This window comes from Macrotis lagotis, chromosome 8, assembly GCF_037893015.1.
Source record: "Macrotis lagotis isolate mMagLag1 chromosome 8, bilby.v1.9.chrom.fasta, whole genome shotgun sequence".
NCBI lineage: Eukaryota > Metazoa > Chordata > Mammalia > Peramelemorphia > Peramelidae > Macrotis > Macrotis lagotis.
The window spans coordinates 144,857,483-144,988,913 of NC_133665.1; the positions used below are offsets into that span (position 1 = coordinate 144,857,483).

General features: G+C 36.7%; 2 protein-coding genes across 2 annotated transcripts; both read right to left on the minus strand.

Annotated features, from left to right (window-relative positions):
• Window positions 1-315: 315 nt before the first annotated feature.
• On the minus strand, window positions 316-76,102 carry LMCD1 (LIM and cysteine rich domains 1). The gene is made up of 6 exons (XM_074198672.1): window positions 75,632-76,102; window positions 41,830-41,918; window positions 31,978-32,233; window positions 20,625-20,960; window positions 3,290-3,505; window positions 316-1,174 (listed from the first exon to the last, which is right to left on the minus strand). The coding sequence occupies exons 1-6, from the start codon at window positions 75,656-75,658 to the stop codon at window positions 1,016-1,018; spliced, it is 1,083 nt and encodes a 360-aa protein (XP_074054773.1). The 5' UTR covers window positions 75,659-76,102; the 3' UTR covers window positions 316-1,015.
• A 10,335-nt stretch (window positions 76,103-86,437) lies between these two features.
• LOC141494990 (large ribosomal subunit protein uL23-like) lies at window positions 86,438-87,190 on the minus strand. Its single transcript, XM_074196072.1, has 2 exons — window positions 87,125-87,190; window positions 86,438-87,042 (listed from the first exon to the last, which is right to left on the minus strand). Exon 2 carries the CDS (start codon window positions 86,969-86,971, stop codon window positions 86,501-86,503), a length of 471 nt encoding a protein of 156 aa, XP_074052173.1. The 5' UTR covers window positions 86,972-87,042; window positions 87,125-87,190; the 3' UTR covers window positions 86,438-86,500.
• Window positions 87,191-131,431: the final 44,241 nt, after the last annotated feature.

Here is a 131,431-nt window from a genome sequence, read left to right on the forward strand (position 1 = left end):
TACAATGTGTCTAAATAGCTTCCTTAATGATATAGATTTTTTGGTTCCTTTAAGATATTTGTTTTATTTTTATTTATGAAATAAAACAAGCATTTCATACCAATAGAATAAAAAATGATTGCACATGAAATTGCAAATCAATATGTACAATTTACTTTTCCTTTTAAATATATAATAAAATTATAATGTAACTTTCTTTTTCTCTCCCCACTATGTTTACCATTAGACTATATGCATATGTATAAATATATATGTATATATAAATTATATATATAATATATAGATATATAGATATAGATATAAAATATATATAGATATACACACACATGTAAATTCATCCTATACATATTTATCTGCTTTTATGCAGATAGCATCTTCTTCAAAGGTCTTGTATAGTTAATTTGGGAAATTATCATAGTCAAAATGACTTTGTTGCTCAAAGTTGTTCTTAAAGCAGTCCATCTGTTACTATACAAAATGACATTAATCAGATTCTTTCAAGCAATCAACAGTGTGAATAAGCAAGTAAGGAGGAAGATTTTGATTTAATAGAACTTTTATTGAGAATAAATTTATCATGCAAAGGAATGCACTTTGAAATTCGAATTATATTTGAAAAGGAGGCTGAAAAAAATCATTGGAATCCCAGCATCCCCCACCCCCTTTAACCCCTTGATGTTTCAGGAGCCCCTGTGTTCATGAAAAAGCACTCTTATTCTATTCCTATTTGAGCTAACCTCTCAGACTGGCATTCTGGGAACTCCTTCTATAAAACACCAGTGGTGCTATGTAGCACTCCTCCTTTCATCTGAAAACAGCCTTCCTCCCCATGTTTATACAGAACATTTTTTGGTTTTGAAACTATCTACCCACAAGCATCTTTCCTTTAAAAAAAATATATCCCACTGAGAAATATGCATTAAAGTTGCTTGCTTGAGCACAGACGTTCACTTCTTCAGGGTGAGATGGCAGGGTCTGGCTATCTCCCTCCACTCAGGCTCCAAGGGGACAACCCTTAAGAACGCTGAGTTTTGCTACAGGTGGGGCACAAGAGCTGGCCCTTTGCCACGATGTAAGCTCGGCCAGTCAATGGTTGCTCACAGCCCTCACAGACAAAGTGCTTTCGGTGCCAGGCCAGATCTTCCACTCGTTGGTAGTCCTCAGAGAATATAATCTGGCAGAACAGAAAAAATAAACCACAAGCATCATTTCAGCTCTTGGGCAGGGAAAAAAGAGCTCACTTTGATTTACAAGAAATAGTGACCTGGTAATACCATAGGCTCAAGAACCTAGACTCTCAGACTATTTAAACAACAAACAAGCAAAGGTCTTTCAGTTTATCCATAAGATACTCAGGAGAGAAATATAGTATTCATTTTTTACAAATAAGCATGGTTTTGCTATATGTGGAAAGTAGAGTTCCTAGCCACATGTGAGAAAGATTTTTCAGTGGTGGACCGAGGTTACTTGCAGTCAACTTAGTTCTTCAAGATATTGTGTGATATTCTTTGGATCAAAACCAAAGGCTAGTTCTAAGGCCTTGTGTTCCCCTGGGCCTGATGGATTAACCCCTGCCCTTATTCCAAGGCATTTATTTCATCTGGGTGAAATAAACCTAACTGCACTGAGTTTGGGGTGCTAGTGACCATCCAGGGCTTGTTCATTGATTAAGAACATATTTGGGTCCCCTTAGGCAGTGATCATCTTAACCTGTGTTAGGGATAGTGGAAACAAAGGAGAAAGCTTGATCTTCGTGTAGGTCAGAATCATGTGGGTATATCATTTCAACTCCCCTCACTATATTCCTGTGTTAGGGACTATTGTGTATGGGAATTATCATCACCTGGTGACTTCCAGCATCAGAACCTTATTTTACTAAGTGTCAGGAGAATGGGAGTGGATTAGGGTCTGGGAAGGATACTTAAGCATTTGTATTCTGGTGAATAAACAGAGCACTTGGAGATCTTGATAGAGTACTTGTCTCTTTTATGCTTGTCTACCACCCCTCCAAAGCTCACCTGGGGAAGATTGAGGGAGTTCAGAAATGGGACTAAACATATGACATCCAGTAAAGGGACTCAATATTCCTGAATACTCAGGTGGCCTTGGAAATGACCTCAGTACTAGAAATCTTGGATAGCTCTGTTTGGAATGGACATAAAACCACAGGGAATAGGAAAAAAGAGTCATGCCAAAAGGGATCATGTTTTATTGAGGTCTCATGAATTAGAGGAAAGAATACTTTATGAGGAGTTAAAATTTTTGGCATTAATATTAGGGATTGATTTTAAACTTGGATAAACCTTTAAACATCTCTGGGTCTCTGTTTGCCAGTCTGTCAAATGGGTTTATGATGCTACCCATTCTAAATCACAGACTTCTTGTGAGGACTCAATGTAATGATTGATCTGACCACACTTAGATGTATATAAAACCCTTTATGACTGTAATAGCTAAGTTATTTTGTTATTTTTTTACTGGTGATTAATGACTTGCTAGCTTCTAGAAGATATATAATTTCTTCTGAGAAGTTAGGATTTAAAAACCCCCACTATTTGGCATTGTAGTTCCCTTCTCCATAAATACCATCTCTTGGACTGAGAGACACTATTATTTTTCCATGGGAAAAAGTCAAGAACCTGGGGCCCCTATATAATTTCTTTGTATCCTTTCCCTACCAACTACTAACAGTGGTTTTGGAGCAGAGGTACAATGCAGTGGTATATGGTCCTCACCCATGTGATCTTAGTAGAACATATGCTCACTGAGAGCAGAGATTAATAAACTTTTGTCTCTATATTCCCATCATAGTTCTTGGAATAGATTAGATATCCAATAAATACTTGTTGAATTGAACTAGATTTAAAGAGGTGACAATGAGAGGAAGAAACAGGAATTTTTGATAAGATGGTCCAAGGAGAATGACTGCATCCCCAGCCACAGACATGGAGAGGTAGTGACATAACCCACAGTCATGGAGAAGGGAATTATTTGGAGGAAGTTCCTGAAGCTTAGACTTCTTTGTGAATACTTCATAAAGGAAAGTGAATCTGACAGCATGGGAAAAATCATGACTATAATCCAGGTCTTGGGCTCATATTACAGTTTAGGTGCTTTTCTAACAATATAATGTTGAAAAAGTCATTTACTATGGGTTTCCTTTTCTGTTGAACAGATGGGTCTGGAGTCCATTCTAACTTGAGCTCTATGACCCTAAGGAACTTGATAATATCCCAGATACATATGGACTCCACAGAGGACTAGTTTTTACAAGAAATAATATCTTTACCTCATCACAACCCTTGCAACGGGGTCGAACACTCTCGCAGTAATGGCGCCCACACAGGGGAGCACCATTTTTCCAGAAGTAGATCAGGTCAACCAGAGGTTCAGAGCACTTGGCACACACAAAGCAGGCAGGATGCCACTGCCTATCATAACCAGCTCTGTCTGCATACACCACAGGGCAGTCTGAGGCAGCGACTTGCTTACAATGCTCGCAGATCTGAAAGCAAAGAAGAGAAAGGGACCCAATGAGTGGATGCATCAATTCAATCACATGCACAAATGTAGCAAACACTAGCAAAAATGTATCATGGACTTTTGCTGAGTATTAGGGGAAATATAAGGGGAAGGAAGAAAACCATGTCAGAGGCAGTAGGATACAGAAAAGTAAGTTCCAGTCAAGAAAATGTCCTCATCACATCACTGACACATATTGTCCCTATGACCCTGAATGAATCACTATGCCTCCGGGTGCCCCCACAGTTCTCTAATACTAATTAGCTTTATAGGCAGAGGGAATTTTCTCATTTACATTTCTCTGTGATAGTGAAATTAATGTCAAAAAATGTCAAAAATCCTTAATGACCAAATTTTCTTGCCTTGATGCATTTTCAATTCATAGTCTAGTTTGGGAAATGAGGCTTAGAAGCATGAGACAATGAACACTTGAAGACAAGATAGATTTAAATGCTAAATAGCATGGTTTTCATCAGTAGTCTCAATTTGAAAAAGAGAGTCCTATGGGTCACATATTTTCTTAGAAAACCACAAATTAGCATTATCTGTGCTATGTTATAGTTTTATTCATTTTATGGAACATTTTCCAGTTACATTTTAATCTATTTCTACCACACTGGGGAGCCTCATTTGAAAAATCTTGTTCAGATAGTTAAGATGACCAATAACTTATTAAGAATAATGTAAAGAGAATAATATAATGGTGTGTTGATCCTTAACACTGTAAAATAATTGATCTCTGAGGTCCTGCTCAATTGTGAGATCCTATGATTTGCTTTACCATACTAGAGAAGGGAAAGAACTCTATGAACTGGGGAAAACAAGGAAGGCCTATCAGAAGTAATAGGACTTGTACTATGGTGGTTGATGGTTGATGTCCTTTCTAATTTAAGAAGACCATGTTATTGATTGATGGCATGACATATACATTATATTGATTAAAGTGAGGAGAATGTTGTGCAAAGACTTCCTTCTCACTGTCTCTTCCAGAACTGTCTACATCCTCTGGCCTATTAGTATAGTAAACAGAGCTACTGGAGATGGGCTGGATACAGTGGAAGACCTTGACAATTTAAATGTGGTCCCTCCCATGTAATTGAGTGACTACCCTATTGCTATGATGTCTGGCACAGTGACATTATGGCATTTTTGGTGACAAATTTGGAACTTCATATTAAAGTTAACCTGTCTCTCAATGGTCTAGGTTCTCAGGGCAGTGATTTTTATGATGCCAGTCTTTTGAGTAAGGGTAAGGGTAAACTATTATTATTTCTTGTAAGAGTAAGGGTAAACTAAACCTGTCATTTAATAGTCTAATCATCAGTATGGTGATGATCTTGTTTATTGTACCTTTCCAATGTCTCTCATATAAATTCTCTTTTCTTAACTCATAAAACCACCACATTTTTTACATCTTCATTTCTTGTCCCCGGACTACTGCAGTAGCCTTCTACTTGCTCTGTTGGCATCAAGTCTATCCCAATACAACAATCCATCCTTCACTCAGCTGCCAAGGTGATTTTCCTAAAGCACAGAACTGACCATTTTACACTCATCACTTCCTGTTGAATAAACTCCAGTGACTCCCTAAATATATCCAGGATTATATTTGTAATTGGCAATTCAGTTCCTTTATAATGTAATCCCTTTCTATGTTTCCACTCTTTGTAGACTTTATTCCTCTCCAGATACACTCTAAGACCCAGATACATTGATCTATTTGTTGTTCCTAGCACAAGACACTTATTCTTCCTTCTCCTGTGCCTTTGAACTGGATCTCCTACTCACCCATGCCTGGAACCTTCTCCTCCTTACCTCATCTCCAGGTTTCCTTCAAGACAGCTCAAATTCTTCCCAATGCCAGAGGCCTTTCTGATCTCTCTCCCCACCCCAATTCCCTTCTCTCTGAGATGATTCTCCATTTACATCAGGGACAGTGAGTGTCCAGCCAGCAGCCATATAAAGTCCATGAAATCATTTGGTCTGGTGTTGCCACTGTACCCTCAAGCAGGACTCAATAAATATAGGAGCTTTTAAGGGTTGAATTAATTAAATACTTCATCAATTATAGCAGGTTAAGTTATTTGTTCTTTTTTTTCAAGACAATGGGCTTAAATGACTTGGCCAAAGTCATACAGCTAGGCAATTATTAAGTGTCTGAAGCTGGATTTGAACTCAGGTACCCCTGACTCCAGGGCCAGTGCTCTAACCCAGGTTAATTTTTAAGTTGATAATTTTGTATGGCCATGAATGAATGATGTTATAAATGCCTAAATGGCACTTGATAGAAAAAAAATTCCCCACTGCTGATTTATTGCCATGCATATCTTGTATGTGCATTGTTATTTGCACACTTTAATTAGAATGTGAGCTACCTGAGGACATAAAACTGGTTTCTAACCATTCTTTGTATTCCCCCAAGATGAGCATCATGCCTAGTACATTGTGTCTAATTAATACTTGATCACTAACTTTCAGATCTATAGTCTCATTTTATTTTATTATCAAGACTGCATTGTGAAGTAGCCATGACAGGTGGCATTAATGTCCATTCTATTAGTGATAAAATCCCACCCGGAAATTCACTTGTGATACCTGTTGACTGATTAATTTCCCTGGAGTTCCTTGGTAGAAAAATTCCCTCTATCAGAAGCAAGTTGGTACCTGTGGGTAACTTAGATCATCAGAAAGTTTTTTAGAACCCTAAGGGCTCAGTGATTTATCAGTCATGTAGCCCACATGTGTTAGGGGCAGGACTTGAACCCATGTCTTCCTGACTCCAAGTCAAGTCAAAAAACATAGTGATAAAATCATAGAGTCTGGATGAATTGAATTCAGATATGACTTCAGACACATTTGCTGTATGACTCTGGGTAAGTCACTTAATCTATTTCTACCTCAGTTTTCTTAGCAATAAAATGGGGATAACTATTCATTTCAGAAGGGTTTTGTGAGAATCAAATGAGATTACATATACATATATATTATACTTATAATAAACATTCATATATATGTATGGAAGCATGTATATATAGTGCTTAGCATATAAATTTTATAAAAAATTCTTAACCCTTAGGGGTGGCTAGGTGGCACAGTGAATAGAGCACTGGCCTTGGAGTCAGGAGTACCTGGGTTCAAATCCAACCTCAGACACTTAATAATTACCTAGCTGTGTGGCCTTGGGCAAGCCACTTAACACCATTGCCTTGAAAAATCTAAAAAAAAAAATTCTTATTCCCAGGGCAGCTAGGTGGTGCCGTGGATATAGCACCAGCCCTGGAGTCAGGAGTACCTGAGTTCAAATCTAGCCTCAGATAATAATTACCTAGCTGTGTGGCCTTGGGCAAGCCTTAACCCCATTGCCTTGCAAAAATCTTAAAAAAAAATTCTTATTCCCTTTCTTCCTACTTCCCTAAAATCATCCTTCATAAAATTCTAATCCAAAGGCTTCCATTTTTTTATGATCAAGAGAAAAATTTTTCTTCCTAATTTGATGTATATATATAAGGTAACTTCTTAATGTAACTGTGTAGGTAAACTTCTTTCAATGGTCTGGAGCTAACCAAAGGTCCTTAGACAAATTATAATAATTGATTTAATTCATTAGTTTTATGATAACCTAGAAATAGCTGGGAAGACCGAGTTGTATGAGCTATTTAGATATAAAAAATACAATTAACATTAAACATTTTATAATTTCCCTGTACTGTATATGTTCAAAAGACACGTGTGACTTATGAGATCTGAATTTCCTTCTCGTGCAAGGAGACCCTGAAGGTCTGGAGGATGACTTTTTAAATAATTAGTCCTGTCTGATCATTCGCAGCCCAGGGGATTTTCCCACTGATTGGGAGTTTGGGTCTGTTGACCTTTGAAGTTATCTTTCATTTGTAAGAGGCTGCTTGTCTATGAAATGGATCAATGGATCGTGCCTCGGAACAAGTTATGCACCCTTTCATTCTGAAAACATCAAGAGTGTTGTGGAAAAGCAAGTCCTAGTATATAACAGCATTACTGGTTAAAGAAGGGAAGGGCAGAGCAATGGGAAAGAGGTGGATTATTTAGAAAAGCTAGACTAAGTGAGTTCATCAACTAACTCCAAATGGGACTTGGGACTTGGGACCACTAGAAGAGTATCTGAAGCTTTTCCCAAAGAAGTGGTAGGTCAAATTCCCAGCATGCCAGGTCATTAGGTAGAACTCTCCAGATCATTTCAACTTTCCTTCCCAGACTTTTCTAAAACAGTAAGTGCTTTAGGACTCCTGTCACACAGACAGGACAGTGAAGAACTGGAATTTGAACCTGGATTTTTCTACCTCTGAATCCAGCTTTTCCTCAACATTACAGTACCAGAGCTGTCCTAGGTGTTATGGAGATTCACTAGAATTAGGAATATTGTCTCTTCCCTGGGGGAGATTTTCTGATCTCTTATTGTATTATCTTGATTTACCTGGCTACTTTAATTCTTCTAGATTCTCTATCTGCTCCTGGTTGCGACTTTCTTGGCCATCCAAGAGAGCTTTATTGCCTCTGCTGCCTTATAATATCTCAACTACAGGCTTTATTTATTCCAGTAGCTTTTAAAACAAACAACCTAATTGCCATTTTATGAAAACAAGATGTACCAAATAATAAGGTCTGTCAGCATATGTCAGGAATTAATTTTCTTTTCTTGCTGATGAGCTGTTTTTCATGTCTCTTTCCTGAGAAATCTTAAGAGATCCCAGAGGGTAATGACTTTTTTGACCCAGAAGAATTGCTGTACCCCCAATTCCTGATTTCAGTTTTGGAGCTGGGATTAGATCGTGACTATTATTTTTAGTTATGAGTTTATAGACATAGGGAAGGGGGAGAGCATATGACCCTATGGCTCTTCTGGCCTCTTCCCCTTAGCATGAGTCTGGCAGAGGATTATTTTTTCTTTCCCCTAAATTCAGTTTTTGTCAAAATGATTTGGTAAAAATGTCTGAATTAGAGATTCTTTTAAATGAAAAATAAACACTTAGGATTCCCCAACTACTTTGAGAATGAGGCAATATTACCTAGCAGAGATCCTCTGGGTTCTTCTTAATGGATAGATAAGAATGATTTATAATTAGCATACCACTTGTTTCCAAAGAACTTAAAATAGTTTGATTACTTACAGAGTTTTTTTTTTTTTAGTTTTTTTGCAAGGCAATGGGGTTAAGTAGCTTGTCCAAGGCCACACAGCTAGGTAATTTTTAAGTATCTGAGGCCGGATTTGAACTCAGGTAAATAAGGAGGTAAATAAGATGTCTATTCCATTTCTTCCTTTCCTTCTTGTTAACTTTTCCTCCTGACTCCAAGGCTGGTGCTCTGTCCACTGTGCCACCTAGGTGCCCTTACTTACAGAGTTTAAGCATTTATCTTCTAATTTTGTCCAGATTGGGGGAAGGGAAGAGAATTAGTACCCACTATGTGTCAGGTACTGTATGATTCCATTTGATCCTCACAACAATAGTGGAAGTTTGTATGATTCTATGTGATGAGGATAAATGAGGGCTGAAGTTATCAAAGAAAGCTTCATGGAAAGACAAAATAAATTTGAGTTAGGGCTTAAAGTTTATTATCCTTATTATACAGTTGAAAAAACTGTGGCAGACAGTGGGTAAATGACTTGTTCAAGGTCACACAGTTAGTAAATGACTGAAGCTGGATTTGAACACAGGTCTTCTTGATTCTAGACCTAGCACTCTATCCACTGTGTGTGACTCTTTTGTCTTATTATTATAAAATTATGGATATGAGAAATGAATTTTTTTAATGGAAAACTTCTGTTCTAAATCCTTCTATATTGTTAAATGCATAGAATCCCAAATGAATATTTTGGAATCTTTCTCTAACAATTCAATTCAATTAGCATTTACAAACAAAGGATCAACAAACAAACAAAAATAAAGACAAAAACAGTTGTGGCTCGAAAGAGAGTTTGGAGAACAAGATGTTTAAAATGATAAATTTCATAATTGGAGAAAATTGAAATTCCTCTGAAAAATAATGATTCTCCTTTTACCCTTGTTAGAATCTGTAGGATTCTCCCAGTGGGAGGAACCAATTTATATTTTATTTCAGGCTGCAGCAAACTAACATGGTTAATAGTTACACATGCTATCATTTTGGCCCAAACTTCACCATTTTAAAGTGATGGATGAGAAAATCCCTCCAGGCTATGGTGGTTTAACACTATAATCCCATTGGTTTGAATGGTCACAAGTCATATCTCCATCACACTTGTTTTTTGGAAACTCCTTATCCAAATGCAAACCCAGACTAATCCAGAGAGGACTGTGAAAATTTCACTATTACAACATAGTAAATATTAACACAAGAGCCTTAAATCTAAGCTCTGGTTTCTTTCCAGTGCAAATACTCACAATTTATTTATAAACACAATCTCCCTATTTCCTCTTATGGTATCATTCACTATCTTCACTTTGCAATCAAATAGATCATCAGGGAGGGGTTTTCCTCCCACTTTTTGATGTTTGAAGTACTTTCCTCCTTCATATTAGGAGTATTTAAGGGTATATGTGTATAATATTGAGGCCTCTTTTATCTCTTATCTCCACTTCTTTGGAAAGGAGAAATGAATTTGTTATTGAACATGATGTTCTCTACCATCAGCAATAAATATGTCAACAGTTTCTAAATTTCTCAAGTCTCTGTATCCTCTCTGTTGCTGGAGGAGAGGAGTAGGCTCCATGTACATTATAGTCATTGAATCTATAATGAGATAATCTGTAGCCTGGTGAACTATAGGGCATGATGGCTCATTGGACTGTTTCCACATATGAAGAAGTAATATGATATAGCAGAAAGAAAACGGAATTTATAGCCTGAGGTCCTGAGTTCAAACCTCTCCTATTCACGAGTTAAGAATTTCTTCTCCCATTAAAAAAAGCAATTGGACTAAATTGAATTTTCCAGCTCTAAATCTATGAGGTTATGGTCCTGGATGGAGTTGTAGAATCCTAATAGCAACTTGGTTCTGCCAAAAAAAAGGTATTGGCTAGGCTGAAAGAAAGGGTAGGATTGAAGGAACCCAGAAAACTAATAATTATTTAAGACTTTCAAGGGTCATTTTAGTAGAATGAGGAGGTAAATAAGATGTCTATTCCATTTCTTCCTTTACTTCTTGTTAACTTTTCCTCCTTCTTTCATCTTAAAGACTAAATGTTGCATTAGTATTTAATGGAATCTGAAAAAAAATTCAAACCCCAGCTCTACCACTTACTTAACTTCTCTGGGTCTCAGTTTTTCTGTTCAATGGGGTTGGGGTAGAACAGGTAATTTTCATAGTCCTTTGCAACTCTAAATCCAATGACATCTTGTTCGTCTCATGGTTGAGGAAATCTGTGTTTTCAAATTTCCAGAGAAGATTCAACAGGAAAGCAAAGAGTTGACTAGCCCATAAACCAAACATTTGCTTGGATAAAGTCCTGGAAGATTCAGTTGCCCACAAGAATGTACCTTAGCAGCAGCCTATTCAAACTCCAGCTAAATTCTCATTTTGTCTGGATTTTCTGCATGCAACCCAGATATTTGGCTGCTAGGATTGGAACAAGGCTGTATTTTGTGACCCTCCCAGCCTTAGAGGGCCCCTGAACATTCATCTACTGAGAGTCTGAGAAATTGGACTCTGTGCATCCTCTGTCCCCATTGTAGAATTCCGGACTAACTTAATGGAACTTTATGAATGGAAAGAATGTCCCAATTTTCCTTTTCCTTCTTTTCCTATTTAGAACCTCCATTTCAAGGTTTTAATGTAATCCTTTGATTTTTACTAAAGACATTCTGAAACAATAAAAATAACCAATAATGGGGATTGAACAAAATTTCGTATTTCTTAGCTGATGTGAGCTTTTAACTGGGGTTATGGAGTAGGAGCATCAAATTAAGAACTGGAAGGGACATTAATGTTCAGCTAGTACTTTCATTGTAGAAATGGGGCTAAGTGACTTGGTCAGGGTCACAAAAGTTAAAAGGGGTAGAAGTGAGATTTGGACCAATTTTCCTAGTGCTTTGTGGAAGAGGGGTGAAATTCTTGGATTAAAGGAATCTGCTTTGGAAACCTGGGAATCTGATTCCTTTGAAAGTATACAGAAAGTCATTTAAACTGAATGAAAATTTTGCCTTAAGTGCTGACAGCACTTTAACCCAGCTCCCTAAGCCTGGGGATTCATCCCTATGAGGTAAAGTCTTGAACTTGTTTAGCCCACCAGTCACAAGACTCTTTAAGATCAACTAAACAGGGATCCATGGCCTATGGAGATAAAGTGGGGGAAGAGATAGGGTAGACAAGTATTCAAAGATTAACTTTTTATCTTTCAAAGAGATGGACTAGAAATTTTCAGAGTTAGCTGTTATTGTTTATTCCGAAATCTTTGGATTTTGGTAGACAATCCTGATATTGATCCCCAGAACTTCCTCCACCTAAACTAGAGGAAAAATTGAAGGTAGGAGGTGTAGGTCAATTCCTTTTAAAGATAAAGTTGATTTAACTGATATATTGGGCAATTAATGCCAATGTGCAGTTAATTTAATGGGGAAATAATGACAATTCAATAAATAATTAATGAATGATGATGGTTAAATTAATAACTGTTTCTTAATGATTTTGCCTTACATAATATATAGTGTTCAGGCACTGTCACTTAATCTTTTCTCCCTTGATTTCTGTCTCTTCTTTAACATGGTATCCAGAAACAAGGGTGGTTTTTCATGGTTTACTCAAAAGAGACAAAGGAAAATTTAATCATTACCCCTACTGAAAAACTCAGAAGGATTTTGTTGTCTCTGGAATTAGGTTGCAACCTTCTCTATCTAGTATTTTAGTTCCCTCACACTCTGAAATAAGCTTCTTTTCCAGGTTGATTACACATTTCTTCCATCAACTTGATCTATGTTTTATTGAAAATGCCTACTAGTCCTTCCTTATATTTGTCATCCTATCTCCTTCCTGTCTCCTTTTGCTCTTTCCTCCTCATCACCTCTTAGAATCTCTGGCTTCTTTTTTTTTTTTAGGTTTTTTTGCAAGGCAAATGGGGTTAAGTGGCTTGCCCAAGGCCACACAGCTAGGTAATTATTAAGTGTCTGAGGCCGGATTTGAACCCAGGTACTCCTGACTCCAAGGCCGGTGCTTTATCCACTACGCCACCTAGCCGCCCCTAGATGTGAGATAATCAAGGTTAAGTGACTTTATCCACTATGCCACCTAGCTGCTCCTTTGGCTTCTTTTGAAACCAGATCAAGTTTTCAATTCTAGGATGCTTAGATTGCAATATAAAAATTAAGTGCAATATATCATATTAATTTTTTATTTGTTTATAGTGTCATAGAATCATGGACAGTGATGGAAGGATTGTGGGTCATTTAGACTAACCCCCATCATTTATGTGCACATGGTTTTCCCAAGAAAGTTCTTAAAGACAGGAAATATCTTGTTTTCTGTCTCTATCCTCGATAATTAGCATTCTGTCTGGCTTGTGTTGGATGCTGTTTGTCTTTCATTCTCAAAAAATATCAGACATCAGGGTAGTGATGACATGACAAACATATAAATTGGATTTGAGGTTGTTCTAAGTCAACAGCCTCACTTTCTCCTCTGAGCCATCTGGGTCTAATGGTCAGATATGAATTGGGAGGACTGGGAGATGGCCCTGGATGGGAGGCAATCAGGGTTAAGTGACATGCCCAAGGTCATGCAGTTGGTAAGTGCCAAGTGCTTGAGGCTAGATTCAAACTCCCATATTCCTAACTACAAGGTCAATGCTCCAACCAATGTGCCATCCCAGTGCACCCCATGTTTATAAATGTTTCTTGAATGAATGAGTAAATAAAGAACTTCAGTTCAGTCTTTAAGTGGGTATATATCACTTAGCTAATTTTTGGCTCTTATAATGTAGATTGGCCAATAAGACATCAGAAGAGGAAGAGGTAGGATAAGATTGTAGCAACTAGACCAGAGAAGTTGACTGGAATGTGGGCATTTAATTGGGACTGATTCGGGAAAAGAAGAGAGCTCAATGAGGATGCTGCTGCTCCCTGAGAATGGGGTGGTCTCAGTGTCGGGTTCCAAGCAAGAGAAGTCCTCACAGAAGGAATTCCAAATAGTCCAAGGATTCCATGGGAAAATCCTTTGGAAATAACAATGTCTTTCTTCTAAGTGACTTTACAAGATAGGAATCTTGTCTTCTTCTTATGGCAGAGGAGCACAGAGCAATTTCATTTGCATCTATTCTATATTCTCAGAATCTAGTTGTAGTCAGTAAAGATTTTTAGGCACTTACTAAGTACCATCCACCATGATAGGCACTAATGATGTTCCATCTGATGCCTCATATATTTTGCCTTCTTCCATACCCAGAATACAATCTCATCTCACCTTCACTTCTATGAATCCCTATCTCTGCTCTCCATGAGCCTCCTACATGAGCTCCTACATGAGCTAAGGTCTCTTCTTGACTTCCCTCTCCTCCCCCCATTCTTCAGTTCCTTCCCCCTAGAAATTAATTTGAATTTATTTTGTATATATCATGGGCTGCTAGATGGCTCAATGGATAGAGCATCAGGTCTGGAGTCAGAAAGAGATGAGTTCAAATCCATTCTCATACATTTATTAGCCGTATATATATATATATATATATATATATATATATATATATATATATATATATATATGTATGTATGTATATATGACTCTTTATAAATCACTTAATCTATCCATTCCTCATCTGTAAAAAATAAGTTGGCAAAGGAAATAGAAAACTACTCTAGTATCTCCACCAAGAAAATCCCCAAAGGGGTCAGGGAGAGTCCAAAACAACTAAACAGCATTATGTTTACCTTTATTTAGTATATTTTACATTGCATACTTCTTGGCTTGTCCTACAGAATGTAGGTACCTTGAAGGCAGGGACTGTTTCACTATGATTTTATGTCTTTAGCAGATAGCTATCTGGCACATAGCAGATGCCCCCAATATGCTCACTGATTCATTGATAGACATTGGTAATACAAGGTGAATAAAGGATACCTTCCTATCCAAAAGAATTGCATTAAATTAGGCAGAAGATCCAGCATCATGATTGATACTGATAGGGTCTCAGTATCTACCTGACAGTAGAGGTTGAGGACATTGGAATGCCTTTGTCTAGGTCCTCTAATTTCAGAACCCTAATGCTTTTTCTGTACCTCACTATCCTGTACCCTTATCAGTCAGCCCACATTTCCTCTGTTTTTTTTTTCTACAAGGTTAACAACAACAACAAAATAGCATTTTACATAATTTAAGGTATATTTATGTGTGTTAACTCATTATATTAAAACAAACCATCATGACTTTTAAAAATACTCTGCTGGGGCAGCTAGGTGGCACAGCGGATAGAGCACCAGCCCGGGAGTCAGGAGGACCTGAGTTCAAATGTGGCCTCAGACACTTAATAATTACCTAGCTGTGTGGGCAATCCACTTAACCCCATCTGCCTTGCAAAAACCTAAAAAAAATACTCTACTGAACTTTAGATACATTGGACAAGATTTGTTGGGTATCTTATCCATCCTTTTATTCTATAAATCCATGTTGCTGTTAAAAAGGACAATTTTCTAATCTAAAAAAGTCAGTCTTACTAGAATAATTCTTTTTTTTTTTTTTTTTGCAAGGCAATGAGGTTAAGTGACTTACCTGAAGTCACACAACTAAGTAATTATTAAGTTGAATTTGAACTCAGGTCCTCCTGACTCCAGGGCTGGTACTCTATTTATTGTGCCACCTAGCTGCCCTACTATGATAATTCTTTTGAATAAATTCAATGCAAAGTTCCCTAGATTTCTTCTCTCTCTCTCCTCTCTCTCTCTCTCTCTCTCTCTCTCTCTCTCTCTCTCTCTCTCTCTGTCTCTTTTTCTCTGTCTCTGTCTCTCTGTCTATCTCTCTCTCTGTCTCTCTCTGTCTCTCTGTCTCTGCCTCCCTCTGTCTCGCTGTCTCTGTCTCTCTGTCTGTCTGTCTGTCTGTCTCTGTCTGTCTATCTCCCTCGCTTTCTCTCTGGCTTTCTCAGTCTCTCTCTGTCTCTGTGTTCTTATGCCTCATTGCCCTGATTAATTCAGTCTTAGTCCTATAGGCCAGGTTGCCTTTCTGACATTTGTTCAACATAGTTTTTCTCATTAGAAGGGCACAGACCCAGAGCACTTAACCTAAAACCACTCCCCCCACCCCCCACCAAACAGTGTTAAGTATAGAGCAAAAAATTAACAGGTGCAAATAAGACTGACAGCACAAAGGCTTCATTGTGGGAGAAATTTAATCCACAAAATAAGGCCCCTCTTAGGCACCAGGCCAGACTGCAGAGGCAGGGACGTCCCCACTTGCACCCACACAAAGGAAGCTAATGTTAACATATAAGAAATAAATAAGAAACAGACAGTTTATTAGAGCATTAAATGCAGTCTCCTACCACTACTGCTCCCCAGCACCAAAGTGTAAACAGGGAGTTACAGAATGAAAATTCTTTGCCATTTGTCTGGAACAAACCATAATAAACTCAAACTTTGAAAAAAGTATTGTCATTCTAGTAGGGGCAAAGGTCAACTAAACTCTCTCTAGTTCAGGTGCTCCCTCTGACATGCAGAGAGCTACGTTCAAATGTCTCAGAAACTCAGTTTCCTAATCTATTATAATGAGAGCCAATAATAGCTAACCTTTCTATCAGGTTGCAAGGTATACAAAAACATGGTGCCTATGTTTTCTTTTTGATGTGAATGAGGGGTAGTGACTAGATGACCTCTAAAGGTCCATCCAGTTCCAATTCTTCAATCTTTTTGTCCTAGAGTTCCAGACTTGACCCTAGAGCCAGAGTTCTGAAGCTGGGATGAACTCCATCACAGCTTTATTTTATTTTCATTAACCTGTAACTGATGTTTAGCATTTCCCTCCACTATAAATATAGTCATATTACACATATTATAAAATAAATTCTGCCAAGCTCTCCATAAGCTTCATTAGACTACCTCAAGTATCCATGGCATTCAAATGGTTAAAAGACCCCTACTTTAGGAGTAAACAAACAAATAAACAAACAAACAAATAGGAAAACCCCAAACAAAATTAAACATGCACATTACCAGGTCAGTGCATCTTGTTTACTAGCAAAATGAATGCCAAGAGATTAGGGGAAATGGCCCTAGATTAATCTCTAAGGATATGAATTCAAATCTCAGTTTTCCTAATTCTGGGCAATTGAATTTTGTGCAAGTCATAGCCTTTCAGATTTCTGTTTTTTCAAGTATAATGTAATTCTCCATCTATGAGCTCCTCCAGGGAGGATGCAGAGAATTTGAAAACTTGATTATTTCTTCGGCCTTCTATCCTATTTGTTCCAACTTTAAGGGCAGTCAGTTGGTGAGAAACAATTGGATTATGAAACAGAGCAATGCAATTGGATCTCTTTTTTTTCTCCTTGGGCCACTGGGCTGCCATTTATTCTTAAACACAACTATAAAGTCATCTCCATTAAGAGCTGAAGGAAAAAAAGCTTAAGTTTTTCAGGTAGGTATGCCTTTTGTCTTAAGATCTCAGGGAAAACAATGCCAGATGAGGTTGATTGTTGGCTTAAAGACTGCCTTAAATGATCACCAAAAAAGTAAGTTTATCTAAAAAAAGATCTCTCAGGAAACTCCTGGGCAAGTATGATAAGGTCAATGCTCCCCAAACCCCTGAAGATTAACATAACACATGTTAAGAGGTTCCTGCTGGAAACTTTAATCCTAATGGTAATAGCTCACAAACATATCATCAGACTGCCCCAGATATCTATGGCATAGAATAGGTTAATGACCCCAGCTCTAGGAGAAAACAAACAAAGAAACAAACAACAAAACCAAACCAAAATAATGCAAAAGCATTGGCAGATCAATGCATCATTTTTTGCTAGCAAAATGAATGGCAAGAGATTCATGGCAAAAAGATCCAGGACTAGGCTCTAAGGATATATATTCAAATTTAGAAAGCATTGTTTTCTCTGAGATTGTGAAGTGCAAAATTGTTATCCTCATTTACAGAATGTACAGGGCTTTGACTGTAGCCTTACAAAGTAAGCAGTGGGAGTTGGGATTGAAATTTAGGTTTTCTGGATGACTAACATCCCATTCAGTGTTCCTTAGAATTACAAGGAGCTTTCCTAATCTTCATAAAAATTCATGTTTCCAAGCAAATTTGGTGAAATGGAGGGTACTTGTGGCAGCCTAGAGAATGCTATTGAGGAACATGCCATGCTTCAAAATAGGGAAAGCTAATCTAGGAGCCACAAGAAGAGGCAAATGGATAGAGATTTGGACCTGAAATCAGAAACACCTGAGCTTGTGTTCAGAGCTGGACACTTAATAGCTATGTGACCTTGAGTAAGTCACTTAGCCTATTTTTACTTTAGTTTCCTCAATTGTAAAGTGGGAGACAGTTGCAAAATAAACCTCTTGGGATTGTAGTAATGATCAAATGAGTTAATATCTTAGTGTTTAGCCCAGGGCTAATCCCTTTCTCTTCCCTTTCCTTCCTTAATCCTTCTTTCCTTCACCAGTATAGCTTGCAGTTCTTAGTTTTTTTTTTGATGTTGTTTCAAGTCAGTTTTTTTTACTTTGATCTTTTGAAATTTTTTTTTAGGTTTTTGCAAGGCAATGGGGTTAAGTGGCTTGCCCAAGGCCACACAGCTAGGTCATTATTAAATTTGAAGCCAAATTTGAACTCAGGTCCTCCTGACTCCAGGGCTGGTGCTCTATCCACTGTATCACCTAGCCACCCCTTACTTTGATCTTTAACCCTCATCAAGTGACTTCTTAATTCATTTTCTGCCATCAGTGTGGTATAATTTGCATATTTGAGATTGATGCTATTTCTCCCTGGTAACTTTAATTCTAGTTTTTGATTCATCCAGCCTGGCATTTCATGTGATAACAATAGGACTAGTGAGGTGGTGCAATGGCTAAAGCATCAACCCTGGGGTCAGGAGGACCTGAGTTCAAATGTGACCTAGACACCTGACAATTTCTAGTTCTGTGACCCTGGGCAAGTCACTTATCCCTAATTATCTTGCATCTAGGACCATCTCTGGATGCTAGGACCCCTGGCCTCAGATGTCTCCAGAGAAGGAAGTGAGGCTGGTGATTTAGCAAAGCATCCCCTCACTCAAATCCAATTCATTTGCTTGTCAGCACCTCACTTCCCATAAGTCACGGTCTTCTTTAAGAATGAAGGCTAAAACATCGGCAGCAGCAACACTATAGAAATAGCACTGGACTTCAAATCACAAGTGTTGGTATGGAGTCTCGGTTCTGACCCTGGGCAGAACATGAAATAATAGACGAGGTGCTGGGCTTCCAGATCAGAAGATCTTCAAATCCTACCTCTGATACTTGCTGGATGACCATGAGAACATTGCTTCATTTTTCTAGACCTAAGTTTCCTTATCTGTAAAATGTAGGTGTTGACCTTGATAACCTCTAAGGCCCTGTCTAGCTTGAAATCTATGAACATTTTTAGCATGATCTAAGACATATGGATCTGTATGTCATGGAACACTATTTTTCTATTAGAAACCAGGAGGGATGGGATTTCAGGGAAGCTTGGAGGGATTTGCATGAACTGATTCTGAGTGAGATGAGCAGAACCAGAACATTGTACACCCTAACAGCAACATGGGGGTGATGATCAACCTTGAAGGACTCGCTTATTCCAACGGTGCAACAATCGGGAACAATTTTGGGCTGTCTGCAAAGGAGAATGCCATCTGTATCCAGATAAGGAGCTGTGGAGTTTGAACAAAGCTCAAGGACTATTCCCTTTAATTTAGAAAAAAACTAGATATCTTATTGTCTGATCTTGTTACCTCTAAGACGTCTCTTCTCTTCTTTAAGGATATGATTTCTCTCTCATCACACCCAATTTGGATCAAGGTACAACATGGAAACAAAGTAAAGACTGACAGATTGCTTTCCTTGGGGGTGGGATGGAGGGAGGGAAGTAAGATTGGGGGGAATTGTAAAACTCAAATAATATCTTTAATAAAAATAAATTTAACAAAAGACATGGATCTGGGGCAAAATGGCTATATTAGTCATGTGACCATAGGACCGCAAATCTTAGCTCTGCTGCTTACTAAATGTGTGATCTTGAAATAGTTTTCAGTTTCATCATTTGTTAAATGAAATGATTGGACTACCAATCAATCAACTTTTATTAAATGCCTCATGTCCTAGTCAATGGAATGAATCAAATTTGTCAAATGGATAGACAACAGGTCATGCTATAATATCCTAAGTGATATAAACTGCTTTGCAAGAATTGCAAAATACTTTCTGATGAAATAGGAGAAATAGTCTATAGTTTATAATTTCTGACAAAAAAGGGAATAGAGAAAGTTCAGTGTTAGGTAAAGTATTGGGCTAGCTCTTAAACACCAATTTCTTTTGCTTCTTGTTACCTCTATGTTTACCTCTTTTGCATTCAAATTATAGTTGCCAAGGGTTCCTTAATTTTTCTGTGTGTCTTTAAAATGGTTGCTGAAAGACACCATCATCCTTAAAGCCCTTGGGGAAATTCAGGGTACCAAGACCACCTCAATGCAAGAGTCAATCTTAGCTACTTTATAGGATGACAGAACTGGAAGAAACCATCCATTTCCAGACCTCCTTGTCTTTTCTCTGTTTATAAACTGTGCCTAGAATATTCTCCTACTTCACCTCTACTCTTAGAAGTCCTGGTCTTTTTCAAGAGTCAGCTCAATTACCACATCTTTCAGGACTTTCCTGATTTCCCCACATGTTAATGTAACCTTCTCAAATTACTTTGTATTTTATTTTAATATATTTTACATTTGCTAATCTATGTACATTCCAGTAGAATATAGCTCTTTGAGCACAAAAATCTCTTTGAGCATTCTGTCTTTGCATCATCAAATGCTTAGTACTTTGCTGTTCACAAAGAAGGTCCTTAATTAAATGTTTATTGAGTCAAGTTGAATCTAACCTGGCCCTTAATTTGAGAGAGAGGAGAGTTTAGGAACCCTAAATGAAACCCCAATAGACAAAATACTTACATATTCCACGTCCTTTGTTGAGTCACCAACACTTCCATTTGTGGTGGGTGGTGTGTTTCCTGCCCCTTCAGATTTTTCCTGTTGCTTTCCCTCCTCTTTGGGTAGGCCACCTTGTCCCGGGAGGGCTACCTCTCCCACTCCGAGGGCATCACTTTTGTATTTCTTGACAAACTCTTCCATCAATTTCACTTCATTTTCCAAAAGGCTGCGACATCGAGAAGGGTCTTGATCATAAATTGGCAGCTGCCTCATCAGTTGTCGCCGACGGAGGAAGGCTCCTTCAGTCCCTGTGACTGGCTGCATTTCTTTTGGAATCAATTCCATATAGTGGATAGCCTGCCAATGAAGAAATAGGACATACTAGAGCCCAGAAAAATCTTTAATTGGCCATTTCAAATAGGCACTAGAAGCCAACCTATCTCCCTGCAAAGAATAATTGGTATTATTATCACTTGGACTATCTCACCCTGTTCAATAGGAACAGGTACTAATAAAAATCATTTTTTATCACTTACCTACTAGAAATTGTGGGTTGTTCTCAGACTGGTCAAGGATCAATTTATAAAGCTTTTCATTTTAGAGTGAGAAGTAATGAAAACCTGCTTCCATTTCTACAATAATGGCTATTGTCAGGCCAGACACATTAAAGTCTACCAACACTCCTCTCTGACAAAAAACATTCCATGACCATTCCTGCTAGGTCTCAATTTATGTTGTTTTCTCTATTTTATTCCCCCACTAGACTTACCAAATGTTAGTTAGCTTTCAAAATCCAGTCTAGGTCACACTTTATTCACTCATTCTTCCTCCAATTTCTTAAATATTTACTATGTACAAACCATTTTAGTAAATGAGATACAAATATTGTTCAGAATGATCCTGTAAAATTTAAAATTTAGAGAGGCAGAGAGAAAGAAAGGCAAAAGGAAGGATGATAGAACATATATATGTATATGTAATAATTGCATAATAAGAATCTCCTGTTTCTCTGCTTCCAGTTAAATTTTTCCAAGACATGATCCATATGTTGCCAAAATCATTTTCTTAATATAGAACAATGATCATGCACCTTCTCTATATTAAAACCTAAAGTGACTCTCCATTGCCTATTGAATAAAGGAGAAAAATTCCTCAGCCCTAGTCGGATCATACCAAGAATATTAAGTTCTGTTCTGGACATCATTTCTAGGAAATTGTTACTGGAAAATGTCCAGATGATTGCAACAAGGATGGTGAAGATGTCCAAGTTTGTGCCATTTGGGAATTCACTGAAGGACATGGGATGCTTGCCTTAGAGGATGCTTAGTGGGAGCATGGTTGCTATCTTCATATTTTTAAAAGAGTTGTCCTGTGGAAGACAGGTTTAAATCTATTCTCTTCAGAGAGAAGAACTAGGAGCAGTGGATGGGAATTCAAAGAGGAGATTTAGATTTTATAGAAGAACAAACTTCCTAACAATTAGAATTATCCCAAAGTAGAAAGAGATGTCTTGGGAAGTCATGAATCCCTCCTATGGTACTATTTTTGTGGATCATAGGGTAAAAGATTTAGGGCTAGATGGTATTTTAATGAGCATGTCATCCACACTGAATTTCTTTAAGGTATCCTCTATGAGAGTAATAGTCAGTCAAGAGACTAGTATAGTGGTTCACATTGGAAAAGCTAAGTGGATGAAGAATTCATATTGTTCAAGATATGATTTGCAGTCACTGGAAAGCCCATTGAGTTAGGACACAAATGCATATCCTGGAGGTAGCCTAGACACAGTTGATGCACCCAGCAAGTTCTTATTTCCTATTTCCTTGAAGACTTCCAATGATAGAAAATCTACTTCTTACCAAAGGGCAATTCATTCCTCTCTTGAATAGTTTGGAAGTTTTTCCTGCCACAAGACTTCAATTTGCTTCTTTGTCTCTTCCAACCATCCTTTTTCATTTTGACTTCTGGGGCTAGAACAAACCTAATTCTTCTTCCCATTGACTGACATTCAGATAACTGAACATATCTATTATCCCTCTCTTCCCTCCTCTTCATTCCTTCCTCACGACACCAGCCCCCCCCCCCCCACTCACAGTCTTCTCTGCTCTAAGTGAAAATGTTCCTTCATTGGATCTTTATCTGACATAGACTTAAATTTCTTCATGACCCACACATCTTCCTGTAGATGCTTTCCCTTGTAGCTAGGATGCAACACAATATTCTCGATTAGATGTGGTCTGAGAAGGGTAATCTGTGGTGTGGTCATTTATCTCCCTAGACAATGACATAATTGAAATTGCCATTAATTCTATCTGGCCGGTTTTGCTACATGAATTTTGTTTCCTTCAAAATTGAAAATCAGCCCCTAATTTCATATTCAGGCAGTATATCTAATTAAAAAATGGTAGTTTAATTTTCTATTACTTTTCCTTGAAAATTAGAATGACATCATTAAGGGATTTAATAGCATTTCATAGTATGTTGAGATCAGAGACATTGATATCTCTGCCCTAAAACTATCATGTTTTGAGGCAAATAAAATTCAGAAATTGATTTGGCCTCAGACACTTAACTAGATATGTAACTCTGGGCAAGTCACTTAACTTTGCCTCAGTTTCTCATCTGTAAAATGAGTTGAAGAAAATGGCAAACCTCTCGGGTATCTTTCACCAAGAAAACCCCAAAGTGGGTTACAAAGAACCAACTCAACAGTAGAATACATACAACTTTAGATATTAGCTTAAGGAAAATGACCTAGGTCATCTGTCTATTTCCCACAGTATCTATTAGCTATTTGTTTTCCATGGAATTCATGGTGCCCTGGGGAATTCTGGTTCTTTCTAAATTACACATTAGTTAGGAGAACCAATGGGTTAACTCATTTCTGGCCAAAAGCCTGGAAGAGAAGGGAGTTTCCTTTGCAGGAGACCAGTTTTCCTATTGTAGCTTCGGGCATGGCTAACTAGTTGGTCTTTTCCCACTGAATTGTAAAGACACAGCTTAGGGCTGCCACAGATGTGCTTATATGTGGTTAGTATTTACGGGGTTGGTTAGGGATTAAGTAGAAAGTCAACCAATGACCAATTTTGTGGGGCTTGATGAGAGATAGCTTTACCTCGGTGTCAATGGCCTGGAGCTGTCCTGAATCTCTAGGAAAGGAGGTTGTAAAATTCAACCCCATTAAGGGCTTTTTTCAAATGTTAGCTGAAAAGAATGGATCAATGTTAAAATCTTCTATGTGAATTATCCTGTTTTTCAGAGATAGCTCTGCCCAGCCAGGAATGGTTTGCAAATAATAAAAAAAGATCCTAGTAAAAGGCAATTCAGGAATCTCATTTCTCATAAGTGAGTGGAAAATGTGTAGACATAAGTCCCTTGTGTTATCATTAGAGGTGGAAAGATTAGAAGTTATCTAGTTCGATCCCTTTATATCAGAGATATTCAAAAAGGAGGTTCAGAAAGAAATGACTTGCTCAGAGAAATGGGTATGAAGCCAGAGGACCTGAGTCTGAATGCTCTGCAACTTACTAGCCATGTGGCCTTACCCAACCTTCTGACCTCTATGGTCTGCTTAAATGACCTGTGGAATTATTCCAGTTAAAAGAACTCTTTTAACCAATATATAACTATCATGCTTCCTCCTGCAAGCTGACAAATCTGAAAGTTCCAAAGGAATCCAAAGACATGGGACTCATCCTCATCAATCTTTGGTTCTTCACTCTTACTTTCTCCTCCTGTCCAATGAATGACCAAGTCTAGGAGGAGCTACTTGGATTATCCATCTCACAGATATGATCTCTTCATCTTCTATAACTTAACTGTTACTTTAGTTCAGCTAGGCTGGGTGGCCAAGAAGAGCACTGAGCTTTAAGTTAGGGAGATCAGAGCTCAAATCCTGTCTCGGACCCTTACTAGCTGGGTGATTCTTGGCAAATCATGTAATTTCAGTTTCCTCATCTGTAAAATGGGGAAAATTATAGCCCTCACATCATGGGATTCTGGGGAGCATGAGATAACCTATGTAGCATACTTTGCAAACCTGAAATTACTATATAAATTACTTTTGACTGCTTTAATTGTCTCCCACCTGGCTTCCCTATCTCCAGTCTCTCTTCTCTTTTCAAATCATTCTTCACAAAGTTACCAAATTATTATTCCTAAGATTAAGAATATTAAGTTTGAGTATGTCATTACCCTGCTCCAGAAGGTTCAGTGGCTCCCTATTTCCTCTCAGATAGACTAGAAACATTTTTACTTTAGTTTTTAAAGCTCTTATTAATGTCTCTAAACTGTCATTTTAGGTTGATTTCCCATCCTGTACTCTACCTTGAAGTCCATCTGGCTTCTGCACTCCTCTCTCTTTTTTTTTTTTAATCAACTGCCTCTTTGTGCTTTCTCTTTTTTTTTAAATTTACTGCCTCTTTATGCCTTTTCTAGGTTTTCTTTCTTCTCACACCTAGAACATTCTTTGTCCTCCCCCTGCCTCTTAGAAAGGTTAGCTCCTTTCGAGGTTAAACTCACATGTCACCTCCTATAAGAAGTCTTTTCTAAGTCTTCTAGCTGTTGATATTGTCTCTCCCCATCAATTTCTTTGCATTTATTTTGCATGAATTTTATCCTTGCTTTTCTGTGTTTGTGATCCATTCTCTCCACCCCCCACCAAATAGAATGCCTCCTTCCTGAAGGCAGACTGTTTCATTCTTGTCTTTTTATTTATGACCAATGCTTAGTACCATGCCTGGCTCAGTGTAGGTGTTTAATAAATCCTTATTGAATTAAATTACACTCCTGCTGCCAAAAGGCTGCAAGGACTTTGCTATTTTCTAGAAGAAGTAAATTAATAGAAAGGAGGTGACTGGGGGGGTGGGCTCTTGGATTAATTGACTGCTATTTGTATTGTTGGCTGCTCTCAGTGTAGGCAATCCATCTTTGGACAGCATCCAGCTCTTGAAATAACACTAACAGGACCACAGAATGGAGGAGTTAGAGGACAACTCAGGGTTCATCTGATCTGCCCCTCTCATTTTACAGAAAGAAAAATTGAGATCTAGGGAAGGTACTCCAAAATTATATCAGTAGTAAGAGGGGAAAAATAGTACTAAGACTCAAGTCTTCTGCTTTTTTTTTTAGGTTTTTGCAAGGCAAATGGGGTTAAGTGGCTTGCCCAAGGCCACACAGCTGGGTAATTATTAAGTGTCTGAGACCAGATTTGAACTCAGGTACTCCTGACTCCGAGGCCGGTGCTTTATCCACTATGCCACCTAGCTGCCCCTGTCTTCTGGTTTCTAATGGCAGAATAGTAGCTTTATGAATCTTCCATTTTCTTTATTTTCATTCCGTGTTCGTGGTCAAGGTGTCGAGCTTGCCTCAATATACTCAAAGAAGAAAATTTATCTTTTGAGGATATTAAGTAACCTTGGAAAATCTTGTTCTGATGTCAAGGGATATGATCCACCCTTTGGAGCTGGTTAGAAAAAAAGAATTTCTTTTAAAAAAAAGGATTTCCTAACCTGCAGTTAGGGCAACCAGGGCGCTAATCCTAATGCTAAACACTTACTGGCTCTCTGAACTGAAGTACTATGCTTTTTTTCTCTGACTTCTTTTTTCCACATCTGCAAAATAGAGGTATTAATTCAACAGTGTCTTTAAAATCCACAAGTGTTTTGGAAAGATGAGCCCTTATTTTAAGGAACTGACATATCCCTGGTTCATGCCATGGAGCTGAAGTTCACTTAGCTTTCAAGACTCAGTTGAAGTTCAACCTTCTCTGTGAAGCCTTCATTGACTGTTCTTGCCTCTAGTGATTTTTCCTTTTCCTGAAACTTTTGAGCCCTTTTGAATACTGGAAAACAGAATGGTGGGAGAGCTGAGAACTGAAAGGGAGAGCTGTCCATCAAAGTTACAAAAAAATAAAATTTTCCAGTACAGCCTGAATTCACTTTAGACTGGGAGAGTTTTTGGTCAAGTTTGGGTTTCATGACCCAATATTCCTCATATTCTGATAACTGAGAAGTACTGTGGGGCAATGGAAAAAGTAGGAGGTCTTGAACAAGCAGTCCTGTATTCAAATTCCATTTCTGCCACTTTACATTTTTATGATCTCAGAAGAGTTACTCAAGGTCTGTGGGCCTCAGTTTCTTCTTTAATAAAAGAAGGTAATTTTTGATTTCTGAGGTCCCTTCCTTCTTGAAATCTATGATTTTTAACCCATATTGCAATCTGTTGTGTTCTCCCAACTTGACTCCTGACTTCCACAGCTAGAGACATCATGTATTGCCTTCCTCATAGACTATCAGCAATGTGATGATAAATTTTTAATAAACATCTTACTGGGCAAAAAAAAAAAAATGAACCCTAGCATACTATAAAGTTTAATGTGAATTATTAAGATTTTCACCATCTGTTTTTCAAGTCTTGACAATCGACAGTCCAATGTACCAAACTCCAATTTATAGCATTTATCAATTGACTAGTTCCAGTTTTGATGTTCTCATTTCCTAATGCTAACCTAATTGACTCACATCTAACTTTGTACTGTGCCCAGCAACTCTTTTATACCAAATATTTCAAATCAGGATCACATTGAAATTTTTAAAAATAATGAGGAACTGCATGGCTTAGGTTCTTATGGGCTCTTGGAGTCTATGCTTCTAATTTCTTGTTGTAAAATAAAACCTTGCCTTAACTTATCTTATGGAGGTAATGTTATAAAGTGTTGTGTGAGCAATGTTTAAAGGGGAGAAAAGGAAAGAAAGGAGAGAGAGGGAGAGGAGAGAAAAGAGAAGGGAAGAGGAAGAAAAGGAAGGGAAGAAGAGAGGGAAGGAAGGAGAAAAAGAGGAGGAGGAGATTAAAGAGATGGAGAGAAGGGCAGCTAGGTGGTGCAGTGGATAGAGCACCGGCCTTGGAGTCAGGAGTACCTGGGTTCAAATCCAACCTCAGACACTTAATAATTAGCTAGCCTTGTGGTCTCGGACAAGCCACTTAACTCCATTGCCTTGAAAAATCTAAAAAATAAAAGAAAGAGATGGAGAGAAAAAGAAAGAAGGGGATGAATGAAGAGAGGAAAGGAGAAGGGAAGGGGAAAGGAAAAGGAAGAAGAGGAGAGAAGAAGGAAGAGGAGGACAGGAAAGGGAAGGGAAGGAGAGGAGGAGAGGAAGGGAGAGAGAAAAAGAGGAAGGGAAGAAATAAGAGGACAGGAAAGTGAAGGGGAGAGGAGAAGGAAGAAGGGAATGAAAAGAAAGGGGAGGAGAAAAAGAGAAGAGGAGCGGGAAAGGAGAAAAAGAGAAGTGTTAAAAAAAGAAGGGGGAAAGGGAGGAAGAAAGAAAAGAAGGAAAGAATAGAAAAGCAGGAGAAGAGAGGATCATACTCCCTAGGACAAGCTAGGGACTGGATTGCTGAAATAGCAGAGCTAGAGCATGTCTTGCCTATGACCCTTTAGAATGCTGCACCTGGAAGTTCTGACATCTGTTACTATATCTGTTCCATGCTATTCAGAGTCCAAACATAAGGCAAGGCAAGGAATGTGTTATCAGATCTGGGTTTGTGTTTTTTTTTTTCTTTTGACTTTTAATTCACTTTAATTTTATGGCATCCTAACCTTGTTTTGATTCAAGATTTTCCCAGAGCATCATAAAAGCAGAAGTGAGTTCAGCATTGGTCTAGAGTATGTTTAGAGAAGCAGCCTGGGTTTAGTGGACAAAAGGTTGGTTTTGCAATTAGAAAGCACTGAGTTCAATCCTTGCCTTTGGCATATACTGATTGAGTGACCACTGGCAAATAATTTTACCTATCAAGTGATCTTGGTGGACTTTATGTACTCTTCCACACCAACCTCATTTTAAGATTCAGGAAACTGAGGTCTAGAGAGGGTCAGTGTCTTGTCTAAGGTCACCCAGATAGTGAATGACAGAGATGATATACACAAACTGGCTTTTAGTTCTGCTATCCGTGGGTCAATCTGAATAATGGGTAAAGTGTCAGAAAGTCAGAGTCAAGATCAGTGATAGAGGGAGAGGGCAGTGCAGGAACTTTGCCAAGCGAGGAAATATGTATGGGAGTAGACTGGAAGAAATGCCTTGGATGATAGGAAGGGAACAGTTGAGCTGTTAAAAAGTTTTTATCCAGAAGACTGGGGCAATTTCTGGTCATCAGATCTGTGTCCTATTTATAATTCATATTTATATAATGCTTTAAGATTTGCAAAGCATTTTCTTAACAATAAAGATATGATATAAATAGTACAATATTATCATTCCTATTTTACAGAATAGAATGCTAATGTTCTGAGAAGTGATTTTATTTATCTTTGTCCCCAGTCACAATGCTAATATGTGTATGAGACAGAATTTGAATCCCTTTTTTCTTTAACTCCAAATTCAATGTTCTTTCCACCATGGCTTTATCTCTACTGTGATATTGTCAATGAACAAGCACTATTTGAGGATAATGTTTTCAGCCCCTTTTCCTCTCAGAACTCTCCTAGACTTTTGTTATCTCTTTTTTGCAGTCATCTTTCACATTCATCTCCCTACTTGAGGAACAGTTCTTCGAAGAATGATGTCTTGTCTATCACTTTATCTCCCAAAGTTCTCTCTCAAAGTTGGCACTTTATAAGAGTCAGTTATATTGTTGATGGGTAATAAAATGGCCTTTTGCGTGAGGGTGATGTTAGGACTAGGAAATGAGAACATTATGTGCTCAAGACCAGTTGGAGCACGGCTCATAACCTTTGGCTGCGTAGGTAAGAATTCAGAGTGAATGATGTTCAGGTCATGAGATCACATTTTCTGTGAACTTGTCAACCACAACCACATACCAATTTGTGGGAGAGAATGTTATTGCATTCATGTAAACCTAGTCTCAGTAAAAAGAAAACAAACTCTATTTTGTCCTCTGCATGGTGGATCAGGAGTAAAATATTGGAAACCTGGACTCTATTCCTGAATCTTTAAAGAGAATATAGTCTGACTTCTTCATTTTGGAGATGAAACTGAGTCCTAGAGAGGGGAATTGCTATGTCCAAGATTACACTATTGGTAAGGAGCTAATCTCAGGGTCCTATCAAGGTCTTTTAATTATAGCCAAGTTTTCTATATACATTTCCTTTAAAGGCAAAAAAAAATCACTGATCATGTGTTAAGTTAAAGAACACATCAATTTCACTTCCATCTTAAGAGTGCGTATTAAAATTGGATGACTAATATTTGTTTTATTAACAGAGAGGCCACAGGGTAACTTTAGGACAGTTCAGACTGACCCTTTAAGTAATGAATGAATTCAGATGTGTTCTAAAGGTCACTCTAAAGAGGAGCCAGAAATGCAATCCCAGATGCAGGAGGTATTATTTGATGATTTACTGAGGGAAAATGGACAATCTGTGGGTCTATAGACTTAACTGCTGAGTCATGACATTCAACATGCTCAGACTATCAGTCATCAATAATGGTTTCAGCAGAGACAAAGAAATGAATGAACCAGTTTAGTTTAAACTGTAAAAGAAACCTGGAAGTACAAATTTAGAATAGCATGCTTGTTAGGAATGCTATAGTGGAAGGAACATTGAATTGGGAGTTCAGACATCTGGATTCTAATCCCAGCTCTGTCAATATTCAGCTATATAAGCCTATGTAGCTTAATCATATTCTGAGTCTCTGTTTTCTCATCTGTAAAATGTGAGGGTTGGAATAAATAATTTCTAAAATCCTTTACATCTTTTGTTTTTTATAACAAAATCATATTTTGAACTCTGCTATTGGTCTTCCAAGGTATGCTTATATTTATGATCCAAGAATCAGAAATGAAATGAAATGCTTTCAAGAAAGCAGTTTATTGAAAGGTAAGATAAATTCAAGAGGAATAAAATAAAAAGTACAAACATCTACTTGGGGAAAATGCTGATTAAAAATCTTTTTAAAAATTGCAAACCAAAGGAAGGATGTGTTTAATACATTAAAGAATCTTAGAAATCATTGCACAGGAAGTTTCCAAATTGAAAGTCTTTTAAAAAACTATTGACTATCTGATTCCTAAGTGATCTCAGCTGCCATCTAGACCAACCTGTACCTAAACAATAATCCTTTGTATAACATGCCCAGCAAGTGGTCATCAAACTTTTCCATGGTGGCACATAAGTAGGGCATACATATCTAGGTTTTCATACAACTAAACTGCCCTAAGTGAAGCATTTGGGTTATGAAACATAAAAATAGTAGATAAACAGTATTGTGGATTAGGAATTTGTAAATGAGGAATATTCAGTATTATTTAGTTCAACTCCCTCATTTTACACTGGGGGTAACAGAGGAGAGTAGGTGGAGTGCTTTACCCAAAGTCTAGAGCATCCAGAGTAAGGCAATCAGGTTGATGAAGGATTCTAAGTGTAAAACATATTGGGATCATTAAAAGAACTGGACATTTAAGCAAGGAGATGGGAGGACTTGGCTTGAATGGGATGAACTTAAGCACCTGCATATCTATCCTCTGGAAGAGAAATTAAAATTAATTTTGCTTGGTCCAAGAAGAAGGTTAGATCCAGGAGCAGTTGATAGAATTTGTGAAGAGGCAAATTTAGGTTTGATCTTGGGTTAAGGAGGAGACAAAAATCAAAACTATCTAACAGTTTCAGCCATCCCAAAATGGATTGGACCATCTCAAGAGATGGGGTGGGGAAAATTTCTCTTTTTGAAAATTTTCAAGCAGAGGCTGCATTATTCCTTGGTAAGTGTGGTACACAGTGTGACTACCTAGTTGTTGAGATCTCCTCCATTTCCAAATTCTTAGATGCACTTTCTATTAACAAATGGAAGAATCTGAGCCTCAGTGTAACCTGCCAGCCTTCTTTCTGATCTGATGCTGCTTCTGTTTTTCAGTACTTTCTGCCATATATCAATTTGCTGCTCACACTTGCCCTCATCCATTTGTCTAAATGTCATATTTTCCCAGAAGAATGTAAGCTCTTTGAGAGCAGAAACGTGTTTTCATATCTCTACCACCTAGCAAAGTGCCTCAGATAGGAGCAGATACTTAATAAATATTTGTTGAATTGAATTGAACTGGATTTTTTGGCCAATTAGGGGAATGAATAGGTAAAAGGTCATAGGTTGCAGACTAGAAAGGACTTCAGGTACCACTCTATATAATCCTGTCATTATACAGAAAATTAACATTTAGGGCATTGCCCATGATCAAACATCTCTTCTGTCCTGTGTCTCTAGATGATGAACATCACTATATTATATTGTTGAATATCACTCTATTATATAACAGGAAATATTATTTGGATGTGATATTTGAACAGAAGAAAGGCATGTCCTCAAGCAGCAACCTCTCAAATTCAGGGACCCTGGAGGTGAGTGCTTTCCCAAGATGCACTTACCAGTTTCTGAGTCAATCCTGGAGGAGCCCATTCATATGTGATGGTATCAAAGGTGGGATCCTTCCCTGTTGCAATAGGGTTGGTCATAATCATCCGGTTCCTCTTGTAGATACGGATGCCGTCTCCACCTTTGATTCGGGCTGTGAGGGTGGAGTATTTGGAATCTGTCAGCAAGCGGCCAATTTTCCGATCATCTTCCATTTCAGAGCTCAGGCTGTGATCTTCATAGCTGCATTTACATGACTTGCATATTTTCCTGTGTGGGGGGAGGGGAGGATAGTGGGACAAATGAGATCATCTCTTGTCTTGGACTAGGGAAGCATTTGCTCTTTCAAAAACTCAAAGTTTAACTTAAGTTCCTTGGAAAGGTTAGCGGCAGGATCAGATTATGACCCTAGACAAGGAGCCGCCTTTGTGATTGTGAAGGACCAAAACCTTATTTGGGAAAAAGCTGGCATGATATTTCTGCAAAAAATATTCTGGTAATGTAGAAAATGAGACAGATTTTTGCTACTTTCCCATGGGGAAAGAGAGAATATCCCTGCCCCAACACGCACACACACCACTCCACTTTTCTTCTTCTGCCAAAAAAAACTAAAACAAAACCAAACAACAGCAACAAAAACCAACCCGAAACCCAACAGCTGATTATTGTACCCTGCGATGATAAAGGATGGCTCATTCATTAAAAAGATGCTCCTAGGAATTTCTCCCAATATTTATGGGCCCTGTCACAACCAAACACTTGTATATTTGGCTTTGAGAGTGCACTTTTGAGGAGGGAGGCTGTGAAGTTTCTTGGGAAAGAGTGGACAGCACCCAGAGGAAAGGAAATCTATTAGAAGACTAGAAGCTTAGCAGGAGATAATAAGATGGATGAAGTCTGACTTGACTTGGGGAGAAGAACATGAAGGCTGTGTTTGTGTGTGTGTGTGTGTGTGTGTGTGTGTATTGTGTTTGTGTATGTGTGTGTATGTGTATTGTGTGTGTATGTGTGTGTGTATATGTGCATGTATTGTGTGTGTGCCACTTAAATTTTGATACTTGTCTTGAACAGAGTTCACTGTGATATACGGCAACTTTAAAGTATGTAGGCCAAATTTAGTTATCCACATATTGTTACTATGTGATAGTAGGAAAATCATTCCCTTTGAAAGGCTCTTTGGAGATAGACTTAGCTTTTACATATTAAGAGCTAGTTCAATTAAGGGGAGGTCATCACTGATCAGCAACTAAGCAATTGTGTTTTATTTTTCACTTGGACTGAGGTAATCCCCTCAGACTCCCAGAGTCTCGTTATATTAATGCTGAACTCAATACAGCTACGTGAACAGCAGAGCTCTTTGTATGCCTAGCTCATGAGATCATCAGCTTCAGGAGCCTTCAGTAGCTGGGATTATAGGTGGGTTCCATCATGCTTGGCAAACAGTTTTTGTTTCAAAGTGCATTTCATATTTATGTTTCTCTTATAGTACTGCTCTTTCACATGAACAAGGAAGCCTAGGGTGACTCCATCACTCAATCTTACATATAGAAAGGGAAAGGAGAGGGAGTGGGGAGAGACCCAAGGGGGATGGCAAGGACACAGAGGATGTCAAAAATACAGAGGAAATGGCAGGGATATAAGGGGGAAGGTAGGAATACAGTGGGAAATGGTAGGGATTTGAGGGGAGAGCAGAGACATGGGGCAGGGGGATGGCAGAATAACTTCAGGTATTCTATTATTCCTTCTCTTGAGAGGGTTTCTGAAGGAAAACTTATTTTTTGGAAAATTATACTTTGTGACAGCTTCTTAAAGGGAAAAATCGCTTGTTCCCATCCTTCATCTTTGATGGCATCTCCTTTACATGAATAAAGAGCAGACTTGGTTTTATATCTAGCTGTGGAATTTTGGGGTGTCGGAAAGACCCCTGAAGAGCCACCCTTGTCATTTATAGACATGAGGCCTAGAGAAGGCAAATAGATTGCTGAAGGTATCCCAGCTGGAGTAGAACTGGTATGAGATCTCCTTTCCATTCCTCTCTATCTCCTCTCCTCAGAAGATCAGTAAACGTCATTTTGGATTATGCAAGTTTCATATTGTAAGGATACAGATCAAGCTGCCGAGACTGAGTTGGGCTAACATCCTATGAATTTTAATTTCTATAAGTCTATTAAGAAATGAAGAGAATGCAAATTGAGTTTAGCAATTATATTGCATAGCATATTGTCTCATAATTCTAGGAAAGGCTTGGCTATACTGAAGGGACATGGCAGAAGTTTGGCATAGGAAAAAGAAAATGAAATGGAGAAAATTAGATTCTAGGCCTCTTTGGTTCTTCATTCCCTCATCTGTAAAATGAAGGGCCAAATATCTGTTGCTCTTCCAATATCACCTAGATGTTAGAAATGTTCGTGCCTATCTTCAATTCCCTAATAAATTTTTTTTTGACCTTTACTGTGTTAGCTGGTTATTCAGTCAAGTGACTCATTTCCTAGAAGATATTTTGAAAATGAAAAAATTATTTAATCTCTTCAACCCAGCTGGATTATAAGATTCTCCAGTAGATTGTAAGCACCTTGAGGGAAGCAACTATCTTTTATCGCTTTTTTGAACACTGTGACTTTTTTTGAACACTTAAAAAACATTTAATAAGGGGTGGCTAGGTGGTACAGTGCATAGAGCACTGGCCCTGGAATCAGGAGTACATACCTGAGTTTAAATCTGGCCTCAGACACTTAATAATTACCTAGCTGTGTGGCCTTGAGCAAGCCACTGAGCCCCATTGCCTCCAAAAAAAAAAAAACCCCGCTTAAAAACAAACAGTTGCTGTACAATCCTCATACTTTGTATGCGTATGTCCCTGTTCTCTAATTTCCTACTCTCCTCTTTCATCATCTGGGATTTTCTCCTTCCACTGATGTCTAAATAAGTCCTAGGTATGTAGAATGCTAAGGCTAGAATGATTTTAAATGAAGGCTAAAATTAAATAAAATTAGAAATCGTCCTCATGCTTAGGAAACCCCAACCCCTTTTGATATACATACTATGAAAGTATTCACACTAAGGAAATCCTTCAATCCTATATTCTGGAGTCATATTTCCCTGTGAATTAAGAATTCACCTTTATAGCAAACTGGCTAGACTGTAAGTTCCAGAGACAAGGAAATTTGTGTTTGCCCCAAGTCTGTATCTTTTTTTTTTTTCATCCTGTGTGCTACAGATTCAGCTCCCAAACAACTGTCTTTGTCTGCCTTCATTGCCTTTTTGGCTTTTGTTCAGGAGGCAATGTATCTTAGCAGATATTCAACAGGAAGATATGGGTTCAAATCCTGCCTCTTACACTTAATGACTGTGTAGACAAATCTTTGACTCTCATTTAACTTCAATTCCTTCACATGAAAAATTTGTGTAGGGTAGGAACTGGATTCCATGACCTTTGAGGTCCCTCCCATCTCTAAATCTATGGCTGTGGCTTCCATATCTCCAAATCATTTTGAAAAACTAGAATTGATACTAATCAATTTTTGTACTGAGACCTGAACTTTCTGAATGTTTGCTTGACCTATAAGCTAGTTTGATGACAATCATTTTTATAAGTCAAGACAGGAGTAGATGGTGTCATTGGAGCTACAGTAAACCACATTTAGGGACTTTTAAAAACTTCATCTTTTCAATAAACTACCATTAAGTTTTCACTCTCTACCAGGTCCTATAGTAGGTACTAAGGTAGATTAAAAAGGTAAACAAATCCCCAGATTTGCCATCTTATTGCTGTTAAACAAGTAAGGACAATTTATGCACACATCATATTGGGTCATATTGGAGGAACAGTGAGTTATACACTTTTGTTGAAACATTAAGCATGGGAGAGAATGTAATGGGAAATAAGACTGAACAAAACAATCAGTTAGTCAATTAATATTTATTAAATGCTTACTTGTGCCAGACACTGTACTAAGCTCTGGGAACACAAAAAGAGGAGAAATTGAAGTGGGTTGGGAGGAAAGGAAACAGGAATTTCGTAAGTGACTTCGGAATGCCTAACACTCTCATATGCACTGTATAAATAGTTCATTTGATTCTCACAAAAATCCTGGGAAGTAATTGCTTTTATTATCATCCCTATTTCACAAGTGAAGAAAGTAAGACCAATAGAGGCTATGTGATCTTTCCAGGGTCACAGAGCTAGGAAATGTCTGAGGCTGGATTTGACCTTGTCTTACTGGTTCCAGTATTTGCTCTATCTATTGTACTATCTAGGTCCCTTCGAGCTGGAGGAGACCTTAAAGATCACCTGGTCTCTTCCTTTCATTTTATATTTTTCATATTGTTGGGAGACCATGGTATATTGTGTAAATTACCAGATCTGAAGTCAGAAGACCTATGTTTGAAACCTGGTTATACTATGCATTAGCTGGGTGACCCTGGATAATAAATCAATCACCAAACATTGATAAAATGTGCCAGGAACTATCCTAGGACCTAGATATACAAAGCCAAAAGTGGGAAAAAAAGAATCCCTTTACTCAAGGAACTTTCATTCTATTATTCCATCAGGGATTATAACTATCACATAAATAAGTGCAGACAGGATGTAAAGTAAATACTTGATTTTGAGAGGGAGAACACATCTGGGGGTTTGAGAAAGAATTCATGCAGAGGGTGGTACTGCAGCTGAGCTTGGAAGGAAACACGAGAGTCTAAGAGGCGGAGGTGGGGAGAACAGTCCAGGCAAGGGAAGGGCCAACTCAAGGCCCAGAAATAGAAACAGCAAAAATCCCAGTTGGGCTAGACCTTAGAGTGTAGGAAGGAGAGTCATACATAATAAGACCTAAAAGAGAAGTGGCAGCCAGGTTGGGAAAGACTTCAAATGTCAGACAGAGGAGTTTATTTATGTTTATCCTAGAGACAACAGGGAGCTATAGGAGTTTCTTGAGCCTGGGAGTGACATGATCAAATCTGTTAAGCTGATGGCATTATTAGCAGCTCTATGGGGGGATGGAATGGAGAGGGGAAAGAACCTTAGGAGCCTGGTGATTTAATATCTCTGAACCTTAATTTACTAATTAATACAATGAGAAGTATATGGTTGCCTTCGATGATCACTAAAATATTTTCTAGCTTTGAGTTCTATGACCTTGGAAAGGGATATTAGATAAGTTTGTTTCTAATCTTGGCTAATCGCCTACAATCAAGGTGTTGAGAAAAGGCCTTCATAAGGTGGGCAAGGGGAAACACCAACGATCAACTTCACAACATCTTGGCAGTCCTGTATAGGAGAAAAGATATTTCTATCACAGCTGTGTGATTATGAACTGTGTGGCCCCGGGCAAATCATTTGACTTTTCTTTGCTTCTTCTTACCTGGAAAATTGTGAGGATCAAATGAGTTACTATTTGTAAAGCGCTTTGAAAACCTTACAGGTCTACGCTAACCTTAAATAACAACAACGACAACAATAATAATAATAATAATAAACAATTACACTACCATAACTAGCGCCATTCATTAATTCATTAATATAATTTCTTGTCAATTACAATTATGTAACTAATTATAAGCTTAATAGTATAAGTATGTAATTAATAATATAATTGAGTATGACCATCACTCATTATACAATCATCAATTGAGCTGAGCCCTGCAGGAACGAGATTCTAAGAGGACAAGGTGAGTAGAGATAAAGGAATAGAAATGACACTGGATTGGGAGTCCAAGCCTTGCCATTGACCATCTCATTACCATGTGACCTCAGTCAATCACTTTCAACTTCATCATTCTAGGGTTCAAGTTCATTAGGTTAATCTATTCAATTTAATTATTTAGACCTAGCTCCTTATTCCCATGATTTGGATGTGAAAGGAGTTGCTTGAATTTTTTTCCCTCCTGCGAAATAGGGATAAGTAATGCCTGAAATATTTTCTTTTCAAGGTCATTATGAGACTCAAATGAAAGTAGGTAGGTAAAATTCCACATAAAATCATATGTTATCATCATCATTAATCATAGTATTATTTGCTAACCTAGCAGGAGGTCCCTTAGGGCTAGTTTTAAAGTGTTTTTTTAAAATAACCTTTGGGTAGGGAATCCCAGTGGAACAATTCCCTCCACCAATGAAGCTCTTGAACTTTTTCTGAAATTTCTATTCTTAGACAGTTTTGGGGATAGGAAAAGGTCAAAGGACTTGTCTGGGATCTCTCATCCAGAATCTGTCATAAGATGGGATTTAAACCCAAGGCTTTCCTGACTTTGGGCACAGCTCTCTACTCTGCTGTGACTCCCTAGAATTGGAATTCCATCAAACTTCAATAGATAAGGTCACTTAATTAGTGTGGGTACTGTCTCTAAAAATCACATAACCACTTAACCTTCTAAGGTGAGTCTTTCCAAAACAAGTGAAGTGCATCAACAAGATTTTTTCTTGAATCCTTTAATCTTTGGTAGATCCACCAAAGTTATCCTCTACTGGCCTAGACTTCAAGAACTCAACACAAAACTTCAAAATGGGATTTTAGTAGAAATAAAATGCCAATTTGGTTCAAATATAGGTTAGCCCAGGAAGCTGATGGCTCAGTGAATAGAGCACTATGCCTGGAAGCTAAAAGTCATGAGTTCAAATGGGACCTCAGATATTGTGTGACCCTGGGTAAATCCCTTAATCTCTGCCTGTTTCCTAAACTGTAAAATGGGAATAATAATAATAATAGCATCTACTTTGCAAAATTGTTGTGAGTATTAAATAAAATAACGTGTGTAAAAATTACTTAGTGCAGAGCCCAACACAAACTATGTATTATCCAAACACTTACTCTCTTCCTTCTGTTTCCCTAACATGAGTCTCTCTCTCTCTAAAACAAATATGTCAGTGCAGTAAATTGAAGTTATGAGAAGAAAGAGACTAGAAATGGAGACAAAACAGGAAAATACTGCAATATTCTAGCAAGATATGAGGGCCATGTGAATGTAGAAAAGAGGATGAATGGCAGAAATGTTGAGGAAAGTAGATTCTCACAAGATTTGGCAACTGATTGATTATAGAAAGCAAGGAAGAAAGATGCCTGAGATTGTGAATCTGAGTGACTGAATGGATTGTGATGCTTTTAAAAGAAAGAGGAAAATCTGGAAGAGTAGCATTTTTCAAGGTCAGGTGGATTGAATTCTCTTTTGAGTTCAATTTGATTCTGAGTTTCTGAATTTGAGATATTATATGAATGAAATTCCAAGTGATTTCCTCACAAATAGAAAGGACTTAATGCCATCTATCCCAGTGAGGTAAAACTATATACATCTGAAAGTGTTTGAAATGCCCTGTGCATTTATAATTAATTCCATAATTTTGAAGATCTATGATTTCTTTAGTGTGAATACAGAGGTAGATTCTAAACCCTCCATGATATGATTCTTATAGATGATTTCAAAAAATCAAGTCATGCAAAGAAATCAACTATTTGCTTCATAGTGTTTTCTAATTTACCTAGATTGGTTCTCAAACAGTTTATATATGCTTATTCTGACTCATAAGAAGCATTTGATAAATATTTTGAATTGAACCAAACTCCTAGGTCTATATTGAAAAACTCTCTAATGAGAGAGGAATTCCACCAGGAATTTTGCTCTTTGGTCTTCAAGAACCTAGGGTCATTTCTAGGCCATGAGGCACCAGGGAAGGACTTTAAGAGAGGCATGTGCATATCATGTATCACGATTATTTTTGTATGCTCTGGAGAACCCCTTGTCCAATGCGCCTACTCAGCATATATTAACAACATAGTCCATATATCGCATCACTGTCAGTCAAGAAAGGCTAACCTTAGGGTAAACCAACCCAAGGGGATAAAAAAAAAATCACATTAGGTACCAATACCTCCTCTCCTTGCCATTTCTATCCAGATTCACATAAATATTCATGATAACATTGAAGAGAAAAATTAGTAACCCAAAGGGCTAACAGAGTGGGTTGAGGAAGGGGAAATCTTTTCTGGTCTTCTCTTTTGCCTTGGTGTTTGGAGGTAGAGGCTGTTATGGACTAAATGCATTTTAAGAGCCTCTGATCTTATTTTTTTTTTAGCTTTGGTGCTTTCTTAACAGACTTTAACTCATGTCCATGTTTGGAATGTTCTTCTTCACCTCTACTGCTTAGAACTGCTAACTTCCTTCTATATAGAAAACCTCTAAGTTTTCCTTATCTCTCTAGACACTAGTATTCTTTCCCCACCGAAATTTACTTTCTCTATATTTTGTATATAGTAACCTGCCTAGTTGTTGGGGCACTTATTCCAAATGATTCCTCTAACAACACACACACACACACACACACACACACACACACACACACACACTACCCACTGGCATATAAGAGCTGAGAGAGTATATAAATCTCTTTGTTTTCATGTTTTCTAGAATAGTAAAAGGAACTCAATACACTCTTATTGGATTGAATTTAATCTAAGATGACCTGGCAGATTCACTTTTCTTTTTCCATGCTATTCCCTTTGAGATTAGATCTCATTGACACTGCACATATATGTGTCCATCACTATTTGTGTTCTATCTATCCATTTGAAATGGGTAAACCAGGGACATATCTTTTTTTTTCTTTATATTCTCAATCTTATATAGTGTCTGGCATAAAATAAATAAATAAATGCTTGATGACTGAGTGGCTGCCTCCAAGAATCACTACTCATCAAAGGATGCTTGAAACAGAACCATAAATAAAATGGAGCCCAGAGTAATTGTCCAAGAGCACTGAAATTTTTAGGACTCTCTTTTAGAATGTCCTTCCTCCTGACTCCCCCACTTTGTAGCAGTGCCAAATTTTTCCCCAACATAGAAACTTCAGTTTCCAAGGGCATGTTTCTTTTGCCTGGCTGACTCATGCCAAGTAGCCCCTTTGCTTTATACCTGACCAAGACAATATCATTCTTAGTTATGTATAATTCTGGCTGGAAGTAAAATTAGGGAAAGAGGTAGAGCCAGAGCTAGAACTACACAAGGTAGGAAGCCATTTAATGAAGACAAGGGCATTCTTTTCTGATTTCCTTAGTAATTATTGCTTTCCCTCACTAAAATTCTATTCTATTTGTTTTGTGTAAATTTTGCATTTGGTTATCAGTTAGCATATTATTTCCTCCCTTATCCTTTTCCCACACTTCTGTTAAAATGTAAACTTCTTAAGGGATACTTGAGGGACTCCCTTCCTTCCTTCCTTCCTTCCTTCCTTCCTTCCTTCCTTCCTTCCTTCCTTCCTTCTTTCTTTCTTTCTTTCTTTCTTTCTTTCTTTCTTTCTTTCTTTTTCTTTCTTTCTTTCTTTTCTCCCTCCCTCCTTCCTTCTTTCTTTCTTACCTTTCTTTATCCTTCCTTCCTTCCCTACTCCCTCCCTCCCTCCCCTTATCTCTCTCTCTCTCTCTCTCTCTCTCTCTCTCTCTCTCTCTCTCTCTCTCTCCCCCTTTCTTTTTTCCCTTCTTTCTTCCTTTCCTTAGCACCTAATGTGGTATCTGGTACATAATTAATCAATAGAGATATATCTGTCATATTGAATTGAATAGAAATGCACTAGGCAATACAAAGCCTTTAAAAGGTTTATAAACAGTTAATCTCAGTCTCTCTGCTTCCTCTCATTTGCCAAATATTTCTTTCTTCCCTACCCCCCCCACCAAATTGACAAGGTCTGTTGTTGAATAAGATAAATTTCAGAAAAAGTAAGAAGTGCATTCACTTTGGACTCAGTACAGGCCATTTTGAACTGTTTCTACTTAGTGTGGCATGTAAGCTAAGTAGGCTTGGCATAGAAGAATGACCAACATTATTAAAGAGGACAGTTAGGAAATCAGGGAAGGCAAGGGCCTTTCCTACAACTGCTCCATTACCTCCAAGGATGTGGCTCGAAGCCTGCACACGTCCCCTTGCATCTCAAACAAGGCACACCTTTGGCTGATTGCTGTTGGCCTAGGGACATCTGGAAAAAAGAGACAAAAAGAGGGTGTTTTCCTTCAAAACATCTTGGACTGGAGGTTTGACCTCAAAAAAAAAAAAGGAAAAGGAAAAGGAAAAAACTTGGCAAGGAGGCCAAAGGATTGTGTAGAGTACAGAGGGCTCGAGATGAATAAGCCATCACTTATTGTTTACTAAGGCTATATCAGGGGCCAGCGAGGGAAGTGGCTCTCCTGGATGTAAATCTGAAAGGGTGGGGTCCTTCAGGATGAAATATAGGGGTGCTAATTCCCAAGGCCCCTGATGTTGTTGTGAATCACCAAGGCAACATTTCAAATGCTCAGATGAGAATTACAATCTCTGCTCCATTTCCCATCTCCTTCCATCCTCCCCCCTTCCTTACTGCAATGGAATCTTTGGGCTCATGCTTTCTGCTTCATCTATCTGTGATTTATGGACAGAGCATGATTAAATCAGAGTGGCAAACACAAACAGATGTTTATTCCACCACATGTTTATAGTATGAAATAGAACTTAAATATTTTTGCTGAAATGTTTAATGTGTGGAGGCTAGATCCAAGTAGGCCTCCATTTCTGATGGGGGATGTATTCATTATAGGGCAAACAGACTATTAGCTATGATACTTATTGAGTGTAGAATCCTAACTGAAAAGTGCACTAACAGTCTTCTGATGTCTATCCACAGATTCTGGCTACACTTCCTTTCCAAAGAGGGACTTGGGAAAATTATCCTTCACAATACTCTTTTTCTAGTCCTATAATTCCAAATGATAATTACTAGTTAGACTTGATCAGCATAGTATTTCTGTATCTTTTTTATACTTTCTCTATCTTTCTATTCAATGTGGATAGCAAACTCTGGGCGGGGGGGAGAGCAATATCATATATATATATATATGTATATATATAATATTTGGAGAAAAGTTTGAATATGCTTGAATTTCTTAGAACCAAGCTGATGTCAGAATTTAAGTCTCTTAAAATATGTCTTTATTAACTTTCCAGGCATAAATCTGGGTGTCTGAGGAAGTCATTGGGTAGAATTGTAGAGCAGATAGTTCCTTGCATGATAACATAAATTTCACCGGTGGTAATAATGTATGATATCTAAAATATGTGTTTAAATGATTACTATATATTTAAAATAAACAATAAATAATGGCTAACACATTTACTCCACAGAATGTTAAATGTTGGAATGTCTTTAGAAGATTATTTTATAAATGGGAAAACTGAGGTCCCAAGAAATGAAATCACTTACTTGGGGCTTTACATGATGGCAGAGATGGGAATAGAAATCAGGTCTTCTAATTCCCACTAAATACCAACTCTAACTCATCCACAGAAAACTGAAACCAAAGCCAAACAATCCTGCTATAACATATTCAATAATTACTTATCCAACCTTTGCTCAGAAACCCAAGAAAGGAGCCTTCATCATTTCTCCAGGAAGCCCATTTTATTTTGTGATCACTCTAATTGTTAGAAAGTTTTTCTTCTTCTTCTTCTTCTTGTATTTTACCTAAATTTGATTCTTTTCAGCTTTTTACCCAATGCTCCTACTTTTGGGGCCCCTTGGACCCCTTTGGGGACCAAGAAGAACAATTGAAGTTTTCTCTTTTTTAGGTTAGATTAAATATTCCCAAAAGGAAAAGAAGGGGAAAAGGAGGAGAAAAAAGAGAAAAGAAAAAGATAAATAGAAAGAATAAAATGAGAAGGATGAATAAGAAGCAAAAGAGTAATCTTTGTTTTCTGAGTTAGTGCTTAATCTCACCCTTGCATCTATGTGTCCGATTACTATCTCTCCCCTTTAAAATCTCACCCTCTCTTCAGTTGAGTTGAGCTTGCTTGTGGGTAGTGTGATCCCCCAAATAAATGCTTTCACAAGAATTGAAAATAAAAGAAGCAAAGGAGGATAAGAACAGACAACCAAAAGAAGAGATATATTCTTGTTATATTGCATCATTGATTGAAACGTATGTTGAGAAGACAGAGAATTCAGTCTCAACACATTTCCCTGTATACAGTCTTTGTAGATAGTTTCCATAGTGACAGAGGCCCCTAAGGGAGGGGAGGGGGAAGTGTCCCTACCAGGGAAGAAACACATTTTGGCAATCTGGCCATACTTACAGCCAGACCACTAGGAAAAGACTGAAAATAATATATTCTCATTTGCTTGTTCCTTGCCATTTATCCAGAAACCAGTATAACACAAACTTTGGACAAACCATAGTGTTGTGTGATCTCAAAGAAGAACTCAAACAAAATGATGATATTGTTCACTAGGGGAAAAGTCATCCAGAAACAATGTTTACAATCATATATTATTTTTTATAAACTCTAGGTTTATTAAATAGGGGCTATCTTTATCAAAAGAACGTACAATTTCTCACAGGAGCCAAGAATAGAACCACCTAAAAGGAAAGATGAAAGAGATAACTTGGAAGGAAGACAATATCTGTTCTGAGTTTTCCTTGGGATGGGGGACAATCACAACAAACTGTAAAATAGACTTCATCTTCTATTTGAAATATGTTGGTTCATCTGATATCATCACATGAAACACAATTTTATCAGGGACTCCAAAAATACTAGGCATTCACTCCAGGGAATTCTGGATCAGGATCTAGAAGGGCCAAATAATCCCACATATATCCCTTCTCTCAATCCCCTCAATGTCTATTTGTGTGGAATTAGTTGCTAATGACTATTGAGGGCATTTCTGAAAGGATATCTATCATCATGTAGGCTAGATGGGGTGAGGGGAGTAGGTAGAGCAACTAAATGGATTCTTCTCTGAACCTCATTTTCTTCAATTAGAAAACAGAAATTATAATAATATTTGAGGAGATGCGGTATATACTATTGGATAGAGGGCTGACTTTGGGATAAGAAGGTATAGGATCAGGGGTGGCTAGGTGGCGTAGTGGATAAAGCACTGGCCCTGGAGTCAGGAGGACCTGGGTTCAAATCCGGTCTCAGACACTTAATAATGACCTAGCTGTGTGGCCTTGGGCAAGTCACTTAACCCCATTGCCTTGCAAAAAAAAAACCTAAAAAGAAAAGAAAGTATAGGATCAAGTAATACTTTAGACAAGCATTTGTGGCCTTGGAAAACTCATTCAATGTTTCAGTGACTCTGGCGAAACTATACGATAAGTTACAAATAAAGTGCCAGTCACCAAGAATGAAGACAATTTATAAACAAAGTTTCCTAAATTGATGAAATTACAGGTCCTGACCACCTTTACTCCCTCAAATAATCTTAGAATAATACATAACCAAATCCACAGAGCAAGGAAGCTATTATGATACAAAGGTGACTATTAGGAAATTGAATTTTGTTTCTTCTTTCTCCACCTGAGGTCTCTCGTATTGACTCCCTGAAATACCAACATATTTCTGGTACATTATGCCCTATGGACAGCTTGCAGACACACAGTCTTTGCCCATCCATTGGGGTTTCCTCAACCAGGTGTTGGCAAGAACAAGAACTGTAATCTATTGAAATAAGAAGAGTGAGTAATAACTCCACAGTTCCATAGTTGGAACAGTCCTTATGTTCCTATTCAACTCCTGCCCTTAGAAACAGTTATTGTCCTCTCAGCCCTAACCCCTGAGAGTTCTGGAAAACAAAGACTACAGAGTAGGCCACAGACATGATATGGTATAAAATAATTTTGTCATATTCCATTTTTTAGCTCCCATTAATTTTTTAAAGTGAATGAATGAATGAATGAACTTTCCATAGATTAATTTTTAGTGAAGTATTTTGTTCAAAAGAAAAGAAAATTTCAAATAAAGGTAATTTTATTTTTTCATTTCCCTGAGTGTTTAAGCTTTAAGCTGATACTCTTAACTTTTGATCTAGTACCAATTGAGTTCATAGTTTGGTAGAATTAGTAAGTTCTATGATCTTTTTGTAAGTAACTGGGAAGCCAAAAATGATTTCCAGCAAAGACCCAGGACCCTTCAAGTAGGGAGATACTTTGAAATGTTTCAATATACTCTAAGGATGCTTATTTTGGGATTAAAAGATGACACAAGAAGATTTGCTTAAGTAAAAGAGAGATGGTTTCAACCTTTTCTGGACCTCTTTTTTGTTCTTATTACAATCTATCTAGTAATTTAATTTTTTTTTTACAGCCTTAGCTTCTCTATTAGACTAAACACTTTCTGGGGACAGGCATTGAATTTTTAAAAAATCTTTTTGTCTTCCCTAGTATCTCTTATAGTTGGATGCTTCATCCAAGTTTATTGGCTTAATTTGGGGTAATGCAACTATTGTTGCAAATTGTAATAGCCCCATTCCTCCCAAGATATGAAGTCATTTGGAATTTGCTCTAAAATTAAGATATCATATAGTCTTCTAAAGACAATTATATTTTTCAGATTTATATAATAAAAACCTACTGCACTCTAAGGAATACTGGACCTTGCCATCAGATTTGTCCCTGGGCCATTGGGACTCCTGGGTATTGCCATCTGTTCTATGATGCAATATAAGTATCCTTGGGTCTTGCTGTTGGTTTATCATGGCACCCTAAGAATCACCGAGACTTTTTATCAACTTTTTGGTTAAACTCTCCTATGTGCATGGTCTCTCTCAATTAGAATGTGAATTTTTGAGAGCAGGAACTACCATAATTTTCTAATTGTATCTTCAGCAATTATGATAACATTTGGCATATAAAAATGACAAATCTGTTTTCATTTGTTCATCTGTTCAACGATTTATCCATTCGTTCAGTAGCATAGAATCCTCTCTTAGATTCCCAGAACTAGAATACTTAGAGCATGTGCGGTTTGATGGATAGTGACAATGTAATATACCTTTACTGGAAATTTCCTAGCTTAGGCTATGAAAGAAAAAAAAAAGAAAAAAATGTTGGTTTCTTTTCCAAGCAACATTGTATAATAAGCCATTGCTTTAATGTCTCCAACTCCATCTATATCCATTAGGGGACTTGGAAATCATAACAATGAAAGAAAAGGTCCAGTTAAACAGATTTAAAATGAGAAACAATGCTGAGATTCAGTGTGCCCACTTTGCAAATTATAATACTTCTGAGAGTCCACAGCTTATTACTAAGTTAATCACAAAGGGGAGAAGGTAGAGCCTTAGAACTGTGGTGTCAGTAGGGGAACAAAATTCTCTTAGAAAAGGAGGAAAAGGGTCTTCCATTATAAAACAGGAGCTATCCCAGGGGAAGGGGTCTCTATGTAATTTATCCCAAGAGATATTAGTTTGGCCATAGCTCTTGACCCACTTCAAATCTTCCAATATTCAGGCTATCAAGATGCCATTCTTTAATAGCTACCCAGCTATCTATGTTCGTTTATGGAGGAAACAACTGCCTCTGACTCCATGGGTCCTCTCATGATCCTTAGCCTTGACTTCCAACAGCAGGTCAACTGCGGTCAAAGATGGTGAAATCATCCTACTGATGGGTGAGGGGCACCACAGTGACTGGTTTGAAGGGTGAGGAGCACAGCTTGGTTATTCTCCCTCTGGGTCCTGAGTTTCCCAAAGCCAGTCCTGTTCCTTGAAATAAACTCAAGTGTTTCCTTTTGTAAATATTCAGGGCAACACAGAGATTGAGATTCCTAATGGACGAGTAGTAACTGTCAATGGGCACTGGACCAAAATGATGACTTTCCTTAGAGGGGGAATGGGGACAAGTACCCTGCTTCACATAGTTTTCCCATGAAAGGCCAGTCTAAAAATCCACTCCTTAAACTTGTGCCCCTTAAGAGAAAAGCAAACTCGCATGCTAGATACAATTTATACCAATTAAGATTCAGAGAAATATTATATTTAGCTTCTGGATGTGAAGGGAGGAGTTAAGAAGATAGGGAGGTGTGTGTACCTTTGAAGACATGTATCCTAGAAACCACCATCACTAAAACACAATCAATGGGAATCAGCTAATACATTTCTGATTCTTCCTATTGTTCATCTAATTTTAGCCAGAAGTTCTCAACCTGGGGCCAATAAACATCAATAAAAAAAGTCATTTTGATAGCTATAGTTCAAAACGATTACTTTCTTTTGGAAAGTTACATTTTTATTTTATACATTTAAAAATACTATTCTGACAAGGGGTCCTAGACTCGATGAACCCAAAATAGAGATCCATGACACCTGCAAAGGGTTATGGACCCCTGAATTAAATGCTCCTGATATAATGGATTAAGGTTTTTGATACATAGAAAAGTATTTGAATTTCCTAACGTGGAACACAAGACTGGCCCAATCTGCCTTCACCTTGCTTATCCAACCTTAACTCCTACTAGCCATGAACCTTATATACCAGACAGGTACCTCCATTCCTCTCAAATGTCCAAGTTATTCCCACTTTTGTGGGAACTTCACTGATGAGCTTTTCTCTCCTGAAGTCATACTTGCCTCTCATCTCTTAATCTAACACTACCCATATATAGAATTGTACAGTTTTAGGGTATATAGAGAATCTCAGTAGTCTGACTCTTCATTTTATAAATGAAAACCAGAGGCTAGCAGATTTTAAAAAACATCTTAGTTAGAGTGGGAACTCAAGGGTCAAATAATGTAATCACCTCAAAACAGCCTAGGTCAGCAGGAAATGAAAATGTAAATCCTAACATTAACCCGTATTAGGTCCCGAGAAAGCCATCTGACTTCGTTGTAACTATATTTTCTCATCTTTAAAATGGGGATAATAAGATTTGTATTTTATATTTATATTAATATGTCTAAACCTATCCCTCTCTCTATCATCTATTCATCAATCTATTTATCTCTCACTTAGTTGTGACAAAGGTATTTTTGGAAGCCTAAAGAGCTATAGAAATGCCATCTGTTATCTTTATTCTCACAAGAACACTCCTGTTGGTGGCAGGATCCAAAATGGAACCAAATTCTCTGATTCTAGTCTACCATTCTTTCCACTCATCAGGAACCAGTTCTCATCCTACTTCCTCCATGGAATTTTTTCCCTACTACTTAAACCCACTGTGATATTCCTTTTCTTTACCTCCACAGAGGCAGTTAGATGGTAGGAAAACTCCCTTCTACTCCAACTATTTGGTTGGTTTGATCTATCACATAGATCTGAGACAAGAAGACAGGGATGCAGTTGGAATTTTATTCTGCAAAACAGTTGACATTAGCTCAGATTTATCACTTGGAATGCACCTTGTTTCAAAACCTTTCATCTGTGGAGTAAACTAGATTTGATTTTGTTCTCTAGCTATCCTGAGTTATTTTCATTTAGAATTTTCAGTCTCCCTTTTACTTTCTTTTACTAAAATCTGGACAGCTCAATGTGATGGCAGGAAATTCATTGCAAATAGCACCTGCAACCTCCAGTTCTAGCTGTGAAAACTTTCCAATAATTCCATCTGTAAGGTCCTGAATGTATTGGCAGAATAACAACTTTAAGTCACATTTATCTAGCAAATTAAATTCTCCTAAGTGATTTGCATCTGATATCTCATCTGAACTCATCAACAACCCTGTGAGGTGGGTGCTATAAGATATTACTATCTCTACTTTACAGGGAAAAATGAAATTGAGTGAGAATGTGATTTGCTCCCATTTATTTGATTAAAATGGGTGAGTCAAATACGCCCAAGACTTCTGACTCTAAGAAAAATATATGTCCCATTTCTTTATGTTGTCAATACATAAAATACTTGCTTCTTAGAACAAATGAATGAGAGAAAAAAGGAGTGCTTTAGTAGGGGGACAAAGGGAAAGGAACAAACATTTATCAAGTGCCCACTATGCCAGATACATGATAAGCATTTAAAAATATCTCATTTTATCCTTATAACAACTCTAGAAGATAGATGTTAATATCATTATTTTTTATTTGAGGAAACTGAGGCAGGCTATGGTGAAGTGACTTACACAGGATCACAGAGCTAATGAGTATCTGAAATCAAATTTGAATTTGGATATTCCTGACTCCAGGCCTAATACTTTATCCACTGTGTCCCCTAACTATTATTAGTTTAAACTAATTATTAGTTTAAACTAATAATTAGTTTAAAAGAGGCAAAATAGATTTAGTCTTTTAAATAATCAGGCAAATTGCCTCTCTTCCAGATAGCTATGTGTGTTAGAAGTCAGTAGAGAAAGTAGGCTAGCTTTGTGAAATATATGGGAAATTTGGCTGCTCCCCCCCCCTTCTCAGTGTTAACATTGAATGTAAATGAAGGGTTAATATGGTTATGAAATTTGAGCAAGAGCAAGTGGGTAGTTATACTTAGCAAAGCAACTCCATATGGAGAGAGGGAAACATTATAAAGTGAAAGATTTCTCTGTCTAAAATGTAGAGCCAGTTTTCTATGCCCTGGGGCTGGTTCCAGGAATCAACAGATCATGGTATTCAGAAGCAAATACACATGGGTAGTTTTAACAACATTTGTGGGGTCCTAGTCATAAGCATACAAACAATGATTGCAAACTTATAAGACTTTGATCTCGAGGTAATTTTGGGGATCATCTAGCTCAAATTCCTTCATTTGACAAATGGGTATACTGAGGTTTAAAGAACTGAAAATGATTTGCTCAAGGTGGCAAAACTGAAATTGTCTTCACACTCTACATCCAAAAATTTCATCCATAAGCAAACATGAAGGGAGGAACAGATTTCTAAGCGCTGACCCCTCTTTTCCAAGATAGTATTCATCAGCCCTTTTTCTTTAATAAGTCTATAAGCCTTATGAACTTGGGAGAAAATTCCAGAATTTACTTTATTCTGTTTTTCCATTCCCCCCAGAATCTTACTTACCCACATTCATAAGCACAAACCATTTTCTTTCCCAATCTCTTCCACAGCCACTAACATAAATATTGACTATGGTAGCATAACAAATTGTCAGGTCATACTTTTGGAAAATAGTTCTCCTGGAAATGAGAATGTTTCCAAAGACTCCCTATCAAGCCCATTATTAGTACTATGCTGTTGATTACTCCCATTAATGATAATTGTCAGTTAAAACCCACCTAATTAAAGAGCCCCAAATTTAAAAAAAAGATTATCTAACAATATTTATTATTTATTATTCTTCAACTATCATTAATCATAGCTTCTCATCATGAGAATTAATCATATTTCAAATCCTATTTAAAATACCTCCTATTTTAATTATCACACGATAGGGAAATAAAAATGTGATAGTGATTCTCCTTATAAAAACCATGCATCTCTGGACATGGAAACTATAGTTAATTGGCTCCATGCTGCCAGAATAGAAGAGGCTTTTGGAATCAGTTGTCTTGTTCTTTGCCCCTCTGATGAAGGTGGCTGGAAACTTCAAATATGTTTGGAGATTTCTTTTTTATTGTTATTTTATTTCATTGCTTTCCTATCTGACATACTAACTTCTACCAAGCACCTTTCTAAGAAGGAGATGGGTTTTCATAAGGCTTTCAAAGAATAGATTCATCATAAGCTGCTTCCTACTTAACTAAATCTGGGCCCAGAACTCTGACCTCAAGATCATTTAGCAAGATCTGCATGCTATATTGAGATACACCATGCTGATTTCTCTTTTGGACAAAGAGGAATTCAGGTAGAAAAAAAGGGGAAAAAACACAGGAAAAAATATTCCCCATTATTCTCAAACCACTACATCAATACTTTTTGATACCCACCTGACTGCATCCTATTTCTCTGCTAACACATTAATACTCCAAATTGGTTAAGCTGTTAAGGATCCATTACAAAGGTCTGTAGCAGCAATGATACCTTGCATCTCTTACTTAATGCCAAAGATTCCCTTTTCTTTCTCTGAGATTTGACCGTCTTGATACTTTCACCTGTGGGATGAATATTGTATTACCTACCTTTTTAAAATAAAAATACTAATGCAACATAATCTCAGAATTTGGAACAATTTGAAGATGAAGTTCTGCCTGAATTTCCAAAAACTCTGCTTTATGCTTTTTTGTTAAATGAAGGTTATTAAGTTCAAGTACATCCTTCTAATAGTTTGAACTATGGGGCTATCACAGGGAGGTCTCACTAGACTTGCTTTAGTTAATAGATATGAATTATTTAAATCTAACACGTTAATTATTTGCAAATGAGTGACTAAAGTGCTTGAATAAAATTTTTCTTTGGAAGTTTAAATATTCTATCATAATTTGACTCTATTTATTTCACTTCTATACAAAGATAAACTTTAGACCTACCTATATGTGAGTGTAGGGACCTGATAAATGTCTTCCCAGGAGTTTCTCAGTATTCCAAATATAGTGGGACGTTTTTTTCTTTTGATTCATTTCTGACATACAGTAAGAGTATTTGCCAAAGTAGCTATGCAAATTAACACAGGTCTTTAAACAATGAGACAAGAAAAAATCTACTCAAGAATAGGTCGAGTGGGATTTGGAAAATGCAGGTGATTTAAAAAAGAAACAAACAAAAATGAGTAGAAAGGTAAAAATGTACAGTGTTCTATAAAATAAAACCTGGAAGCTTCCATGTCTGCAATTGTTTTTCTTTTTAGTAATGAACTCAGACTAGAGTTAAAGAAATCTTTGTTATCAGATACAATTATATTGTTGTCAATTATTTTCTAGTTATGTCTCTCTTCATGACCTTCTTTGGGGTTTTCTTGGTGAAGATATGGTTTCTTATTTCCTTTTTTATGGATGAGGAGCCTTGGACAAGCAGGATTAAGTGACTTGCCTGGGGTCACAGAGATACTAAGTGTCTGAGGTCAGATTTGATTTTATAAGATGAACTTTGTTACTCCAGGTCTAACACTCTATACATGTGCCACCTTCTTGTCTAGAATGGGCATGGAATACTTATATAATGGGGCATTTTGGTTAATTTGGAACTTAGGTTATATAACCCCTACTTGAATGGACCTACTTGAAAGGCATTGAAAATAATATATTCAATCATAAAATCATTTTAAACATATTTGAATGTGATTCAGAGGCAGAAGTCTCTACCAACTATAAGAACATAAGCAAGTCACTGAAGCTCTCAGTTTACTCATCTGAAGTATTTCTGAGGGTTGGTATAAAGAAAGTACTTTGGGACTTGCATGAACTGATGCTGAGTGAGGTGAGCAGAACCAGAAGATTATTCATTTTAATAACAACATAGGGTGATGATCAAACTTGATGGTCTTGCTCACTCCATCAGTGGAATAATCAGGGATGATTTTAGGAAATCTGTGATGGAGAATAGCATCTGTATCCAGAGAAGGAAGTGTGGAGTTTAAATCAAGATCAAAACTTATTATCTTCAATTTTTAAAAAGTTCTTATGTATTATATAATTTTTTATCTCTAATATTTTCTTTATTCCTTATGAATGTGTTTTTCTCTCTCAATTTATTCAATTTTGACCTATGCATATCATGGAAACAGATTGCCTTCTATGGGGAGAGGGAAGTGAGGGAGGGGGAAAATGGTAAAATTCAAAACCTTGCAAAAGAAAATAATTGGCAGAAATTACTGTCTATTGTGTATAATTAGAAAACCAAATATTTACATATTTTTTAAAAAATAAAATAAAATAATAGAAAAATTTTTAAAAAAGAAAGTACTTTGGGAGCAACTAATGACCCAATGGATAGAGTACTGGCTCTGGAGTCAGGAAGACCTACATACAAATCCAGCCTCAAAGAATTTGTACTTACTGGTTGTGTCATCCTGGGCAAATCACTTAACCCCAAATTCCTCACAATAGAAAAAAAAAGAGAAAAGAAAAAGAGAAAGAGGGAAAGAGAGAGAGAAAGAAAGAAAGAAAAAAGAAAAAAAAGAAACTCTATCAAAAGTAAAGGGTTATGAAATATGAGTGATTAGCATTTGTTATATATCATTCTGGAGATATTATAATAGCTACAAATCATGGAACACTATCATTTTCAAATAATTGAAATTCTGGATCATCCAAAAGGCAATGCAAGGATACAGAGTGGGTATGAACAGACTGCAAAACATCTCAATAAAGTAAGTCATCAAAGACAAGAATGATCAGAAAAGAAGCTAAGTTCTGATGGCAAGGCAAGCAGGGGGCTAAATAATTTCAGGATAGATTATATGCTTTATGATTCTTCTTGGAATGTCAAGAAATTTCAAAAGAGATCCCAAAACTTTGGGTGAGCCCCCTGGAGTGAACATCCAGGAGGATATACATGAGCTTCACACAGGACAGGCAGGCTTAAACGTGTTGGAGGAAAAACACATGTCAATGAGATTAGAGATCTGTCCATTGGAGCCACTGAGTTGTCTTCTAGTGAATTAGAAAATGCAGGTGACTTTTTCAGTGGTTGGGGGGAATTATTATAATGCCAATTACTATTTTAATGTCCATTTTCAGAAGTAACAGTTGTTATTTTTCCATCCTTCATTTTTAAAGAGGGCCAATGACATCCCAGGTTGATATTCTAACCTGTGTTTGAATTGGATTTAAGTGAGGTAGAGTTGTGCAAAACAATTCTCAAAAAACCTTCTCTTCAGTCTGTCTTCCAAAGTCATAGAAATCCAGTGGCAAGGCTAAAGTTAGGACCACTGGTAATAACCTAGGATCTAGTGGATGACTTGCTTTTTTTGATGACTTATAGAACTCCTGCTACAAGTAGCACTTAATAAACTGACTCCTTGTTAGCTATGTTATAGAAGGTATTTTTATTTATATGAGGATTGGCATTGAAGAACACTGTGGTGCCTTCTGGTTTTGAAATCCCATCATTCTGGTTCACAGATTGATGTGAATATAGCTCTTCTTTTATAGATGGACAAAATATACTCAACTTTCAGAAGAGACCTGATTATTCTAATTCATAGATTTTCTCCAGCCACTTTAGTTCTTTCTATCACAACTAAAAACAAAACAAAACGAAACAAAAAAGTTTCAATGATTTTTAAAAATCACCTCAAAGACAAATAAGTTGAGAAGAAATGAAAAGGTCATCTTTAGAATAACTGTAATGGCCAGATACAAGAGAAGGTTGAACAAAAGAGGTATATTTATTCATGTAATTTTAACTTATCAGTTCTCCTAATTGGAATGTATTCTTGCAGGCTCTCTAGACCTGACAGTTAAGATCAGATTCTCTTTTCAAACCTAAAAGACTAGGACTACCTTCTTTTGAAATAGCAAAATAACCTCAAGAGTCCCATGCATGAGGCAAAGTTCTTATGAACCAAGTAGTCTCAAATTTAGCTTTTGGCTACCAGGTTACAGGAGCAGCACTGGGCAATGGGTTCATCATGGAAAAAAATAGGAAGTCTCCATGAGCATGCTTGCCTAGAGTACCAGCTAAGTAACTCTTGTTCCTTTTCAGTCTGCCAGCGGAATGTTAAACAAAATGATTATGACTGGCCAACAAAAGGAAACCAGTCCGTCTCCTGCCAGTTTCTTACTGATAGTTGATGTTTACATGTACTTGTGGCCAGTCATCCCACAAAATCCCATGTATATAAAGACCCCAACTGGATAGTACTGATAGGATTTTTCTGCTCTGCTAATATTTTCCTTTGATACCAATTCCCTTGGAACCAGACAGAGACATTGCCCCTGGTGAAGACAGAGGCAGACTGGCAGAATCACTGGAATTATCAAAACCTTGCCTCTGATGTGTCTACAAACTGCCTGAATTTCTAAACAAATTAATTGGGCCTTTATTTGTAGGCCTTGTGGCTTATTTTAGTAGCCAGGGAAAGCTTTTCTCCTTACTCCCTAACAATGATAAAATATTAGGGGAACTTTTGAGATGACTGAATTTCTCCCATTTCATATACAACCTTTGTGTCTTATAACAGAAGAAAATTATTGGTATGGACAACAGTTAATTTGACTTAATCTCCTCCAAAATGATGCAAACTGAAACTCGATCAATCAGAAGGCTTCCCAAACTTTCCTTTCCTTTTAGGATGTGTGTTACTTCAGGGGATTCCTTTTTTTTGCCAACAAATACCTTTTACAGCAAACAATTGGTAACTCAAATCTCCTGGGAATCATTAGTATAGGATTTCCCATCCAACTTTGGATATTCAAGATCAAGGAAACACCAAAGTCAAAAGTTATTGTTGTAATGTTTCTTCTTCTTCTACTACATTTTTTTAAAAAGTATTTTTCCATTTTCTAATTGAACATAAATCATTCCTACCGTCAAATGAAACCTTTAAGTTAGCCTTGGAATTAAAAAAAAGAAGTGAATGTCTTCATGGTTTTCTTTCTCCCCCTACTCTTAAGAGTCTGACTCATAAGTAAACATCTGGAATCCCATGTTCTGCCACATTTCCCTAGTCTACCTCTCAGGTTTTACAAATATCTCCTATTTTACAAGGCTCTCCTGATTTCTCCATGTGTTTTTTTAAAGATGTCTTTTAGAGGTATTTGGGCAAAAAGGAAAGAAACATATTTCCCTAATTCAATATAATTGGCCATTCCAAGGATAATACACTTTTATTAGATTTCATTTTGGCAATGTATTTGCCTCAGGAAAAGAAATCTTGGAGGGAGGTGATTATCTTGTTTGATATCTTTCATTTTAAAATCTTTTATAAAAAATGTAAATGTTTCACAAATGTATATTTGAAATATAATTCTAAAATCTCTTCTTATGTAAATGTATTTTTGCTACTCTCATTCTTAATTTCGTAAGTATATTTATCAGAAAATGGGAAGATTGCCAGAAAGACTGACAGGAAGGGGATTTCCTTAAACCATAGTAGCTTGTTCAGTTAAAAACTATAGGTAGAATTCTGAAGACAGACTTAATAAAAAAGTTTTAAAATGAACCTTTTTCTTTGAAATTTACCTTACTTGCCTCTTCTCTAGAAAGAATTTCTTTCAAGTGAAACTGTTTTCGAAGAATGCATTTCCTTTCTTGATTTTTGCCCAGTAATGTTCATTGTATTGATTGTATAGAGGAACTCCCATGGTTGGAAGTAGAGGATGCATTGTGGTCCAAATAGACTCCCTCGTTCCAAAGAGAGTCAGTGAAATAGACTAAAATGACTAGAATGACTGAGGAGTCCTGAGATGTAGCCCCTGAACACCGCCTCACTTAGACCAACCTTATGTTCATCCTTTTCCAGATGAGTGAGGATTGGCGAACCTAAAGATAACGGAGGTCTGCCTAAGGTTCATACATTCCTAAAAAGCTCCAGTCTATATCTCCTTACCTCTTTTTTTCTGTGTATCACTGATGGTTTAAGTTTAGAGAACCATTAATTTCAAGCCGGAAGAAATCATAGATGTCATTTAATTCAACTTTCTCATTTTATAGAACAGAAAATTGAAGCCTAAATTGCTGAAGTTATTTGGCCAAATTTAAACAGTTGAAATGACTTGGTTGAGTTCCCACAGGTAATAGCAGAGCCAACATTTGAACTCATTTTTGTTTATATACTATATGTGAACCCCAAAGAGAGATGACCTGAGCAAAGAGTTCCCTCTTTGTCCTTTGAAAATCTGTGCTGACAAAATTGAGAAATCAATGGAGGCTAGATTTTAATTAAAGTTTTTCTGACTCTATATCCAGTGTTCTATCCATTGAACCATCTAACTGCCTTAAAGTTTTTAGAACAGTGGGGTTCATCCCATAAAAACCAAGGACTGGTTAGAATCATAAAACAGCAATAAGTGATGAGAGCTAAATCTTGTTGAAGGAATGTGATTGCCAACATTCAGTCTTGAGTAGAGGATACAGAAGGGTTCCAGAGTCTCCAATCTCTTATAAATTGAACAGCTTGTATTTTGAAAAAAAAAGGGCAATTCTGGAAAAGGAAAGAAAGGGGAGTGGACAGGAGGAATCATGTGAAAGAAACTTTTCCATTTGTCTTAAGCTGGACCTTGAAAACCCCCCAGAACTTCAGAAATTTATAATTTGAACTGATTGAAACTTTCAGTAATTCCAAGCATCCTCAGGCTCACTTGATTTTAGAGACCACATGCTATTGCCAAGATGATGATTGCAGGTCAACAGTAACCCTCAACTAAGAACACTGTGAAGAGTCTATTCTCTTGAGATTTCTAGACAGAGTGGGATACCTTAACTGCAGTTCAAGGCATAAGTTTTGAAACAACTGAGGAAGCATGACCAGAGAACACTGAACTTGGAGTGAGGAAGACTTGAGATGCTGACTCAGACACTTGCTAGTTTTGTTACCCTGGGCAAGTATTTAGCCTCCTGACCTCAGTTCTTTTAATCTCTAAATGAGATATGGTGTTGAATGTAAAGTGATTTGTAAATCTTAAAACACCATATAAATTATTATTATTATTAATTACCTTTAGACCTCTAAAATTCCTCCCAAATCTAAGTCTAGAATCTTAAAATGGATCAGATGCTGGCTCATCTATATATACTTAAACAAATATCTATGCAATCAAGGAGAAAAATGAAAGTGGCCAATATATATTTAAAGTCTAGGGCCTCCATTGGAAAAGGATGTTATTTCCATTTCTTCCACCTCCCTAGTACTCTAATACTCCTATATTTTCTGGTGTTCAAATATTTAAAGGACTCTTATGCATGATTTTACATTGTATTGAAATTACCTTTTATATTTTTCAATGGATTCCAAATCAGTAAGACTTAGGTTCAATTCCCATCTCAAATTTTTATTTGACATTTTAAAAATTATTATATTTTGTTCCATGGGACAAGACCAAGTGCAATGAGTGGCTTTTGCAAAGAGCTCAATATAGGTTGACATCGGAAAAGAAAAATGATTTTAAAAAGAACTTCCTAATAATAAGCGCTGGAGTGGAATTCCAAGAGTAGAATGTGTTACCTTGAGAAGTGAGAGATCTTCAAGCAGTGGGTGGGCAGCCACTGGGCAAGTATATTGGAGGGAGGATTCCTTTGTGAATGAGGTGGTCCCTTCCAATTTCTCCAATTCTTTAATCCCATCACTATCTTATGTCTGAAGTGAATGTCAGCCCAGGTTTGCTATGCCTATTGGAACCTGTGTCCCAAGGTCCATTGTGTCTTTCCCACTCAATAGTATTCATTTATAAAATATATTTGAATGTAGACTTCACATTTTTTGCCTTGAACACATTGTTGTATCTGTCTAAGACACCAGAATTTCTAATATTGGCTGTTTCATCTCCCTGTGCTCCTTTGGATTTCATTTGCTGCCTAGGAATCAAAGGGTTAATCATTTAAAGCAAGGATCACAGTCTGTAGGACCAGTGACTCTGATGGCATTAGGACTATCTTTTACCTTTCTTTGTATTTCCAGTGGTGCATAGTAAGGTGCTTAATTACTATTGATTGAGTTAATAGGCAATTGAGACAATGTCTAATGTTTTCCACTACTCTCTACCATTTAGCACCAGCATTCTTTTTGCTTTTCAAAATTCTGTTCAAATTCTTCTTTGCAAAACTTGCCTAGCTTCTGTCTTCCATTCTAATATTTTTCCACTCTCTTTCCTTTTTTTATCAAATAGCTGACATAGCCCCTACTTCATAATCTGCATTGTGTTAGAGTTTAGGGAGAATACAAAAATGTTCCTGCCATAAAAGACCTTGCAATTCAGTGATAGGAAAAGGAGAATGGAAGGTAATAAGTTTTTATAGTGCCATCCACTATGCTAAGTATATTTTTATAAATACTATCTCATTTGATCTTCACAAAGACCCTGGTGTGGTAGGTTGACTTTTCATCCCCATTTTATAATGGAGGAAACCTAGGCAAGCAGCAATTTAAGTGATTTATCCAAGATCACAGCTAGTTAATATCTAAGACCAGTTTTGAATTCAGGTCTTTTTGACTCTAGGTTCAGCACTCTATACACTGCAAAAGTCATAAATACATAAAAAGTACTATAAAAGGTAAGCAAATATATCATTTTGTCGACTCTAAATGCTATAATATGGAGGATATTAATAAAGAAATATACAAATTATTAATTTCTCTAAAAAAGGCAGACAATGAATGTTATGAGTTAGCAGAGAGCTATTCTTTTTGGCTATAAGAGAAATCTTTATAAATAATGAGGATTTAATAGAACTAAAAAGGGAACTGATCAAAATTGGAGGGAATGTGGAAAACCTAAGACACTAATGCATGGAGTGGTGAATTGATCCAAACTTTTCTGGAGAGCAATTTGGAAATATGCACAAAAAATCAGTAAAATTATGCATACTCTGGTCTAGCAATACCACTAGTAAGACTATCCCAAAGTGATCATGAAAAAAGGGCAAAAATTCCACATGTATAAAAATATTTATACTGCTCTTTTCATAGTGACAAAGAATTGGAAATTGAGGGGATACTCATAAATTGTGGAATGGCTGTACAAATTGTGGTATATGAATGTGATGGACCACTATTTTTCCATAAGAAAGCATGAGTGATGGGACTTCAGAGTGGAAAGACTTGCATGAATTGATGCTGAATGAAATGAGCAGAAGCAAAAGAATATTATACATACTGGGTATATATATCAAATGTGATGGGCTTGTTCAGCAGAACAATAATCAAAGACAATTCTAAAAGACTTGAGATGGAAAAATACAATCCATATCCAGTGTAGAAACTAGAATTTAAAAGCAGACCAAAGCTTATTTACTTCAGTTATTGAAAGTTGTCTTATGTATTATGTCATTTTTTTCCCTCTCTGATGTCTTTTGCTTCTGTTTGGATTTGATTCTTTTTTTTTCATGACATGATTAATGTAGATCTATGTTTAGCATGGTTATACACATAGTGTCTATATTAGATTGCTTTCTGTCAGGGGGAGGGAGGAGGAGACAAGGGAGGGAGCAAATTGTAAAAGTTAAAACCTTACAAAAAAATGATTGTTGAAAATTACCATGGCATGTACTTGGAAAAATAAATTTAAAAAATATTTAAATTAGAGGGGTAGGTATAAACAGTGGGAATTTGAGCTAGATTTTGAAGGGCAGGCAGGATTTGGTCTAGAGAAGATGAGGGGAAGAGGGCATTCTAAGTGTGTCTCCTTGGAACTATGAAAAATATGAAGGAAATGTAAGATAAAATATTTTAAGTAGAAATCCAAGATGGAGGAGGCATGGGTAAGTGTCACTTTATCTGAAAAAATTTGGGGGTTTTAGTGGTGTGCTAGTTAAATATGAGACAACAACATACAACATCTACAAGAACTAATGTGGTTTTTGAATTGAATTTCAAGAGACTTAGATTCCATAGTTCTCCTACTATGATTCATCCTGGTCAGACCACATCTGGAATGATGCATTAAGTTGAAGCATGGCACTTTAGGAAGGATGATAATATATTGGACAGAATCCAGGGAAGGGCAACCAAAGTAGCAGAGGGCCTTCAGTTCTTGCTATGTGAAAAATGATTCTATGTGTACCCTAGAGAAGAGACAACTCAAGGGGAAAAATAACTGTCGTCACATATTTGAAGAGAGTTTTTGACTTATTCAGATTGTTCCCGGAAAGAAGACATAGTTACAATGGTTAACTAAGAAATAGGTCTATCCCTAAATGGAACAGATTTCCTTGGAAGTTAATGAATGGATTTCCCTTCACTAGAATTCTTGAAGTAGAAACTGGATGATCATTTTCTTTTTCCAACATATGCTGATTCAGAGACCAATGAGGTCCCTTCAGATTCTGAAATTCTACATTTCTGGGTCACCAAGACTAGCTTTCTCTGACAGAGGCACCAAGAGGGAAAGAAGGTCATTGTTGTTTGTTTGATACCTCCTTTGAAAAACTTAGTGATGTATTCTGCACATTCCAATTTCCCTCCACCTCTCCAGGCCACCCAGGAATATCACAACCAGATGAAGTTTATCATAATTTTAAAGCTGAGCCACCTCTTGGGATCATGACCATAAAGTCCCTTAAGCTTCCTACCAACTGGATTATGGGGAATTTCCTCCAATTTGCCAAAGTAACCTCTTTCCTGAGGGTGAAGAAACTTCAAAGGTAAGTCCTTCTCTTAGACACCAGGATGTGGTGAAACCCTCCCCAACTCACTCTCTCCATCCCCTTCAAATGTTTAGACACTTGGATGGATTCCCATTTCATCTTTTTTTAAAAGATTAAATAATCCTAATCTGGTTAGTTCATTCTTTAAAAAAAAAATGTCATGTACCTTCTAGTTAGTTTAATGGGATTATTTTCCACCATACATTTAGGTCTGATGACTATTTAGACAGTCAAGGATGAGGTGGGATACCATTCTCATCCAACCCTGTCTATTCTCTGGGCCCCTATAAACAGAAGGATGATCCTTCTAATTTCAGTCTCCAGATAACTGGCAGAGAACCATGTAGGCTGTCTGGTTCTTTCTAATGTAACCATAAGCAACTGTCAAAAGTCAAGAACAATCACCCGAGTGGCATTTTGATATCAAAACCATGTGTTCAGCATTTCAGCACAGGGTAGTCTCTCCAAGGCTATGAAATATCACAAGGAAAAATATACATTACGGTCTGACAAAAATCAGCAAAGGATATGTGGCGAGGGAACTGACTAACTGGGGATTTTGGAACTTGTTAACTGAGTTTCCACATTTCAGAAGGGTTTGTTTTCTTCTTCACAGCTCATCAAAGATTCCTATTCAAGTTTTCTTTCCTCTAATTATTTAAATGGTTTCAAAGCTAAAGGTGAAGTACTAGCATACCCTTTCTCCATGACTCCTTAAATGGTATTTTGACTTTTGCCTGGACATAGTGTACTATGCTTGGCTAATGGGTGGTAATATAGGTCATCATCCCTGGACTGAGCTAATGGGCATATTTTTTGGATCCCTCTTTTCATATATGTCCTATGACTTGTCAGGGCCTTTGGTCACCCTGCAAAGTTGAGACTTAAAAAAAATGAGTCTGACTAGGAATGAGGACATTAGAAAACTCTTCCTGGGCTTCCTTTCAGAATGTTGGCCTCTCAAGTGACTGCCTTCTCAGGTTCTCACTGTGCCAGACTGGCAGGCTCTCTCTGCCACCTCATTGTCCTGGAATGGATTTGTGCTAGAAGGGAAGGAGACTAAGGGCTCAGATGAAAAGAAGCTCATACATGGATGGGTAAATTAAAACATGTTGCCTCAGGCCACAAAGCTGGAGTGAATTAGAGGGCAAAGATATTCAATTCCCAATTAGTATTCAAATAGATGGGACAGGAAATGAAAGTAAAATTTAGCTATGCCCAACACTGATTCATGTTCTTTCTGAACCTATCATCAGGTCACCAAAATTTGGCCAAATACATAAAAGATCAATCCAAAATCCAGCCAATTCCAAAATCATTTATTATATACCTGCTAGGTGCAGAGCAATATGTTAGGGTGATAAGATATAGGAGAAATGTCTGACTCTATGTGATCCCATTTGAGCTTTTCTTGGAAATGAGTGATTTGCCATTTCCTCTCCAACTCATTTTATAGATGAGGAAACTGAGGCAAACAGGGTTAAATGATTTGTCCAGGGTCACCCGACTAATTTCTGAGTTAGCTGAAGATATGTCATCTTGATTCCAGACTAGAATGCCATCGGCTGCACCCATCCCTAAACTGATTGGAGTTGGAATCAGGGAACCTTGGGTTAAGATCTTGATCCTAGTTCTGTTAGCTGTGTGATCTTAGAACAGTCATCTCCCCCTCTGGACTTTGGTTTTCCCATCTATAAAAATAGGAGTTTGAGCTAGAAGAAATTTAATACTTTGTAACTCTGAATCATATAGCCATCCATGAAGTGTATATATATTCTTATAAGTCAACTAGTAGAGAAAAGAGGCACTAGAGGCAGTAGGATGTAACGGATAAGAAGCAGCTTAGGTTTAAATTCATCCTCAGCAAACCATTTAACTTTTCAATAATCCAGGCATAGGGATGTGGCTATAAACTGAAGAGTAGGTGTTGATTTGATTGGGGAGAGGGCTTTTACTCAACTTCATTGCCCTTTGCCAAAGAAATCACAACCATGGTCCAAAATTTTTGAAAAGAAAAAAAAAATCAGTTTTAAAATTTACCTGTTTACTTATGGGATTTAAGAAAGGGAGGAAACAATCTAGAGTCAGAAGATTTGGCTTCAAATCCTAATTTGGCTAATTTTGTTGCTTGCAGCATGACCTCGAGTAAGTTAACTATTTGGCTAATTTTACTGCTTGCAGCATAACCTTGAGTAAGTTAACCATTTGAGGCCTCCGTTTTACATAGAAAGTGAAAGAACTGGATTCTAAGAACTGGATTCTTCTTATTTATATCCTATGAGCTCATTCTCTGTTAAAGTAGACAATGGTTGAGCATAAGAAGCGATTGCTTTTTAAACACTAAAGGCAGAGAAAAAAGAAAATAAAACAGAATTGGACAAAATTTGGAGAGACGGGGAGACAATATGTCTTTAAGGAAACCAGGACAAGGGGGAGATGGGGATCTCTGTAAGTCACTTTCCTAATAATAAGGGAGTTGGACAAGTCATGAGGCAGATCCTATTCCCGTTGGCCTCTAATGCATTCATGTGTCTCATTGACATGTTAGGAACTTTGTGAGTTAATACCTGGAAAAACCTGTTAGTCATACTGTTCAAATAGATGGGAACATCTTAAGGGCAGGTTGCTTACTGAGGGAGATGAGAGGGAAGAATTCACTTTTCTTAGAACATCCTTCTTTAAAGGTGGCTTATTCTGTTCCCCTTAATATTGTTAACATATCATAGTTTTCAGTGTTTATAAAAGAACTGTGTCTTCCAAAAAATAAAAATAATTTAGGGTGACAATGGCCCTGCACATAGATAGAAAATATGGCCACTTGACATACATGATTTAAAGGGTACTTAAAAGCCAGTCCAACTCAAAATAATACCAGTTTGCCTATGACAACTTTGTCATTAGCTCCAAAGAAACTCATTAAAAATGCAAATGTGATACTCTGGACAGACTAAAACAACAGTCTTTTAGTAGTCATACCTATATTGGTAGCAGAGATCAAAGTAATCCAATGAAGGCTTGGAACACAGGACAGATTAAGGAAGGATGGAGTGGTAAAGGTTCAAAATTGTGTTTTGGGGAAAAACATGGAAAAAGAGGAGAATATTAAGGGGGGGTAATAATAGTGATGAGGAGCCTTGAGTTTATATGAGGATTGGGTAAAGAAACTGGAATCCTATCTTCTACAGCAAGCCTTTCCCAATACTCATCAATTTTTGCACTTTCCCTTTGAGATTATATTCAATTTACTCTCTAGATATCTTACTGGTACATAGTGTTTTGGTATATTATCTATGAGCTTCTTAAGAGATTGTCTTTTGTCTTTCTTGGTACCTCTAGTGCTTATTGTATTGCTTGGTACATGGGGGTAATTAATAAAAGTTTATTGACTGGAATTGACCATTCTGTGGGGGCAGGGCCCTCTAGCTGTCTGACAGGTGGGAGAGAGATTAATTTTGTTTAGTTTGACTCTGGTGAACATAATCTTAAGATCTATGGGAAAGAGTGTTAAAAAAATAGACTTGATCTTTTTTTTAAAATTATTTTTTTGTTTTTTGAATTTTACAATTTTTCCCCCATCCATTCTCACATAGACTTGATCTTAATGTAAGGATCATTGTCTTAATAATTTGAGCTCTTTGAAAGGGAAATGGGCTGTCTCAGGAGGGAAGATCATCCTCTTTATGTCTTCAAGTCAATGATGATCACTTGTGGGAGATGTAAAGGAAATTCTTCAGGGTTGCTTAGATCCAAGAACATTTAGGGTCCCTTCTAGCTTAGACAATATGTTCTTTTCTATAGGGACCTTGAAGAAGACTCACCGCCCAAGTGGGTCATTGTCCCAGGGTCAATGGGATAGCTACTGAAAGAGGGAAAAAGTGGGATTACTAAGTAAGGGAAGCACCCATCCACTTATTTTGCCCAAGTCCTGAAAGAGGTCTCATCAGTGTCCATAGTGATTGAGGATAAAATTCTTCAGTGACAGCCAATGTGGAAGCAAAGAATTTGGAGAGCCTTGTTCTTGCTATTAGCTCAGTACAGGAACTTGATCAACTCATTTCTCTTAGTTCCCCCTTCAATGATGGAATAATCCCATGAATGAAGAAGAATGATCCCTGATCTGCTTCTCTCTTAAAGGAGTAGTAGGAAAAAAATTCTAATAATAATGAATTTCTCTTCTTTTGCTTCCTAGGATTTCAAATGCTACTTTCCTCTCCATACCCCACATGGTGGGATACAATTATTGAGGTAATGCAATGGATCAAGAGTCAGAAAGATCTGGTCAAGTCACTTAATCTCTGTTTGCTTCAGTTTTCTTAATTGTAATGTGGAGATGACCATAGCACCTATTTCACAAGATTGTGATGAGATCAAATGTGATAATATTAATAAAAAGTGCTTAGAACTGTGATTGACATATAGTAGTGCTATATAAATGCTTATTCCATTCCTTTTATCTTCCCTTATTATTAGATCCATTTTTTTTGGAAAAGAAACCGAGTCTAGGAGAGTGAAGTGGTTTGCCCCATGTTTATGCACCCAGGAAATATCAAAGCCAATATTTGAACTCTGGTCTTCTGATTCCAAGTCCAATAAGATAAAACTTAGAAAATGACAAATTACATTTATATAGCTCCTCATATCTCTATCCAATGTAATACGATAATAACCAATGAGGTTATGACTGATCTTTGTAGGCCATAGAAGATCCACTTAACCATCTGAAGATAGAAAGGATGAGAAATAACATGTCCTTCCTGGGCATCAAGTAGAGAAGGCATGTCTGTCTTTTACCTTATCATTCAAGGCAGTACAAAATTTAGATTGGTAGTTTGCCATCTTAGCTTTGCTTCTTCTATTCATGAAAACTAGTGATATGACCTTGGCCAAGTCTTTATCATCCTTTGACAAAGAATGATAAAGAACCCAAGTGTAGGAGTGGAAAGAGGACTAAACTTTCCTACTGAATTTGGAGTCATAGCAGTTGAGTTCAAATCCCAGTTTAGGAAACTACTATCCCTATGATGATGTTAGGCCAACCATTCTTAAGGTCTATGATCTTCAGCATTCTTATCTATAAAATTATTTTCATCTATTGGCCTCATTTTTACCCCCTGGCCCAAAAATGAACAAATCTTAACCCTCTTCTATATGACAGACCTCCAAATATTTGAAGAGAATTAATAGTACTCTTTCCTTCTTGAAATAATTATTCATGAAATAATTTTATTTTTTAAATTTATGTCTGTCTATCTGTTTGTCTGTCAGTCTCTTTTTTTCCTTTAGGTTTTTTTGCAAGGTAATGAAGTTAAGTGACTTTCCCAAGACCACACAGCTAGATAATTATTTAATGTCTGAGGCTAGGTATGAAATCAGGTACTGCTGACTCCAGGGCAGGTGCTTTATCTACTGTGCCCCCCCCCCAGTCTATCTTGATTGCATATTTAATCCCCAGTAGAAAATAAACTTCTGGAGGGCAGGAGAATATTTTGTTCACTGAACAAAATCCTAACACCTTTGTATTTATTCATCAACTTACTATATAGCCTTTCCCCTTCCCAGTCCCCCCCCCCCCACATTAAAATGTATTTAACATTCTGGTGGGCAAGGATCATTTTGTTTTGCATCAGTATCTTTCAATTGCATGTTGAGTGTCTAGACCCTAGCAGGGACTTACATTTTTGTAGAATTTAATTACCAGTCTATGCTTAATACATGCTCTATCCTTAAGGGTAATTTAAATAAAAAAGCCAATGTTTAAGTACAGAAAACCAAGATTCGTTCATGAACAAACAGGCACGATTGGAAACAGCTGCCCTCTAACCAGTGTCCAATTCTTTCTCCCCATATTGAAGAATTTACTAACTGGTTCCTCAGTATTCATAGGCCTATGAAATAGAAATAGAATTTCCTTTTAAAGTATGTCCGAGTGGGGGCTTGGACCCGGTGTTTTGTTTGGTTCTGATTCACATGTTACAAGACAGACCATGAGTCAGACCAATTAGACAAGCAATGATACACATCCCTGAGGCCAAGTACGTGCCTTGGACTTGTATTTCCTGGAAGCTCCAAGATCTCTAGGATTCTTTTGAAGGCCAAATCTAGACATAGGAAATAAGTGGACGATATTTACATGTGCTAAACATATTTTGAGAATGTTAGCATAGAGTTTGTAGTCTTTTCTTAGGAGATCTTCAAATTTAAAATTGTGTGCTTGGTTCCTTTAAATTTATTACCTTTATACAAAGACAATATTTTTGCCTCCAGAGTTTAACGGTCCATGGGGGAATCAAAGGGCATCCCTATGGCAAGGAGGGTGACAGCAACAGCTGCCTCAGGCAACCATCAAGTGGCTGGCCCCTGGGGATGGCATTTACTTGTTGTTAATATGGATCTGGTCTAGACCCACAGAGATCAGTGCAAGGTGGGTGGTCAGAAGAGGATGGAGTTTCTGTGTAACATCTGGGGAGTTGTTTGGTGATTCCTGGTTCAGAATTTTTCTATAATCCATAATCTGCACCTGCAATTTATAACAATAACTGATGGCCTACCTCTAGAATTCTTGTTTTAGAAAATGTATTCCTGCCCCTATTTTTAGCCCTGAAGGTTAAAGCAGGTTGGCTGGAGATTTCATCTTTTTGTGAGTGGTACATGCTAGTAGCCCAGAGAAGCTAGGGTGCTTGGGGAAAAGCAATTGGGGTGTTTGTGTTTGTATGTTTCTGTGTGTATGTGTATGTGTTTATATTCCTGTTTTGCTGCACAAATGAGGCATATTATTTTTGTTGCTTTAAAAATAATAAAAAAAAAGAGATGAGTACATTATCTTTCACCATGGACTTGAGTGAGATGAGAGTGTTGATAAAAAATTCAGTTATCAGGCTACATTGTATATGCATGAGTTGAAAGTGTTAGCTCATTATTCAGTTTTTTCAGTGGTCTCCAACTCTTTGTCACCCCATTTGTAGTTTTCTTGACAAAGTATGATTTTCCATTTCCTTCTCCAGCTCATTTTACAAATAAGGAAACTGAGACAAACAGGGTTAAGTGATTTCCCCAGGGTCACACAGCTAGGGAGTGCTTGAGACTAGATTTGAACTTGTCTTCCTGACTTCAGGTCAAAGTTCTGTGCACTTTGGAGCCACCCCCCCCCAGCTACCCTTGATAGCTCATATATTTTGAAAATATAAATTGCAAACATCTAAAGTTCCCTCCTGCCTTGAAATGCATAATCTCAAGCGACTTCCCATATCTTATTGGGTGTCTCTAGACTTTTCCCATCATATCTTTCCTACCCTACTCCAGGCTAAATTTCCCCCTGGCACTCAGTGGGTCTTTCCTGATTTCACCTCCGATTCCTACACTATTCATCTTGGCATGTTCTCCAAGCAAGGCAACATCTTTGCAAACAAAGGAAATTCCAGAGCTAATTGGCAGGTACATATTATCACCATAGAGGAGAGTTCAAGAGTCAAGCCCATTTAAGTATTTTAATGGAGCCTTCGAATGAGGACATCTGTCAAGAATAGAAAATTAAGGTCTTTTAAAATGAAGATATCATTTTGAAAAACATCAGTTTTCTATCATTGGCTTTCCAGTGTATAGAAATCTGTATCCACAGGACCTTGGCTTAAAATCTTGCTTTTGGTACTTAAGACCTATATGACATTGAGCAAATCCTTGGTTCCCAGCAATCTGTAAAGTGATATGAAAGACTTGCACTAGCAACTTCTTTCTAGCTCTTGAGCTAAACTCCTCCAAAGAATCTTTCTTTTGCCTCCAGCAGAATTATGTCTAAGAAGATCTAGGTTCAAATTCTATTTGTCATTAGTTCTTTTTCTGTCTGGTAAACATAGAGGAGACCAGGTGGTAAAGGACTTTGAATGCCAAACAGATCACTCTTTTAATTTGATTCTAGAAGAAAAAGGGAGTTGTTAGAATATACTGAATAGAAGAAGATGTGGTTATACTTGTGTTTTTTCATTATTATTATTATTCTGACAGGTAAATGGAGGGTGACTTGGAGTTGGGGAGAAAATTGAGGCAACTAATTAAAAGAAACCAATTTAAAGCCATTATAGCTACCCAGAAGCCCTCATCATTTCTTTCTGTTCTTCTTGACAATGGTGAGAGGTGAACATTCTTTTCATCATTTGATGAAGCAGTGAGTCAAGGAAAAACTAAAATCCAATCGATACATATTTTTACATTCTAATAGAATTACATTAGTTCTCTCCCTTTTCTTACAGAAACTAAATACAAATTTACTTATCTTTGTAAGGGTTGAATCCTACCCTCACTCCATCCCCAGATGTAACCTCCAAGAGGGCAGGAACCAATTTGTTTTTCCTTTGTGATCCCAGTACCTTCTAAAATTATCTGAATATAGGACTTCCCTAAAGGATGTTTACTCTGGGCTGATGCTGAAACTGAAGTTAAGAGCTGAGTCTGTTGGCTTTTCTCTGATTTTTTTAATGATCTCCATTCTTTCTATAGCCACAGGTAATCCAGAGTTAACTGTCTTTGCAAATATTTAACAAGCTGGGAACTGAAGCATATCCACATAATACCATAAAAATCCTCAATTTTAAAAGTCACCTATTCACTGTTAATTTTCAGAGGTACTGGCATAGGAGCATTCTCCTCTAGTTCATTTTGGGTGTAAGGAGCTGTACCTATGGGCATTCTTCCAATGTCGTAGTAATTAAAGTCTTTAAGGGATGGCTTAGTATGTTTTGAAGACTGAAGGAGCCAATGTCAATTCCCCAGGAGCCATGTTTATATTGGATCGCTTGCCTGGAGACCATGCCAAGAAGCACAGTGTAGGAATGAGAGGTGAAATCAGGGAAGGTCCACCGAGTACCAGGGGAAATTTAGCCTGGAGTAAGATAAGGGAAGGAAGATGTGATTGGAAAAACCTAGAGACACCCAACAGAGATATGGGAAGCCACTTGAGATTATATATATTTCAAGGCAGGAGGGAACTTAGAATTCATTTATACATGTCTGCGTTTTGTCTGACGAAGAAAATGAGGCTCAACGAAATTAAGTGGCTTGCCCAGGAAATGCCTATGGGAAAACCAGTCAAAAAGATAGTTGATTATGTGTGATGATGGTTCTAGACAGAGACTCAGTATGGAGATAGAAAAAGAAACCTTTGGATGGCCTTTCTGCTCTATCCCCTGGCCTCTCCTTTTAGCAATATGTTTTTGTACATAGGGGGAAAACAAAGAAACTGATGAAAAGTAGAAAGAAAACCCTATCTGGAGTCAGATGGCCTTGGTTTCAAACCCAGTTCAGTTGCTATCTAAATGGGTATTCCAAAAGTCTTAGTTTACTTGTAAACTACTGATGCTTAAATAGCTTGTATTGCAGATACTCTTTGATATCAGTTTCCTTATCTTTAAATTATATCATCTCATATCTGAGGTTATTTCTAGCCCCAAATCTATGTTACTGTGATTGCATAGGAATAACAGTGATCAGGGCAGCTAGGTGGCATAGTGAGTGGGTAGAGCACTGTGGCCTAGGCAGATCATTTAGCCTTATTTACCTCAATTTCCTTATCTGTAAAATGAGCTGGAGACAAAAATGGCAAACCACTCCAATATCTTTGTGAAGAAAACCCCAAATGGGGTCAGACAGAGTCAGACTAAATCAGCACACCTGCCACCACAAAAGGGATGTGATGCTTGGTTTTAGATTTGCAAAATTCCTTAGTAAATACCTTGAATGAATGCTACTCTTGCAAGAACTATATGATAAAATGTCGCTTAGTAGGGCAGCACAGTGAAAAGAACGTTGGATCTGGTGATAGGAGACACCAGAATTCAGCCTCTGATGCTGTATTATCATAGGCAAGTCATTTTGTCTTAATTTTCTAAACTGAAAAAATGTGAATTATATCAGTAATCCTCAAAGGATTGTGGTGAGGCTCAATTATGGTGCAAGGGCTTTGCAAATCTTAAAGGAATCCAAAGACATTACTTCAAATTTATTTTAAAAAAACCTTCATGGCAATGTAAACATCAGCTCTTGTTATCTGTAATCTATTTTCAGAGGGCATTAGTAATTCTGTCTCAATTCTTTTGGAATTGGGTGCAGACGAAAGGCCTGTTCACACAGCATTGTGAATATTGTGTTCATTCCTGAGTGAGCTGTTTTAGGGACTGCATCAATAAACTTTCAGGAGTCCAGAGGAGGACAATGAACTTGGGGAAATGGTCTTCATGATGTATGAAGACCAGTTGAATTAATGGATCAAAAGACACTTTAGTATTAAAAGAACAACCATGAAATAGAGGGTTTTTTTGTTGTTGTTGACTGTTGTCCTAGAACAATGAGAGGAAATTGAAAAAAAGGAAAATTTAAGCTTCATATAAAAAGCTTGCCTAAGAATTCCAGTTACCCCAAAGTAGAATGAGCCACCTCTGAAGGTGATGGGTTCCTTCTCATTGAAGATTTTCAGGTACAGGATGGATTGGCCTTTAGTAGGTTTATTGTAGAAGGAATTCTTGTTCAAGAATGGTTTGAGGGGCGGCTAGATGGCGCAGTGGATAGAGCATGGGGCCCTGGAGTCAGGAGGACCTGAGTTCCAATGTGACCTCAGACACTTAATAATTACCTAGCTGTGTGACCTTGAGCAATTCACTTAACTCCATTGCCTTGCAAAATTAAAAAAAATGATTTTAAAGAACTGTCAAACAGAACATCCTAACATCAAAAACTCTAAACGGGATAGACAATATTGTTCAGTGAAAAAAACCAATGGGTTTGATGCCAAAGAATCAAGGTTCAAATTCTAACTCTGCCATGAGACTGGATTAACCATCTGATCATTCTAGGTCTTATTATCCTCATCTGTAAATCTGGGGGGTTGAATTTGGTGGTCTCTATAGTCACCCAATTCTACATGATCCCAGAATCTCCCCATTTTGTAGGATGCTCTCTCTTCATTTGAATACTCCTCTCTCTCTCTCTCTCTCTCTCTCTCTCTCTCAGGGCAGCAAATACAATGACTTCTCAAGTGCAGCTGTCAGATTTATAGAAGTAAAAATCATTTCATCAAGGCAACATCCCTGAGGCACTTAGGTGTCATTAGATTTTTTGGTGAGGGAGGAGATTATTTGGTAATTTTTTGTGAATTCATTGAAATGGCTCCATTTCAAAATATATCCTCTTCAATTCTAAATTCTTATGAAAGTATTTCAAAATGTCTGCATGTGTCCACAAAGCAATGGGATAAGGTGATGACACAGTTATGAATTTACTAAGTAAAACAAATAAAACATTCCAACATACATTTGAATGGACATGAAACATCATGACTATGGTTGTTTTCAGCATGATCAACTCCGCTTTCCCCCCAAACCCTCCATTTTCCTTCTTTTTTGTACATAAGATACTCAGTAACCTCTAAATCTATACTCAACTTTTTGATTGTCACAATCCCAAGAGCATACAATATCTTTCCTTTCATCTCTGCACCATCACATACCTTTTCTAAGCCTGTAATTGGATCCTAATGGAAAATCCACTCTGTGTAGGCCAGGGAAGTTGGCATTTGAGGGTGGCAAGGAGGAGAAAATGTTCTTCCTCTAAGCCAGATAATCCTGTTTTCCCATGCAAGAGAAAATAAAATTGCCATACAAAAAAACAAGATGGGTGTTGTAAAAGGGGTTGTCTGCAGGCTGCCGGAGAGCAGGATTGGACCTGCCACCCTTATTAGTAATTAATCAGCCTGAGCCAAAAGACACAATCACAAAATTTCTAGAAGAGTATGTTCTTTTTCTTTAACTGTTATCTTTACTAGGTCTGGAGAGAAAATTTGGGGAGAAAATTCCAACTGCTGATGGAATGATCTTTCTTGATCCCTAGTCCCCCAAAGAAAACTACAAAGACGATCACCGTACAACTTCTTGAACCATGTATTTTTCCTCAAAGGTTGGGCATACATGCTCTTAATCTCTGGTCATTTACTGAAGTAATGTGGCAAGTTGATCTCATCACTGATACTACCTCTGTGACTATGGCAAAATAACTTTCCCTCTTTAAGCCTCAACTTCATCATCTGTAAAATGGGGTTAAGGTTGGTGACTCCTGATTCACAGAACATTAGAAGGCTCAAATGAGATCACCTAAGTGATTTCAAAGTGCTCTTTGTAAATAGTTTGTGATTTATCAGCATTTATTATTATTATGTCTAATTTTCTCTTTTTGATGGATTTCAGACAGATTTGATTTTAGAATAACTATTCTGCTGTTCTATTTAATGTTCTGTGGGTTTTAAAATTTTTTATTTATTTAAGGCAATGAGGTTAGGAGTGACTTGCCTAAGGTCACACAGCTAGGTAATTATTAAGTATCTGAGTCTGGATTTGAACTCAGGGTCTTCTGACTCCAGGGCCAGTGCCATTCACTGTACCACCTAGCTGCTGCCCCCTGTTCTGTGGATTTACACAGGTGTGTAACTGAATTGAGGTATCGCCATATAAGAAAATGATTGTTGTTGGTATTCCAGATCATGGGTGTTTCCAGTATAATTTATAGATTATGGACTATATAGATTTTGGAGAAACCTTTAAGCAGCAGGTGATCAGTTAGAGGGGCTGCAATGCGGACTGGCCCATAAATAAGTTTGTTCAATGATCCGCCTCTGGGAAACTTGCCTTCTTATGGAATTTGGAAATCTCTGGCTAGCTCCCCGCACAGGGATTGGTATTTCACCTTCTCGCCTTACCCAACTTCCCTAATGAATTTATGCTTTCCAATTTTAGGGCGGTACATTGGAAAGTGCACTGGCTTTAGAGTCAGAAGGTCAGAGTCCAAATCCTAATTCAGTCATTTGCCATTTGGATGATCTTGGACAAGCTGACACTTCTCAGTCTGGCTCCCAGTGTTGTCTTTTCTTAAATGAAAGGTTAGAGCAGGTGATCTGTTTTGTTCCCTCAAGTGCTTAATCTTACATGATGTCACATAGAGCAATGGATAGTGCCCCAGGCATTAGGAATTCAGAGTTCCAGTCCCAGATGGTTCTAGTCATCTAGCTATGTGACCTTGGGTAAGTCATATCTCATCTTTGAGCCTCAAAATCCTCAGCTGTGAAATAAGAAGGCTCAACTAGATGTTTTCTACAATCCCTTGCTGTGTTTCTAGCACTTTTCCTTTTCCTTTGACCATGGTCCAGGTAAATAGAATGTTTTCAAGCTACAGGAACAGCTGAAGCCCTCTCCCTCAGTTTGATTTCCTGTGACCTGTGATTCTTTACACACTGCCTGCTGGGCTTCCAGCCAGCCCTTTTCAAGAGGGAAATGTGTAGACCCCGGGGACAGAAACGAGTTCTCTTGTGCTCAGATTGCTGCTCCAGCTGCCAATGTCAGCCACTGAAGAAGCAGTTTTGGCCATAACTAGAATGAGTGGAGGAGAAACCCCAAGGATGAAAGCAAAAGGAGAATTTCCCTCTTGGCAAAACCCATTTTCAGTTTGAAAAATAAAAAAAAAAAATCTGTTCTTCTATTCTCAGTACTGGAAAGTAGGAGAATAGTCAAGTTTCATCTGTCAAATTAAAATTTCTGTTGAAACTTTTCAGAAAGACAATAATGGGAATCTGATCACTTACAATGATCTAGTCTGGGACGGGGAACTAATGGGTCTGGGAGCCCATCGCCTTGGTGCTTAGAAGGAGTTGGAACTTTTCATGGTAGAATTAGAGAGGGAAAAAAAATCAAATATTTGATCATTTTGAGGATTTCAAGAAAGTTTCAGAAAAAAAAAATGGAAAGGTAGAAAAAGAAAGTTAAGCAGGAGAAATAAAATCTCAACTCACCTTTTGGATAGCAGGGTTCAGGTCCATTGTCAATTTTTCCTTTTCTTCTTGAAGAGAGCGAGGCAGGTTCAGGCTTTGCAGCTTGGTAGTGAGATGGATTTGGTGTGGGGGACCACAGCTCTTGTTTGAATGACTGATGTCTGGGAGATATTGAGAAATGGCTAATACTACTCCAGTTCCAATTGTGAGCTCTGCACCCAGCCAGTCTGATTCAGGCTTCTTTAATTGGAGAACAGGACTCCCTCTAAAACCTTGCCAGCCAATGGGTAAGGACTTGCCAACTTTTCTGGCCAATCTCAGGGCGAGACTTTGCTCCTACTGTCATTTTTTTGCCTGGGAGGCAGAGAAGGAGAGGGGAGTGGTGTCACCCAGTCTGACGTCAGGCTTAGGAAACTGAGCCAGCTGCCAGAGGCTTGATTCACATCTGTCCCACTGGACTTGGGAGCTGGTGTGTGTGTGTGTATGTATGTGTGTGTGTGTGTGTGTGTGTGTGTGTGTATGTATGTGTGTGCCTGTGGAGGGAGACAGGAATTCACACTCCCTGGGGCTTGACTAAACCCTACTCAGCCTCCTTTTCCACCCTCAGCCCCACCCCACCCTCTGCCATTGCCTTTAAAGGAAAAGGGAGGGGAGGAGCAGTGTTTTAGTAATTCATTCAGGTCAAAAGAGAGTGTGATTTGACCAGGAAAACATGGGTATATTTAGGTAACTGGATCCAAAAATAAACTCTGAACCAAGCTCCCCTTCCCATCATTTCTGACTTATAGAGGGGGAGGCGGGGGGATAAAGTTTGCAGTATTAGGGTTGACTCAAAATCTACTAATTTTTTCCAAGGTCTGGTAACATTTTCTGGTAATCTGGGAGATAGAGCCCTGGAGGTGATTTACAATTTGTTGGAAACAGAATCAGGAGAGAGTAATTACAAGGCTTGGCAGGGATGACAGACCTCCTACAGATAATGTCATTCTGTGAGCCACTTCCTTGGTCCATGGATTCCATTGGCAGGCATCTCATTCATGAGAGTGGTGGAAGGGCTCAATTCAATTCAGTTCAATAATTCAACCCCACAGCAGGCATCAAGTCCCCAACTCTGCACAGGGCTCTGGACTAGGGGTGGAGACGAAAAGACAAAAAGGGGACACTTCCCCCTTACATTCTACTGGCTTGATACAAAAATGTCCACAGATCTAGAGTGGGGCCACCGAGGTCATTGAGTCCAATCCCTGCATTTTGATGATGATGCTTGTCCTCCGTTCTCAAAGAAGATCATGACATCAGGGAGGTGATGCCGTGACAAGCTCATGAATTGGATTTGGGTGAGGGAGGTGGTGTCCTAAGTCACCGGTCTTGTTTTCTCCTCCAGAGTCATATAAGTCTAGTGGCCAGATATGAATCAGGATGATCCAAGAAGGCATTTTACATATGAGGGAACTGAGGTCTATCAAGATGAAATAACTTTCCCAAAATCACCCAGGCAGTCAATCGAGGGGAATGGGATTTGAACGCAGATCTTCTGACTCTAGTGCTTACTTCATTGTACCTTCCTGCCTCCCTTCCACGCATACTCTATAAAAAACTCATTTCATCCATGTAAAGACTATCAGATTGCCTTCTATGAGGGGGCAGGGCGAGGGAAGGGAGAGTGTGGGGAAAAGTGTAAAAAAAATACATGTGCATATAGATGAAAATAAATAAATTTTAAAAAGAGAAAAAAAAAATTCAAGAAGGAGTGATCACTAATCATGGGGTGGGTGTATCAGGAGAGCTCTCCCAGAGGTAGTGGCAAAAGAGCTGTGCTTTGAAGGAAGCAAAGGATCTAACAAAGAAGATGAGAAAAGAGGGAATAGTTCAAGCTGATTTAATACAATCATTATTATTTGCCATAGGAAATGTTTTTCACCTTAGGAAGTACTGGTGAGTACATTGAGAGGAAAACTCATGAAGAACAGAGAAGGGTGTGGTAGGGTTGGGAAGAAAAATATTATTTTGAATTGGTCTGCTATAGGCGGCACTGCTAGGATCTTATATAAGGGGGAGTGTCTCCAGTTTTTGTGATGAAGCTTGCTGATTGCTATTGGGCTAGCTATTCCTGTAAAATGAAGTCAGCAAACCCTTCTTTTTTTTATGTCTCCTTGTACAACGATGGGTCATCATTTTACTTTTAATGAGTATCACAGATCTGGGCCCCTGAAAGCATTTTTTTTATCTTTCCAGACAGAGGATTAAACCCAGACCCCTTTAATCCTGGGAAGAGAAAACATTTCTGTCTATCTTCCTTCCCAACTCCCGATTGGAACCTGGCACTTCCACCTGTCTGCCTCACTCCCTAGCCAGAAATGAGTGATTTTTCAAGGGGTAAAATCTAGTATATGAAATTTACTATTGAACTGTTCTCTGACATGTCTTCAGTAGAAGAGAGATTGGGGAAAGGGAATGGAGACAACTAGTTTTGATAAATTCATTTTCTTTTGAATTCTAGATTTTTTTTGCACATATTTCTTTCCCCTAAAAAAAAAGTTTTGTTGATGTTTTAAAACAACATAGTTCTCACTTTTCAATACTCAACGTCCAATAAAACTTTTTTGTTACAAGGTATATTAAAAAAGTGATGCATAATCATATGTGTTATATTTCATTTTATATTTGAGTGCTCCTTTCTGAGAGAAGACTATGTAATTATTTGTAATATAATTTATATAATATATTATATATAATTTATATAATATATATTATATGTAATTTGTAATATAATTTATACAGCACTTATTACAAGCTATCTCAGTTATTGGGAGATAAATGTTCCTCTAATTTAAATTTGACAGATGACACAACTGAGGCTAAAAGAGATGAATACACTTTATCTGAGGCAGGATTCTTCTGACTCAAATACTCTTATCTACTATGCCTCTTAGCTTACTGTATGCTTTACTAACAGTCCATAAAGGTCAAGGTTGGTCATTCCATAGGTTCTTTACCTTTTTTTTCTTGAATACATTCTTTTTTTTTTTTTGCAAGACAAATGGGGTTATGTGGCTTGCCCAAGGCCACACAGCTAGGTAATTATTAAGTGTCTAAGAATGAATTTGAACTCAGGTCTTCCTGACTCCAGGGCCAGTGCTCTGTCCACTGTGCCACCTAGCTGCCCTTGAATACAATCTTGAAAGAGGCTTTCACCTTCTCTCAAATTGGTCAGTGGATGGAGTTTGACCGCTTACCCTCTTTTCATATACCGTCCCTAGGAATTCTCTTGATAGCATTGTTTTTTGGTAGGTAGTATTTTTTAAATGTTGTTAATGACAGCCATTCCCAAGTCAGAATGGCAAAGTGGAAACATTTCTGGGTTTGGAACAGAATATCTATGTTTGAATTCTATTTGTGCCCCTTACTGACATTTTGGCTAAATCATTTCATCTAAGAGGCAACTGGCTGACATGGTGGATAAAGCATTGGATCTGGAATCAGGAAGTCTGGGATTGAAATTCCATCTTGGACTTTCTGTGTGATCTTAGATAAATCACTTAAAAAAATCTTGTGCCTCAGTTTCCTCATCTGTAAAGATGATGATAATAATAATAATAATAATAATAATAGTAACTGTTTCTCAGGGCTTTCATGAAGATAAAATAAAATAATTTAGGTAAAGGACTTGGCAAATATTAAGGTTCTAAAGAATTTATAGCCATTATTAACCATATCGAACTTCCATATTCTCTTCTTTCAATTGAAGAAGCAATTGAACTGACCTTAAAACCAAGGGACTTAGTGTAGATTCTTTTATTTTAATGGTTGAGCATAAATGTTTCTGCAGAAGTAAAATTCTGCTTTGCTTGTATATCCCTATGTTAAAATAAATTATTATTCTATTAGAAAATTAGACTCACTTTAGTGAGTCAAGAATTTCTACCTCTAGGGCAGTTAGGTGGTTCAGTGGATAGAACCTGTGCCCTGGAGTCCAGAGGACCTGAATTCAAATCTGGCCTCAACACTTAATAATTGCCTAGCTGTATGACCTTGGGAAAGTTACTCAACCCCATTTAGCTTAAATAAATAAAATTTTAAAAAATCACTACCTCTGACACATACTAATTATTTGACCTTGGGCAAATTCATAGACCATTCATTGCCCTTCTCAGGTCTCTAGGACCAGAAACTTTAGAGATTCTTGTAGTTTATTTTTCTCTCACTAACCAATCTGATTTTGTGGAAGGGGTTTCTATCATAGGTATTCCTTATACAGATGAGATCAGAGATCTGGATGACTTTCCCCTTCCTCCTTCCCCCCAAGAGGGGTCTTATTAAATGGAATGAAAATAGACATGAGCCAAGACAAGCACTGACTAATGAGGTCAAATTCATCATGAATAGCCCTTTCAATAGCAGAACCTAGGAACATGGCATCCCATAGGTTATGGTTAGAAGCCAGGAGTCTTTATATTTGAACCTGTCTTAAATAAGTCAAAGTAAAACACTAAAAATGACATTTTCTTCTTTACAAAAGGGGGAAAAAAACTACATAAACAAACTCTCAAATTTTGTTATTTTCCATCACTTCCCCAATATTTCCTGTTCCTCATCCCAGTTAATCATAATAATAGTAATGACTGGCCACATGATACTTTAAGTTTTAATAAAACAAATAGTATTTACATAGAGTGTTAAAGTTTTCAAAGTTATTTATCTATATTTTTCCATTTGATTCCAGCAACCCTGTGAAATAGTATTATTCTTATTTTACAGATAAGGAAAGTGAGGCAGACAGAAGATAAATGACTTGCCTAGTGTCATATAATAATTATCTGAAGCAGGATTTGAATTTCGATTTTCCTGATTCTAAGCCCAATATTCTAATCACTGAGTCTTCTAGCTTTTTTACAAACATTTTAGTTTGTTATCTAATTTGAGTTTCGTTAGCAGGCAGCTTTGTTGTTGTTCAACTGTTTCAGTCATTTCTGACTCTTCATTACCCAATTTTTTTTTATGGCAAAGATACTTTGGAAAAGATCCCCTTCTCCAATTCATTTTACAGATGAGGAAATTGAGGCATACAGGGTTAAGTGAATTGCCCAGTGTGACACATCTAGAAATGACTAAGGTTGCATTTGAACTCAAGACTTTCTGAGTCCAGGTCCAGTGTTATATCCACTGTGCCCTAGATAAGTAGTACAGGCATTATGAATGAAATGACAGATAACTAGAATGTTTGAGAATCTGGATTTGAATTCTGATCATCTAACTACGGAACTGGAAGGAGACTGACATGTCATTGAGTTCAATCTCCTAATTTAACCAGAGGGAAAACTGAGGCTGAACAGGTGAAACATTTTGACCAGAGTTACAAAGCTACTATATGTCTGGGGAAGGATTGGAACTAAGGTTTTCCTGACTCCGGCTTTGACAAACTATCCCGCTGTATCCTCTAGTTGCCCAAAATAGATAAGGAAACTGAGGCACACAAAGGTTAAGTGACTTGTCCAGGGTCACACAGAAAGTCTGTGGAAGAATTTCAGCATTCTGGTCTCTACATCATACTACTTCACAAATCTGGCCAATTGCTTTTCCAATTCATCATGTAAGTTTATCAATAACCAGATTCCCACTTCTTAAATTTCTTAAACCTGCACTGATGGACTCTCCTTTTAATTTATACATACCCCCAATTCATTAGGATTAATATGACAGATACCATTGTTCTCATTTTCCAAGATGAAAGTACAAACAAAAGAATTCATTTGGCACATTTTAGAGATGAGACAGCAAGGCTTAGAGCAGTCAAGAACCCTGTCAAAACTGAAATTTCTTTTCACTACCTACAGCATAATACCTCACTGAAGTGTGAAAGGTGCACCATGAACCCCCACATTCCTCCAGAAACTTGAAATTCTTTCATCAATATATATTCATAATGGTTTAATATAAGAAAACTTCAATTATGTTCCATTGATCTAGATCAGAAAGGTAGAATTCTAATTACATTGACTCACAGTGATTAAATAATTGAAGGTCCTAACTTTAGAAATCATCCTAGCCAAACCTTCCATTTTTTAAATAAAAGAAACAGACCCTAAAGAGTCAAATTTCTTTCAGTTAGCACATGCATGTCAAAGCCAAGATTCAACTGTGGATTGTTTGATTCTGAAATCAATCCTCTTTCCATTACACTATGGAGCCCATCCTTCTGTCAACAGTCAAGACAGAATTACCTATCCTCTTATTTAAGATCTCCTGTTGGGGATTCTTGGAATTCATCCATGCTGAATTAAACAACCTCAGTGACTGTTATCTCTGGCATAGTAGACTCTTACTGCAACTTGTGGGAGCTGATGTTGGTTACTGAGGGAGGTTGGTAACCATAGTGTCATGTAAAGAAAAGCATTAATACTGGAAGGAACTTTTGGTCTACTTCTCTGGTTCCAGGTACACATCGTGTCTTAGTTTCTCCATAAATATTAGTTCCAAGTTCGTATTTAATGGCATATTCACTGAAAGATGAATCTTCTTTTGATTCAGAGCTGGGTTGGGGCCGAAAGATCACTCTAAAAGATTTTTCCTTTATTCTCAGGACACTGTAGTTGGATTGACTGCAAATTCCAATCTAGATTCATGTAGTTTGTTTTCTCAAAAAATTTTCTTGCTTTTGAGACATCTGTCTGAGTGTGATGTTCTTACTATGGAGGAAGGGTACTTTGTAAGCAATGATGGGAAAGTTTGTGGTCCTCAAATCATTATTTAAGAATTCCTTTGAATGTCTTGCTTAGGAGTAATGGTCAAGCTCAGTGATGAATTTAAGGTACTTTCTAGTTGAGGATATTGCAGCTCCTTTGTACCAAATTTTTATCCTGGTTCACAGTGACTCAAAATGGAGGGACAGGTATTGGGCAAGACAGATAAGACAGCTATTTATTATGTTGAGAGGCTAGAGTGGGGGTAGGAAGATCTGAGTTCAAATTATACTTCAGATACTAATTGTAGGCAGATCACTACATCTTGTTGAGTCTGTCTCTTTATCTCAAAAGGAGGGGAATGGGCTTGATAGCATCTAATGTTCTTTTTAGTTCTAAATCCCTGATCCTATATAGGATTTTTGTTATAAGACCTTAAAATTGGAGGAAGCTGTAATCTAACCCTTTAATTTTTCAGATAGATGAACTTTAGCTCAGAGAAGAGCTCACTCAAGTTCAATCAATAGTGGTTAATGGGAAACCCAAGATTTGTGCCAGAGTCATAGGATCATAATCTACTCCTGAAACAGAACTTAGAGGTCATCTCGTCCCTCCTTTTTAAGGAACCCTGTGAGGATAAATGACTTGTCTAACATCTCACTTTCAACAACAAATCCAATGAATGTTCTTTCCTTTCTCCCATGTTGTCTGTAGCATAGAAAGTTTTGAAGATTATCGAGTCACATCACAGACAAATTCCCACCTATCACTATTATAATAAATAACACGATTAATATGGAATTTAATTCAAGTGATTTTTTTGTGCATCATTAAAATAATATTTTAATTTGAGAATAAAAGTAAAACAAAAAAGGAAAATTATTGAGTCACATCTGATTATCTTCACTAATAGACTAGTTATACAATGTTTAAAGGCCTCAATGTGCCAAATACTGTGCTGGGTAATGTAGAAAGACAAAAAATGGGGCATTTACTCCTCTCAAAATGCTTAGCTTCTGTTGCATAGACCCAGACATTTGAAGAATAAATACAAAATATTCACAAAGTGGTTACATTCAGGGCAAAACTGTAGCCTCTCTGTGTATGTGATGTTGGGTCTGACCATTATTAGAAATGGTTGGTTTTGTAACATTAGAAAACTCTCTCTCTCTCTCTCTCTCTCTCTCTCTCTCTCTCTCTCTATATATATATATATATATATATATATATATATATATATATATATATATATTCCAGATTCCTTACCTACCCTGTTCTTCCTGTGGGAAGGACTTTAAAGAATCTGGGCTTGTTCTTCTAGTAATCAAAATTTTAAGCAAACTAAGCACTCTGAGATCATTGTTTCTTTGGTTGAGGGCATGTCCTTGTCAAAGCCTAGATAATTTCTTTATGATTAAAGCCTTCATCAGTGTTTTATCCCCAAACTCTTGTAAAAAATTTTGCTGGTATTATTTTACTCCAGAGTAGATTGTATTTTCACACTTATCTGTAAAAATGATGAGGATTTTATAATGACTTAGATACAAAGGTAACATTTTGACTCAGTTTAGATTGAAGTTGCAACTAATCACCTTGGTATTCTCAAATCTGAGGAAGTCAATACTATGGTTTGTTTAAGAGAGAAACACATCAAGTACAATAGGTGAAGTTTATCTTTTGCTTTCCTCTTTCATTTTTTTCTGTCCTGTACTTATACCTCTTGAGTGTTGGTTCAATAAACATTCATTATATTGTACATGCTATATATGATATATTGTTATATGCAAGGTACTTTGGGGGTTGGTGTAAAGATAAGTACAATCTCTTCTCTCATGTGACTTACAAACTAGTAAGAATTTAAAAGGTTGGAGGTATCCTTTTTCAGTTATTTTAGAACTGGGTAACTTTGAAGTCATCCTTCCCAGCTTTGTGATTTGTGATTTCAAACTTTTCATTATTTCTGCTTCTTCAAAATTGACTTGTCCTTGGCAGGACAAGTTCATAGACATTCCAAATGTCCATAGACATTTTCTTTTAAGCAAAAAGGCTAGCTAGTCTGATCTGGTCTAGGTAATATAAGATAAACTAATTTGATTGAAATTGTTAAAAGTGAAAATGGTGGAGTGTGTTTCATCTATGAGATAGTTGCATTTTGACAAGAGACTTTGATGTTTTTACCCAGTGGTATCAACACTGAAGACATATCAGGGATTGTTAAATGCTAATCCCCTCCCTTCCTCCCATGGTATTGTAATTTTTAAGAGAGAGGTCAGAAGGATCTCCAGATGTCGATTGGAGAAGTCCATCAACAAATATTGTTTAGGCACCTTTCACTGAGAGGTTTATATTTCAAAACCAAATGCATTAATATATTTCTTATTAAAAAATTAAAAGTGGTAAAATGTGTTATTATCCCATTTAAAATTCATTATCATAATTAATGCAATCAGGGTTAAGTGACTTGCTTAGGGATACTCAACTAGCAAGTATCTGAGTCTAGACTGACTCCAGAACCAGTACTCTATTCACTGCACTGCCTACCTACCCCATTATTATTCCATTTTGAAGATGAAACAATTGATCCAGAAAGTGATCAGTCATCAAAAAATTACGTGACTTGTTCAGGAGTCTCAGACATAGTTCACAAGGTTTGGGGCAACATTCTAATTCATACCTCCCTATCACTAAGTAGCAGCCCAGTAATGGGCAGCTGAAAACCTTCTCCATTAGCTGTCAAATCAGAAAGATTTTCAATCATTATTATACTGAACTCAAATCTGTGTTCTTTTGTCAGTAGCTTCTCCCTACTCCTAGTGCTTTTTTTCTTGGAGATATACAAAATATGTTCTCTTTGCCCACATAAAACATCTTTGAATATGGGAAGCCACCCGAGTTTTCTCTTCTCTGGTTCCTTTCATTTCTCATCTGTTATTCTCCAGAACCTTTGCCATTTTGGTCACACTATTATTGACATATTTATCTTGAATTACCCTTTGGAAATGTAATATGAAGTCCAGAGAAAATGATTGGAGAAATATGTAGAAAATGATGAAAATAATATGATTAAGATGGTTGGATAGTGAAGAATGCATATCACTATTTGATCTGTGTACTATAGATTGTATTAACTACTTGTGTGCCAGGCAGCAAGACCTTACCTGAGTTCAAAATATGACTTTTGTTATCTGCTGTCTTTGTCACCTTGGGCAAGATAAGTTCCTTAATTTCTCAATAAAATATAGGGGTTGGACCAAATGACCCCTGAAGTCCTTCTTAGCTTTAAAACTTCAATCCTATGATATTCAGCAAGTTTACAGGGCAAGATCCACTTTGGTCATTTTTTCTGGGAAGAGAAGGGAATGACTTTTCTCTTAGACATTCTGTTTGCTGGTATTGAGGGATTTGCCCACTTTGTGTTGTGGAACACATCTCACTGTAGTGGTTGGACACAGAGGCACTGAAAAGAGATTTTGGTGATCACTTCAATGGATCCTGTGGGGAGAAAGGAGACTGGTAAAGCCATTATGGACTGGTCAGTTTCAGAATTCCCTTTTTTCATGTGAGGATTTTCAGCCTGGTTACCACACCACAGAACATCCTGAGAAATGGCTGGCTGGGAACCAGTGAGATGTTCAGACTGTCAAGGGAAAGAATTCCAAAGCAAGTTGATCACAGAGTACTGCTGAATGACGAGTCTGTGCTATACTTGGCTAACAAAGCATGAAGGCACCAAATCCCCTTGACGAAGGCCAGCCATGCCTCTCCAGTGACTGTCTCTGGAAGTGTACAATGAGCTCAGTTCATCAAGGGGGTGTGGGGAGAAGAAATCTGGGGGAAGATGATCAGTTTATCAGAATAAAATCCAGTGTTTCCGGTTTTTCTAGTCATTTTTCACAAGACCAGGACATTGCTGGCCTGTATTGTCATTCCAAGATGAAGGGTGGAGGTGGAGAGGGAAAGAATGGGAAGAGGGGAAGGAAGCATGTTGAATCATGACCACTCAAAATGGAACTGGCCTTATAGTACAGAAGGAGATGACAATCACACAGATGATCATATAGTTTTGAAATTACCAATAATTTTCATAATATCTAAACTATAAGTCTGATCACTCTCAGCTTTAATTTTTCTCATCTATAGTTTTGTTATTTCTTTTTTTTTTCTGGAAAACTTTTTTATTGTGGGGGAAGAAGCAGGGAAGCTGGATAGTTTAGATGATTCCAATCTTATTGGCAACATCTAAAGCATCATAGTCTGGGGCAAGCTGGACGTAGGCCTTCTTCTCTCCATCAGGCCGTATCAGTGTGTTGACCTCGGCCACATCAATGTCATACAGCTTCTTTACGGCCTGCTTGATTTGGTGTTTGTTGGCTTTGACGTCCACGATGAAGACCAGGGTGTTGTTACCCTCAATCTTTTTCATAGCAGACTCCGTGGTCAGAGGGAACTTAATGATGGCATAGTGATTAAGCTTGTTTCTCCGAGGGGCACTTTTCCGCGGGTATTTTGGCTGCCTGCGAAGCCTTAGCGTCTTGGGTCTCCGTAAGGTGGGCGAGGTTCGGATCTTCTTCTTGTGGCTGTGGATGCCCTTCAACACCGCCTTCTTAGCCTTCAAGGCCTTGGCCTTGGCATCTGTCTTGGGGGGGGCGGCGATGGCTTCCTTCTTGGCCTTCAGCGCCATCTTGGGGGAAAGGGTCTTCCACGCTGCTTCTCACAGGCTTATGGTTTTGTTATTTCAATGATGTGGAATGTCTATGGAATAGAAACATTTTTTTTAATTTTACCAAATAAATAGAATAAGGAAAAATAAATAAAATAGAAACATTTATTTTACCTGAGTTAGGAGAGAGGCTTGGAGGGCCTACTTTGGAATGTTGTTGTTAACCATCTTTTGTTCTTAAAGAGAAAAAATGACATCAAGAGTGTGATGTCTTGAACAGGGACTTAAATAAAAAAAGCAAAAATTACTACAACAGTAACAACAACAAATCTTGTATTTAGAGATAGGAGACACCTATATTCAAATCCTATCCCTGTCAGTTATCAGTCATGTCACTAGATTTGTAATTTAATGTCTTCATCTCGGTTATCTCATCTTTAAAATGGGTATATTAATATGCACAGTACCTAGCTTACAAAATTTTTGTCTCAACAAAATTTTTGTCTCTTTGCCATGGAGCAAAACAGGATGATCAAGGCTGTCTGTTGGTGTAAAGTTTTTTCCCAGCATTTCCTAAGCTTCAAGCAGGGTTCAGTCTTGATCTGAGTTCTTCTCAGGAAATGGACAAATGGGGAGGGGAGATTATGAGAGTCAGAATCTTAAGGTGGTGCTGAAAAAGTGTGAAGAAAGAGTAGACATATGCCAACCCAAACAAGAAAAGAAAATATAAGACTATTGAGATGGGGTGGGAGGCTTTGAATGAGTCCTAAGCAAGGGCAGTGAGGATATTTCAAGTGTAAGCTATGTCCTGAATGAAATCTACAGTGAAACTCTGGATTAAGCTAGGGAGAGAGACTGATGATAACTGCTCCTTCCTCTTTCCTTCTCTGGGTTTTTTACTCATTTGAAACTTTTTACTTTCTTCAGGGATTGGGAAACAGTATACCTTTGTTCTGGGCAGCTAGGTGGTATAGTGGTTAAAACACCAGCCCTAGAGTCAGGAGGACATGGACTCAAATATGACCTCAGATACATAACACTTAAACTAGCTGTGTGATCTTAGGCAAGTCATTTAACTCTGACTACCTTGCATCCAGGGTCATCTCCAGTCATCCTGATTCATATTTTCCCATTGGACTCAAATGACGCTGGAGGAGAAAGTGACTTAGCACAGCACCCCTGGGCTCAAATCCAATTCACTTGCTTGTCATGGCATCACCTTCCTGACATTATGATCTTCTTTGAGAACAAAGGACAAATATGATCATTGTCTTTTTCCTATATCTTTGTACTTTGTTTCTTAATCTGGTTAAAAAAAATAAATTGTTGATTCAGGATATTATTGTATTTTACTTAGTGTTTACTTAGTACATAGATGAAAGAAGAGAGAAAGTAGATGGACCTTTCTCTCCACAGACAAGAGATTTTACCTGAATAAAGGAGAGGCATGGAGGGCATACTTTGTAATGCTGTTGTTATCATCTGTTGTTCCAAGACAATGATGATGGTCCATGATGAAATGGATGACCTTGGCCTTTCTAAATTCAGGCTTTCCCAAGTCTCAGTTTGTCTGAGGGAGCTGTTACACACTCAGCAAAGGGTTCAAAAAACATGGATTTGGGGCAACATTCTAATTCATATCTCCCTATCACTAATGTTGCCCCAAAAAGATTTCTCTAGAAATAAAATCGATACCATGCAATGAGTGTGAGGGAGCAAAATATAGGCATTTTTATTTTCCTATTTCTCTGACCCTTTTTCCTTTTCTCACTGGGTTAGAAAACAGATTTAACATACTTGCAAAGGATATGAATTTGAAAAGGAGAAACCACAGTTCTCAAGTGGAATTCACTGATAAGGAAGCTTCATCTACATGAAAGAAGTAAACAAGTTATCCAGAGGTGTCCAGGTCTATTCAGACAAGAGCTCTGACTTAGGGGATGATTGAGAGCTCAGGCTTTGTTGGTTATCAGCACCACCTATTGTTTACATATGTACAACATTTTGTAAACCTTAGGGTATTATAGAAATGCCAACTATTGTTTACATATGTATAATGTTATAAACCTTAGGGTACTATAGAAATGCCAACTATTAAAATGACAAAATCAAGTCAATAGGCATTTATCAAGAGTCTATTATGAGCTTAGCTAGTTTTAAAAGTCAGTGATACAAAGAAAGGAAAGAAAAATCCTTGGTCTCAAGGGGCTCACAACTTGATGGTATAGATAAGATGCTGACCAGTATGTAAAAAATGAAAATATATATATATGGTAAGTTGGAGTATATTTCAAATGAAAAGCAGTAAGATTAAAAAGAACTGGGAAAATGTTCTTGCAGAAGTTGGGACATTAGTTGATATGTGACGGAAGCCAGGGAAGCTAGCAGGAAGATAGGAAGGAGTGAGTGTCTGACTTTGGAAACAAGCAATGAAAATGCCTGGAATGGGGAGATGGAATATCATGGATGAGAAACAGCAGGGAGAGTAGTGTTACTGGATAGTCAAGTAATTGGAAGGGAATAAGGTCCAAATACACTCAAATGTAGGTTGAAACAGTATTATGAAGGATTTAAAAGATAAATGGGGTTTTATGTTCAATTCTGGAAGTAATAGGGGGAAATTAAAATTTATCAACCATGAGACTGACATCCTCAGACCTCTACTTTAGGGAGAACAACTTGACAGTAGAATGGAGGATGAATTGATTTGGATCTCTGCAAAAATCTAGGTGGGAACTGAGGAGGCCTTGACCAGGGTGATGGCAATATTTGAGGAGAGAGGGATATATAGAGAAGGTATATTATGAAGATAAAAATGACAGGATTTGGCAGATTTAAGTTACTGAGCCTAGTTGGAGACTTGACTTCCTTTCTGCAAGAAGAATGATTTCTCTTTCAGCATATTATTTCACCACCACTCCTGAGAAAGACTGTCACTAACTCTAAATCTACTCACATTTTATCAGTTTAACATTTCAGAGTTTCATCGGTATCTATTTATAAGGGTAAGGTTGAATGACCCTTGCAAAATACAAAGCAAAGTAAAATGAGGGGAAGAGATTAGACAGGGAGAATGTATGCATAGGAGATAAATCACAGAATCTAAGAATTGGGAACCATTAGTTCAAATCCAACTTGAGGCATCTTCTGGCCGAAAGACCCTGGTTAAGTCCCTGAGCCTCTCTGTCTGTTGGTTTTGGACAAAGGATTTATTATCCTTTTATTTATTATTTATTATTTATTATCCTATTGTTATAGAGAGTGCATATGAGAGTAAAATATGTGTGTATGTGTTTATAAGAACACATAGATAACTAGGAACACAGAAGATATATAGAGTAAAGAGGAATAATCACATTAGGAAAGAATTAGCTGGTGAGGTAAGAGAGATCAGGAAAGACCCTGGGTGGTGGAAGCTGATCCTCGATTGAAAACAAGGATACTAAGAAGCAGAGGTGAGGAGGCTGAGCCATCTGTGCATGAGTCTGTTTGAGGAACTTTAAGTAAACCATTTTTGATGGATTGAAGAGTTTTTTTTTCCTTTATAAAATGGGAAGACCAAACTGGGTGGTCTCTAAGGTCATCTTGTAGATCTAAATTTAGGATCCCAGGACTATAGGATCTCCAAAGCTGCTTCCAGGTCTAGAGCTCCAATCCTTTGAATTTCATGCAATGAGAATGCTCATTCATCCCAGCTTAATGCAAAAAGTGTATTTTCTAAAATCCTCAGACGGGAAAGTTCCTAACAATGGTCACTGTACTTTTGACAAGAGATACCCTTTGTCACTCTACTTTTGACAAGGGATACCTTTTGGATACCCAAATTGCTGGGAAGACCTGGGGAGAGGCAAGTAGGCTGTTTGAAAATCAAATGACTTTTAAAAAATCAGATGAAGGAAAAGTATCAACTTGCAAGAGGTGACTGTGATTAGAGATTCTATGTGTGTGTGTGTTGGGGAGTTGCATTTGCACATTCCAGAACTTGGGAGAAGGATCTATTGGAAACCACTTCTTTGAATAGAGAGAAGTCCTCACTTTTAGCAAAAAATGAAATCCTGAACTGAAGCCTGAACTGACAACTGAAGCCAGAAATATCAGTCACACATTGATGTAGTCTTCGAATATGAATCAAAGAAAAGAAACTAAAATAGAAAAGATTGTACCCAAACAGCATCTCTCATCTGTGAGATCTTAATATAGATTTAAAGTAATCCATTACACACATTAATTTTTTCCAGGAGCCAAAAAAAATGAGTCACATACTTGATTGCAAAAATAGTCCTAAACTTCACATGAAAATAAATTGCATCCTCAGAGAACATAGTCAACCTCCATTCCCTTTTGACTCTCTTCTATTAGGATTAGCCATCCCTTATCCCAATAGTAAGTTAGGGGAGCCAATTTGGAGATGTTTAGGCATAGTTTTAAAATGATTCATATATAACTAAGTTTGATCTGGAGTGGTAAAATTGTTATTCATTTCAATGAGTCAGTTTTTGTAGTAGGTGATCAGTTAACCTTAGTAAGCTTTTGTTACTTGGGAAAGTTATTCATATTAGGTTGAGTAGATACGACAATAAGTAAGAATGTAAGCTTCTCCAGACAAGAGATCCAGAGGTCACTTTCTTAGAGACAGTGCTGGGTCTATGGTCTTTGTTATAGCTGCTTTTTGAATATTGGAGGAACAATCAATTAAATAATAAGCCTTGTAAAGTGTCTGATAATATCAGTTTAGCTTACTACCTTTCACCTTTCATTTGAACTCCAATTTCATATTCCCAACTTTTTATAGGTTATCTTCATTTGCCAATGACGAAACACTCAAATTAAATTATGACTTATTCTCTCCTTTCCCAAACTATCTCCTTTCCCATTGCCTTACTTCTTTATTGTCATTATTTTGGAGGTTAGAAACTTAAATACATTGGTAAATTCCTCCTTCTTTTGAGAAAAAATACTTAACAATTATGATGCAAATTTTTATACTAGGAAAAAGAGATCTCAAAGAAAAATCTTGGTCATAAGCTCACAGGGCCAAATGGGAGTAGAAATCTTGGAAGCAAAACAGAGACCCTAGGATAGGAATCCATTCTCTCTCTATTCCCAACCTATGAGAACCTCTGGAACCCATGAAGGATAATCTATGCTGAAGTTAGCCAGGCTTGAAGCCTGTTGGGTTGGACTTCATTTAGGGTGTACCAGTAGCTGAAAGTGAGAGAAATGTCTGTCTATTTGAACTTCTTTTTCTTTTTTTGTTAGATGCTCAGTTCAATTTTTTTCTCCCTGATGAAAGTTTGTAAATATAGTGTTCTGTAAATTTTGATATGTTAGAGAAAGTCTTTCCTGTGGAAACTGGTTTAACCTTTGCACTTCTAAAATCCTTTACTACCTCCTTGATTCACCAATAAATGCTTTTTTTTTTGACTTACTGGTTAACTTCAATCTTAGGTGCACCTCTGTCTCTCCATTTCTAAATCCAAATCAATAGTTTGCCAGCATGAGGTTCAACCAGAAGGAGTCTTGGAGTCTAAGATGAGTATTTGTTTGCATAGACAATTTTAAAAAGTCTTGGTTTTCTCTAAGATATAGTACTTATAATTAGATAGAGCACTTTTATTCTGTCTTATTTGTAAAACAAAAACAAACTGCTCCTATCTAGATATGAGTGATTTAGCAAGAAGGGTATTGACTCAAAGGGTCTTAGATAGTGACATCTTGGGGTCCAGGAGGCAGTAGAATAGTGCATTGACTGGTGACAGACATTCACTACAGTTTAAAGCACACATTCTCGTAAGTCTGACCAGATAAATGGAGTAATTCCCAAATGAACTGATACTGTGAACAAAGAAGACAGGAAGATCATAGAAGCTTAGTCACTTTCTAAGTAGGGTGACAGTGAATGATAGTGACAGAAATGGAGATGAGAATCACAGAACCTCAAAGTTGGAATGAACCTCAAAAGCCAACCAATTCAACCCATACTTGAAAAAAGAATTCCCATGACAACCTGCTCAACAAATAATCATTTAGTTGTTGCTTGAAGACTTCCAATGAGATGGAACCAGCTGTATGCCAGTTTAGGAACTGACTCTGGGAGAAAGAAGGAACATTTTAAAGTTTAATTTGCATTATTACCATTTTCTCCATTACATTCTTAAATCTAGACAGGCAACAAAACAATAAATCAAATCAGTACTTGCTGATTTCCATGGCCAAAATGCTCAAACTGAAAATTTTAGAACAGATTCTCATCTGGGAGTGGGCATATTCTTCCCTGCTGGCTTGTAAGGGTCACTACTTCCTGAAGCAAATCATACCATTTGGGGACTGCTGTAACTAAAGGGAAGTTTTTCTTTCCATTAAACTGATAATTACTTTTTTTTATATCTGCCACACATTCTAGGGTCAAGTGAAACAAAGCTAATTCCTCTTCCACAAGAGACCTTTTTGAATGTTTAAAGACAACTTGTCCCTTGAGTTCTTTCATCTCCATGGAACACAGACTCAGATTCTTCAGCCAATTCACTGAGAATTTGAATTTGTTTGATCTTGATAGAAACTCTCCAGTCAATCTATGTCTTTCCTGCTCAGAACAGACCATAGAACTCTAGATGTAGGGTGATTAGGACAGAGTGCAAAGTGTCTATCACTATTTTTGAAAGTTCTAACTATATTATCTCGCTTAGCTGCCAATTTCAACTGTAGAATTATATTGAATTTGTGAACCAAAAAAGTCCCAAATTGTCATTTTCTTCGAGATGAATGTCTCCGTCTAGTCACAGTTCCCCATCTTGTCCTAATAAAGTTAATTGTTTGAACCTTTCCCAATCCTCCAGATTCTAGTGCCTCCCTTTCTTGTGAATCACATAAAAACATGTTTTTTTTTTTCCCATTATAAAATTGAACTCTTAGAAGACAGGGCAATTTAAAAAAAAATTCTTTTCCTCTACTCAGTGCTTTAAGGAAAACTTGGCACATAGTAGACAATTTTTTGCGGCCTATTGATTGACTAGGTTTGGTCCCATTAAGTGTCAGCATTTTGAAATCTATCATCCAGTCTATTTGCTAATCCTCCCAGATTGTACTATCTGCAAATTGAATGGGCATTCCATACAAACCTTTATCTATATCATAGATCCTGAGGTCCTTAATTAGAAATTTTCTTTTGTGCTGATATACTCTAAATTACTGCTCTTTTAGGTGACTCATCCAACCAGTTTTGAAAGTACCTAAATTGTCTTATATATATAACTGAGATCTTTCTCTCTTAATGCAAGAAAAGTATGATAGACTTGACCAAAGGTTTTGCTAAAATCTAGGCAAACAATAGGTACAATATTCCTCCCCTCCCCCAGGCAACAACTATGTCAAATAAGGAAATAAAATTAGTCTGGCACAACTTGTTAAAGAAATCATGCTTTGTGATCCCCCATATTCTTTTTTTCAGAGTTCACTAGGTAGACTTGCAATAACATTCTATGATTGTGCAATGAATTTCAGTTGGGTTCGCTGTACTATATATTATTATTTCATTTTCCTTCCTGTCAAAATTGGTTCAAAATTTTCACTTTTAAAATTCTACAGTACCTTCCTGATTCTCTAAAATTCTTCAAGGATTACTCTTACAACAGTAGCCTAAAAAAAAATTTGATTTGGTAGGAAATGTTTACTTTTGAAGATTATAAATTGTACCTAATAGAAAAGAAAGATGCCCTACAGTTAGAAAAGCAGATGAACAATTTTAACTGTACCCATATTATAGTGTCCTAGGCCTGGAATCAGGAGTAATCATCTTCAAGAGTTCAAATCCAGCCTCAGACATTTAATAACTGTAACCTGGGCAAGTCATTTAACTTGCTTGCCTCCATTTCTCATCATTAAAATGAGCTAGAGAAGAAAATTGCAAAGCATTCTAAAATTTTTGCTAAGAAAACTTCAATTGGGGTCATGTCAAATAAGACTAAAATGGCTGAACAACAAGCAACATTTTCTTTTTTTTAAATTAAAGATATTATTTGAGTTTTACAATTTCCCCTCAATCTTACTTTGCTCAGCCCCCCCCCCCCCCCACGGAAAGCAATATGTCAGTATTTACTTTGTTTCCATGCTGTACATTGATCCAAATTGGGTGTGATGAGAGAGAAATCATATCCTTAAGGAAGAGACAAAAAGTGTAAGAGATAACAAGATCAGAAAGTAAGATTTTTTTTTTTTCTAAATTAAAGGGAATAGTCCTGGATACAGATGGCACTCTCCTTTGCAGACAGCCCAAAATTGTTCCCGATTGTTGCATGGATGGAATGAGTGAGTCCTTCATGTTGAACATCACCCCCATGTTGCTGTTAGGGTATACAGTGTTTTTCTGGTTCTGCTCATTTCACTCATCATCAGTTCATGCAAATCCCTCCAGGCTTCCCTGAAATCCCATCTCTCCTGGTTTCTAATAGAACAATAGTGTTTCATGACACCACAAACAGGGCTGCTATAAATATTTTTGTACAAGTGATGTTTTTACCTTTTTTCATCATCTTTCTTCAGGGTATAGACCCAGTAGTGGTATTGCTGGATCAAAGGGTATGCTCATTTTTGCTGCCCTTTGGGTGTAGTTCCAAATTTCTCTCCAGAAAGGTTGGATGAATTTGCAGCTCCACCAACAATGTAATAGTGTCCCAAATTTCCCACAAGCCTTCCAACAATGATCATTATCCTTTCTGATCATATTGGCCAGTCTGAGAGGTGTGAGGTGGTACCTCAGAGAAGCTTTAATTTTCATTTCTCTAATAATTAATAATTTTTCAGATGGATATGGAACAGCAAACATTTTCACCCAAAGTTTCTTGATCAAGAATAACATCATTGAAAAATGTAGTCTATGAATTAAAATAGAATCCTAAAATTGGAAGAGGCTTTAATAGATTGATGACTTTAGGTAAGTCTTTTGCCCTCCCTAGGTCTTACTTCCTTATTTTTAAAATAAGGAGGTTGAACTAGAAAGTCTTGAAATCATTTCTAGTTAGTTCCATATCTATGATTCTATGATAATCTTGTTGAACCCCTTCCTTTAAGGAATCCTATTGGATCATAGATTTTGAGCTGGAAGAAACCAAAGGGTCCACTTAGTCCAACCCTCTCATTTTACACATTAAAAAAATGGAGGGGCAGTTAGGTGGCACAGTGGATAGAGCACCAGCCCTGGAGTCAGGAGTACGTTAGTTCAAATCTGACCTCAGACACATAATAATTACCTAGCTGTGTGGCCTTGGGCAAGCCACTTAAACCCATTGCCTTGCAAAAACTAAAAAAAAAAAAAAGAAAAGGAAATCCAGGGAGATTACATTGAGAATTAGTCTTCTGTTCAATATAATAAAACATTTTTTTCATAAGATATTATTCTTATCAATTTTTTGAAATGGTTGTTCACTCTGGTACATCTCTCTTCTTGTCACTTAATTCTATCTTGCTGCAGTATAAATTTTTTCCATCTATCACTTTTAACTGTTAGCAAACTATTCAGAATTTTTTGAAAGCACTAGTTAAGACTCTGCATAGGCATCTTTGCTCTAGACTAAATAATTTCAGGCCCTAAGGACTCAATAGTGTGTTTGTAAGTTGGCATTCACACTGAGTTTTCCAAGTGTAAGTTCCTCGAAACTCCTGCAGGACTCTTGCTTACCACCCACAGTCATTAATATAGTGCCTGTTATTGATTCATATATCTCAGGATTGTTTAGAATTCTTTTTGTTCCCAGATGATAAGGAGATTCCATTTACAGTGTTGCCATAATAACACTTTAATATTTCCATTTACCAATAGACCCACCATGAGAATCACAAGGACATCTCTGTCACCATTTATCTTGTTTCTAATAAATAAAGTGGTCAATTAACATTAACATTTATTAAGCTGCTATTGATGACCACAATATATATTCATTAGTCCCTGGAAGATGGGAGAATAACATTAAACTGTTGAAAATCAAAACACATTTCTTTACCCTGAGCTATCTTATTCCTATGTTAATAAAATAATCAGAATAGATTATCCCCATGATGCATTATTTCAGCAGTCACACAATGTAGGAAATGGCTATTTGTCTAATGCAACCATACTCAAGTAAGAGCAACACGAATTTTACGAAACAATGTTTGACATCTGACAGAATGTCCGCTATGATCATCTTTCTCATCATGGAACTTAGAGACAAGTTTTCTTATTTTATTTTGTTCCTTCCACTTGATATGTTCCTAACACCAAAATTCACCAAAAGGTCATCTGATGTCTCTAAGACCTAGTTAGAGTAATTCAATGAAAAATGTCCAGAATTACTTGCTTTTTTTTTTTTATAGGAATTAAACAGGAAGAAAATCCTAAAGGACATAATATAGAGTCTTAGGAATGAATGGTGTTCTTCCTACTAGACAATGTCAGCAAAGGCCTTTTCTGTTCAAGGGCATGTCCTGCCTACCAACTTGGACTGTGTGGCTTTCAAGAAGAAATCAAGAATGACTCTCTTTCTTTTGAAAAAAGAAAAGGAAACTCAAAGTGGTCTTTGAAGTAAGTTTAAACCACTTGAGAGCCAAGATTTAGTCAAATTCAAGTTTAGAGGGGAGATTGCCAACTTCTGAAAACAAAGGCAGTCATAGAGTCTGGGTGTGGCTCTTGTCTCTTTCTTTAAGTAGATACTATTGTTCACCCAACCTGCAACACCTTCCATTCCTCTGGGGTGAGATCAGGGAATCTCTTCTTGCCAACTACCAAGCTCAGAAACGAGATAGCTTTCAGGTTATCGTCATGGGATATGGCAGTGTTGTCTCCTTTCCTGGAGGTTCATAAACAGGACTGAACAACCTTAATGGAGCAATGTGGGTCAGTTGCTATTCTGTTAGGTCATTAGGCAGAGTTTTCCAGAGCTGACAGGTCCTATAATATTTCCTCTCCAACTCTAAAAGTACCCAAAATGGATATGTCCACCATAAAAAGTGTGAGGAAACGTCCTATGGCATAGCCTCATGGTTATGCTATATTGAGTGGATACTAGAGATGAAGGCATAGGGGCGGAGTTCTATAGGTCTTGCTAATGCTTGAATTTCCTCCTTGTCAAAAGAAAATAGTTCCAAAGTTAGGATAAGAAACAATTAAAATTTCCCAGACTTCCTTAAAATAGAAAAGGTGGTACCTGAACATTCCCAAGGGCTCTATGATTGAAATCTTGACAAAAATCAGATGGGTCATTTTTTCAGTGGAGGAAAAAACTGGAGGAGGTTATCACCTTTTCAAATATGTATGGAGTAGGGGGTGGGCATGACAATGAGAAAGACCTATACATGAATGGAGGAGATGTCTGCCACCATGGAATGATTTGAGATTGTAGAAAAAGGTCCCTCTTGACACAGTCTTCTAGTAGTCTGTGATTGTGCTTTAAATTACCACAATAACAGTAATTCCTAGGAGTTGTGTTATTGTAGCTTTATAAATCTCCTAAAAAAGTAAATGTTATTTGTTCATAACCTCTCAAGTCACAGCACTTACTGAAACACTGGTACAAATAAAGATACCAGGAGAAAAGAGCAGTTTCCTATAGGGAGAGGTCTCAATACAAAGCTTAGAATAAGAGGTTCATTTAGGATAGGTCTCTAGATAACCAAAGCATAGAAGAAAAGTGGTTCACTTGTGACCAGAGGCCATACAGAAGGGCCAAGAGGGGATGACTGAAGGGGAAGCAAGAGTCACCAAACTCAAACTCTCCTTTCTTCACCATTCTGTCTTGGGTTGACACCATTTGCCATTATGAGAGTAAATTTGCCTTTGGTGGGCAGATGTGTATGCTCTAGTGTATGAGAGTATCTACCTGCATGGAAGCACGTGTCTTTTATCTTTCTTTCAGTTCCTATGAATACTCCTTTCTGCTTAACCAAAGCATTGGCTTCCCCAACAATAACCCGACTGTTTAGTTTTTAGCAACAACCATAGACTTTATCTGCCAGTCGCCAGTTTAAAACCATGTCTCTGTTTCTTTTGGCTAATTTACAAATGCTTCAATATTTTTAGATAAGGTGATAAATGGAGGGCAGGAGACATTAAAGAATCTTCCAAACCTTTAGCTGATACTGGTTCAAGAGAGGATACAGAGATCCTCCAACTCACAAATAAAGGCAGAGCCATTGACCCAGTATAAAAACAATACAACAAAAACAAACTCTTTAACACAAGGAATGGTGAAAGCAATACTTAAATAATAATAGCATAGGAAGAGCAATGATTTTGATGTTGGCAAGAATGAGGAACAAAAAGTTCCTAACCCCATCCTGCTTCTCCAACATTGCTAATTAAAGCTCCCCTGGTGGTTGTTTCTAAGGATCCTGACAGGCTTCTGAAAATGGAAAGGAATTTTCTCACTCTAATTCAAACAAGGGAATGAACTATCAGAAAAGCAGTTCTGATAAGATCAAGAAAGTTCAAAAAACAGATTTAGCCTAAGCAGGAGGGTTTCTGTTCCCAAGGGAGGAATTGGATAGGGTTATCACCAAAGAGGGCAATAGTTCTAAGGTAATTAGAGGTAAAAACCCTTCAGAAGGCATATTGGCAGATGTTTAACAACCAGCTTCCCAGAAAAGAAAATATGCTCTGCCCTTCTAAGTTTAATCACCATAACTAACATTTTCTCCATCCCTTTCTTAAGTCTAGATTATCAACGAAACAGTAAATGAAGGCCTCATTTGCCATTTTGAAATGTAAATGCTCACAAAGAAAATTTCACAATGGGCTCTCTGGTTCTAGGACATCTTTTAATTACTCCACCCTTCTGGAAATAGCAGCAGTGATAGCAGAAGCTCAGCAGAAGGTAACAGAGTAAGAGAGTACTCAGAAAAGACAGCTACATTGCAGATGAGCAGCATATGGCAACAGAAAACATCTTGGCAGTAAAGGGTCAATGAATGAGCAAGCAATGGGGAAAATAGCCCCCAAAACTAACATGTTACTTGTCCTTAAATGATTAGAGATTGCATCAGTGCATCAGTGATTCTACTCTCTGTGTGTGTGTGTGTGTGTGTGTGTGTGTGTGTGTCTATGTAGATATTTATGTGTGTTTGTGTGGGACAAATGGGGAGGCACTCAAAAAAGCCAGGGTCATTGAAGTCTTCTAGCAGAAATATCACTCTAGGAGCATGCACAGCTCTGGTGATGATGCTGATGATGTTGATGATGATGATGATGATGATGATGATGATGATGTCCTTCTTTTTTGGAAGACCACCATGATATCAGGGGAGGTGATGCCTTCACAAGTACATGAACTGGATCTGAGGGAGGGAGGGGGTTGTGCTAAGTCACCAATTTCACTTTCTCCTCCAGAGTCATCTGGGTCCAGTGTCCAGATAGGAATCAGGATGACTGGAGATGGCCTTGGATGTGAGGCAATCAGGGTTAAGTGACTTGCCCAAGGTCATACAACTAGTGTCAAGTGTCTGAGATTGGATTCTAACTCCCATCCTCCTGACTTCAAGGTCAGTGCTTTCTATCCACTGTACCATCCATTGTTCTGGTGATACTCCTAGATATTAATTCTCTTATGGACATACCCTTAATATAATTTAGAGACTTGTTCAATGAGTATTCCTTGGATATGTTTCCTCTGCCTGGAATGATTGTCTATGGAAATGCACTGTCATTTATTTTTGTATACTATTAAATTAAATGTCTTTTGTTTCTAAATTATGTCCCCTCGGGTTAGCTATGGTAGAAAGAATGGCAAAAGGACCTCAGGAGCTATGGGACTGGGAGTTAATTCAAAGAATGCCTTGAATAGTGGTCCAGCTCTGAGGGAGGCAGATATTTTAGTGAACTGTTTTGGGATAGTGACTTCCATCTTAAATCAAGTACTTTTCTTATTTGATCATTACAAGAACCTTGTTACAAATATTTTGATCCTCATTTTCAAATGGGAAAACTAAGACTCTAAGAGGCTATCTGGTTTTTCCTATGAAACATAGTGTCTGAAAGAGTTCAAATTCAATTCTTTCTGCAAGTCCAGAAGTTTTTTTAGAATTTTAAGATCTGCAATTTTATATATATATATATATATATATATATGATTTAATCTTAAACCCTGTAAATATTTTATCCCCATTTGAAAATGGGAAAACTGAGTCACAGAGAATTTGCCCAGGCTTTGGTTGAATAATTAATATTAGAGGAAGAATTTAAGGCCAGGGTTTTCTTGTTTCTAAATTCCAAATTTAATCAACTATGTATATACACCAAGCTGCCTCAGGTGCCTATTCTCAAGGTCTTATAGCTAATGAATGGAAAATCCAGAACCAGAACACAAACTTCCTGGCTTCTTCCCCATTACGTAGGATTGTATAATGGAAAGACAAGGCTGTTAGTGTCAACAGATCTGAGTCTGAGTTTGAGTTTTGATTCTAACTAGTAGTTGGATTTTGGTCAAAGTTGTTAATTACTCTGCATGTCAGTTCCTAACGTGAAAAATGAGTGGATTTAATTTCTAACAATCTATGACTCAATGGATGTATACCACATGCTTTCTTGATCCATACTTAGGCAATACATTTAATGTAAGTAGAAGAGATTCCCCAAAACGAGTGATTGGGTCTTTAAGAAAACTAGCTGGGGTAAAAATGAATATTAATAGGCTGACATTTCAAAAAGATTTTAAAATGTGACTTTTTTAAAAATTTAAGCATCATCTCAACAACAACAACAAAAAAAGAATTGAAATCATAGTAAATGTTGCCTAGACTCAGGTTGTAGGTGGATGCTTGTATCTGGTGGTTGGGTCTTTATCATCTTGATTAAAAGAATGGACCATCAATACTGATAAACAGAAATAGTATTTTAAAAATCGTAAGTTAAAAAACTGATTTTACAGAGTAAGTTCACCAGATAGGTGTGAGTTTAAACTTTTAAAAAGAACTTCCCTTCTAACTGACGATAAGCATTTTTAGGCTATTAATATTAAAACCAAACTGTGTGGACTTTGGTTTCTAAGGTAAATATAATTTTATAGGAGCCATGTTTGGAAGAGAAAAAATCCTATTTGTTCCAAATATAGACTAATAACCAGAGTAATGAACATTTTCATCTACTTCTTTTTAAAGCAAAGCTATTAATTTAGCAGAAAAAAACTAATGTTTTATAGTGGAAAAAGAAATGGATCTGAACTGAAAGGTCATGGTTTCAAATCCCACCACTGCCATTTTCCTTGTCATTTAAGCTCTCATTTTTTTTTAATCTATAAAATGAGGGGATTAGATTAGATCACCTCTACATTCTCATTCAGCTCTAAATCTATGAGCTAAGTAAATTCTTTGTTTAAAAAAATCACATATGAGATTTATTCATACCTTTTGCTTTTTACAAAAGTTAACAGTCATGACTCAATGTATTTCCATGACCTGGTAGCAATGGCAAATAGTCTCCTTAGTCTCTGTGTCTGACAATGTAGGTAGTATTCAAAGTTCTCTCTTTTCATTCTCCTGAAAGGAGACATACTTTAATCGCTATTACCGGGACTAAGGTCGGTCATCACCTTATAATTATGTAGCATTTGACTTCCTTTTATGTTTACCATTTTTACTTAAGGAAAATAAAAATGTTCTTTGTAACTAATGACAGCAATAGTGAGCATTTCTATAATGCTTTAAGATTTGTAAATATCTCATTTAATCTCCACAACAAACTTATAAGATGGATACTGCTATTTTATAAATTTCTTCATTTTATAGATGAGAAAACTGAGGCTGAGTGATTAGGTAATTTGCTCAGGGCCATACCACTTGTAAAAGTCTGAAGCAGGATTTGAACTTGAGTTTCTATCCCTTTCTATCCAACATTCTTCAATGCTTCTATTTTGGATGCTAATCTAACCCTCTAAATGCTGCTTTGAGTAGCTTCACGTATCTTGCTCCAGTTTATAGAGACAGATAATAGGCTAATTTTAGAGTGACCTAGCTGAGCATTTGGGCATAATTCATCAAAAAGTGTCATTAGTTAGATCTTCATAAGGTCCCAAATATCAATCATCCATAAAATAACCAGCAAGTTATAAGACTACACCATTTGAAAATGAGGATTATTTAGAATAAGAACTTTTTCTCATATAAAAATAAACAGTTTTGAAATTGAGTTTTATCCACAGGGAAATGCCCCTTATATGGAGTAGGAGGAAAGTTCACTACAGAAAATATTGCTGATCATTTTTGTACCAAGGAAAAGTAATAATAGGTGAACTCTGTATGGCTCTTAAAGTTTACTAGGTATTTCATATATTTACACATATCTATCTATCTATCTATCTATCTATCTATCATCTATGTATCTATGTAAAATGATATATAAGCAGGTTGGTATTAATATTATTAATTTATCCTCTCAATAAATCTGTAAAATAATATAAGTATGGTGAATACAAATGGACAAATTGAACAGTTGAATCACAGAGAATTTGATAGTTTGAAGGGACCTTAAAACTAACCTATGTCCAAATGACCACATACAACATTTATGGAAAGTGACCTTCTAGCCTTTGCTTAACTTCATCCAAGGAAAGGGAGGGCCTACCGACTCTTCAGGGACTTTATTATACTTTTGTAAAGATCAAACTATTGGCAAGTTCTTCCTGACAGGAAGCCAAAATTAACCTCTGGGGGAAATAAACTTTAGTCACTTCCCTTAAATTCATGTATTTGATTAGTCCTGGAGGTGGGATTTGAACTCTGAGTCTCTTGACTCCAAGTACAGCACATTTTCCTTTACGTTATACTCCCCTTCCAGAGTTAAAAATTATACCTTTAGACCTTGATCTTCATACCATATTAGTCTCCTGTGTCCCCCCCTCCATTTTTGTCCCTTTGATCATGTCCACCCATATTCTCTTTTACAGGATGGTAATGGGCAGATGGATTCTGATTCAGTCAAATGTGTCACTGACAGCAATGATCTGTCACACCTGGACAGTTTTCCTGTCTAACATTTCTGCATCAGAGTGGAATTCCATAGTGGGCTTCAAAGTGGATAAGAATCAATGATGTCACAAAGAGAGAAAATAACATACAAATGAATAGTGGTATTTAAAATAATTAAAATATTAAGAATTACTTTGGCAGTCTTTTGGAAAGTGCCAGAAATGATTGCTGTAACCCTAAACAAAATTGTTTTTAAATGAAAGTTAGCTGAGCCTCTTAGGTGTGGTTCTGGGAACTGTGTTCATTTTTAGCCTGCTTCAAACTCTGTTGTGATGAGAGACTTCAAAAATCCAAACAGCTAATAATCACATCTCAGACGTAGACAGTACATTTCCTCTGAAGATTTCAAAGCATATTTAACCCAGAAAACACGTGCCTGGTGTTGATTTGGATAGGCAGGAGAGTGTTCAAGGAGGTTGAAGAATTCATGGAGGCAAATCTGTTTGTGAGAACTTTGGATATTTGTTAGAGGGAGGACAATGTTCCCAACCCCTGTTTCATTGCTCCCAGCTCAATTCTTTATTATTCAGGGAATCTCCTATGGCTTTCAGACCTTAGATCTTGGGTTGGGCTCTTGGATGAAAAGGAAAGTATTCTAGAAGATTATATAGATATTTTTAGTTGTGCATTTAGTAAGATTCTGGAAGATGTAATCACTGGCATTGGGCACTGCCATATTTACAAAGAAACTACATCTCCCAGAAACTTGAGGGTAACTTAACAGTTTCTAACTTGATCAGTTTGTCCAGTATGGAAGAAAACTGGTAGATGAGATGGAGGAGACTGAGGCAAGTCAGCAAGGAAGAAATTGTGATCTGGACCACGCTCTGATGCCCTGTTGCCCAGTTTCTGTTTTAGAAAGCTGCAACACTTTTCAATTTCTTTGCCAAGAGGGAAAACAACGTCTTTCTTTATAGCATTTTCTGATTCTCTTGCCTACACCATACCATAAATATTCAAGCTTGTCGTGTCATGGAGAGAAACCCAGTGTACCCAATATTGCTATCTTAGAACGTCCACACAGAAGCCGTGACCAGCACTTCTCATGTTGTATGTGTGGGAAGGTGGTAGCTTTAGGAAATTAGAAATGAGAGTAGAGGGCTCACAGCTTGACTTAACTTCTGGAAGTTAACTTTATTCTATTTTCAGTAAAGTTCCTTTGCCTTATTATGTTGTTACGTGTTTTATTCTTATTTATTTAGAGGAGATCTAACAGAAATGGGGACTTGGGAGCTGTGGGCTGATAGAAACAATTGCTCCCTAACTACCATGCACTTGGGAAAAACCAACAGAGGGTTACATAAGAGGTCCTGATGCTATAACTTTCATTCCTAAAGAAAAAGAGCATCACATGCTGGAAAAGAAAGTGATAGAAATACACTAAATTTTTATTTTTGAAAATTATAAACATGAAAATATTGGAATAATTGTGTAGTCATTTTTTGGTTGTATCTTGATACTTGTGATCCTATTTGAGGGTCTCTTGGCAAGGGTATTGGAGTGGTCTGCCATTTCCTCCTCGAACTCATTTTATAGATGAGAAAACTGAGACAAGTAGGGTTGAGTGAAGTGCCTGGGGGGGACACACAGTTAGGAAGAGTCTGAGCCAGATTTATAGAGTTCTATCCCCTGTGTTACCTAGGGAAACTAAACAAAAATTTTTTTTAAGTTTTAAGATGATCTCTAACTCTCAAATTCTGTGACTCCATGAACAATTGTGACTAAACCAACGAGAAACATTAAGATTAACATCAAATTCCCTTACCCCTTATTTTAATTGCCCCTTGTTCAATAACAATGGGTCTATGGTTGCTAACCCGTCAACATTTGGGTAAAGGCAAGATATAGCCACTTTCACAGGTAGATCTTAAGAAAACTGTCAGATAGAAATGTCTAGAATTTATAGAGGATGATTTACATATGCTGACTTATTTGATCCTCACAACAACCCTGGAAGGTGAATGCTATCATTTACCCGCATTTTATAGTTTGGGATAAAAAGAGATTTAGTGATTTGCATAGCGTCCATACAGCAGCTCAAGTTAGGTCACTCTGATATCAATTCCAATACTCTCTTCATTACACCATTTATCTGATTGACAAAACAACAACCAAGTAATTATGGTCCCTGTCCTAATGGAGCTTCCAATCTAGGAAGAGCATAAGCAGAAACTAACTTAAGTGCCAAGTAGGTGTTAGAAATAGCACCAGATGGGAGGGAAATCTGAAGACTTGAGTTCTAGTCCCAGCTCTGCCCTAGGTAATGGTGTTACCTTTCATCAATCAGTCAACTATATGTGCTTAAGTACTGGCGATATAAAGAAAAGGAAACCAACCAAAGAAGCAGCAACACTGTGTTCTTATAAAACTTACATTTTAGTGGGAGAGACAACTCACAAATAAATATATACATATAAGACATTTAAGGAGTAGATGGAAAGTAATAAGAAAGGAGAGGAGAGGGGCAGCTGAGTAGTATTCTTGTAGAAGGTAGGACTTGAAATGACTACTCTGTTCCTTTGTTTCTTTATCTGTAAAAGGAGAGGGTTAGACTAGATGACCTTTAAGATCATGTATTGTTTTAAATGCTTATGATTTAGTAAGTGATTTTGCTTATTTTAAGAGAGAATACTGATACTATCTGAAATCCAAAAGTATTAACCTATGCCATGGCCAAAGCTTATAAGTTAATCAAAATAAAAGACAGTAAAACACCACAACAAAGCTTGGTAGTGGCCCTTACAATGTGATGGCACTGTCCTAGGTACTGGCTCCTGAGGAAAGAATGGGGCATAAGGGTAGCAAATGATAGGAACATTGGTGATAATTATCACGATGATGGTATTACCAAAAAGACCCCACAAAACATCCTGACCAATATAGTCATCCCAAAGGACTGTCTTAGGTGGGAGAGAATTTTCCCTCCCTAAGAGGCCTTTAAGCAATGGCTTAAATATAGGAGGGATTTGTTTTTGAGTACAACTTGGATTACTTGGATATAGGAATTTCCTCTTAATTTGAGATGGTTATGTTGTATACTGGATAGAATGCTGGAACTGTAATCAAGAAGACTCATCTTTTTGAGTTCAAATCTAGCCTCAGACACTTACTAACTGTGCAATTCTAGACAAGTAACTTAACTATTTGTTCCAACTCTTCAGTCTGTAAAATGAGTGGAGAAGAAAATGACTGACCGCTCCATTATATCTATGTAAAAAAACCCAAAGGGTTCACAAGTCAAATACAATTGAAATGACTTAACTACAACAGCAACAATTATAATTTTTAGAAAGATGTCTGGGGTATTGAGAAATTACATGACAAATCTGGATGACAAAATCAGTAGGTTTAGAGGTAGCATGTGACTCTTCTTAACTTGGACATCAACATTCTAAGCCTTATATCATTCTTTTCAATCTGTATAACCATTTTCCTATTAATCTAAGCAATAAACAAAAAGGAAGATAAATGAATAAAAGAGGGTCATTTAGCATAACTTCAGAACAAATGAAAATAATTTACATAATGACTTTTTCTTTGGAACATTTATCATCTGGAATGACCCAAACTTCCATTTCTATCTACAAGTGCAAGCAATTCAGTTCACTAATAATGACTTCTGATGGCTGGTAGTGGTTGTTAGAAAACCACTGGACCAAATGTTGGAAGATCTCAAATCTTGGATTTGCTACTTACTAACTAGCTTACCTTGGTCAAAGTACTTACAGTCTCAAAACTTCAGGGACCTGATCTATGATCTATTAATGATTTCTTTGGATGTAATGGCAGTGGATAGGGTACTGTGTGTGTGAAGTTAGGTAGACAACTTCAAATCTGTCTTCATACACTGACTGGTTCTGTGACCATGATCTAGTAATGTAACCTGTTATGTTGCTAACATTAGTAACGTAACCTCAGTTTCTTCTATTGTAAAAGAGGAATGATAATAATAGTGCCTTCGTCACAGAGTTGTGAAGATCAAATAAGATAGTATTTGTAAAATATTTAACATTGTCTAGCATATAGTAGGTCATTAATGAATACTTTCCTCTCCTTTCATGGGCCCCTTTGGCAGGCTATTGAAACCTATGGATCTCTTCTCAGAATAATGTTTTTAAATGAATAAAGTCTAGTGTTACAAAGGAAACCAGTTATACTGAAATAATAGTTATTCAAACAAATTCATATGCCAGGTTAAGAAAAGTCATTTAAAGTAATTCCCACATCTAAATACATGATTCCATTCTTTTTCTCACTTTTTAAAAATTGTATTTATTTCAAAGACATTGATTAGATGCCTGAAATTACTTTCCTCTAAAATTGGCATTGGAAATAAACACATAATAGTCTATTCCTCTGTTCCCCCCCACCTTTTTATTTCCTTTCTAAAATTGCCAATGTTCCCTCTATGTCCTCAGCCCCAGAGTTCTTTCAACTTGAAAGGTCCTGCCAGCAAGACCACAGTGGAGCCAGATGCACTAGCAAAATATTTGCTTCCCTGGTTTCTGGGACTTTGGAGAGAAGCCCTGGATCTTTTGCTTACCCAATTGCCAAGAGACACTCCCCTCTCCCACCCTGGCCAACTCAACTCCCCAACTTCTCTTCTACTCACTTGAACATTTGTTATCAGACACCCAAAGTAGGTGAGCTAGTCAGTGCCAAGACTACTCAGTGCTGGCTTTTGGATGGAGTTTCCCTTGGAAGGCACTGGGTGTCTCCATAATGCTATTTCATATCTCTTGGTGTAGGATAGGCTTTGAAGAGTCATCCACAAGCTATTGAACCCCTTTAATGCATTCATTTTATAGGCAGAAGTGGAGGAAGAGATAGGTAAAATTATTTTATTGTCTTTTGTTCTCAAAGAAGACTATGACATCAGAAAGGTGATACTTTGACACGCATGTGATTTGGATTTGAGTGGGGGGTGCTATGCAAAGTCACCAGCCTCACTTTCTTCTCCAGAGCCATCTGGGTCCAGTGTCCTGTGGATACAAGGCAATCAAAATAAAATGATTTGCCCAAGGTCGCACAGATAGTAAGTGTTAAGTATCTGAGGGCAGATTTGAACTCAGATCCTCTCGACTCTATCTTTTATACCACCTAGTTGCCCCTAATATTGTTTTAAGGCAAGAGTTGACTGTGTTTTTTGGAGGCAGTGGTGTGTTATATACTTGCCCTCTCCAGGCCATCATTCATTGAGGGAGCTGTCACTTACTTGGATAGGTCCTTGTGGCCTATGGCTTGGAGCATGTTTTCTCTCTCAATGGGAAAATGGAAGGAATAGGTCATTGAGACCTTTCATAGTTTTCATTCCTGTTGCATAAACGCAAGGAAACTGCCTTCTCTAAAAATGCTGGGAAGCTACTGCTGCCCAGGGATATTTCGAGCTCATATTCTGGCCATTTCCCTCTGTTTTATGTGCCTTTTCACTCTCATATTAGATGAAAATAGCACTTTCCATGGCAACCCCTCATACAGACAAGGCATGTTTTCTTCCCCTAAAGAAATCCTGTGTATCTGGAATTTGAAATGAATCAGATTTTTCTTTACTCCCAGCCATACACGGGTAAGGCAGAGCCTCTGCAGACAGTCCGACTCCCATAGGGGCATGCAAGGGCACCCTAGTCATTTTCACCATGGAGAAACCGCTTCCTTTTCTTAGTCCCTTTCTCCAAAAGATAATCCTCTGCATTGTATTTGATCCTCACAACATTTTAATAAAGGACTACAAATATTATTATTGCCATTCTAGAAATCTTTGGCACAGTCCAAAGAGTCTCAACTCTGTAGTCAGAGGTTCTGGGTTCAAAACCCACCTTTGGTCCTCACAGTCTGTATGACTTTGTACAAATCACCAACCTTCTCAGTTTTCTCATCTGAGCAATGTTGGACCTGAGCAATGTTTTTAAATTTAAAAATCAGTTTCTTTGGCAATTTAAGGTATAAATATTTTTATTCATTTAAAAATATTTTAAAAAAGGGTTCGTAGACTTCTTCAGAATAGCAAAGGGGAGGCCATGCCATGAAAAGTTAAAAATACCTGGACTAGATAATCTCTGAAGCCCCTTCTAGCTCTAAATCTATAATCCTATTTTCCTAAGTTCATGTCCTGAGTTCTTTCCATTATATAATACTGTCCTAAGAATGGAGGCTCTCTAAGGCATCTTCCTGCTGTAAAATCTTTGTGTTCCACCATGCTTTCTTGACAGTTAAGGATTTGAAGTAGGTGCAGGATAACTTTGGACAAATTGTTTACCTCTGTGACTTTCAATGTCCTTTTCTGTAAAATAAGTGAGTAGGAAATTATGATTTTTAAGGATCCCCAGCACTAATAATTTCTGAAACTACAGCCAGATCATAGATCCTTAAATTGTTGTCCATTCTTAATCCAGTGATCTGTTAAAATATTTTGATAACTATGTTTCAATATAATTTGCTTTGTTTGTAGTCCTATGCATTGGATTTTATTTATTTAAAAAAATTATCTGAGAACGAGACACAGATTTCACCAGACTGCTAAATGAGTCCCTGACATAAGAGCAAACAAAAAAGACAAGATAATAAAGAAGCTCAGACTAGATAATTCCCTCTAAAATCTCTTCTAGTTTTACAATTCCTTAGTTTTGTACTTCTACCTAGGAGGTGTATGGAGTTCCGTTGTCAAAGAGGCAAAAGTCACCTGTAAAGGTCATATAGGAAATGACCTGAAACCCCAGGCTTCCAAAAGCAGATAACTTCTTTTCTGAAATTAGAACTTAAGTATTTGGGGAATGCAAGTAGAGGGTTAGATTCATGAATAACTTATAGGTACGCTATTAATCAAACCAAGATTATTAGTGAAAACTGAAGTCTCAAATGAATTAAGACCACAACTGAAAGAAATGAGAACTATGCCAAATGATTTCACATAAACACAATAAGTTATTCTCAAATTTCTTGATTAGATAGCTCTGGAATTCAGCCAAACTGGCTTTTAAATTCAATTCAGACACTTTTTGAATCTAGGGAATATCCTGAATGGGGAAAATAGTGAAGTGGATGGATCTTTTCAATGGATTGATTCAATTCACTGGCATCACATAGATATGCTCTTAGAATTTTTAAACACATTTTTTCTCCTTTAAGTTTTATTTATTTTATTTTGAACTTAAGAAATGAAACATTTTCATAACATAATAGAATAAGAAAAAAAGATGATTACACCTGAAACTACAAATCTATTATATATAACTTGCTATTCCTTTAAAATATATAACAAAGTTGTCATCTAACTTTCCTTTTATTCCTTTTTTTCTTTGCTCCCTTCCTCTTCCCTAGAGATGGCTTCCATTAGACACAGATATGTATTTGTACAATGTTTCTATATGTATTTCTGCTTTTAAAATTTGTAAAAATATGAGTGATGGTCAAAAATGGTATTCAAACTACTGGTTCATTCCTTGCCTGCATCAGATAAATGAAAAATGATGCTTAGGTAATCAGAGCAATTGAAAGAGACCCTCCATTGGACTGAGGAGGAGCAGTAAGGCATATTTCAAAACCTTTTATTTAGGGTAACTGGGTTACCTCCTTGTTTTTTGTATGGCTTTGAGCAAGTCCCTTCTCTCTTTCTAGACCACTTAACATTTGTGTAACTTTGAGCAAATCACTTTATTGATTCCTCCTCTTTCTATTTTGCTATTTTAGAGATTTTGAGGAGTTTCCCCTTGGGTGGGATCCAGGAACCTTTCTCTTGGTCAATTGAAGTTATCTGCATCCCAAGAGGGTATCTTCGTTCTATTTTGCCTGGTACATAATCTCTATGTTTACCTCCTCTGATTTTTGTTTTGTTATGATTTGAATAAATGAGTTTCTTTGCTGTTTAATGTGTGTGTGTTCACTGTGAAACTGGTATTAGGTGGGAGGGGTAAAGTTGTGGATATAAATAAAGGTTAAGCCTTGGATATAAATAAAACTTGGGGCACCCCTTCCCCCCCAATGACAAAGGGATCTGAATTTAGAAGGCACCTGATCATACTCCCTAGACTAAAATTACTTAAGGGAGAGCAGGTAGATACACTTCTGTCTGGTATCCCCTATCTCTGAACACAGTAGAGTGGCCCCTGACTTAATCTATTTTCTCTCCTGGCAGGGATGAAAGTCTTCTTTGGAGAAAGATCTGGGGAGAGTAGACCAAAGATATCTATTTTGCCTTCCTTTTAGCCACTCAAGGACAGCATGCTACCTGCCCAGGTAACTTTACAACACATGGAGCATTTTGATATGTACACATCCACAATCCAACAGGAAAAGTACCTTTCACTGAAGAACCAAGCCAAACATAGCATCATGAAATTTTAGAATGAAAAGAGAGAACTACCATCTAGTTTAACTCCTAGTTTAAAAAAAATTCTTACTAGAACAACATCCAATAAGTGGTCACCAGAATTTACTTGAAGACTTCCAGAGAGGAAAATCCCTTATTTCTTGAATGACACACATTAAAATTTTACTCTTGTGAAAGGAATCAGATTTTTTTTTAAACTTTTCTTGTAAGTATGACTGACAAATAAAATGCTTCTAAACTAAAGAGGCATGAAAGAAATGACAAAATACTATGGAGTCTATACTACTGATAGAAGCAAATCCATATAGCACATTTCTTGAATCTACACCCTCTGGGACATATGAGTGGGACCATCATACCAAATAACATTTTTCTGACCTATTTGTTGAGTTTCTATTTGCCTTCAAGCCTCAGTATAACTGTTAGCCTCCTCTCTTTCCTTAAGGGCTTAGCAGCATGAGGTATAAATAGTGTATCAGTAAACAAGACCTTTTTGGCTCAGTGAATCACAATGAAAACATTTATGCATGGGCTGCAATCTCTCTGTGGACCAGGATTGTGTTTGGGGAGGTGGGGAAGGTGTGTCCATGGAAAGTAATGTCATGAACTAGTCAATTTTAATTGTTTTAAGCAATTATTCTCTGGAGCCTTTTATTGCTGTTGCAGGCTGGGCAAATAGCACAGAAAAGTTGAGGTTAAGGCCAATGTCATGGCAAATGAGGCCCTTGGGGGAAAGGGTACATTGGAGTATTCAGCCTGAGAGAAAGTTTGCAGGTTTTGATAGAGCAAAGAAAGAAATCTTTATTTCATTTCAAAAGAGGCATATCCAATTTCTGATTTGAAGTTGGAACATATATTTCTTTTTATGACTAGCCTTATTGTATATTATTATGCTTTATATACTCCAGGGTGCAGCCAAATTGATCCTCATATAGTTCTTTATACCCATCCCTCCACCTCCAGTCTTAATATCTTTGCATTAACTGACCTCTTTCTCCCACCTACCCATCCCTTTCTTATTCTCCTTCCTCACTTTCACCCCTTAGGATCTTTATTTTCCCTGAAGCCTCAGCTCAAAGATCTGCTTCTGCTTGAAACCTTTCCTGATCACTTTTGTATGTACCTATGGAAGTATATGTTCTTGAGAGTAGTAGCTGTTTCATTCATATTTGTTCTCAAGACCTAGTACAGAGTACATAGTAGGCATTTAATAAGTGTGCATTGATTGTATGATGGATTGATTGATCAAAGGAACTAGGACAAATTAAAGAGGGAAGAAGCAGTAAACAAAGGAAACAATATATCTATATCTATATCATCTATATCTATGTCTATCTATGTCTATCTACATCTACATCTACATCTACATCATCTATATCTATATCTATATCATCTATCATCTATATCTACATCTATCTATCTACATCTACATCTACATCTATATGTAGCTATCTACATCTACATCTATATCTACATCTACATCTACATCTATATCTATATCTATATCTATATTCATTTGGTGGAGCAGTATAGATATAGGAATGGTTGCTATTTTGTCCTTCATTTTTTGAAGAGGATCATAACATCAGGGAGGTGATGCCATGACAAGCATGTGACTTGGCTCTGAGTGAGGGGGATGCTGTGCTAAGTCACTAGCCTTACTTTCTCCTCAGAGCCATCTGGGTCCAGTGGACAGATATGAATCAGGACAATTGGAGATGGTTTTGGATGTGAGATAATCTTTTTTTTTTTTTTTTTTTTGGCAAGGCAAGTGGGGTTAAGTGGCTTGCCCAAGGCCACACAGCTAGGCAATTATTAAGTGTCTGAGACCGGATTTGAACCCAGGTACTCCTGACTCCAAGGCCGGTGCTTTATCCACTACACCACCTAGCCGCCCCTGGATGTGAGATAATCAAGGTTAAGTGACTTATCTAAGGTCACACAGCTTAGCAGCCCTTAGATACAGGATAATAAAGACCTATATATAAGCCCTGCCTCAGATACATATTTGCTGTGAGATAGTGAAAGTCATTCAGTTTCTCAGGGTTTCAGGAATTTCTCTAAAGGAAGATTTGCTTCTTAACTCTGTTTGCCTCCTCAGTAAAATGATTGGAGAAAGTTTTTTTTTCTTTCCTAAGAGAATTTTAAATGTGGTCACTAGGAGTTGGACACAATTGAAAACAATTGAGCAACAAAAAGTTGCCATTAGTTTTTAAGGTATACTGAATATAATGATCCACACTGTGCTAAAATGATGTGTTTTATATTGCTGAGGATGTCACATTGAAATTGTCATACTTCGTTGCCCAGATTCCAAGGTTCCCAGTTTGGTGTATGGGATAGCTTAGCTTTCTGGGGCTCTAGGATCAAGGACAGACAGTAACACAAAGCAAGATGGTTCTATGATTTTGGACAGATATTTTCTTCTTCGACTAGTCTATAAAACCTATTGAGTAGACTGGGAAACCTTGAATCCCAAGGGCACATTTTGTTGAATGCATTACAGTTGTACCCTTAGCTAAATGTGAAGGTGAATTTGGCATGTGCTTTGATTGGTTTCAGTTTACCCAATTTCCTTTTGCCCTGCTTTGTGTTTTATTAATGGTGAAGCCAATGAGATTCTATAGAACATTAAACTCATCAACTCATCATATTTTTGCCTAAGGTGCAGTATAGCTTCAGGAAAACCAGTCTGCATATGAATGAAGTCATATATATGTGTGTGTGTGTGTGTGTGTGTGTGTGTATCAGCTATAGTTCACCATTCTAAACATAGAAGTAGGCAATGCACTAAACTTACTTCTTGTCTAATGCTGCTTGGTCTGTGATTAGTGGATTACATGACTATGATTTTTTATTTAATGGATATCACATGGGGCAAACCCTTTTTTTTGGTTTCCTATAAAAGAAAAGAGCATTCTATGGAATGGCAGATAATGACTGAAGGAACTGAAGTGGCAAATAGAAGATATTTCCTCTCCTAGAAAGGAACTAGGGGTATAAACAAAGAGTGGACATAAATGCAGAATAGAGGTGTAGAGCTGAGCTTAGAGAAAATTCTAAATAGTTAAGATTTATCTTTAACAGTTTCTTGGACTATAACTCTGTCTAAAACCTTTCAACAGTCTAATATCTTATTCCTCTTGAGTATCTTAGTCATTCCCATTTTCTAGTCCTTCAGATTCTGTCTCTGATGACCAATCATATATATATATATATATATATATATATATATATATATATACACATGTGTGTATACATATATATGTATACATTTGTGTACGCATGTACATATATATGGAAAGAGAAACATATATAATGTATATACATATTTATATATACATATATGTTTCTCTCTCCATATACATGTACATGCATACACAAATGTGTATATTACATATGCACTCAGGAATATATTTCATGTGGAATTGGACTACAATGTTATACTTTGCAAATATTACTATGAGAACCCAGATGACTCTCCCAAAGTCAAACAGATGGTAAATGTTATAGGCTGAATTTGAGTCCAGGTCCTTAGATTTCAATTCTATTATTCATTCCACTGTGTATCATGCTATTGCTTCATTTCTGCTCTCAAGATCCTACCCTTTCTGTAAAGACTGATTCCAATTCCGTCTTCTCTATGAAGGTGTCTCTCCCAGCCATTCTAGTCAAGAGTAATAACATTAGGTGATATTTGCACAGTGCTTCAAGTTTTTGCCAAGTGCTTTGCACATACTACCTTATTTATTTCTTTCAACAACTCTGGGGGTGGGGTAGGAACTATGGGTTTTATCATTTTACAAGTAAGTAATCTAAGACTCTGAGAAATTAGAGCATTTTCCCAGGTTTAACATAGCTAATAAGTGACAGTTGTTTGATCTGAATAAACCCAGATCTCTCCTGATTCTAAATTGATTTTTTCCCTATTATGTCACCTTTTGATATAACTGTCTGATACTTATGTAGCACTTTTCATGTCCTGTCCTGAATTATATTTCAAACAGTGTTCACCCTGCCCTCTTATTTTTAGAGATGAACAAACTGAGGTCCAAATGCTCAAAGTCATATTTTCATTGGTATATACCTTAACTCTCAATCAGATTGTAAATTTCTTAAAGTCAAGGACCCTATCTTACTGTTTCTTTGCATCATTCACAGAACTGAATTTATAGCAGGCACTTATTAAACAATCATTGAATGAATAAAAAAATGAAAATGGCTATAACTGGACAGGAGTTTGTAATGTGATCAAAAGGATTACAAAACTCATAGGATTTTAGGATTACTGTTCTAGATCTGGAAGGGACTTCAGAGAAAAACTAGTCAACCTCTTCATCTTATGTTATTTATTTTGTTCTTTTAATTACATTTTATTGTTTTAATTAAGTGAAGTTATTTTCTTTCCCTCCATAGCCCATTCAATTGAAAGAAAAACAAATTCCTTGTAACAAATATGCATTGCCAAAAACAAATTTTTTTCACTGTTCATTTAAAAAAATATCTCTTCTTCACTCAGTGTCCATCTCTTAGGAGCAAAAATAGTTTGTTTCATGATCTCTAGAATGATGGATGCTCATCATGTTGATCAAGGTTTTTACAGTTTACAAAATTGTTTTTTATTTATTTTATTATTAAAGTGTTCTCTTGATTCTCCTCATTCATTATTCATCAGTTAATTCAGAGGAGGATATTAAGGCCCAGAGGTTTAAGTGTACTGACTAAGATGTCATAGGTATAAAGCATTAGAGGTAGGATTTGAATTTGGGTCTTCTGATTCCAGCGAGAAGAGTTTTTATGTTTGGGCCTCACAACTAACTGACCTAACCTCAACTTTGGTGCATTGTGATGATATATTGTTAGAAAACAAGAAATGTGGATTTTCCCCAAAAAGAGTCCTCAAAGGGACAGAGCATCAACAGAGAATATAAAACTGTATTCAAGACATTTATGACTACTGACATCTGTTTCTATGGCAACCTTGAGGATTTAAAATGCCTTGTCTGGCAACTTTCCATTTGTAAAAATGTTCTGACCCAACTCAGGAGATTCACCTTTTGATTACCATGGAACTAAGACAATTATTACAATGAATTTGGATGAAATTTCATAAAATTTAGTCATTGCTTAGGTGAGAAATGAATTTAAATGTACAATATTACTTAAATTCAAAATTTCTGGGGTGGCTCGGTGGCGTAGTGGATAAAGCACCGGCCTTGGAGTCAGGAGTACCTGGGTTCAAATCCGGTCTCAGACACTTAATAATTACCTAGCTGTGTGGCCTTGGGCAAGCCACTTAACCCCATTTGCCTTGCCAAAAAAACCCCCCCAAAAAACCTAAATTCAAAATTTCTACAAAAAGGGAAAAAGAAAACAGTGAAGGGGAAAATAAGTAAAGATGAAAAGAACCGACATCATGACTGGACAGTATTGTTCCAATGACCCCAGAATCTAAAGAAAGGCAAAGAAGAGCTATTTTCACTGTGATCTCAGGCAAAACCTCATCAAGCAGAACATTTGAGAATTACATTCATTCCATTACCAGTTTATAAAGTCAGTTGACTTTGGAGAGAAAAGAGAGAAACCATTTTTTATAAAATGTGGAAAAACACACTTGTACTTTATCAGGAAATGATCCATCAGGTTAGCCTAATCTGGTTCTTTACTACAGCCTAGATTAGAGATTACAAGACAGTTATCAGGTCCTTGCTGTTCCTTTGATTGTTAGCTGTCATTATTGAAGAGGTTTCATCAGATCCTCCTCAAATTAAATAAATCAATAAAACAAAAGCCATTTTTTCCCCATTAGCTAGAAATGTGATTCTGGGAAATCAATCTATCAAAAATAATTTAATAAGTATCTACTTTTGTGTTAGGCACTGGGGCAGATTCTGAGAATAGAAGTACAAGGGATGACATGATTCCTACTTGCAAATAAATTGCATTCTGGGAGAAATCCATTTATCCTATCTAAATTCAGTTTCCACATTAATAAAATCAGAGGATCAGAATACATATTAATAATACTTAATCTATAAGAAAAAGGCACTCATCAAAAAAAAGGGTCTGGGTTCAAACCTTACCTTTTATTTTATAGCTTCTAGGTGATATGTTTGACTTCTGCTTAGTCAATCAAATTCCCTAGACTTCATTTATTTCAACTGCAAAAATGGAAGTATTGCATTGTATCAATCAATTAGCAAATGCTTCTTAAATACCTTAATATGTATCATATAAGTTGGTTAACTTTGGGAATACAGGCATAGTAGTATTCTGTGAAGATGGAACACTAGTTCAGAAATTTCCAGACTCTTCAAATTTCCTTCACAAAAAGCTAGAACATCACCCCAAAACATGGAGCAGTAAAAATAAAAGCATAAACAACTATCCTCCTAAGACAATTTGTGAGAACCTCAGGAAAGATGGGAACCCTACCAAGTAAAGTGTAAACATCTCTAGGACATAAATGAAATATTCTCTCTCTCCGAGAATTCTAAATTCTACAGGGATAAGCACGTAGTATAAGTGTTCAAGGTGATTTAGGGAAAAAGCTACATAAATGGAAACAATAGCTGGGGAAGCTGGGAAAAGTTTTAAGTAGAAGGTAGTGTGGCAGCTTAAGTGGTCTAATGGAGACAATGCCAGGCCTGGAAGTCAGGAAGATTCATCTTGCTGAGTTTAAATCAGTCTCAGACACTTACTGGCTGTGTGACTCTGTCCCTTAACCCTATTTTCCTACATGTCATCATCTATAAAATGAGCTGGAGAATGTGATGATAATCCACTTAGTATCTGCCAAGAAAATCCTAGTTGAGGTCACAAAGAGTCAGTATTAACTGAAACAATTCAACAGTAACAACAACAATGCGAAGGTTGTGTTGGACCAGGGTCTTGAAAATATCTTGGAATTCGGAAAGACAGAAGTGAATAGGGAGAGAATCTTGGCATAAGGACATTGTACAGTACCACAGAATAAGGGGAAGGGAATGTCACATGTGAGGAATAGCACTGACATACATTTATATAGAGCTTTAGAGTTTCTATTACTTGTTAGGTCCCTTTTAGATTTCTGGCATGATTCTGTGACTTCTTGAAGTCTTTTCAACTTCTAAAAACTATAGACAGCATAGCAAGTAAATAAGAATAAAAGATGGTAGAAATCATTGAATCATTGATAACTTAGATATTCAAACCAATTCTCAATTCTTGGCAGTAGTCTTATAGTTGTTAAGATTTTTAAATCCACAGATATTCTACAAAATCTCTTTCACTTCTCAGGTCTGACTTTCCTCAACTATAAAATGAGAGGATCATGGCCTAGTAGATAGAAAGGTCACCTTGAAATGTATATATTAATGTCTACTTCTGAACCTACACTGATTGTGTGACATTAGGCATCTCACCTAACCACTCTTTCAAAGAAAGAGAACATATCAATTTGAAATGGAAAAAGGGAGTTCTTCGATCAGAATTCTGCACATATTGAAATCGGAGACTCTATCCAAAAATGGAAGACACTGAAGTTGAAGGAAGATATTGACTTGATTTTGGAAGCCTATTCAGTTCTTGGTAGAATTTCTATGCTTTTTTTAATTGTCTATAACAAATATTGGGAATATAAATTTCTATTATCTTCATTGTTGTCCCCTTGAATGTATTCACCATGAATGTTGAGAGGTGAGAGACAACTGACCTATATGATCTCTGAAAACTCATCCATCTCTAAAATCTATGATTCTGTAATTATTAATTTTCCCATGAAATAATGCTTTTATTGTTATACTCAAGCTCCCAGTAGATCAAAGCTTTATTCTTCTTCCTAAAGAGAACCTAAGTCATTTCTCCATTTGGGTATAATTTCTATATATTTTCTCTTTCAGTGGGAATATGTCATTAAGCATAAGACACTGGGCATAGCACTTTGGAAACTCAAAGATAAAGTGGAAACTACCCTCAATGAGCTTACATTTCAATGGAGGAGACAAAATGCACGTAGTTAAATTCATATAAGAATAACATCAAGTACAGTAGTTAGAAGGTAACTTTAGAGATGAAGGCACTAACAATTGGTGGAGGTAAGAGGAGGAGGGTTTACTGTGCAGGTAGAGTTGGAGCTGAGTGCTTGTAAAGGGTATGAGGAGTTGACTCAAATAGAATTGTTTTCACACTGCATTCCAATTTTCCCAATAGGAAAAATGTCTTTATATAGGATATTAGATATATTGGCCACTGTGTATAGGGTTGCCAGGTACTAATCTCTGCTTTTTTTTTTTTTTTGCAAGGCAATGGGGTCACACAACTAGGTAATTATTAAGTGTTGGATTTGAACTCGGGCCCTCCTGACTCCAGGGCTGGTGCTCTATCCACTGTGCCACCTAGCTGCCTCCTAATGTCTGTCTTTTAACCTATTTCAAATTGTTTGGAAAATTAAGACTTTTTATAATTGTTTGAGATCCGACATTGACAGGCCTGCTCCATTCCCAAGTTCTTTTCAATATATTTCCTTGAATTTTTAAACTCATTTGCTTCCATATGACTTTTTGTAATAGTTCTATAAAGTATTCTCTTTGTGACTTGATTGACATGACTTTAAATGGAAAATTAGTCCTATAGTGTTGTCATTTTTACTTTATTGACTTGTTGTATTCATAACCAAGGCAATCCTTGTTTTATTTATTTTATTTTTTATTTTTTTAATCCTTGTTTTAGATAATTTTTTAAGGTATTATGGAAAAGTTCATTTATTCCTATGTTTTTCAGTTCTTTTGCCAGAACTAAGTATTATATAAAATCTTTTAAATTATGACCATATTTTTATTGAATTTTTGATTAATAGGATCGATTTAGTCTATCATTTTAAGAGAATACCTAATAATATTAAACAAACCCACAGTCCTGGCATTAATTCAATCTATAATTTTTGTAATATTTTAGACTGAATTTTATTTGAAATGCTTTCATCTATGTTCATTAGAGATATTGTTAATGATTTTCTTCCTTTATTTTGATTCACTTTGGTTTATATATGAAGAATAAAAACATGTTATAGAAGAAAATTTCTTTTTCTATTTTTGAAAACAATTTAATATTGCCACTATTTATTTTTTGAGTGTCTGGAAGAATTATTTGCAAAACCATGAGATTCTAGAATTTTTTCCTTTTGGAAGTTCATTTGTTATTTTTGTCAAATTCCCCATCTGCAATCAGGTTGTTTAAAATTACTATTCTTGTTCTGTTGATGAAGTTATTTTATTTATTTTTATTTATTCATTTTTGTCTGTTTTATTTTTGTACTGTATAGTTGGCAAAGTAGTTTTTTAATATTTTTTTTAGTTCTTCATTTGTTTTGAGTTTCCTTTTTTATTTTTGATGTTGGTAATATGACTTTCTTCTTTTTTCCCCACTAATTATTTGTTTATTATTTTTAGAAAAGTTCCTAGATATGTTCACTAAGTTTTTTTGTTTTTAATTTTATCTTTTATAATTTCTCAAAATTTGCATTTCAATTTTAATTTTATTTTTTATTTTGTTTTAATTGGAGTTCTTAATTTGTTAGTTTGCTGTTTATCTCATTCCCATTTCATTGGTCTAGTCTTTCTCCTTTTTGTTAATAAAAATCTTTATATATATACATATATATGTGTATATATATATATATATATATATATATATATATATATATATATATATATATTGCTCTTGGAAAACAGTTTTGGTATTTTGTTGCATTGTTGTCATTTTATCCACCAGGTTTTAGGTTTATATTATTTAATATCCAGTTGATTTAAAAAATATATTTTAGAAGCCATTTATTTAACATTTTCATTGTACTGTGATCCTCAAATGATGTTTGACATTTTTGTATTTGTTAGATTTTTTTCATTAGAGACAATCAGATCTTGTAAAAAAACAACTGGGAAAATAGAGTTGTATCGCATTTAAACCTTCTAAAATTCTATTCAAGTTCTTAACATTTTTTGTTGTAATTGTTAATTTTACTTAAGACAGAGGTAAATTGAAGTCCAATATTATTATAGTTTTACTGTTTCTTTGTCTTTTTGCTCCATTTAGTTTTTACTTTTAATGTTTAGAAGCTATAAAGTTGGGTTATGCAAATGTTAAATATTCAAATAAATTCATTGTCTATATTATCTTTCAGCAAATGTACTTCCCTGTGTATCTCTTTTAAGAAGTTTTGCTCTTCCCTTGTTTGAAATCTCATTTGCTAATTCTTGTGCATGTATGTTTATGGGTGTATATGCAAGTGAGACATATTAGATTTGGTTTCAAACTTTTATTTCAAATTTATGTAAGTCTTCATGTTTATTCTAAGCTATTTTCTTTATCTTTTTTACTTTTAGAATATTTTACTCCATGTTTTTTTAATCCCTTAAAATGATAGCTACTAAATCTTGTGTAATTCTTATTATTGTTCCTCATTATTTGATTTTTTCTCCCCCTTTCTATCTACTTGCACATTTGTTTCCCTTTTTGTCTAAAAATTATGAATTTTGATTGTGACCTTTCTGAGAATTTTGTCTTAGGGGATCCATTCAAGAGTTGATCAGTAAGTTCTATTTTATTTTCACATAGTTCTTTTCTTCTTATATCTAGAAAGTTTTTTAATCATTTCTAGAAATATGATATTTATATGAATCATTTATATGTGTATGCATTTGTTTATTTTTTAGTCATAAATTTCATGTAGTCCTATGATTCTTAAGTTATCTCTTCTTGATCTGTTTTTCTTGATCAATTGCTTTTTTAATGAGATATCTAATATTTTCTCTAGTCTTTCTTTTTTTGATTTTATTTTTTAGAATATCTTATCTTGTTAATTCTATTTTATTAATTCCAGTTTTTATGAAGTTCACTATTAGGCTAAAGCTTTTTTAAACTTTTTTTTCTTTAGCTGTTGAGTCTTTGTCCAAATCCACCTTCAATGCTCTTATTTCTTTTATTATATCTTTTTTTTTTTTTTTTGGTTTTCTACAAGGCAATGAGTGACTTTCCCAAGGTCACACAGTTAGGTAATTATTAAGTGTCTGAGATCAAATTTGAACTCAGGTCTTCCTGACTCCAGGACTGGTCCTCTACCCATTACACCACCTAGCTGCCCCTATTGTAACTTTTTTTTAAATTGCTTCATTCCTTCATTTTTGTGCTTGTGTACAAGCTGTACCTTTTTTCTTTTTAAAATTTCATTGTAGGTATTTTTAAAATTATTCTTCCCCTCTGGGTTAGTATTTTGTTCATTCTTGGCATCATAAAATCCATTTTTTCATTCATTTTGCTATGTTGCTTGTTAATTCATTTTTTTGTTTCTGAGGTCTTAAGAATTGAGTCCTAGGTCTCTCCTACTGTGTGGATCAAATAAAGTTGATGACCTTTCTCTGCTCCAGGGGTTTTCCTTAAAACTTTCCTTTTTCTTGGATTAGTATTTAACACCTATCCTTTCCTTCACTAAAGTGTTCTCTCCTATGATCAACTTTAGTTGAAACTTTTTCTGTTGGATGTGCATGTCGAGAGAGAGAGAGAGAGAGAGGAGAGAGAGATCACTTTTATTTCAATCAGTATAAAATTTTAAAATCAATTAAATACAAGGTTGCCCTCTTCTGGTAAAATAGGCCTAGTTGAGGAATTTTCCTTGAGGTTAAGGTTTTTTCCCCCAACAATCTTTTTCCAACAAGCTAAGGTCCACCTTTCCTCCCCTTTCTTACCTCTAAAAATAATGAACAACCTGGGTATAGATTTTTTTCCTCTGCACTGGTTTTTAAAATTTTTATCTTTATGCATAGGTTTTCTTTAAACTTTAACACTAAATTCTTTCAGTTTCCCTTTAGTTCTTCAGGAGATTTCTCCCAGATAAGTCAATTTTTCTTTTTTGTTTTTGACTTAGATATGAAAGGTCATATCATAAATAAAGCAGAAAAACATGGAAACTATACCTAACAGTTTTCTAGACAGGAGGAAAATTCATGATTAGACAAGGGATCAAGGAGACCATAGAAGATGAATGAATAATTTTGATTATATAAAATTTCTAAAGTTTATAAAAAACATCCAATAAGACTAACTGTGAAAAGGAAACAATTAACTTGAGGAATGTTCCTGCAATGTTTCAATAAAAATCTCATTTCCAGGATATATAAGAAATTGATTAAAATAGATTTTTATATCTCATTCTTTCTCTGTAAATCTATCAAAGTGATATTTACATAATATTTAGAAATTTAAAAAATATCAGGAATACATTACCTCATTTTACTCTTGCAACAATCCTTTAAGGTAAGTGTTTCATGTATTATTTATCTCATTTTACAACTGAGAGAACTGAGACTAGTGGAAAGCTAAATGATTTAATAGTAGTCATACAACCAATATTTGTCAAAGATAATATTCAAATCCAGCCCCTTCATGACTGAAAGTTCAGCATACTTTTCTGTTTTCTTTTTTGTTTTTTTGCAAGGCAATGGAGTTAAGTGACTTGCCTAAGGTCACATAGCTAGGTAATTAGTAAGTGTCTGAAGCCCTATTTGAACTCAGGTCCACCTGACTCCAGGGCTGGTGCTCTATCCACTGTGCCATCTAGCTGCCCTTCAGCATACTTTTCATGATAAAACTATGAATCTCAGTTTCCACATTTGTAAAATGAAGTTCTCAGACCAGATGATCTGAATCATCTATCCCTTCTACTTCAAAATCAAAAGATTCCCATAAACTTTTGAGTTTCTCTCATATGCAGCCCAGCTCATGTTTCCCATGTAGGCATTTGTTGAACTGTTCTGTTATACTCCATATGTGCCTGAACTGCTTTCCTTTCTGATCTGGACAAAACCTCCCAGAATTTAATTGTTGTGTTTTTACCAAATGACTTCAATTATTTTTTCATTGTGGCCATAAAGACAAGCTTTTATGGATGCTCTCCCAACTGTTTTTCTTTCTAAATCTAGTTTAAATGAAAAATCTTTACAACTGAGGTCATTTTAATTGTCAATTTTCATTCATTGACTGTTAGGTTTTCCTCTGTCTCATTTTATCTTCACCACTTTATTTAAGGTATATTTATTTTTAAGCTGAGAGAGGCAGATATTGGCTCACAGAGACCTTGGATTGGTTTTGACTTGCCAACAGAAAATCAACTAAAATGAGACTGAGTTAAATAGACTAAATTTGGTGAAACTGCTATTTTTTCAGTGTAGGAGCACAAACAGGACATATGGAAATCTCTCTTCTTACTCAGCCAATTCCTCCACTCCCCCATATAGCTCCATGGTTGTTACTATATCTTTATCCCACGTTAACACAGAGTAGGTCTTATATGAATTGAGGTGCCTAAGGCAATGCCCAAGTTATTTGGAACTCAGATTCAGATTCAGAACTTTAGATTCCTAAATCAGAGTTCTTTCCATTTCATCATGAATGAACATTTCTGTACAACCATGGATGGTGGTCATGATGAGCATAGGAAATGGGGATATTTAGTCTATAGAAAGAAAGAAAGGCATAATGGTAGCAAAATCACCGTGTCCAAACTGTCATGGGGAAAGTAGAAGAGATTTTTTTTATTAGCTGTTATAGTTGTATTATTATATTATAAATGCTCACTATTATTTGTGTTATTCCATAAGATAAGAGGTGGGAATAGTGGTTGAAAGTTATAGGAAGTCAGATAGAGAAGATCTTCTGGCAACTCAAGCTGTTTAACAATTAGCTAACAAGATTGTACGTTCCTCAGAAATGTCTCCCATAAAAGCTGGATGGCCAACTATAAACGGGTTATAAAGGAGAAGCCTGTATAGGCTTGACCTATAGAGATGACTTCTGTGGGTTTCTTCTGAGATTGAGGTTCTCTATTTTTAAGAAAGCAGGAAAAGTTATGCATTAGAGACTTCTTTACTGTTCCATTTTGCTTATTTTACAGATGAGAAAACTGAGGCAAATAAGATTAAGTCATTTGCCCAGAAGTACAATTAGTGTGTCTGAGGCTAAATTTTAACTCAGAAAAAATATATCTTCCTGACATCCAGCCCTTGGAACTTTATTCACTGGATCACTTAGATGCCCATGATAGAAACTTTACCTGTTCTATATCCATTTTCCTATGTGATAGAACTAGTTAATTTGATCGTATCTAACTTATTTCATGAACTAAGTTGAGATTCTAGATGCATTATTGATAACTCTTTAATGTGTCAACCCTTCCAGAAGATACATACTTTTAAGCTATGGCCTTTAATACCTCACATCAAAAGAATGATAAATATGGAAATGAATTTATCTTACCACTTCACAGAAAGTTTGATATAGAAAAAAGAAGGTTGAAATTATGGATCAGGAAAGATCCAGATTTTAATCCTGACTGATACTTACTGGGTGTGTAACTCTGGTCAAGTCATTAGACTTCTCATCATCTGTAAAATGAAGCTGATGTACTAATTACATCATAGGGCTATTTTGAAGCAAATATTTTTTCCAAGCTATAAAATAATCATATGTGAGCTTTTACCATATTATAATGACAAAACAGAAAAAAAGAACCAAATTATAGTTTCTCTTGTCAATTTGGATCAAAATGGTATGCTCGCTAGAAGACCTGGCAGTCAAGAACACTCAGGTTCAAATCCTGACTCTGAAACAGTCTAGCCATATAACTATAAATAAATCTCCTAATCTCTCAATGCTATTCCTAAATTACTCTGATGAATACAAAGGTATATTCAAGTCAAAAAGACAGTACTGTTTCCAAAAGTAACTTGAGCTGCAGTATTCCAGAAATGCAACATTCCCTGATATTGATGGATAGAACAGAGATCACTGCATTTGCTAAAACTCTCCCATCTCCATTTCTTCCAGGCATTTGCAAACTAAAGAATAATAAGAATAGGTATTTATAATTCATGCAATTTTATAAAGTTTGCAAAAGAATTTGCATAGATCAAATGATCTGAACCTTCCAACAAACTCTGAAGTGGATTCTACTAACATTGTTATCCCCATTTTACTGATAAAAAATGAAGGCTCAATTTCCTTTTGCACAGCTACATTCATATAACATTAAATTGCTCAACCATTCCCCAATTGGTGGGTGCCTTTTTAATTTTCAATTCTTTGTTACACAATGGAAGTCATCATAAATTTTTTGCATGTCTTTTTTTTTTTGAGAATAGACTTGGTGATGGCATCACTGGGTGAAGGATTGTGCACATTTAAATAGCTTTTGAGGAATATTTTCAAATTGATGTCCATAAATGGTTGGGCTAGTTCACATTTCTGCCAAAAGCACATTAGGGTACTTATTTTCTCATCAAATAAATGGAGGTTCAGAGTCTTAAGTGATTTGCCTAGGGTCACATGGCATGCAAGTGAATATGGTGGTCCACAAACTAATTGTGATTCTTCATCCTATGAAATTCAATTCCATAATTGTATATTAAATGTTTATTATGTGACACACACCATGTTAGATATTAAGGACACAAAAAGAATGAAATAGTTCCTGCCCTCAAGGAGTTTGGATTATGCTATCCAGCACACTAGGCTGCCATTACTATTATCTGAACATTAATGGAAAAAAGGTAGGTAGGGGAAAAAGACTCACCCCAATTCTCTTATAAATTCCCTTTTCTCACAAGAGAAGTTGATTTGAATTGGAAAGAAAAAAAAAAGAAATCTCACAGGAATCAAAATAATATCCCTTCTTCCACCTCCAGCATCTTCAATTATAAATACCTATAAAAATATTCTGTTTTCAAATCTGTTTGCAGCTTTATACTTGAGAGTGTTATGACTGAAGAAGGAGACAAGAAAATAATGAAAAAGTAAGATGGGGCAGGACATTATGGAGAAATTTTTATCTGCTCAGAAATGGCAGGAACAGAATCTAAAACATTGAAAGGCAAACTGTTATCCTATGTGTGTTTCCATCACTCCAAGTGCTAGACTCAGATAGATTTTGGAATCAATTTGCCTATTTGTTTTATTTTATATTACTAATTCTTCTTGGAAGTTCTAAATATTATTTACACATACATACATATTGAAAATGGGATATAAGTGGATATTATCTGATTAGGAAATGGGACCAAGAAATATTCAGGCAATAGTTGAGTTTCTAGATCTCTTTCACTCTGTGTGTCTCTGTGTGTGTCTCTCTCTCTCCCTCTATCTCTCTATGAATGTCTACATATATATTTATATCAATATCCATCTATCTGTCTATCTATCAATCTAACTATCATCTATCTATCTATCTATCTATCTGTCTATCTATCTATCTATCTATATCCTGGGAAACAGAGAGACAATAAAACATGAAGGGAGCAGGGAGACAGGAGATTAGAACCCTTATCCTTGCTTTTCAATCAATTTTGCACTCTTGGGCAAATCACTTAACCTCTAGGGACCTTCTCTATTCAAAGAGCATACTTCAATGCTTTAATGTGGGTAATTTAATGCCATCGTATCCTGTGTGATTCTTTTCTATATACATTCATATCCTCCAAAGAGGATACCTTCTACATCCTGGAGGTCTTACTTCAGACTTTAAAAAACAACCAAACAAATTGTGGATACCACTGGTACAATAAGGGCACCTCTCTACTGTTCCTCACTCTTACCACATCATTGACCTTCCTCCTTTATTTCCTTGATGGTATCATTTGCACCATTCTTTGAACTTGCATCATCAATTTCTTTTGCATCTACCATGAGGTTTCCTTAGACCTTTAGGCAATAATTAAAAATACCCACTCATTCTACTTCATAGCCCTCGTGTGTATTGATTCGATGAAATAAGGACAATATTAAATCTGGAGTTGAAGAATTTGGGGTTTCATTCCAAGTCCTGATACTTAGCTGAATGGTTTAGAGACATAACCATATTACAATTAGAGCAATCAATAACCCTACAATAGATTCTAAGTCATGCCCTGTGGCAAACTTCATTTTTATCTTATTTAAAGTAACGGTCACAGCTACCCAAACCTTAAGCAACTACCCTCTGATCAGTCAGTAGCCATAAACATCTAGAGAAGAACCTTCAACAACAAAAAAGATTATGAGTCAAGGAAGGCTCAGATTATGGTTAGCAGTTTTTTGTAATAATTAAATTAGGTAAGCACATAATACTATGGCACATTTAATAGGTTATAGTATAAATATAACTTCATGTGACTTGTTTATTGTGATATTCACTTAATTGTGGTGGTCTAGAACCAAACCCGAAATATCTCCAAGATATATCTATAATAGTTTCCATTGATACATACTCACTGAGAATATATATAGAAGCTTAGATATGCTGTGAAATGAATAAATAAGGAGTAAAAAAGATGGAGAGCTCTTGCATCTACTCTTTCCTCTCTGCTCCTATAGCTAGCATCTTGGATAAGGGCTTCAGGACCTTTAATTTGGACCTGTACAATTATTTCTGTTTAGGCTCACTGCTTCTATTTTCTACCCTACTAATTCATCCTTTACTCAGTTTCCAAATTGGTATTCCTAAAACACAAGGCTGACTCTATGGCTTTCCTGATCAGAAAGCTCCAGTGGCTCCCAATTGCCTCTGGTAAAGTATACAAGTTTCTTTATTTGGCATTTAAATCCATTTACAATTGGACTCTGGTTCATTCTTTCTAGGGTCATTGCATGTAACTACCCCTTTTTAATTTTTAAAAATTTTTAACATTTTTTGTTTTTTTAGTTTTTGCAATGCAATGGGGCTAAGTGACTTGCCCAAGGCCATACGGCTAGGTAATTATGAAGTGTCTGAGGCTGGATTTCAACTCAAGTAGTCCTGACTCCAGGGCTGATGCTCTATCCACTGTGCCACCTAGCTGCCCCTGTAACTCCCCTTTCTGTAACCTAAAGCCAAATTAAACTGATCTTGCTATTCTACCCTATATGCCATACCCCTGGGAGCATGTACAGGTTTTGCTCCGACCTCTTAGAATCCACACCTTCCTTAAACATCAGTTAAAGGGCCATCTCCAACATAAGTTTGTCCTTGAACCACAGTCTTGTTAGTGCCACATGAATTTATTTTTGCTTGTTTTTTTTGTGGGTGCATTATTTTGCCTAATAGATCTTAAACGCCTTTAGGAATTACAGGTTTCTTGAAGATACTGGAGGGGGACCTCAGAGACCATCTAAGTCAAGACTCATTTCACAGGTAATGGAATTGAGGTTAAATGACTTGCCCAAGGCCACACTACTGTGGCCAAGCTACTGAGGTAGATTACAACTGAAGTATTTCTGATTCCAAGTCTTCCTTTTTGATTTGTATCCCCAAAGACTAGCACCTTGCCTGGTATATTAAATGATTAATTTAATCATTAAATGATTATTAAATCAGTCATTTAATTAAATGGTCATTTAATGATTGTTAAATGAATGAATGGATGGATGAATGAAATAAAGAAGACTGGGAAGAAGAGAAAAAAAATTTCTCTTAACTACATCTTCCCAGGAGATCTTTTTTGCCCGTTTTAATTTCTTTAGCCTTATTTCTACCCCCAAGGAATGACTGTTTACAAATACTAGAATCCTGATTACTCCAGTTCTTTTTTTTGACTTACAAACACCTATTTTTTTAATCTGTAACCTCAACAAACATTCATTTACTTCACATGGTGTGAAAAACATTTATCCTTCCTACTGGGTTGAATTTCTGACTTCCTGGGTTCTTTTTGACCACTTGGGAAAGTAGCTTTTTGTTCCTTCATGATCTCACATCCTTGCCTGGGTTTGTACCCTGAACGTTCTTGAAATCCAGGGATGTGCATTGTATGTATCAATAATGATCACTAAACAGTATCCTGCTTACTTCTTCCTTCTAAATAGAAGCTCTGATTTTGCTGGAATGGGATGGTTAGCAGCTCAAAAATTACTTTCAAAGAATTTTAAATTGCTCCCTAGCCACTGCTTTTTTTTTAAGAAAAATAAATTTTATAGAACTATTTTGTTTCTATACCTATATATTTCAATTTATCGATCTCCTTATTCCTCCCAAAGAGTTTTCCTTTATGACAAAAAAAATGATAAAAGAACCTTTTCAGCAAAATTAGCCAATATATCAAGAAGTTTTACATTATTTGTGGTGTGCTCTCTACCTTTAAACTCTCACTTCTACAAAGACCGAGAGGAAGTCACCTTTTTAAGTCTCTTCT

Bases quoted from the DNA above. Each gene is read 5' to 3' on its own strand.
- LMCD1 (XM_074198672.1), bottom strand. From the start codon at position 75,658: ATGGACCTGAACCCTGCTATCCAAAAG. The intron at 41,919-75,631 runs GTGAGTTGAGAT...TCTTTTTTCCAG, and splicing joins TGAACCCTGCTATCCAAAAG to ATGTCCCTAGGCCAACAGCA. The intron at 20,961-31,977 runs GTAAGTGCATCT...CTTCATTGGCAG, and splicing joins CAGGATTGACTCAGAAACTG to GCTATCCACTATATGGAATT.
- LOC141494990 (XM_074196072.1), bottom strand. From the start codon at position 86,971: ATGGCGCTGAAGGCCAAGAAGGAAGCCATCGCCGCCCCCCCCAAGACA.